A 143,960-nucleotide genomic window follows, 5' to 3' on the forward strand; every position below is an offset into this window, starting at 1 on the left:
GAAGAAGACAAATCAACTCAGTGGCTGCTCGACATCGACCAAAATAACTAGTCTGAATCACCACCACTTCTCAGGAGTGGCAAAAGGCAGAATCCTTTGACCCTCGGCGTGGCGAAGAAGAAAGTTTCAAACAAAAAAGAACAAGATTACTTAAGCCACTAGGTTGGAGCACAGAGCTTTTGAAACGTTACATGTCAGCCATTTAGCATGGGCATTGGGCAATGGAAACTTCTTGTTAGGTTATGTTCAGTGGCGTAGCCAGGAAAAAAAATTGGGGGGGGCCAAATATTTGATGAATTGAAGAGAACGACAAAGTGTTTGATTTAAGACATCGCCACCTGATGTGCAGTGGCGTATCCTGGTGGCTTGAGCAAGGGGAAACAATGAAACTGGTGGGGGTTAGAGCGTGCCGAAGGCACGCGTATTCTAGGGGGGTCCGGGGGCATGCTCCCCCGGAAAATTTTTGCAAAATTACACTTAAATAAATGGATTATAGCGCTTTCTGGAAACACTTTTAGGGTAATATTTGTATGAAATTTATTAGCAGATAAACAGCTATTAACTTATTAAAGGTAGCTCTTACACACGAACGGTTAAAATCTGCGGCTAAAACTAGAGAACACTAAAAACTCAGCTACAGAAAAACCCAACAGAGTAAGCCATTCTGAAGTTGCTTCCATAAATTAGTTAAAAAAAACTTAAATCCAGAAAATTTTGCGCGATTTACGATTTGCAAAGTTTATTGGTGTCTTTCTGTGTGTCTAAAACAAGTCCTTGGGGTGTTAATAGCCAGATGTCTTGGAAAACGTTATAAATTTCTGCAAATTTTATTATATTTTCAACAAAGGGCTCAACTTCGGAATCCAAACTTCGAAAATTTGGGGGGGGCCATGGCCCCTTTCGCCCCCCCTGGCTACGCCTATGGTTATGTTTCGAGTTAATTTCAACTTTAGGTTATGTTTTTTTATTAAACCTGGAGCATTGTCAATTTGTAACCAGCAGCATAAAACAATGAAAATCGTCTCGCTTGGAAACTTAATTATGAAACTGTCAAAACTTTCTGTGGCTTTTTGCGTTAAAGTCGGGAAACAAATAAAACTAATAAAAGCGCAGAAGTATCTTCATTAACAAGATAATTAATATCACCTGTTTTTTTCATAGCCAGTTGTTCTGACTGACAAACCGTCTGACATAAGTTCGGACATAACTAACAGCCGCGGACACCTGAAAAACATAAAACTTCATAGGCCTAAGTCTATTTGGGTTTGCTACTTAGGCTGCTAACCAATCCACTATGACGATAAAATGAAAATAGTAGCCGATATTTCTTTTTTTTAACATGTTTAGCTTTACAGTACAATGAGCCTAATTAAACGTTTGAAATGTCAAATTAACTTAAGAACGCTAGCGGAAAAAGGCCTAAAAAGGCAACTTCAAACGCAAGTAAGCTCGTTCATCTATGTGTGAGGTCAAACATTGCATTGCAAAGCTTGCACCGATCAGGGTTAAAGCCTTGAAGGCTTTTAGGAGTTTGTAATCCGACAGTCGGTATTTACAAAACAAAGGTTACTCTCGTCTCAGGTCACTTCGAAAACGCAGGTAAACATATTGTTATGAAATAATGAACTGCAGAAATTGGACACAATGAGAAAGCTCACTTGAAGCTTCTGTCACCAAACTGTCAGCTTCAAATCATTACCGATACAAACGTCAGAAACCGACCTACCTAACATTTCACGGATGTATCAGCCATTTAACTTTTTTAACTTAATCATCGTAACTTTATTATTAAAAAAACTTATTCATGTAGGTTATAGGCTAGGCTATAATTCATCTATCATATCACTTGTTTAGACTATATATTTGGTCCATATAGCCTACTGTGCGCTACTGCATTATAACATTTCAAACAAAGCGCAACTTAATGAACAACATCAACATCTATACGAATTTTAACTGCCAACTTGCGACTGTTACCGTTGTAAACTGCAATGACTGTTTCGCCTTCTTTGAATTGCAATCAATAGCTTGACTGTCAATAAATGCTTTTGATTTGTTTGTAGGCCTACATTTTTTCAGAACAACCATAATTTTCTTTTGATATTTAAAAAGTTTTTTTTATAATATAACGTAGGCTACAGTAAGACATCATTTGTTCCCAGTCGTCGTTTTCGAATCAGTCTTTCAATAGGAAATCAAGAAAAAAAAATTGGGAGCATCAGAGTTTCAACAAAGCAAAAGTTTTAAGACAAAACAAATATGTAAAAGTTGAGGAAAGCAGTTTGTAAGAGGGCATGGGGAAATTTTCTCGAAAAAAAGTTTGACAAGTTGTTTCTTGTTTTGGTCGCTTTTTGCATATCCCGTATCATTTTGGGGTTTCTTTGTGACGTCATAATGACGTATACTTTGTAATTGACCAAATTCATCGCATGAAAAACCTAATTTCACATTGCAAACTAGATTTCTGATTCTTCTCTTAGCGGCCCGAGGACTTGATGACGCCATCGTGTATTCTTTAGATATAGTGCATTTGCCTTAGGAAATGTCGGGGCCCGAGGTCCTGCATTGGTACCGAGCCCAAATCATCTTCTTACCGGCCCTGGTGGAGGTCTGATTACCAACTAAATATGCGCCACAAGAAAATAGTTCAAATAGATGATTTCATGAAAACTAAAGCATGCGTAAAAAACTTGTTTGCAGACTTCAAATTAAAATTCTAACATTGCCTAGAGTCAGTTAAAAGTTCTCATGCAACTACAAATGTAAACATTTTTGATCATTGAAATTGCTTAGTCGCGTAGACTAGACAAATTTATTGCTTGCATATTTCATTCAATTGCTTTTGTGAATTCAATACAATGAATAACATGGCCTATTGTTTGTGGTTTAGAAAAAATACATTGTCTTCAGAGTTTTGGTTAGGTGCTGAGACTAATATTTTATTTGTTCAAAAGCACGTAATGCTATGCATACCAAACCTGTGGGCGATCAGAGATCGAGAAAATGAATGACACTACACAAACCGAATTTGAACAGGTTTTCTCTTTAAGCGTGTCAGACCTAAACCGGTGTCGACTATTTTGTTTCAAGATAAACTTTACAAAAAGAAAGTCTTAACCATTTATATTGTTGTAAAAAGAAAATTAGCACTTGAGACTAATTTCCGGAAAGCAAAACATGGAATTAATTGTTTTATTGTTACAAACAACAACAGATTCTCGAGAACAATTACGCATTCCTCAGGTCCGCTCGTGCGCTCATTGTGACGTCACTTCTCTTCTCAGAGAGACGAGTTTTTCGTGAACACCAATTGATTGTCGGCTGGCTCGCATTCTTCGCTAGACCGCTTGATGTTTGTGTTGCCGCTGGGGCTCACGATCTGAGCGTAAAGAAGTCGAAAAGTATCACAGTCCAGAATAAGGTCTCAAGATAGCAGTTAAGGTAATGGTTTACCTGTACTTTACGTTGAAAACTTGTTAGAAAAATTTGACCAGGCCAGTCAGAACGGAATCAGATAAAAATCTATTTCAGTAAACATCATAAAATAACCTGTCGTTTTCAATTCAATGTTTGTATTTAATTCATGTGGAGTTGTTTGTTTACAGAACTCAGCAGTTCTTTCAGGGTTTAATTTTTGTTTTCAAAGAAATTCTGAACTCTTCAAGCTGATTTATTTTTTTGTTCTGTCAGTGTCAATTTGAGCATAGTGGAAATTTTGAGAAAGTAAACTTAACGTTGGCTGTAAATACCTACAGTATACTGTAATTTTGGTTGTTGCCATGTGGTTACCTTTGAAATAGGCTAGCTATTAGCCTACGGTTCATCATGGTGGTGAGCTTGATGTAGACAGGAATCAGAAAAGACAATTTAGGCTGGCTTTGTTGGTGCATGATTAGTGATATTTTGTGCTGTTTTTTGAAAGGTACAACGAAAGCGATTGTGGGTGGAGGTATGAGATTAAAACTGACCTAACAAACAAGTAGGTGTTTTAGGTAAACAATTAACATGAAACGAAATGAAGTTTTGTTCAAAGAAAACTGACGACGTGAAATGAAACAAAATTTTAAAAAAAAATCAGATAATTACTTCGCTACACAATCAAGGCCAAACTTGTTTGTGGTATGACGGAATTTTGCTTTGAAAATTTTTTTGTGTGAGCTTTGTGTACCTGTTAGTAATTCTTGTGCTAAGTCCAGTATTTAAATTTCGACGTGTTTTCCGCTTTCGAAAATTCTTGTACGTTAGCCTACGTTTTGTTTCGAGTTCCAAACGAGCCAAACTTTTAATCAAAATTCTTAACTGAGAAACCTGGTTCGAAACCAAACGAAATTGAGCTTAATTAGGCTGAGACAAAAATTTTTGCGTCGAAACAGAAAGCAATCTGTCGAAATATTGTTGTTTTGGTCAGCCTTAGTAGTGTACCACAGTCAGCCATTAAATGTAGGCTGAGGTGCAAGAAAGGACTCAGTTGAAGAAAAATAAGCAGCCTAATGACGAAAGATCTACTGCTCAAAGTTTTATTTAATGATAACTTTGAAATACTTTCAAGGGAGTTGTACCCACTAGAGTTTATTTTTACTTTTTCTGCGTCACGCTGAAATAGTACTTTCACGTAAGTGCATGATGAGCCGCTAATACCACAGGCATAACTTGTTGGTCAAATTGAAAAATGAACTTTGCATTAAACGTTGAATCTGTTTTGTCATGAGTTTTGAATCCTAAGCTTTTCGCGTTAGTAAGTTGACCGATACCTCTTCTGTCTTATGGTGAAAAAAATAACGATGAAATTACATTCCATCAAGCTTGTCCGGGAATGGCACATCTCTTATAACAAACGTAAAAAGTCGGCAGGCTAATAATTGTAATAAGCTGAAAATATTTACCACGTATGAATTCGTATTCTTAATAGTTGGTAGTTGATCTAAATTCTAGAATAAATACAAAAAAGATTGGGCCTTAACCTTGGCCGTCTGAGAGTTGAATAACATGATTCATAAATGGCATTATATGATTATTATAATAAAACTTACCAAAGCCCTGCTTCCACAAGCAATTCAAAGTTTGTTAGCAAGCAGCAGAATGCATTGCATTTTTGCCATTAATTGTGCCACTTGTAACCCACAAAACTTAAAGCTAAGTCGTCATGCTACCTTCCCCTTGACGTCATTTAAACAAAATTTGCAGCATTGCCTGTAATTTAAGTCCAATTAAATTACCACGTGGCTTACAACTAGATTATCAATATCATAGATGAAGATAATTCCGTAGAACCATATATTTTAATCAAGAAACTACGCTTTTAAGTGCTGGGCCGTACGTTTCGAATGGATGCTAAGACAGTGTTTGGAATTAGTAGGCTATGTTTAGAAGCTAATCAAACATGGTTGGTTGATCGAGGTATTCTCTTCATTAAACTGATTGCTGTGTCTTCCGTTGTAGTTGTTACAATGTTGTTCCCCGTGTTTTAAGTTATATTTTTGCAACCAGGGATCAGCATTTCTTTAGTTTCACTGCATCTTCAAAACGCTCACAACCCAGTCTGTTAATCAGTTTTTTTACATTAATTCAACGTCTACGTCTGTAGACGTTGAATCAAAGTTAAAAAGGTTCAATTTGCTGTATGGAGATTTAGAGTTAAATACAATCCGTTAATCTTTCGCATGAAAACTAGGCTTGCTACAGCGAGAGCAAAAGGGGAAAAGAAATGTTTCTACGCCGTCCAAAATTAAAAGAAAATGTGATCAAAGAAAAAAGTATTTAAAAAAAATATTTTGAAACAAACAGTTTCCCTTAAAACCGCCACTGGCCTTTCTTCAGCAAAGGAAGAAAAAAATTAAGCTGTTACATTTTTGTTTTAAGAAGAATTTGTTTTTCCTCTTGAAATTCATGTTGCTGTATATAATATGACAAGTGGGTTAGGTGTTCATCAGTTGTGTTGGTTTAGCTACAAGGACTTATTGCAGTTCCCCGATAATTTGCCAGTAACACCGGGTTGGTGGGCTAGTCAGCTTGCACTATGCTTAGTCTTGGAATTGCGCTCCGCCAAAGCACTGGAGGAGAAAATGTGCGCGGTACACGGACATTGGACAACATGACCTAGCTTCAGCAAATAGTCTTCTTAATGGAGTTGGTGACGAAGAAAAGTTTTGAAAGAACTTGTGTAAATGCCTACAATAGCTATACAACATGTTTGATTAATTATTATCAGTGAGATACCTTTGTTTGAAAACAAAGAAATATAAAGTCTTTTTTCAAGGTACTGCATCAGGAAAACCAAACTGTAGAGACGACGCACGCAGGAGCGCTATACTTTGATCCAAGGTCGAGGTTGAACTTCTGGTGGAACTTCGGTTTAAGTATGGAAACATTCCAGCCATTTCCGATTCACGTGCTACTGCTTCTCCGTTTACGTTTAGTTTCAGTTTGCTTACACGAGTGTAGGTGGCTTGTGCACATCCCAACATGCAAAATCCTTTTTTTCGTTTTGAGTCAACGTCTGCAGGCGAGAAAATCAGAGTAAGGTCATGGCCAAGTGAAGAACATACTTTACATGGAACGGCTACTGACCGCCGCACTCAACGAGAGTTAAGTTCAGCCGGAACAAGCCGCAACACACTAGAAAAAGCACAATGCCAGTCCGAATCTCTATGGTTTCTTTGAATAGGATCTCAACGTTTGAATTTTGTTGGCTCTAACAGAGGTCACTAGTGTAGCGATTATTTCGAAACATTTTAAGCTAGACAGATAGGAAACTTAAGTCTTTGTGAATGCGGCTACTAAAAACACCGTTAAAAATGCTCCTGATCGGAGGCTGACTAGAATTCCACAAGATAAACGTTTTAAAATTAAACGCTCCAAAGAAACTCTCCTTTCTCCAATCACGAAAGTGACAATCCAAAAATAGCCGAAGCAATATCACTTTCATTACAAACTGAAATTTTAACTTAACAAAAACAAATCACTTTGAAGCAAGACGTACAATTTGACAGGAGCAGCAAATCTACAGCACAAACTTCTTGCGTAATTTTTACACACCGTACATTCATGAACAAAAAATTGGCGTTTCAGTAGACAAGTTCCATGAGTGCAGATATGCCTAGATATAACGTCTGCAAACGTTGAAATCATATAGGTAGATACAAATTGGTCTACAATTTAGAAGACAAGCATGGTATTTAAAAAACAACGTAATCTTATTTCTTCAAATGTTCCTGAATTGACATAAGCAGAGTTGGAGTGGATGTACGCAGACACTGAAGTGTTCTTAAAATACGTCGCATTTGAGCTAATAAAGTACAGTAATATTAATTATAATGTTTGTGTTTGTGTAGCACTGTATCCATCGCCAATGTGCGTTGTTCTCAGCGGCTTACAAAGCAGGTTGTTTCAACGCGATTGTACAGAGTCACAGCAGAGGATATTATTACTCCAAGAGTCTTTCTTTTCTAAGCGCCAAGCAGGAATGAATGATATTTTATTTAGTTTTTGGTGTGATCACACCGAGTACCAAACCTATGTTTCCTGACGCAGAGCGGGTACGCTATTCATGTTCCCAGCCAGCAAACGAGTAATTTTTCTACATCGATTCAACGTCTGCACACGTTGAATCAGTGCAAAGGGCTGATTTACCGATCGGAGAGCGTTGAATTCAGTTATTGCAGATGCCGCAGTAACATGTGTGTGCCTTCAAATTGGTTGAATTGCTTTCTGGGATAGTAGTCTCCTTTCATGCGAGCAATGCATTTTGCGCTTTAGCATATTATTGTTTTTAAGTATTTTTACACCACCATCTTGTGTGTTTCAGATTTCTCTTAAATTGCCTGATTGAATACAATATTGATAAAGATTATTACTCAGAAATATATTGCGCAGTCCAGCTTCTGTAATTTTGAAATTTCTTCTTTGGAATGGAAATATTGCTCTGAGCAAATATGCTTAAGATATTGTTAAGTTGTCTTGTGGTTTTTGGAGTGCAAATATCAATTGTTTCAGGTAAGCGCAGCAATGGAGTAGCATTAATATCAATTAATATTTAAAGTCTATACTCGGCATTGTGAAATGAAGTAAAAATAGCTACAGTATTTGAAATTATTGCAACGCAAAGCGTTGAACAAGACCGAAACTCTGTTTTTGAACTGATTTTCTACTTAAGTTCACGTTAATTGCACAGATTAAGTAGCCCACATTTTCTTTTGCTTTATTTTGCAATAAGATAATTTCGATTTGTAACTTTGTCGTGTTGTCGTAATTATATATTTATGTGAAACAGCTCAGCGTTGCTGTAAAAGCTATCCATTCCTGCTGTCTTTTGAGCATTTTCATTTCTTAAACTTTACTAAATGTTTTAACTTTCCTTGAAAAAAAATCATATTTATTCAACTGAATATTTCGTAAGAAAATGAGCTTGAAACCGCCATTGTTTAGCAAATCTATCCACAGAGATAATTAGCCAGAGGCGTAATAAAACCACCTGGCTGTAACTAATCCTGGCTATGCTTTTGGCGAAGTTTATCCGATCAGCAAAGAAACCAAACAATTTCACCTTGATTGGGAGTTGATTTGCGTTTGCTTAAGTTACATGCAACAGATTTAAAATAATATAGCCACAAAACGAAATGTTAGCGCTTTCTGTTGTAACTACGTTGCTTTATCGCTGTCATGTTTTGTGACGAAATACACGATGATGATGATTCACATCAAAAGGTCGTTTATCAACAATTAGTCTGTCTTTCATCTTTCGTATGTGATAAGATAGTAGTGGTTGCTGTATATTTTAGATCAAATTTTGTAAATATCACGTTGTTACAATTCAGCATCATTCTACGTTGATTAAACGTAATTTGATATGGTAATTAGTCATTTGCTCCACATTGTGATAATTTAGCGTTTAACGAGGCTCTTCAGCTTAAAGGCACACTTAGAAACTTAATTAGAAACTCTATACAACACACTTCATATTTCTGTAGCTCTCTTCAGCAAACCGAGAAGTTATTTTATCTGCATTTGATGACGTCATTGTCACAGGCTGCATAAGGCTGCTTTTTGTCAACAGGCATGTCCAGTCACGCAACACGCAACAGGGCACAATCCAGTTTCATGTTGTTTCAGGATCGTTACACGTTTAATCAACGTAATAACGCCAAGTTTCGTCATTGCTAGCTACAACCGAAAGGTGTTCAACAAACGAACATATGAGCGTCTCATGGGGGTCTATCTTCAAACCGTCACTGTGTGTTTTACGTAGGACTGAGCAGTTAAACGAATAATAATTGAATAAAGCTAATCACAGCGACACACCACATTTGATCCGGTACTAATGTATTTATTGCTGGTGGTCCCTTTATAAACAGCTGATTCAGGCATAGTTATTATTAAATTAATATTTTCGCATATTTTGCATTCAGTTATATTGACACACCATCGGTAAAACGAAAGTTATGGCTGTAGTCTTCGGTTGCAGCTAAACTATCAATAATTAATTGTGTAAAAGTTGTGTGTTTCATCAAGACAAAACCCTTCTGCACCAATTACTTTCGTTGTTTTACTCTTTCTGAACTAATCTGTGATTAACTGTGAAAGTTTTCGGCCGCAACAGAAGAGATCCGAGTGAAGGTATTTATCTCGCCCTGCATCCGCGGTGCATCTAGGTTCCGTTAGTTACTGCTTATGTAAGGTGCCATTTTGCTTAACAATGAGAATGGAATTGCCTCACCAGCAAGAGAGTTCACCGATATATTCTTTTGGTTTGCTTAATGTGGTAGATTCTTGCTTTTTCCCCCACAAACAAGTGCGTTAATGTCAGTTTGGTTGCTGGCAACGTTGGTTCGATAAAAATGTTGAAAATCTTAGCTTTTTGACCATTTCTTGTGGTTATTTTTTTAATTGATGTAAATCTTGAGTTGGTCATTCCTTTTCCAATTCAACTATGGAGTAAAAAAGAACCATTATTTGCTGCTTACAATTCGACTTGCTTTATAACTTACTGTTACAACGTTCCAAATCAGAACTGGCAGTGCAAGGCCGTTTTTTAGGCTGCATCTATGCAGTGTTGGCCGTTACAACGAGCAAGTCATTAAATCAATAATTCTTTTGTTTGTTTACTGACACCAGGTATTTGCTTGAATGCGACAGCCTTGGTGATTCAGTTGTGGGCACTGTCTGGTTCATCAAGTAAAATGCTACAATCAGTTGTTCTTTTCGTTTAAAAAAAAATACCACACAAACTTTCTGTCACCTTAACATTGTCTAAACAAGACACACACCAACGAATAAACAATCAGCGTAAAAATACTGTATTAACATTCAATAGGTTAATTATGTTCTTCTCAAGGTAGTGCAGTTTTTGTGGCTGGAGTGGACCTACTGTATCAACATTAGAGCTGACCCTGTTTTACAACTTAATAAATTAGCTAGTTGCATCCCGGGTTAATTTTCCACATGTTTCACCATGAACTCCCCGATGATTGTAACATCGTCGCAAAAGCAGATAATTCTGAACTCACATTTGCTCGTATTTCCATCATAGTTCTAAAAAAATTCTGCTGCTTGTCATTGGATTTCGTTTTCGGTAATACGTATCTAAAGCACAAATTGTCGCCATTATGAAATAGCTTTTGATTTATTTTTGCTTTATCTTTTTATCGTAAGCTAGCCATTGTTGGTCTTCGGCATATAATTGTCTCCGCTTGTCTTTTGCCGTCCAGTTTCTCAAGATTATTGATTTTTTGTATCCTTAGCACGTTTCTCTTTACTGGGTGCTTCCTTTCTGGTTTCGAATATATTTTTTTCTATAAATTCCAGCGTTCAAGAAAATCTTTTTTTTCTGCTGCCGGAAAACAAAATAATTGGTTGTTTAGAATCCGTCTAAAATGTCACATTTACAAAAAATGTTCAAAAAAATACGTTTCTTTGCCATAATTTTTTTTAGATAAGCAGTGAGTACTAGTATTTCAATAATACGTGATGAAGGCTTCTGTGCAACTGCTACGAAAGCGAGTGCTTGAGAACGCTAACACGAGATCTTCCGATGGTTAACGATGGTGTCAATCTGGCTGTCGCAATGAGCTGTTTTTGTCCTGAAATGTATTTGACTGAAAATTGAGTGAATTATGCTCACATTTTACCGGTAGCCTATACATTACTTAGCAAGACTTTAAGCAGTGGTTGGACGCTACGGTTTCTATAAGCCTGCGTGTAGATGAAAATTCAATATTGTTTGAACTATCGTACTGCACTTCCTGCTGAAACTTGTTTTTATGTGCAATCCAAGTTTCGTATGCTTTAATCTTAAAGTAGCTCTGGGTTGTATGGTCTTTGTATTCGTCGTACTTACTTGTCGACAGAGGTTCTGGGTTTTTTCAAAGACGCAAAACCAAACAGTCACATACAAGAAAAAAAATGTCAACATGAAACAACAAAAACTATTGTTGGCATGGTGGTGACAAAGTTTCATTGCGTCATAATGGGTCGACGGCTCAAGGCTGGCAGTCCACAGCTTTAAACATCGACATAACAAATAGTTGCTGTTGTTGCCTTTGTTATAAGTATCCTGTTACATGGTCATGTTGCCTTGAAGTGAAACATTGCTCAAGTTGCTGGCTACAAAGCCTTACAGTACAGCGCGGTGTTGCTATGTTAGTACAAGAGCGATAAAAATAGGGAATGCCAAACACACTTAACAGACTTGTGTAAATGTCTTCTCGTCTACAAAGATACCTACTGCTTATACGTCGAGTTCTTCTCAATAAAAATTTAATAGCGATGATCTTTCCTTACGCTTTTACCTCTTCGAAAGCGCAACTAACGTACGGTGCAAACTGAACATTTCACAAGTTATTCTTCAGCCGCACCTTAGCTTAGTCCAAGTTTTGTAATGAAGCTTAGTCACATAAACTCTAAACATACACTTATTGAATCCGAAATCTAGCCCTACCTTGTTCAAAATGTCTAAATTATATCGTAATTAGTTATATTTTTAGTATGACATAACGCATTTAAACAAAACATAGTGCGACTCCAGTGAAGTCAAGTTGTAAATATATTTAGGTGCTACTTGATGCTTTGATAGCTTGAATTTAGTAAGACTTTTAGCCCCCAGACAGTGTAACCGCTGCAACGGTTTTTGACTACTCTACGAAATACCCACAGCCAACCGCATTTACGGTTGACTTTAAGTTTAAGTCATCTCCGTATAACAAACTTTTTATTGATTTCTTCTCGGGATTCTTCATAACGAACACTTCTCACAGTCTAACGTGCAAAAATTAGGTTTATTAAATTTGAAACGGAAGTCTATTGATTGCACCAATGGGATATGACCCTTGTAACTTGTAGAATCGAAATCATTTGGTATTTGTGGCGTCATTTCACTCTATAGCTACACTTTTATGTGTTTATGTAACAATTGAGGTCTAACAATCGATTTCTGAAATAGAATAGGCATCTATTACGGCACTGAAATATGTAAAATATGGTGTCCGACAAATTGTTCGTAAGCAATTGTTCGTAAAGCAATTGTTCGTAAGCAATTGTTCGTAAAACAATTGTTCGTAAAATTAATTCTTCGTAAAACAATTCTTCCTAAAGCATTTTTTCGTGCATGCAGTTAAAATTTGATGTATACGAAGAAATGCTTTACGAAGAATTGTTTTACGGATTTCATTTTACGAAAAACAGTTTACGAACAATTGTTTTACGAGCAATTGCTTACGAACAATTGCTTTACGAACAATTGCTTACGAACAATTTGCCTATAACCGTAAAATATGATGGCGATCTGTGTTACTTCTTATCTATGCTTTGCAAAAAAACATGTGTCTATTCCAAGTCAATAAAACTTGACTTTCCACAACTTTTTTAGATGTTAAAGCAATGTAAAAATGGAATTTTTTGCTGATCAAGGCGGCCTATAAAAAAAACTGTCCAAAAACAAAGAACATGTTTTTTCAATCGTGAGTTAAAATGCAGCAAGTCAGGTATAATGCCGTGGCATGCCTCGGCTACTTTAAGCTTATAATTGCATTCCTGACTGCCAAGGTCTTGTGCTGCTTTGGTTTGGTTTAATTAACAGGTTAAGCCGTTTTGATTTGACTTGTCAATGACAGAGATTTAGCCCTGGGCGTTTTACCACGAAAACATTTGATGGAATTGCTTGTTCACTGAGTCTTTTCATCCAAACAAAATAAACATTACATATCGCTTTGTTTTGCGATCTATGTGTCTGTTGTGGGCATCTGCTGCACGCAGCTTTCAATCCCTGAGGGTTAGCCTTGTTCTGTATTCGTGTATTTGTATCTTTTACTGTACCTTGTGTCTTTCATTGATTGTTTGTCTTTTTGTATGCCCCGTGTTTGGTCTTAGTGAGTAGTGGTTGATTTGCCATAATTTTATTATAGTTTTTAAAAATTTTAAGATATACAGTAGACTAGAGTTGAAGCATATTTTAGTATCTTTTCTATAAAGTTATTGCCAGGTAAGAGTTCAAGCTAAGTCAGTCACTTGTCTAGAAGATGACAGGCACTTAACTAGTTTTGGTTAAACTTGTTTTCCGGTTTAAAATGTCATTCTTTTTGTTTTAGCGTCTTCCTCTGACCCAGACGCCGGGACATGCTTCGGTACAACATCCGGAATGTCCGTTGGAGAAGACAGAGTCGACCATTACTCGAAGATGTGGTCGCGTTATCAAAACTGCACAATTGTGAAGGGAAACTTGGAGATTACGGGCCTTGAAAGTCCGGCTTTGGATATTTCGTTTCTGAAGGTATGCGACGCAGAAAAGCGAAAATCCAGGCAGCAAAACTTTTTTTTTAATGTGATGCAACGTTTGCAGACAAAATACAATTTGATAAGTGATTACTTTTCAGGATGGAAAACATCACTTTCTACGCTTTTTAGTATGAACATCGCGCATGAATCATTTGTAATGGCATTTCTTCCCTCTATTCGAAAACATCGAACGTAATGTGCATCGGATGTACTACTATGACAATGCGCCATCAGTGGCGCGGTAGCTGGACGCAGCTTGCAAACCCTGAAGCCTGTTTCTTTTTAATCGCGTATAATCCTGTTGATCACCTTCTTCCATCTGCCTAGGAAAATTCTTCACACAACCAAGCCTTTCATGTATTCCAACGAAACCATGCGTTCTCGCGCTCACCGAACCTGTATGCTGAGTCCATAATCTCCAACTTAGCTTTGGTAAATCATCCACAAGCGCGTTCAGCTTTAGCTCACTTTGTAAACTAATTCACATGAATTATTTTCCAAACAACAGACTCTAACGATACAAAGATACTTAGACATCGGATAGTTGTCCCAGATTTTCGCTTTGTTCTTGAGTGACCTTTGTTTGGGGTTAAGTGATAATAGTAGCTTTGCAGCCACCGATCGAACAATTCTTGTATATACCACATATACCTGTTAAGTGTTAAGCGCATAGTGGTGTATATACGTGAAAAACGTGAACAAAAATTTGACTGGAAAACTTTGAAAACTAGCGACACTGTTGCTGGTCTTGTCGGTGCTTTATGTTTTTTTTGCATTCATTGATTCATTTCTAACACAAGTTGCAACGTTCATCTGATGAAAGTGAAAGTAAAAGCAACAACAAACAGGTTGATTGATTAAATCAACCTGTTTTTTGATTTAATACCAGTATTAGAAACGATAATTGTCCTGTCCTGACTCCTGATGTCATATACTTACCATATACCCTTTACACAAGAATGCCTATATATTGGCATTACCTTCATTTATTGATAAACAGATTTAAAAGCATCTGTATTTTCCGAAACTTGTCTAACTTGTTATTGTTATAAGCTTTGTCTTTTTGCCTCACCATAGGCAGAATGTAGGCCGAGTGTAGAACACTATGAGTGTTGTAACCCAGACAGCAAAATCCATCATTTTGCTTTGATTCCACGTCTGCAGACGTGGAGTCAATGTGAAATGAAGGATTTTGCTGTCTGGAAAGCGGTTGTTTGGTAATCCAGCAACAAGGATATTTGTGTTACGAATCAATTACACAAACAAGCCTGAGCTGCTCGGCTTACAATTTCAAGCTCCGTGGCGCTTTTCTTTGCACCTCTATTGTCGTCGGCTTAAATCGGTTATGGGTCTTTATTTAACTTTGTCTTTTGTCACGTACGATAAAGAAAGTGAGAAGTCTTTCATTCCTTTGTCATTGCTCTGTACATCCATCAACTAATGTTGATACTGTTAATGTTACAGTTCAAAATAGCATTTTTAGCAATATTCAACACTTCCGTCTTTCGAAGAACCAAATGATGGACTAAGCTACTAAGCTAGCTGTTGCAACTTGACATTACTTATTTTTTAATCTTTTATGTTTGATTTGGAAGTTTTAGCTCAGGTTGCACAGTTTGTCTTCAAATGGTATAGAATATGACTTGAATGTAAATCCATGCATTCAGTGGCCCTGAGCCAAAAATGTGAAGCGATTTGCCCCGGGCTTGTTCTGTACTTCAAAATAATTCAGCTTAACTTATTATTCCAAGGCTAATATTGGAGAATTTTATTTTTGTTCTGAAAATCAAAATTCTTTAATTTTTCCGCATTGAATCGATGTGTCAGACTAGTCCTTTCTCCCTCCTGTCTGATCTAATCAACCTGATGTGTGCTGGTGATTCAAAATTAGCCGCTTCCCTTGCAATGTATCCTATTTTTGCAGAACATCGAGATGGTGACAGGATACGTCATAATCGCCCTCAACTACGTACCATACCTCCCTCTCGAAAAATTGAAGATCATCAGAGGAAGGGAGTTGTACAGAGGACAGTACTCACTCTACATCACTGTCAACTACAACAGTGAAGATCCAAAACAAGCGATGAAAGAGCTAAGGTAACCGTTACGTTGGCGCCATTCGTGTCAAATCAACATCTTAACATCACTAATTGTCTTCTGAATGTGTTTGAAATAGTTTTCTTCAATCCGGTTCAATCCAGTTATGGATAAAACTAACCCGCGGAAACTTGATCTTGTTTACTCGATGAGCTGTGGTGATCCCGCCATATGAGGGTTTGGCAGTTTGACATTGAGATTCTTGTGCACCTTTTCTCGTTTCATGTCGTGCAAGCTCCCTTGTCACTTCGTACTATGGTTCATGTGAAAGGTTGATGCGATAATTTCAAGACGTTTATTTTCCTTTTTTCGACTGTTCTGTCATTACTGTAAATATATTTAAGGTATTTTACCTCAATTGAAAGACGTCAGAAGTAACAAAAAGTCGAATCCTTTTTTTCTAGTTTTATTTTGAAACGCAGTAGCCAAAACCCACAACAAAACTTCGTGCGGGCTTTTTGATTTTTTGACATAATTGGCTTTCTAAGCCGGATTTTTCGCCGACAAAGTTGTTCGTTATTGCAACGCATCGTTTTACTATTATAGCTGCAACTTTTGCCCTAATCAAAAAGGATTGACACGTGGCGCCACAAAAGTTGGGTTTACTTCCCTTGTAGAGCAGAGACGACCCCACTACAAGTTCATACCAGTTCAAATGCCAACAAATTCACAACCATCTCGATCTGACTTAACTCCAAGCGAATATGAAAAGCTTTGCCTATTCAAACTGTAACCATTTGCTAAGAAATCAATGCAAACCGGAATAAAAGACGACGCAGTTAAACTGTATATTTCCGATAAATTTCCATTGTCTTTGACATTTCATTGCTGCCCAAAGCACAATTGAACCAGCATATGCACCGATTGAATTAAAATGGAGCCAATCGGTTACAATTAATAGCAACAAGGCAATAAATGTCCTCGCAATGGTAATATTGATTAATGAGTTTTTTTTTCTGTTCGTTCAATGGATCTTGATTAATTTTGATCTATTGAAAACGCTAAAATTTGTTGAAAGCAATTTTTACATACCTTTAACGTTTCAATAATTTAATTAAAACAAAAAGGAGTATTTTTATCCAAAAAATTAGATTTAATTTCTGCACGTCAACAGTTGTGATGTTGCAATGTCTCGAGCCGTCCTGATTCAATTGTTTACAGCATTCTGACGTTTCGTGTTTGTGAATTTTCATAAAAAATTCATGTGATTATTGCCATGTTACATGAAACATTCATGTGATTAGGAAAGCAAAGTTTCTTCAATCTTCCAAGTCCCAACACGCATTCTGTTTCAAGAAAAAACGGTCAAATTAGATTTTTTTCCGAAACAAACCATGACCGTCAGTGACTATAATTCTGTTGGAATTGTTTAGATGTTTGCATTGACTCAACGTCACTAGATGTTGGATCGAGGTCAGCTTGCAAAATTAATAAGAATAAAAATTGCTTGTGGCCTACGTGAAATGCTTGCTTCAATGCGTTTTACTCAGTCGGCAATTTTTCACACGCGAAGTTTACGCACAAGTGCTGCCTGATGGATAAAATTACAAGCACGATGGGACCTACTCGTCATCAGCAGATTTCATACATTGCTTTCATTTCTTTCAATTTTTTTAAAACAGTTGCGACCCATTGATTTTTTCAATCGATATCTCAAAACACGAACCTAAACACTGGCCAGTAGCCACATGACCCCATTACAATTGAACATACAAGCGGAAAATTGCGTGGCTACTGGGTGGTTTTGTTTTGTGTTATAACTCTAAATACGGGTTTTATTTCTAGTGACAAAGTATTTTCAACCTAACTGCTCCGGAATGTGGCGATTCCGCGTCTAAATTCCACAATGTTTTTCTTGCCTCTTACAGCTTTTTTGTTTACTCAAAACTGAACCAGAGTCAAAATATTTAAAACTGCGTCTTTCTGCCGTTGCCACAGTACGTGACAGTTGTTGTGCCCTAACCTAATAAATCTGACTATTTTAAATCCCACAATTCAACATGATTTAATCTTCTAATCTGTGAAACTTCTTGCTCCCTTCAGAGCGTGACGTTTAAACGAAGCTAAATTAAGACTTTATAAGTTCTGTTAAGATCCGTTACATTAAATAAAGCAAACTGACGACAACGTATTGTAGGAAAAAGCAAATCAAGGCTTGTGTGCGATATGATATCACACTAATTACTGGACTTTCAACATCATACACGCCTTCAGTGTCATCCAATAACACAATCGAGCAAATTTTCCAAGCTTTGTTTTTGAAATCTGTATGTATTGCGTATTCTTTTGTAAGCTTTGCGATGCTCCAACTAAATCTCACCGTGAGAGATTCCACTAGAAAGGGCGAGAATGGCCCACGTGAGCCCCAGCCATAAAATCTGTCCTTTGAAATAAGTGTCTTTTGCATTGATAGAACGTGTACAGACCTTGACTTATACAAGAGCTGATTTTCCGGCTCGGCGATTATGCATTTTAAGGAATTTGAACTAAATTACAACCTCAGACATGGCTACCTAGAGATGCCCCGGTAACCGTGGTTCTGATTATGATTTCTTGTTGTATTAACAATGATGGGCCGTGTAGTATTTTTGCTAACCGTAAAGCTGTATTTTATTTTCATAACTGAAAGCTATCACTGTATATATTTGGTTTCAGGCATTCACGTTTATTTGTCTAGCTCCAATCCGCTGTGTGCCGTAGTTTATTCACTATATTTCCAGATAGCAAAACCCGTCTATACAACGTTTGCAGACGTTGAATCAATGTAAAAATGATCGATTTTGCTGTATGGGTTCTCTATATGCACCTCGAACGCCAGCATCACCTTTTATTGACTCTTTGTTTAAAGCGATGGTGTTGACGTATTGATGACGTCACACGGTAATACGCCATAACAACAGGTGCTTGTGTTGTTCGCAGACCGCACTACACAAAGCGTCTATCTAATCTTCTTGATCGTATCCATTTGCTTATCTTGCTATCTCAAAGTAGTAAACAATCATAAAATTCCACTTTTTCATTTTTTTTATGCTGAACCAAAGTAGTTCACAACCTACAAATTTAAGTAATCTGAATTCTGAAGGCGTCTGTTCCGTGGTTTAAACGAGGAATTATGATCTTTTGTACGTTGAACAGAAACTGCCAAATGTAACTTTTTTTGCTGGAATTATCCTTGCTTGCCCTGATCAGGCGAAAGGGACTTTTAAAAGTTGAAGCTTACCACTTTGATATTTTCCATTCAGATTGAAATCGTTGACAGAGATTGTCCGGGGCAGTGTTTACATTCGCAGTAACAAACTCTGTTACGTTGATACAATCCATTGGAACGATATAATGAATCCAGTGTCTAAAATGTCAGGCCAGTGGTTTGCCGAGGTGGACGACAAGGTTCCAAAGTCTTGTAAGTATCAGTTTATTTAAAGTGCAAGTATCTGTTCAGCTATCCGCAAACTTTCCAGATACGTTCGGTGCGTGTCACATTTTCATTAAGCCGTGAGTTGTTTACCTGATTTCAAAGCAAAATTAGATTTATCTCTTTTTGAATTCCTTTAATAACGCCCACTATCCAACTGCTGTCTGCAACGTTTGCTATGTGATGCAAATGAAATGTTATTCGTGTTAATACATTAAACAAAAAGTGAAAGACAATCAAGTGAATCCTATTGTTTTCTTGTGCGTAATTAAATTGTTGTTAAATTTGACTTAAAACTCTCACGTGATTTAATTCACAAAATTCTTGCTCATTTGTGTTCACACAACTAGAGCTTACAAGACTTTGTAAGACATAAAAAGACGTTGCAATTTCGCAAAATTACATCGGTCACAGTCATGAAACAATATTGCAAAAAATGCATCCGGAAGCTCAGAAATAACTCGATTTTGAACGACTAACGTGTTGTTCCAATGCAATTACTTTCCACTACTTTGTTGGTAGAGGCTGTGATAAAAAGGAAACCCTGCTTTGTAATTATTGTCATTTTTTTGGCATTTTCAAACTCCAGATCATCCATTAGGCATTTAGGTCCATTAATTCTGATACAAACCTTTAAATATTGAATTTTAAAGTTGCATCTAGATTTGAAAGCTTTACACCATTGCCGTGATGTAATGAAATGTGGTTTCTCATTTTGTGGCAAATTTACGTCATAGTGTATCAACCAAGCAAAATTTCGTCAATGCTTTCCTTTTGTTTTACTTCTTATGGCTTTCTATGTGCTTTCAAATAGTCATCGAGATGAAAATGCAGATAGAGCTAAGTATCTAGACCTCGGCGTGCTCCATTGGGCACAGATTCCATCAGCTTATATTTTTGTTTATGTAATTGCGAGGGCCTTGGCTACAGGGTATCCACTTTAATCTATTGGGAGAAAATTAAAGACACGTAAGCTTTCTGTAGTTGCTTTCTTAGTTGAAGTGCTGTAGCCTTGTTATTCATGTGACGTCGAATTTTTATTGCTATGTCAGCGTACAGCTGTGTCGTCATTTGTTGATAGTAATAATTGCATATTCGATATTTTGGATTGAAATAGAAACTGGTTTTTATTGATGTGGCCACGTTATTGGGTTATCGAAGCTCTTGGATTTATTAAAGCTGCATATCTAGGCTTGCCTGGAAGATGTTGTGTTTGTAAAAAGCACCATTTCCTATTTGAATGGCGTTGCTGTTTATTGAATTAATAACAGAATGCTCATTGGAAATGTTGTTGATTTTTCGCAAAAATAACTTTGAAAAGAATGTTTACAGATCTGCCTTTTGTACTGAATTACCTTCACATGATTAAATAGCGAAGGATAAAATAAAATAAAATATAAGCTATTGGTGATATAACTATTCAAGTATTTCAACACAACAAAATGTTTATCTGTTTATTAGGTAAGCTATTTTCAAAATGTGTTTTAATGCAAAGTAAAAGCATTAAATTTTAAGCATGGTTTAATGTAGGAAACTTCAACGATATTTGAAGTTTTAACTTATTTTGTTTTGCGTGTGATAGATCAGTTAGCTGCTCAAGAATGTTGGAGAATCGTTACAGCCACACTTTGCACCTTTTATTTCATTAACTATGATGTGAAATTAACGTTGTAGCTCGGCTAGTTTTCATATCGAATTGTTCCGAATGATTAAATTTACGAAATAGGTTAGAGGTTTGCTCGACATTTCAACCAACGATATTTATCAATATCTTACGTTGAATCAATGATAATAGATTGCACAAAGATGACGAAAGCGAGCCGTCCAACCAAAAAGATTGACTTTGCAAACAATCAGTGTTCGCTTCATAACTTTGCACCTGGGCTTGAGAGCACAGGTTGACACTCATCAACATATTCGACTCATTGTTGATGCAATAAACTGTCAAGGTTAAGGTTTGTTTGCTGTCAGAGTCGCTCCCTTTAGAGCTGCAGGCATTCCGTGCTAACGCGAGCAACTACAATGAAAGGCTTTTTTATCATCGCTTCACTTCTATCATAAGTTTGTTGGAACACATCTAGAACTGTAGTTTGGCATAACAAGTCTGCTTTGCGGAGGTAAAAAGATTATTCCTCCGTCTAAGAGTAGTAAAATAATAAGTTGAGCTCCAGAAGAAGAAGATTCTACAACCATGGCCAAAAAGATGGGATAATAGCTCTCCTGAAATTCGAAATTCATTGGCAAAGGATTTAAAAACTTAATTGATGTTTTCCTTTTTAAAAACTTGGTTTCTTCCCCAGATGAAGATCTTCTCACAACGTAAACCACGTTTCAGTTTGTTTTACATTTACCGTGAAAATATTGGAAAGTTTGTATCTGACCAGTCTTCACATCCATTCGACCTTTACATTCCAATTGGTCGCTATAAACCGATATGTGAATTAAACTTGTTGTTGTGATGGGTTTGGAAAGAGACGTCTTCCCATCTTCTGCACAAACATACAGTGTGTGCTGCCAACACATATCATGGCCGCAGTCAATCTTTACCTTGGGCCATCGTCGCCATTTTGTCAATCCATGCCTGAGTTTGACACTTGGATTGCATCAATACTTTTGAGTCTATCCAAACTCAACCAACCAATCTTCTTTTTTAATCTCCCTACACGTTTGTAGACGTTACATCAATGCAAAAAGGGAACATTGGCTGATTGAGGTATTCAAAACGAATTACTCACTGCAGTTTCATATTTAGTCATCTGCAATATTTCCGACGTTTGCATGAAACATTGTTTAGCATTTTTGGTCTTTTTGGATCCAATTCAAACTTGAAAATTCAGGTTCTTTTTCCGTTGTCTGCGGTTGCATGAAAGAGGAAGGATGACTTACGTCTTTGATCTACTAATTTTTGAAAACATACATACCGAACCACTTCAGTCAGCAAGTCAATCCTATTTTACATCAATGTCAAAAGAACGGATTTTCTGGCGAGAAGAAGAGCAATCCATCATCATGTTATTTTAAGGTGCCTTCCCAGTAACCCAGAAACAGGACAGTTTTTTTTAGCTGGAAAATATCGCGATCCTGGCTCAAGATTGATCCTCATTGCCTTGCTTATGCTAATCGATGTCCATCAAGAAGTTATGTAATTTCGAATTTTCGTCTCATTCTAGAATATTTTGATACACAACAATGCGCAGACAATGACAAGCCATTTTCTTTCAGGCGGAAACTGTGATCCCTTGTGCAATGGAAAATGTTGGGGGTCAGGACCTAAAATGTGTCAAAACTGTAAGTTTCAGTTTCACGCCGCACTATGCTAACTTGATATTTCACCTCTGCTGTGGATTAAAATACAATGTAACATCAAATCATACTCAACTGGAAAAAAATCTCTGTTTTTAAATCGTTTTAACCTCTAAAATATGTCATTTTTTTGCTAGCTGGCTGCAATAGTTTCCATATTTGCCGACAATGATGAAACGTCACAACACCCAAATGCTTTTTTCCTTTGGTGATGCTATTTACCAACATACAATGATGTATTGTTACAAAAATATAACGTTGGTTTGCAGTGACTTTGGAAATTTGTGCGAGCGATTGCGGAAACGCTCGTTGCAGGGGGCCGTCCAGGGATGACTGCTGTGACAGCGAATGTGCTGCAGGGTGCAGTGGGCCCACAGACAGAGACTGCATGGTACGTATGGCTTTTGTTTCTTTGTTTTGGCTGCCAGTGATTTGTTTTTGATGCAATATCACTGGGCTGACCTTTCAATTTGAATAAATGACAAGCTAATGTTTAATCTGAATACATATTAGCTAAATGAAAACACTTCAGTTTTTTATAACAAAGTCATCAGTACCAGCTGGCCGGTGAAGCAAATCATCAGTACTGGTTGTCAGGTGAAACGAGTTCATATGTTTTCAGAATCGCTGTGGTTTTCAGTTACATAAAATACATCATGATATGTGATATTCTTTAATTAGATTTGTCTTCACGTCAATGACAGCGGATTATGCAAAAACTCGTGTCCTCCTGCTAGAATATATGATCCACAGACCCAGCGAAATATCCCCAACCCCCATTTCAAATATCACTATTCCGACAAATGCGTTGATGAGTGTCCCAGTGAGTATTAACCAGAAATGCGGCTTTTCTTGAAATGAACTTGCTTTGTAAAGTAGCCTATAGTTTCAACTATATGAGCTGGTGCATGTCAAAGAACGTAATCGTTCTTTGTGATCTTTGTGAAGTAACACATACAGTATTTACAACTAGTCGACAAACAGTGCAAATCCATAGCTTTATTATTACATAAGATATAATAGTTTGAATACTGAAAAGTTTGGGTGTTCATCAGGATTATTATTTATCAGATATTTAATCAGGATACTTTATTTAGACGACTATTACTTTCCGTTTTGCAATTATTTAAACATTTTTTTTATAAAACGTGGAGGTGATCATTGCTTTTGCGGATGAGTATTGTCATTTGAATTCCAGGCAATCTATTGGTGGAAGACAATGGCTGCGTGAAGTCATGCAGGGTTGGTTACCATAACGACGGCTTTGGCAAGTGCGTGCAGTGCAAGCAAGGCTCTTGCGACAGAGGTTTGTGTCAAACTTAACATTCTTTAACTCGTTGATTCTAAGTCATGAATGAACACGAAACCTTTGGATTTAATTCCTGAAAAATTTTGTCTTATAATCATTGCAAGAAACTAAATAAACGTGACGTAGCCTATGTTCAACTATGGCTCAACGTGAAATCAAATTGAGTAAACGTAAGGTCGAAGTGCACCATCTTGAAATGAAGATATGTTTTCTGTAAAGTTGTTTACCTGTATTACTGCTTCATCTCATCTCTCATGCAATGTGCAGGCCACCCAAGGTGTATGCAGAAAATTTGTTTAATATTTCTTTGCTGTCGCCTTTCGTTTATGTAACATAGCATAGCACTCGAGCGATAGCTATGTTCGCTTAAACTGTTTCGCATTTGCGTGAAACCGACCATACATTGCAACATAACCTACGCCATGTCTTTGTCCTTATGAGTATTTTTGCAACAGAAGTCGTCAAATATTTATAACGCCCACAACGCTTGCATTGAAATATGACACGTTTCTGTCAGCAACGTAAATCCATGAATCAAAGCGTCCCTCGCTCTGTCATTTGATTTTTGTTTACTATTTAGCAGATTTTTTTTCTAGAATCAGTTTTGGAAACATTTCTTTAATCATCTTATTATCAACAACAACTTTTTAAAACTCAAAAGCTTGTTTTGAAGAATGAAGTTTTAATCACGAAGAATTAAATTTACTTGTGCATGTGCCCATTCGTTCATGTACGTGTTCCCTAGCAAAAGTAACGACATGGTTGAAGTTGAGTTTCTAGACTTTTTATTTTTGAAAAAATTGTTTTGAAATTATTACTTTGGCAAACTTTTGCAGTGCTTCGCTGTGATTAAACGCAATTCATTAAAACTTCTATCATGACATGCTGACAAACTCACAAGTAAAAAAATAGCGTCAAACAATATTATCTAAACGTGACCTTTGCAGAGTGTTATGGTGTCGGTCATCAGGATGGGCCACTCAAAAAATTCAAAACCGTGGATTCCTCCAACATCCACTTCTTTGAAGGCTGCAGCATCATCAAAGGAAATTTAATCTTTCAGTCCTTTGCATTCGTGGGGTGAGAGACCTAATTCTTATAAACCTGTAGTGTGTTGGCGTCCATTGAGTCGATATAAGGTTTAATGCACTCTTTACAGCCAACTACTGTTCCAGTTAACAAATATCCATGGGTTCAGCCGTTCAGCATTTAGACTCGGTACCTCATAGCTGCAGTATTGTAGCTCTTCCGCTGTATTTATCTGGTTGTCATTTTCTACAACTTCAAACTACGCTGTAATTCAAGCCCAAAGACTATCATGACGTTGAAATTCAGTAGTTTGGTTGGAAAAATAAAATTAGCCACTTTGGTCACAACTTGATTCATAGTCATCTCTTTGCTCTTTAGTTGGTCTATTAAAACGTTAACCTAACTTGTTCATTTGTTGCAGCGACAATCACACGGGCCTAGCGTCAATGAACACTTCACAATTGCGAGCGTTCAGAAACGTAAAAGTAATAACAGGTAAAGGCTGTTTGATTGGTTGCGAATGATTGCTCAAGTAATGACACTGTTTTATGGAACTTGAATTCATATTCATTAGTTGTTTTTTTTCTGTGCGCTGACGCAATTGCTTCCTGGATTTGAAATGAAAATATATTGAATTTTCGAAGTAGTTTCTTTCAAATCACTTTTCTTGTAAAAAATTTCATTTTGAAATAAAAAAAATCTTTGAAGTCTAAAAACTTGAAGCCTGCATTCGAAATATTTCTGCACCAACCTAAATTGTTTGCATTGAACTTAAATTTACTAAACAGAAAATGAGTTACGTGCGCCAACCTGCTTTTGCCTGGTCACATTCTTGTTCCCACACAATCATATTTGATGAGGAATTAGTACAAAGTCATTTGTAATTATCACGTTGGCAGTCTATCCAAACTTTAAAGATCCGAGAATTTTAGAAGTAATATTTTACTGAAAGTGTTCCAGCTAGCAAGTTTCACGATCATGAACAACGCAAAAAATGCGAAGCAATAGTTTTCAAGCTTTTGTCAACTCTTGTACTTTGTCTCTCCTACAGGGTTCTTGCATATTGTCAGCTGGCCTAAGCAGCTCACGAACTTCTCCGTGTTCCAAAACTTACAACGAATCGATGGCGTTGATTTATATAAAGACCTCGTTGGACTTGTCATACAGGATAGCACTCACAACGGACCATTTTATCTTAACCAGGTAAAATCTGCTTGCATCAAAATCTTTTTAAAAATTTGCAGCTAAAAACTTTCTGAGAAAACAAAGTAAATTCTTCTTATTCTGTATTGAAGACTGGTATACGTGAAACTAGTGGTTTTTTTTCTATACGTATGCGATATGAATGACTTTGTTCACCATTTCGCGACTTTCCTGTTGTATTCAACTGAACGTAAAGAAAAAAGAACTCTGTGCTCGGTTATTTTTTATTGTGTTAAATCATTTACTTTTAAAAAGAGTTTTAAGTAATCTGAAAAATGGCGATTTTAACATGCAGGAAATTTGTCCATTTATTTAAATAGAAAGTTGGTATCAGTCAGCCAGCAAACCAGTTAATTTTTACATTAATTCACCGTCTGCAAACGTTGAATCAATATAAAAAAGATTGATTTGCTGGCCGAGGCAGCGTCTTTTTCGGATATTATTACCACCAGCTTTGTTGTTTACTTTACGCAAGTTGTTTGATATTTGTCAAAATTGGGCTGTCTTTCATGTTCAGCTTTTTTGTGCAATGCAACTGTCAGCCAAAGCTACCGATTTCAGCAAACACAAATTAATTTTTTCCATCGCTTCAACGTCGCTGGACGTTGAAAAGGACAACATGTGCTTTTGGGACGTGTGATTTTTTGCTAGGAATTTTGACCTAGGGGTGTGTTGCCAATGCTTGGTGCAGTGGAAAGATATAATTCTCAATCTTCAACTGAGTTTAACTCGTTGATTGATAGATTTCAGAAATATTTTCATGATTTTGTTTTAAAATCTTCGCTCTCTGTTTCATCCGTGGTTTGGCATTATTAGATCAATTCAAAACGATCAATTTTGCTGGATGCCACTTTCAGTTGCTTCTGGTGTTGATAGAACATGTAAAAATGCTGAGTAGAGCCAACAAATCGCCAGCTATGCTTATTGAGATGAAGCGCAAAACTGAAAATCGTGAAATATGGCTCCAAACTCAGGTCAATCTTGATAGTCAAGTAATTCATCGAACCATCGAACCGAGAAAGCAACCTGGCAGGTGCTAAAGACTGTCACAGGAACAAATTGTAATCTTTCACTTATTTTGAAGTCTCGTGATGTTGATTGCTTGCATTTTTTAAAACGTCATATATCATCTCCAATCAGAAAATTTGTCCTTTTTCACATTGATTCAACGTCTGCAAACCAAAAGGACTGAATTGGTGGCTGGGTTCAACCCCCAGGTTAATTGATTGTGAAATTCTGTTTTCAGATAACCTCGCTGGGATTTCGTTCATTGAAACAAATCTCGCACGGCAATGTCTACATCGGCTACCTGAAGAGCCTCTGCTATCATCGAATGGTGGATTGGACCAAAATTCTAAGCCACCCAGTTCTTCACAAAGGCTTTCGAAACGGATCCTTGTTTAGAAACAATAAACCAGAGGACGAATGTAAGTGTGAACGATTAAACTTGTTGCGTAGAAAAGTTCGCTGTTAATGAAGCAAGACATGCAGCAACGTCAGATGATGCCCGACCGAATAAGAACAAAGCAGATTCCCGACATTTTTTGGAACTTCAACTTAAAATATCTCATAAAATGGCACATTTTGAAAATGTGTCGTTGCTGTCCTGTTTTGAGACGTCAGATCAGCATAATCAGCACTGATGCGTTGAAAGCATCATCAAGTCTATTTTATTCAGCATATTCGCACATTCCATTTATTACTAATCTTTGCTGATTCTGTGCTCCGGGCTCCGAGGCTCTAAGCGGTTTTTAATAACCAAGTTTTTAAATCAACCCTTTTTTACATTGATTCAACATCTGCAGTTTGATTTAATTGCCTGAGAACATCTGTCCTCTCACTGCTTGCATTGTCTTGCTGCATTCTTCTCGATCGGTTTCGTCTTATCAACCAATAAAGATTGTCCCACTCCTAATTCAAATTTAAAAAAATGTCGTCTGCCCAGACAGCAAATCAATCGTTTTTTGCATTGATTTAACGTCTGCAGACGTTGTTGCATCATTGTAAAAAACGGTGGATTTTCTGTCCGAGGTGACGAGTTTTGCGACATACGCATTATGCCATGACCTATATTGTGGTATAGAACACCACATGCAACTAATGCGACGTAGTGTTGGCTAAATGTCCTCGTAATGTTAATTCGTCGTTGATCATGAATAGATAGATGTGTTTTATTGGTTCAGTTTAGAAAGACAGATCAAACGGTTTATCGCAGTCAGTTGTTGCAACACGCAAATTTTTTACCAGAACTCAACAGCGAAAAACATGCCGTTTGGACATTCTACAAAGCCGTAGCACACGCACCATTATTTTGGAATATCATAATCTGCTTTGAAACGAGAACAATTATTCTGATGACTTGTGATTTTCTAGGTAATGGCACTGTGTGTGACGTGGAGTGCACCTCTGGTGGCTGTTGGGGTCCGGGACCCGACCAGTGCCTTGAATGCATCCACGTATCCTACAATGGAGTCTGCTTACGAGATTGCACAGAGGAACTTGGAATTTATGCCGTGCCAGGAGGTACCTACGTTTACTTCAACAAGTGACTTAGGCTACGGTAGATTATTAGACTTTTAATAAAAATTTTACTCGTTTTGTGTCAACGAGAAAAAAAGAAAACAAAATTGTCGTCATGTTCATGCCAAACAAGGTTTTGACGTGGAAGTAACCGCTTGAAACGTTTTCGGCAACGACCTTTATTCGTAGAAGACTCATTTTCCGCTTTCTGTTCTTGAATCGGAAATCCCTTTTTTCTATTTTCAAACTGATAAGTTTTGTCTTTGTTGCAATGTTTATTGCGTAATTACCTGGCAATAGTTGATTGCATCACGACTTTGCACGAGATCTTCACATGTAACTACCATATCTCAAGACGACACTTTAACCATCAATTCCAATACTTTTAATGTATTAAAACGTTAAAGAAACAATACCTTAAGTTAAAATTTATGTTTTTAACTGAACCAGTCAACTCTCACCCGAGGTCAAGTAGACACAGCATTGTTTGCTGTTTGTTACCACCACTGGAATGCAGGAGATGCTCAAAATGATATCCTTGCTTTGAGCTCGTCAGAACTAATATCACGGCGTCGCCCACAAGATCTATAACATGACCTTGCCTTTCAAGCGATTTTGCTAGAACAAAAAGATTAAGTTTATTATTTTCGGAAGACTTTATCTCGTACAAACCTCATCTCTCAAGTCTGATCAAAGAACTAGGAATCTCTGTTGCTAATGGACTTGATAAGCTTCAGACATTATCTAGGGCCGGGCATTGGCACTCACGTATCTGGTTGTTGTTTTGTTTGTTTGTGCAAGTATTATCGTAATTGCGTGCACAAGATCGACTCTAGTCCATCATTTTTGTTTATTTTGAAGGAAGGCTTTCACAAGCACCCCTTAACCTTGTCAATGTCAAACTGTCGAAAGTGACACTGATATTGCTTCACTTGGACGTTGATTCAACTTCGCATGATGTTACTTTAATGTGATCCACACTCTGGGTGGCGGCGTTTAATTCCGCATGTCGAAGTGACACTTACGAGGATCAAATAGCAATAAAATGCCGCTTGGGTTGACAACAAAACGCGAGATCGGTTCCGAATTCGTAGCTTGCGGGCTTTTGTGCGGTCACAAGCCGTGACGTATTTGAAATTCTTTCGATGTCATCGCGGACGTTTTGAACTCATCTGGAAGAAAATGTGTCAATCAGTGTAGATTTCTATCTCGTTGTGAAGCTAAATGAAATGTTTTAACAAAGTATGTGTCTCCTGTTGTTATGCCTTTGGCACGTCACGTTATAGCGTAATATCGGTGACTTCATCAACAACAATGACCGATTTGTTGTCACCAGAAAAGCGTGAGATTTTTCCAAGAATTTTGAAAAAAAAACATCCCCGAAAGACAATCCACTGATTACCGGATTTAACAAGAAACTCTAATTGTTACAAAATGGCGTCATTGATTGCAAGACACCTTTCGAAATCTTTTGTTTTATACAAATATACTTTTTTATTATAATATCATCCGCTTTTAATCCTTCCACGAAAGAGCTCAATCTAACAAATTGTGAAAATATCATCAACGAACGTTGAATCAACGTAAAATATAAACGTTCTATGCGTCATCACCAGTAGATAGAATTGTTTGTCTTTGTATTTTTTTCACTGACACCTTAAAAGGTCCAATGTTACCGTAAAAAGCAAAAAGCTTCATCGCCATTAGTGTGAAAGTTATCATTCAACTCAGCGGAATGTAAAATCAAAACGCTCTGGCTTTAATTTGATTTGTCTTAGGTTTGGGTTGATAAACCTGAAAAAAAACTTCACAAGATTGAAATTTTTATACATATTCATGGCAACAATTTTAACAAAATAATTATGATGAAGTGGTAGGCCAGTAAAAGTTTTTACTCTAAAGAGCATCCTTTCTTAATCGCTTGTTCGTAAAGTAATTAATTATTTATGCTATGGAAAAATCTTGCTAATTTTTTCTCTTATATTTTGTATTGATTAAACTTCAACTGAGTTTTGAAAACTTCTTAAAGTTGTTAAAAAAATGAATCAATTAAGTTTGTTTTTAATAAGCTGGTTAATTGCCATTCACGTTACAAAAAGCTATTTCCCAACTTCACTGGTTTTTAGCCGCCACCAACTTTCAACACTGCTTAGGAAAGCTTCAAATTTTGCTGTTTACTAAAGATGACTGGTGGAATGACAGTGCTGTAGATAAATTAAACTTCGAAAAGAAAATATGAGGAAATACAATAAAGTCTGATGGTGTGATGGATCTGTGAAGTCTTCGCATTATCTCTATAAAACGTTTCAAAATATTACAAATCTGCATTGATTTATGCATATTACATACCTGTTTGTTTTACACACAGACTTGCCATTTTATTTCAAAGTTTATTCAAAACATGCCTCAACAGCATTGTTCAGTAGTATAAGTGAAGTGTTACCCAGTTTTTGTATGGCTTCAAAAACATTGTTTCTTTGTCTTGACACTAGACGTTGTTCTTCAGAAACCGAATGTCGTCGTTGTCACCCCGAATGCACGTTCTCTTGCGTTGGAGAAGGTCCAGGAAACTGCACAACCTGCCGGCACCTACGCGATGGCGAGGTCTGCGTGGAACAATGCCCCGTGGACAAGTACCCCGACAAGATATTGAAGGAGTGTCTTCCTTGTAACGCGACATGTCTGGTGCACGAAGATGAACCAATGTGAGTTGAACGTTTATCGTCTACGTTGCGTCTACGTGGCATGACATTTATTCAGCACAAAAGAGGTTTTTGCAAAAATATTCCTTGTACGTGCTTCAAAGCTTGAAAGTTTGCCACCAAATTAAGTGTTTTGATGCGCGAGCTGAGAAGCCGATTGTGCGTTTATTTAGTTTTATTGCAATTGTTTCAGAAGGTTCAAATTTTCCAGATGAGTTTCATTTTTCATACGAAGACTCGCTAAACCGCAGAACTGTTGTGACATGTACGGTACGCCATTTCGGCCATTTGTGTTTCCAGTCCCCCAGTGTAGCATGTTTTCCGTCATGTGTTCAGTGTTCAATTATTAAAGGAAACTCATCCGACGGTAAAAATTGTCAAAGTCTTCAATTGACGCTGCCACAATAAATTCTGAATCTGCTTTCCCGATTTTTATTTCGCCGCTTTACAAAAATTTAACCTGAAATTACATAGAATCTTGGTCAAACAAACACGCGAGATGATCCGACAGAACAAGGATGGAAGTGTCAGCGATGGTGCTATTTGCTGTCCGTTGTTAATCGAATAAAACTGTGGAAGGGAAAATAAAACCTTTCCTGTCCGTATTTTTCGTCCGTAACGTTTAATAGGCTATGACATCATTAAGTTTTGGCGTCCGGCGTATATTTTTCTCTATTGGGAGAAGCGGTGTCATTTTATCAGCAAACATCCCAGCCAGCAAACCAGTTCAAACGTCCGCAGACGTACCATCAATGAAAAAAAGACTGATTTTCTGCCTGGGATCCTTGCTACGGCTACTGCAAATAGGCAGTGCTACTGCAAATAGGCATCGGATTATTCTCGTTTAATGTCCGACGATGGCTTTCACACTAAGCTTATTGTAAGCGAACAAACGAACATTGATTCAAACACAACTAATGTAATTAATAGCGCTTTGAGGAGATTAAATTTTTTTACAGGTATTTTACGTTCATCAACCATGAAATGTCATCTCTCAGATTGTAATGATCAACAGGTTGCTATTTTCGGCTACTTTTGCAATCATTTAATTACCATTTTCATCCTTTTCGTGTTCAACATTATTTTTCATGAATCAATGGCACTTTTCCTAATGCTTTCGCTCATTATCATATAATCCAACCAAACAATGCTGCTTTGTTCAGGTGTACTGGCCCCAACGATACCCTTGGTGAGGGAGGTTGCAATTATTGTGACTACATTGTCACCACCAGAGAACTTGAAGTTATCAGATGCTTGCCTTTGGGGGAACAGTGTCCCTTTGCACATTTTACTCATGAAGGAAAAACTCTGAACTCCGCCCAACACGTAAGATCTTTGTTTAAAGTTGATCTTTTTTAAGTTTCCATTGATTTTTCCTACAATCCCAGCTGGCAAAATTGATTGTTTTTATGTTAATATAACATCGGCAGGCGTTATATCAATGTAAAATAGACGAGCTTTTGCAAGGTGGAGTTGGAGTATGACTTTAATTTGAGAAAAATATTATATTGGAAGTGTGTTGTTCATTTACTGTTTCATAAAGCAAGGTCACATTTTAGGCTATACCGTAAATTTAGTTGCATTTTTTTTTCTCTATTTTTTTTCAGTTTGGAATCGTAAAACGTTTTTATAATTACTTTTCCTTGAATATTGTATTGATTGCCGGTTCCATTAGAAATCTTTAATCTTATTATATGTCCCAACTCTATATTTTGTCGTTAAAAACTTGAATAATTTTTCGAAATGGAAACAAGCTATATGCACTGACGGTTAAAAAGTTAATGTTAAGCAACCCATTTTAGATACCGTTCAATATGATAAAATCCAAGCAAGTGCTTTGGCATGACATAACTATTAATGTTAACGACCACTAGGCTATCTAAATTATTGACAGTTAAACATTTTTTTCCAAAGTAGTACATGCAATATATAATATATATAAACCAAACCACGTTTTAATGTTGCCAAGTGACAATACATTGTTCCACATCAAACCCCATTGAAATTATTATTTTTAAGAGTTGTTTTTTTATTATTTTTATTTTTTTAAATTTTATTTTTTGCCAAAATGGTTCGTCACGGTTCATTAACCAAGAAAATGTAACATTTTTAAACGGAAGTTTGAAAAAACTGAATTCCATTAAAATCAAAAGTCTCTTCCACCAGACAAATATGAGCTGAATATTTTATTGAATGTTTGTTTTGACGCATCCATGCTCGAATGTTCGTCGTTCAAACATCGTGTGGAAACCATCTTTTGAGAACTTGTGACTAATCCCTACATAAAAGAAGCAGCGGTTTCCTTAAAGATTTATGATAATCTTTCTTGTCAATTTGTAGAACTGTATGCCGTGCTTCGAGGGGTGCAACAATTGCACTGGACTGGCTAGGGAGCATTGTGCACACCCCATCAGGTAAGTTATTGTGTCAATGTTGTTTCAGCCATTGAAAAATTATCTTTTGTCATTTTTTTTGTGTTGCTAGACGTTGAAACGATGTGAAAAGAATTTTTTGCTGTTTGAGTAACGTTGCAGTAACTAAATCAAAAAACTAGTCAACTATGTTTGATATGAAAAATACGTTGAAAGTCGAAGAAAACGGTTAAACGCCACAGTTACGGTTTATGGTGCGTCAATCGATTGTTTGGATTCAAAACGTCATTAGATGACGACGAATACTTAAATCCTTTGTATGAAACTTTATCATAAACTACGCATGTTTGGTTTCATCAACTTTCGTAGCTAGCGCACCAATTCCAAAAATTAAAGATCAAAATGTTCCTGAGAAAATGATTAGTTTTCTTTGATGGAGACAGAATTAAAAATTCGCTGTAGTCTGGCTTGCATTCGTGTGCGAAACTCAACCATGTCAGTGCCACGCATTTGAAGGATGGTTCCACAAACATAATGCAGTGGAACCAAAACACGATCTCGTTCGTTTGTCGCCTATTTGACCGTGGTCAGTTGTGCTCACTTTAATTATTGACGATGGCCCACACTCCTATACGCAAAAGCATCAGCACAATTTGTTTTTGTTGTGAGTGAAGAAAAGATCCACTTTTGGTTTAGTGGCAAAAGTTCATGGGCCAGAAAAAGCACCACATGTCAGATCACGACTTGTGTAGGTGTTACTTTGATTATGCAGGAAACCGCAGTGACCGCGTTTTTCTAGTGATATTAAACAAAAACAGTTTTTTTTTTAAATAAAATCATCATTTATTGCAATATTTCGTTTGCTTCGACCTGGAACATTGAAGTCTGTTTTTTTAAAGCGATTAACTTTAATTCTGTTGAAGACACGGACATGTTTTCTCCTAAAATGCTGTTTATTTTATTGCAAAATTCGGTTTTTAGATTTGACAATGTGGTGGGCCAAGCAATCGTGCTGTTCATTAAAACAACAGTAACGCGGTGTAGATGATGAGTTTTAATCTATGTTTGTTATTTTTGTTTAATCTGATTAATTTGAGGCCAAGTTTCAACCGTGGCTGCCTGCGGTATAATCGTATCCAGCCGCAATCCTTTACAAAGATTTGAAAACAACACAAGTTTGATATTCAGTCAAAAACAAAATGCTCCAGCTGTCTTGCACTACCTCGCTTGCAGAAGTCGCCATTTTTATATATTTTGCGCTGAAACAATGTAAAAGGACAACGTTTGCCAACTGGGAAAGCAAGCATGTTTCTATCACTAGTTGCAACGTTTTCAAAACATTGTACGAGACAAAGTAAATGTGTTCTTTTTCACATCCGCTGACATTGAATCAACACAGAAAGGACCAATCTTTCTTGGGTCGTCACTCTTCCAGTGAATACAGGCATTGTTTATATGTTTTTCAGCTCCGCAGACGACACTTTAGCCATTGTTGCTGTCGTCCCAGTAATATGTGGCGTCCTTTTTGTTGTGTTCGGCTTCATATTCGGCTACAGACATCGAAAGAAGCAAATCCTCAAGAAGCGACAGCACTCCATGCGAGCTCTTGGTATCGATCCTGTAAGTTGTTTCGCGTACACAATTAATCGTCAAGTTGTAGGTCAATTTAGATCTTCAGGATATTGTCAACTTTACTTCACTTCATGCCTTTAGGCATCGCTTTCCTTTGATACAGAAAACAGATTTTGTCTCGCTAAACGTCAGAGCGCCTTGATAAGAGTCTTGTGTGGAGTATTTCACTTAATCAAGTCGACATTTTACTGTATTAAGTAACTTTACTCGATCAAAATCGTCGTCATCTTATCCGAACAGAAAGGTGTCATTGCTGTCGGCAAATTTGTCCTTTTTATACTGGCTCAAACACACGTTGAATCAATATGAAAAGAACGAACTTGCTGGCTGGGTACCTACATTACTTGTTTCCCAATGTTTTTTTCATTGCTTGATGTATTTTGTGTTTATTGCGGAAACGGCGTTTGTTTGTAGGTAGTTAACCGGCCTTATAAGTATTTAGGATATTACTAACTCATTACACATTACTAATAACTTTTGTGGCTTTTCTGTGAAGCTGTAAAGATATTGATTTATGTAGCATGTGGATTTTAGAAGTAACCCTTATTGCCATCGCCTCGATCGACCAAGAAATGGCCGTTTAAGTTACGATAGTTGTTTTGACTGATAAACATAACCAGTTTGTGTGGCACAAAACTTGCAAATCGCAATTGTCGTTTGCAAGACATTCATTCACTTAACTCGCGGCGATAACGACATCTTGAATGCTCGCAAAACCTCTCTTCCGTTTTATGCGTGTGTCAAATGTTTTAATATTGATGCTTTTTATATTGCTTCTACGTCTGCAGACGTGGAATTAATGTAAAAAGCATCAATATTGAATTGTAATCTTTCCACAGCACTCGCCAGAGGAACAAAACATCGATCCTCGCGCACGTCTGATGGAACCGATGACACCTAGCGGCGTCGCTCCGAACCAAGCTCAGCTGAGGATAGTGAAGGTATTCTCGCCATTTTGTCTGATTGTATCTCTTCACGGTGTCCGGGTGGTATGGACAACATATCTATAGACGTCATATCCATTTAGTCATTGCAAATGCTCGTTAAATGTTAACTGTTTTATTTTTTATTATTTTTAAGCGAATCAACCGATTCATTTTTCTCCCTACCCCATGTAGAAGGTGACACGATTACATCTGTTTGTATACGAAGCGATTTATGGCGTGAAATCCCATTAATTTCCGTTTACTTTAACAGGACGCTGAGTTACATATCGGAAAGATACTGGGTTCTGGTGCGTTTGGGACTGTCCACAAAGGTACGAGAAATATCAAGATCTTTACACGGATTTCATTTTATTTTCATGTCATCCAGTTTAAGTTGAACAACGTAAATAAAATAGTTGGTTAATTGTTACAATTACGTCAATCAGTGCCTACAAAAACAAAGAGAACAAATAAAAATTGATTCTTAAGCCACCATGACGTAAAAACAAGAGATAGATCAAAATAACTATGTGAAAGATTGTACATGAACAACGATATAAAGTCACAATTGCCCATCTCGATTAACAGGTTACTGGATACCCGATCTTGCCCCAAGGGAGAAAGTTAAGGTCCCAGTCGCCATTAAAGTCTTACGCGACGAGTCGTCGCAAGTGGCGAGCAATGAAATCTTGGACGTGAGTACTCTTTTCCGAATACATCCTTTCCGAATACAAGAATTTCAAGAATCCTTTCCGAATACAACTTTGCCACGTCATGATTCCCTATGAAACTACTCTAATTACTCTTCACTTCAATATTCACTGCAACTTCCTGTGGTCATTTCAACAAGAGCCGGTTATGATCATTGATTATGTGTCATTTTATGGCTGTTTTAATCGTCTGCTTTTTGTAATGAAATAATTGGGTAAATATTGTAAAAAATTACTTCTACAGTATATTAAATGTTTGTTTGGGGATATAAACTGTTAAACACGCTTTAACAGATATAGAAAGTAGTGGAAGTTTGATTTGATGTAAAACTGTTTAATAGTTTCCGTGACTTACTTTCAGTTTTTTTTTTAATTTTGTTAGGTGTCCTCGTATAATTCGTCACTTTCCTGAAGTGAAATTGAACAATTATCAAGTCGGGTTAGGATTATAATCGGCATTCTTCCATCATGTTAGCTAGACAAGCTCTTCTTGCTCATGCGTTGCGTTTCACCAATTCTGTATTCATCAATCACGCCGGACAAAAAAATGCCACTAATTTGTCTTCCATCTGAACGCAGTTATTATATTTCGTCGTTCAACAGGAGGCGTTTGTGATGGCTTCATGTGAACATCCGAACCTGGTGCGTCTTCTGGGGATCAGTTTATCTCAAAGGATCATGCTTATCAGCCAACTGATGCCATTGGGTAACCTGCTCGAGTACGTCCGTGATAACAAGGAGAACATAGGATCCCAGCATCTTCTCAACTGGTGCCTGCAGATAACTAAGGTGCTCACTGATATGACACTGACACCATTCCCTGTTAGTTTGATTTTTCAAATTGATCTTAAATTGGATATTTAAACGTTTACAAAACATCGCATGATGTTATAATGCTTTTGCGAGCGATTGAAAGGCATGCAGCGTTTGTGAACAAAACTTTATTGTCAGGGCATGCGCTATTTGTCCGAAGAGAAACATCTTGTTCATCGGGACCTGGCTGCTAGGAACGTGCTGGTCAAATCGCCTAATCACGTGAGAATCACTGACTTCGGATTGGCTAAGCTGCTCGACGTCAACGAAGACGTATACAGGTGCTTATGAGATCATTACAGGAATATGCGTATGATTAAATAGTCCCTCAACTCTTTTTACGTGAACAAAACTTCCCTATTTGTTTTGATTTCGTCACAAGGCTTACTTTAATGTTTGTACGGACCATCACTTCCACAAGCTCGTGGTGTTGAATACCAAAGGCAGGTTTGCTGTCATCTAACAATGATAATGTCATTGCTGCAGAGCGGAGGGTGGAAAAATGCCAATCAAATGGCTGGCATTGGAATCGATCCAACATAGAATTTTCACCCAAAAGAGCGACGTGTGGAGCTTTGGTGAGATGATTGTCAGTTTAAAATGTTGATTTTGCTGCGTTCTTTTGACGTTATTGCTGTATTCTATAGACGTCTTTGTCAAAAGCCTCTTTATTCACCTGTGCCGAAACAAATTGTACAAATACATGAATTACGCCATATGAGATACTTCAAATTAAAGACTCGTCTTATCTTTTAACTTTTCAATACGAGATGGTTGTTGTTGTCGGTAATTCCTTATAAATTGTTGGAGTGTTCAACGTGCAGCGTCGCCATTCTTAGATTTAATCACTAGTGTTGTAAATTTTACTCTTAAATGTTAAACTTTTGGTAATCCTGCTTAATTGCAGTACAATCTTTTTATACGAGTATAATCTTCATTCTTAGAAATGTTTCTGCGATATTTCTTTGATGATAATCTCTCAGCTCTAAGTCAGTTGACTTTAGATGAAACTACATCGCTTGACGAATTCTGCTTTTCCAGGTAGGTCTAACAGTTAGCCTATCACATACTGACCCTGAATTATAACTTCATAGGTGTGACCATGTGGGAGTTGATGACCTTTGGAAAGAAACCTTATGAGAATGTTCCAGCCAGGGAGGTTCACACTCTGTTGGAAAGAGGTACGTTTGCAATAGACCAAAGTAGAGGGGTTTCACTGTTCCATGTCTGGGTGATGCTTCTTTTCGTCTTTGTACAAGACTTTCATCTGAAACACAGCTGGATGTACCACTTGGCTTTATTTTCTTGTGGTTCAATACAATAATATTTAACTACCTGATGTTTTAATTTTTAAATTGGGGACCCCCTGTGTGTTTGTTAAAATAAAATATATGTGTTTGAATCTTTGCAAGGAAACTATATTTACTTGAAACATTTTCAAATTATTGTCATCATAACGTTGCACTGATGTTAAAAACAAGCAATGTTTACGTGCAGGCGAACGTCTTCCTCAACCGTACATTTGCACGATTGACATCTACATGCTGCTCATCAAATGCTGGACTGTAGACGCAGAAGCGCGTCCTACCTTCCGTGAGCTATCTGAGGATTTATCCAAAATGGCAAGAGACCCACAACGATATATCGTCATTGATGTACGTGATGCTATATATATACGTCAATTTAAAAAAAATAAAATCAATATCATCAAAGTTGCCTTAACAGTCTCTTTTACTCTTGGTGAGGTCTTCAGAAAGTTCAACTTCCAATTTGGGAAATGTAGTCTACAATGTTCTGCAGCTTGGGAGTCTGAAGAATAACCCGGCGATAACTTTGCGGAATTGACCTCATGTTTGATCGTTCCTTGTTTGCTATTTAGAACGAAGGACTGCTGGATGAACTTCCCAATCCGACAACATCCGAATTTCTTCGATCGCTGATGAACGAAGACGGCGACGATTTTCCGATCACAGACGCGGAGGAATATCTTCATCCACAAACGATAGACAGCGCCAGTAAGTTGATAGGTCGGTCTGTAAGCTGCTTTCTCAGCGTTGGTGAAAGCTAGGAGAGTAAGAATGATGACGCTCTGAGTTGAATATGGAATACATATGGCTTTTGTGTGCGCTTTATAGACACACACTCACGTTGCATAGATATCAAAGATGGCTACTACTACTACTGCCAAAAAAGGTTGGCAGTAGTACCATTTTTGGTTACTGATTAGGTACCACAAATGGGAAAATGTCACATGGAGGTATATATATCTCCATGGCCATTATTCCAGTGTAACTACTGCACTGATGAGACCGGGAGGTCGAAACGGTGTGCACTGTCTGCAGACATCAAATAGATATTCGTAATCAATCATATGTTTGCTTTTGCAACTTTTTAGCTAATTTGATATAACCGGTTGACGGGGCACATCAAAGCGATTCGTCAAAGTTCCCATTTTTTGCTTGAGCGCCTGCATTGTAGTTTCGCTGAAAATAAAAAAAATTGAAAGCTGTCTCTAATTATACTGTAACTTGTGACATGTGGTTTGGTTTACGTTGATAACCTCACCATTAGGGTGGCTCATTTTCCTTGATGTTCTTTAAAATTTTTGTCAGTTTGGAATAATGTTCCATTTTGCTCACTGATATTTGTAAACCAAAAATTTTTGTTGGGTTTTGACCTTTGACCCTGGTTCACCCAAGGAGAAATTCTGAATTTTTCTGAAAAATTAGTAAATTTCGAAGTGGTTTAGCAGTATCTGAAGAGGGGATTTCTCAAAATTTGACCACGTGATTTTGACGTCACTTCCTCTGTTAACTTCCACATGGAACATCTTCACCCTACTCCAAGCCTGAGAGTCACTAATAGTGCATGCTTTTAGTGTCATTTTAGTTGATTTTACAGCATTTTCGCAGTCAGTGAATTTATAACATAGACCAACAAAAAAAGTTTGGCACAGAAGATGAGAGTCATTATGGAGTATTTCAGGGCCCCTGATTCCGAAAATGCACTTAGTTTTTTCGAATTGGCTCTAGTTTTCGAGATATTCGATAATGAAAATATTTTTGAAATCGTTTCTCAAATCTTCAATTAGCAAATCACTTATTTTCAGCCCTGTTTACCATTATGATGTCAAAATTGCACTTGTTTAGTTCAATTAGTTCATATTGCACAAAAGTTCAAAACGCAAGCAAAGGTTGAAATGAACTGTGTTTAAAATAAGGGAGACATAAACATTCAATGAAAACAGTTGTGAATCAGTACCTCACAAGAAAAATGTCCCGAAAGTCATGTGTTTATGAATGCAGCTTTATATTGAATAGATAGGCCTACTGAAATGGATACTGTACAAATGAAATTTTATTCTAAGGCCAAGTCTTTGCTGCAAGAAGTTTTTTTTTCTGGTCTATAGGCTAAATAAATGGCATAGGCTAATAAAATATGCCTTTGACAAGTAGGGGAACGTTCAAATATTACGTAACGCCTTTTTTCCGAATTTTTGACCCCCCCCTCCCCCATGTAACGCCAACGTAACGCTTTTTTCAATCCCCCCCTCCCCCATGTAACGCTTTTTCACTACAAATTCAGCACAAAAAACTACCATTCCGTACTCGAAAGCGTTACGTAACGTTTTGCTTGAACCCCCTCCCCCCCGATGTGACGCTAACGTAACGTTTTGCATAAAACCCCCCCTCCCCCTCGAAGGCGTTACGTAATATTTGAACGTTCCCTAGGATGCTGTACAAACAACCCAGATATATTTTGCTGCATGAGGCAACGCAGAGGAGCAACGCATTCTGCGATAGATACAGCGCTATATAAAAACAAGCATTATTATTATTATTACTTGGACATAAAGCTGGGTGATCAAGATAAGTCCTGGGTTCCTCCTATAAAATATGCAAACATTGCACACAAACCCGTTTCTGGGCTCAAGGCTAAGAAGTTCAGAGTGTCATGGCATAAAGAAAGCCGTGGCATCAACATGAAAATTGATACTTCTGCACGGTGAGGATGTTCGAAGGAAGTTGGAACATCATGTTTACATGGAGTGTGCAAGGCAGTCATTGCATGGACGTTGCTACTTCTGTTTTTTGTTTGCCCTCTCTAGTTTCAAGTGGTGATTTGCTTGAAACAATAGGAAAACGGGCATGACTGAGAGTAACCTCAATACCTTCAGTAGTGTTTTGGAGCAAGGTCAAGTTTTTTTTCTCAAAGCCAAATTTCTACCATCTACTGTAGTAGTTAAAGATTTAGCTATCAAAAGTGGTAGCTGGAATCTTGGCTCCTCATCTCGATCAACATGGCATTCCTGACTCCAAGGCCAAGATTACGTTCTTCCGCAGAAAGTATAAAATTCTAAGCAGCTACTTTACTGAATAACATAACTTTGCATTCTGTAATTATATAAATGGCCTTCGTACCTTGATGGGGTGTTGCTCAGTAGGCCAATCAATCAATCATAATAAAGAGCTGCGTTTGTTTATCGACAGCTTTGTTTTGCTTATTTGTCTAGTTTGTTAAGCAAAACAATGTATGCATTTTGTTTGTACTTAATAGCTTACTTAGTAAGTCTGATACTGTTGAAGTCAACAAATATATTAATGCAAAACGCAAGTTATATATTCTACATCTTGTATCCTCAGGCTTACTTCACATCATATTTTGATTGTTACTAGGCCAGTAAACGTTAAATAGCTGTTTGTTTGGGTTGTAATTAACGTGATTGGTTCCAAATAGCGTTTATACAACTCAGAAATGTGCCTGGGATTACTTCCAGTTTTGTCTATGTAGTAAACGACACGACGTTAAATCTATAGGGTCTCAAAAATTACGAAAAAAATATTTTTGCTGTAATTTAAAAACTAGAGCCAATTCGAGAAAACTTAGTGCATTTTCAGAATAAGGGGCCTCGAAATACCTTAAAATGACTGCCTTTATATAAAAAAAAGTTTTGTTGGCCTGTGGAAATCGATAAACATCGTCAAATGATTCAAGAAACTGAAAGCAGTAGATATTTACTACGGTGAAGGGTGCACAAAGAAAATCATGTCTGAAATGTGGTAGAATTCGACATTTTGAGAGTAATACACGTGTCAGTGTTCATGGAGTTGCTAATTAAACCACTTTGCTTGCTACAAGTTTGTGTTACTGCCTCTTATTGTGTCCATTAAGATGCTAGAGTGCATTAGAAGATAGCGTGTGAGCAGTTTCAGGAATAAGCGAAAATTCGATATTTTGAAAAAATTCAAACCAGGTGAACCAGGGTCAAACGTTAATATTTTTTTGTGAAATTTGGTGTAGGAGATACATTTACCAAAAGGAACAATATTCCAAACTGACAAAAAGTTAAAAAAAAAAAAAATTATTTCGAGATTTTGCGCCAGCCTACTCACCATTGCTGAAGAATGACGGTTTACTGATCCATGCTCTCTTCAATTATCTCCCTAAAGTCCTAAACCGATCACTTACTCATCAGATGAATCGCTATCCGACGCTCACTTCTCCCTGCAACCAGCTCCGGACACAGTGCCTTGGAAACGACAGCATAATCAACCTCTCTCCTCCACTTCATCCCAGCAGGGTCTTCTAGATGCGAGAGCAAGCGGCAAGTTTCAAGACAGAATGGAGAGACTGAGAGGGGTAAGATTTGTATTCTTCTTGTTGAAGCATGAAAAAGTGTTGTACTTTGATAATGCACGAAGTAGCTCTGTTTTTTTTTTTTTTTTTTTGACAGTAGCTCTGACAAAATTTACAGAACGCACCAAAATGGCGTCATTTATTGAAAGCCCTTTTCAAGTACTGTAAAACTTTCCTTATTGTGGTCCATTTAAAACGTAATCATGAACAAACTGCGGATCTATATCGCTAGGCCTACTGTTTAAAATGAACTTGCGAATATCAGATTAGATCCATTGCAACGTCTCAAGTGAACCATTATTCCATGTTGATGTTGTCATCGTTCTCATCCGTGATCCAAGATGATTAGTTTTTTACTTATTTGTTTTTTTCCTAGTTGCCACACAACGATAATAGATTGGACTCAGCAATGACAACTTTAACCAACCTCTCCAGCGTTAGTGGCTCCATCCCGAACGGATCCAGCACCCCGTTTGCATCTGTTACCATGCCTATGAGTGCTGATCTTTGTGAGGAAGAGTTTATGCTGGGAGCAGATGGTATCCCATCAGATCAACGGGTGAGAAAAGAAAAACTTTTTTTTGTTTATTGTTGTTGCTGCACGACGTTTAAATTAGACCATCGAGTTAAGTGTTTGTCGAAGGTGGGATATTTGTAGCTCTATCAGGGCATTGTTTTCTGATACCTTACTTTTGTTCAGTTTATACCCCACCACCTCAGAGCCGGTGTTGCCAACAACTGTAGAACCTTAAGTGAATCGTCGGATGTCTTTGGCCCAACACTTTCCAAGAGGGGTGCTGATACGGTGAGGAATCTCAGATAGCTCACCGCACTTTATTAACATTATGTCACAAGTCGCTTGTATTGCTTGGAATGTGCGTTATCTGATGCTTGAAGTGGTCCTTCCTTTACGTTATCTAAGTAGAAACCTTCCCACTTTGGATTATAACGTCAAACATCTGTTGGTAACCGACTTGTATTTCCAGCCCGGACAAGGATGTGACATTCTTGATCATCCCCAGGCCCGGTTAGTGCGTGCCAGAGAAGACAGTACGACGATGAGATATAGCGCTGAGCCTGTAGCTCGCAACAGGCAGCAGACTAAGCCGAACGGTGAGTTGTGTTCAACGTTATCCGACGGTGATTTTACAATAGCGATACGATCAGGTTTTTGGGAAAACATTGTTGCTGCATTTCTTCATTTATCACCAGCAGATAAAGTTGGCAAAGTAAAGCCAAGGAAATTGAAAGCCCCTGAAGATGAGGACGGTTATCTCTCACCGTTTGAAGCAGCCAATAAGAAACCAGGTTTGTGTCACGTGGTAGTTGTTGTCAAGAACGTGACTGACAGCCAATCAATCAAAAGAACAAAAATCAAATAATTGTAGATTTTACAATGTTAAAAAGTTGATGTTGTTTTGTTATGTGTTCATCATTTTAATTTGTCTAATAACCTTAATTTTTGCCGTTTGTCCTTTATTCAACATATCTTAACATTATATCAACGTGAATATAATGAAATTGTTTATTGACAATAGATTCTTCATTGTCTTTATGCATGTCGATTGTTGTGATACAACTTAACAAAAATATGTGATTTTTCTTAAAACCAGTCATATTTTAAACCTTTGAAAGTGAAGTGATTCCAGTTCATAGAATTGCTTGTTCTCTGTTTTCTGCTCTACCAGTCGCGTCAACTTCATGAAAGTAGATATTTTTGTCGGCAGGCAGTTGTTGTTGTTGTGAGGAAAAGCGCTAAATATTTTATAGAACATGAAAAACGTTATTTTTTTCCCAACTACTGATCGAGTTGGATTTATTTTTGAAACGGCTTCGAAGTAAATATCATCGACATCTTACCCAAAAGTGTGCGCTTTCTGAAAAACTAATCCATCTGGCCATGTGCAATCAACCTCTTTCATCACAACACAAAGTGGCATGCACTGAAGCGAGTCAGAACTGAACACTTTATTTGTGACCAACATGCTTCGATAAAAACTTACTGCTGTGGATGAAAAACTTAAGGGCATAATTGTGATGCGATACTGATGAGTCCATCTTGCACGTAGATACGGCGGTGTATGTCGCTGTCAGTTCTTACCTCAACCCACTGTCGAGCACAGTGACATTGGTGTAACCTTTAATTTTTTGAAACTTTTTTCACTCAGTTGCAAAAGTCTGTTAGCCTACTGTTCCTTTGAACAAGAAAAGATTTTTTTTCGATACTGCTCGTGAAGTGTTTCAATGATAAAATTTAAACTAAAATTTTGTTTTCGTAAATGACGCTTCAATGAATGGTATTGTTCTGAAATCCACTTTCTTCTTCGTGTTTCGATGTGTGCTGTGAACCTTTTTGTGCAACAAATATTTCCACATTCTCTTACGGCACCTAGTTTTAACCTCATGGCTGTAGAAAGTTTGGTTGCTGTGTAGTTGAACATGTGTTTCGGAATGCAATTTCTTGTGTGTCCTTATTTTGTTGTCTTTATTGCCACCTCTTTTTAATGTACCAACATCGAAATCTCATTTGTAGCATGTGTATATCAAGTGATGATGGCTTGCATATATTAACTTGTGGCAAACGTAAGATTATTTTTTCATGTACTGCATTTATCATGAAATAGGTTGTTGTCAGCAATTTTTTATGTTTTTACATTTACTTGAGGTGAATGCGAAAACTAATTTGTTGTCTTCGTTTTTGTATTTGTGGTTCTACAGTTGTCATAGTGTGTGTAAAAAAATGTTCGAAATGTTTATTACTGGTTCTGGTCGAACACGGCTAGACGTGCATGCTAAATCAACAGCAAGGCTTAATCGTGGAATTGTTTTCCAGAATACTTAGATCCTAGTGAGTTTCCACCGTCACCATTTGCCCTAAAGCCTCCAGTGGACATATTGGAGCTGCCAACTTCATCCATGACTAATCCAGAGTATGAGCCGACATTCGTTCCAACAGGTGATTGTCTTAATAAGTTTGGAGTGTATTTAAACCGACAGCCCTCTTAAAAAGCAAATCAGTCTTTGTTATATTGATTCAAACAAATTGACAAACAAAGCAAAAATGCTGCATTTTTTACTGCAAAAAGAGGAATTTTTTGATTTGTACAAAAAATAGATGGAAAACATTTCGGAAATTTGCAACGAATGATTTTTGTTTAACTGCTTGCTTTTCTAAAATGTAAGTTAAGTAAAGGCATATTTCTTTACGTCGCAGAGAATGGTGGCAAAAAAGATCCCGAAGGTTACGAGATACCCTTTTCACCAACAGAGTATGAAAACATTCTCCCCGAAGATGATTCCAAAACCGGCCCTGGCTACGATCTACGTCATCAGTCTCAGAGCGGGGAAAGCACCGTATCAGAAAAACGCGATTCCGGCATGCAGTCGGACGACGACAGCGAGAAGAAACAGACAGCCGTGAATAATCCCAACTACGAGTACTTGGGGGACGCTAACAGCGACGCGGTGATTCTGGGGGAGCACGGCAAAGTCGAATACGTTAACACTCCTTCCGATTCTACCAAGCTGAACTTTGCCGAAGATGACATTTTTTCTCTTGTCAATAATAAGAACCATAAGCAATTGCAGAACAAAGACACTATAGGAAGGACATACTCCGAACCCGATAGCGGAGTAGGTATCGAAGTTGCCGTCGATAACTTGCTCTATCATAAGTTGGCTAATGCATGGGGCAGCAACGAATAAGACACTATAGGAAGGACATACTCCGAACCCGATAGCGGAGTAGGTATCGAAGTTGCCGTCGATAACTTGCTCTATCATAAGTTGGCTAATGCATGGGGCAGCAACGAATAAGCAGCTGACATGGCCAGGCTCCATTGTTTTCAAATTCGTTGTGAATGCAGCAGCGGAAAGGGGTGCTTTATCTGCAGTGTTTAACAAACTCTTTTTTTGTCATCTTAAGACGCTGTTTTGGTGCGGAAAAACAGGTTTTTGATATTGGTGCAATGAAAGCGCAGTATTCAATCGTATTTCAGTATTCAATCTTCCCAGCAAGCAAACCTGTCTTTTTATGTTGATTTATTGCCTAACAGGTGACCATAATTGATTCAATGTCTGCTGACGTTGAATCAATGCAAAAAAGACGGAATTTGTTAACTTGGTGGTTTTGAATCACGATATCCTCTCGTGCGTGACGAGTCTTGTCAGAAGATTTACGTGATACTTTTTTTACTTTTTGTTTGCAGCGCTATCTTAATATTAACAAAATCGATTGTTTTAACTTGACAATAGTATGCCATTGTCAAACCCAACAATTTCAGTGGGTTAAAATCAGTTTATTACATGGTTTATTACCAAAGAGTTTTCATTCAACAGTTTTAAGCCAGTTTTTTGCTAACCCAGTAAACAACGTTATTTAAAAGTCTTTTATATCAACTATTAAAGCGTTTTATGACACGGCTTTGTCAAAAGATTTCAAAGCGTGAAAGTTGAAGACACGTTGGACCAACAATGCGGCCGTTCAACCCTTTAAGTTATTTTGTATTTTATTTTATCCGCCCATTCATCACCTGGCTTTGCATGCACAAACATATCGGCTGACAAATTGCTTTATGTTAGTTTTGTTGAAGAATCACAGGCCATATTACGAATGCTTTGCAACCCTAGTTCGATGCTGGCTGAATATCAAACCAAACATTAGAAGGTTTGAGGAAAACTGGAAGTTTTTTTTCATTTATTTAACATCGTTGCAACAACACATCTGCTTCCTTACTCTGTTAATCGCTAGTCTGTCAAAATATGAAGCTTCCGTTTTTACATCATTGTTGTCGGCGACCTCTCTTGACAGCCGAATGCGTTGGTTAAAGCATGAAGTTTGTGGATACAGTTCATGGCTTGTAAGCATTCAACCGCCTTCTGTTTACCGCTTTCAGCTGTTTTTTTTAATTTTATTTGTATATTTAATCTTGTTTTGTTTGATGAAACCATAGTTTTCCTCGATCACTATAAAGTTCTTGTTGCGTTTCCTATCAAGTGCTTTGCGCATGCACTCGATAGATTTTTTTTCTACTTATGTCTAACTTTTCAAACTACTGCCCTACTCTGTTGCAAAGTTTTTACTTTTTTGTTGCTTTAGCGTTATTGTTAACTGAAACGACGGAAATAAATGTTTAAGCAGTCTCGTAGACATTTTCGCTGATTTCTTACGCTTTTGCTTCTTTTGTGAGCCGTGGATGTGTTTGCCCCTGGAATCAACTCTTAGATTAAATGTCTGGCAACGTTGAATAACTGATGTTGTTTGCTGCCAACTTTACCAGACGCTCACTACCTTTTGTTTCTTTTCAAATACGGAAGAAGACTATGAATTAAATATTTTGTCATTGTGCTAAATCGTTACGTAACATTTACGTACTACACAGGGATTGATTTAACATCGCATGGACAACCCCGGCTTTTACGTCACAGTTTCACGCATGCAATTGTGTTCCATCTTTTGTGTTTGTATATAAACATATTGCAGCTGTATATATATGAATATGTTCGATGTGGTTTCTCATGCCTCATAATAAATCATCTAAGATCTACAGTCGCACGGCTGAGTTCAGACAATGGAAACTCTAACCGAGAGGTGGCGCTTCAGAGACATAAACAAATACAACTTTGAGTCTCAGATAAAGAATATTTTGTGAATCACTGCTGCACATCCCGTGCTGTAACATCGCTTTGAAAGCATGTGGGCTTCAGTCGCTTTGTGGCCTACCAGTAGGTTAAACCAATCGATTTCCAGAGAGAATACTAAGAAATCAATGTCATTCGCATTAATCCTCGTTTTCGAAACCCACACTTCTTCCATTACAGCTCATGTTTTTGTTTCTTTCTTGCTAATTAATTCTATGGTCATATATGTAATGGTTTACTCTGCTAACTGAATTAAGTGCAAGAAGGATCTCAATCGCTGCAATCAGATGAATTCATAAAAGAAATTGTCCTACCTTTCTTAACTGGTGTGCCGCAGCGCAATGGTGTCAGCTGATTTGCGCGAAAAACGGTCCTACGTTACACTGTCTATACTAGAGATGTTCGGATCTACCTTTTTCGAAATCCTGATCCGACGAGTGCAAGTCCTGATCCTGTCATGCTTATTGGGCCATGCCCACACCCTCTTCAAAATTTTTTGTTTTTTTCAGTGTTGTTGTGATTGTGTAGTGCAAACTTGTTACTATTTAAGAGTGGTCCAGAGTAGCAGGGCCGTATTAACTGCCTCCCGTACTTCCCGGCCGGTAGGCCAACGACTGTTAAGGGGCCCACTCATTTCAGTTTGTTTTAATGTTTTTTTGGCTATTTAGAATTTAAAAAAGTATGACAGTGCTGCTACAACAGCTCGACATTTCATAGCTTAAGCTGCATCCATCGGATTTTGTATTGTTGATCATCATTTGGAATGACTATTTTAAATCAACCAAACCAGTAAATTTATGCCAAGATATAGAGTTTATAGAAGAAATGATAGCCTACTACCCTCTCGCTTGTCTTTTCAAAATGTCTTTCAACGGTTGATGGCACAAGACTTATTGTAGCCTACAACATGAAATGCTCGTGAACCGGCGAAGATGTTCGACGTTGGCAGCCAAAAGCATTGACAAAGGATTATCCAAAGTACCGGTAATCTATACTTTTGAATCCGAGATAGTTTTATAAATTGAAAAACTTTTGAAGAGGAGGCTTGCATTTAGAACGAAATCCCACAACGTCACTTCTTTTGAGCTAGCTACCTTGTTATGTTGAAGTATTTTGCATTCCACCCAGCGTTTTATTTTTTCAAGACAACACTGCGTCAGTCTTTTTTTTCTTGTTTTTAGTTTTTGCATTTCAAGAGTGATGCAATTGCAAGATTTGGAGACGGTCTTTTTGTTGGTAACGCCTGGAACATCACACAACTAAGGCGAAAGAGCCATGTCCATTGAGTTCTGTCTTTGTTATGAGTTACCAAGGGGGGTGGGGGGACTTATATCAATACCTTGCTTATATACCAGTCCCAGGTATACAAGTTCTCTCATTTTCGCAAACCATCATTTTTTTCCCGATTAGTTTTCTTTTTTTTTTATTTCTCTTTCGCCTGAGTTGTGTGATGTTGTAGGTTTTTCCGTTTTTGTTGGCACCAAGCAGGGTTGCCATGTTAGCTTTATTTCAGCCAAATTCCTAAAATCTGGCTTATTTAAGGCAGTTGGCTGGAAGATTTTCTGTGTGGCTTTTTTAATTTTGCTTTTTAGTAATAGGCCTAAAAGTTATAGTGAAAATTTTGTAATGTACGTTCTCCCAAACTGCACCAATAACGTTTTCCAATTTTAGTGCAATGAACTAGTCTGAACGCAAAAGAAAACTTGGCATCACTTTGTGTTTGCCTTGTTGCTGGCATTGGGTTTCAATCAGTGGCTTTTGGCTCAGTCACAGTGCGTACTTTGAGCATGCATGCCCTTTTGAGTTTTGACGACATTCGCGCATGCGCGAATTCCTGTTATAAAGATAAAACTGGCATGGCACTTGTAGTTGTGTGTAGCCTATTGTGCTTAACAAACAATTGAAGAGTTGATTACAAATACCATTAAAGTCACATTTGAGTAAAATAAATTCAGAGCATAGTATCTGTGCCTAGAAATAGTAGGCTACATGTTCTTTCAGTACTTAACTTTTTAATTGCTTCTAAATTATTAAATTACTTTTTACTGCTGGTGATGTTTTCAACCAACTTTCGAACAGCATTGCAGTTTTTCTTATTTGGCCAGAAGTGTTTTTAGAGCTTCAAATTGACCTATCAAAATATTTATTCTTACTACGTCGTTGGGACATCATAATGTGAAAAGTGTTATTTATTTATTTCGATTGTAGGCTATTGATGCTTCATAAAATATTATTTCTTTTAATTTTTTTGGCTTTTTTTGCAATATGTTTTGCTCTTTTAATTTTATTTTGGCTGGATTTCCAGAAAGTTTGGCTTTTTTCGTAATTTTAATCAATCTGGCAAGCCTGGCATCAGGTGCACATTATCCTCTGGAAACGGCCCGGCAAGGTCTTCAAGTTTTTTTTTAATAAAACTCCTTAGCTCTTTGCATTGCTATGTGATCAAAGATATTAACAGATTGTGGGGTTAAAGTCTAATGTTTTTCACTAAAAAGTAGGTGCCCACTAGTAGATTTTTTTGGGAACAAAATGGTGCTGACATGGCCCTGTAGAGTGTGCCTTCTTTTTTGTTATATGTTCAGAGTGCAGTAATTTTTGTTTAAAGTACCCTGATAAATTGCGTTCGATATTTAAACTTTCACAGAGAAGTTCAATTTATGCTTCAAATGAGATGATATTGCCCGTCAATCGAACTATTATAGTTTTTCCTTTTCCATAGGCTATTGTCATGCTTTTCATGTAGGCCTATCCAAAATACAAATACTTTTCAATTACGGTACTTTTCAAATATAGTGACATACGCAAAGTGTATATTTCACCAACAGACTGACTACCATAACCGCTTGCCAGATGTCTCGCCCCTGGGCCCTGAGATCTTTCGTCCCTACAAGACATCGGCTACTGTCATGGAAAGCGCGAGATTACGAGTGGCAAAACACTGTGACCGATATTTTATTTGAAGTTGAGGAGGGCCGAAACATCTTGTGCAGTGATTGTCCATGGTTTTGTTTCTGCGGACTTGACTTAGACTATTGAGTGTTCTTTGCGCTTGCGTCATTTAAAACTCACTTATTTTAAACAACATCATCTTACAGTAGTTTCAAGCTGTTTTAGGCTATTTACGATAAAACTATGACCTACACAACACTAAAAAAACTGCGATAATCCGTTGTAGAAACCAGTAGAAACTTTGAATTACTGACGCAGGCCCGGTCTCCGAGATTGATAAACTGAAGTTACCATTTGCTCTTAATGTGCGGTTGTTTCTGAATTATTCCATCCAGTAGGTGCCGCTGAATGGAGAGCAGTCATAAAATTTAGTGGTGCCGAAGTAGGGGGGGACGGGGGGATATATCTCCCACAAAATTTTGACAGCATCCCCCCCAATAATTTAGAAAAAATTATTTGCTATGAAGTTGTAGGCTACTTCGATTTAGTTGTTTGCAAGCATCTCGAATTGCTGTTTTTCTTTTATTGATGTTTGATCACAGTTCTAAGTTGTCTTGGATTTGACGCTAGACAATGAAGGACCTTCATTGAAAGTAGCCTATTAAGGACGAGTTGGACCAGGCCACTGGCCACACATTGCAGTAATGCTTATGAAGGGACTCATTGTAGGCTATTAATCTGTGCAGGCCTTGTGTCTCTGGTTTTGAAGCCTTTGGCACTTATGGAGCAATTTAGTATCACGTTGCAAGGAGAAAAGCTTGACATTGACTTTTGTGAAAAGCTGTTTCAGACCATAAAGTAGAGAAATATCGTGATTTGGAGTTTGAAAACAATAAATTACAAAAATGCAGTTTCACTTCCGGAAAAATTGTCTGCTAATTTTATCACGCCTTTGCAAGCACCACGGCAAAGAAGAGTTTCTGAAAGATTGGGTGGAGGCTCGATGGCAGCTACTGCAGACACTCAACTGCATTCAGTGCCGGTTTTTGGGATGTGCAAACCGTGCGATCGCACAGGGCCCTCAAATTAGGGGGCCCGCAATTTACTCAGAAAATGCAGTAATTTTGTCATTTTTGAAGGAAAAATTCAACAAGTGAATTCAGCAAAGGAATTCGCAACAAGAAAGCATAGAGACTCAACGAATTCAACCTATTTCGTCGCCTGAATATTTCGTACCCTGAAAAGATCGAGAAAAAAAAACGACATAGCCGAAATCGCTGATCGGAGTTGCCGCAAACATTTCAAAATTTCTCGATCTTTTCAGGGACGAAATAAGTCGAAATTTAATTTTGTTACACGATTTCAGGGGATGAAATAGGTTGCATCCAGACTCAACATACTGTAGAGACATAGCTTTATTTCCGAAAAATGCCAAAGAAAGCATGATCTTATCCTTTTGCTATGCCACCGGACAGCACCATTTCACAGTAATATTCATACCTAAATTTTTGTTGAACATGCTCTCAGAATGTCCCAAATTCAAAGTAATTTTTCAAAATTTTCTGGGGGAGGCCCCCCAGACCCCCCGCCGCTGGTTGTCGTCTTTGGCAATCACGCCGCCACCGCCGCGCCTCCCCTTTCAAAGTACCTAGCTACGCCACTGAATTCTATTATTGTCATTGAGGCCCGCAAAAGCATATTCCGCACAGGGCCCGAAAAACCCTAAGACCGGCACTGACTGCATTATAAAATACTTTACAATCAATTCATCGACAGAACTAATCTCTGAACTGACCGAACGGTTTAAAAGTAGCCTGAATTCCGATTCGTCAAAGTATAAAGAACTTGCACGAATTTTCAAGACCGGCTTAGTTCCTGAAATGGTCAAAAATTATCCAGAGCTGAATAGACAATCGATGAGTTATCAAATTGATTCATTCAGACAGGCAACAGGAGAAAAAAATCTCTGCACGATGCTAAAAGAGCTTACCAGGCATTGTCTAACTTGGAAAAACCTCTCTATTCTCAAATACTCCAGCTGATAAAGATCCTTTTAGTTTGCCCGGTAAGCTCTGCTGCTTGTGAGAGGTCGTTTTCCGATCTTCGTAGATTGAAAACCTGGCTGAGAAATACTTTGGGACAGGAAATTGAATGCTAGCGTTGTTTGCAACATTCACCAAAATATTCTTAATGACATTATCATAAGTGACATTGCTAATGAGTTTTTAATGCGTACTACCGTAAAACTCAATATGTTCGGTTGTAACAAGTTCTTGTAATGTGTTTAAAAGTTATTATCTTTGTCATAAATTTGAAGATGTTCAGTTGTAACAAGTTCTTGTGATGTGTTTGAAAGTTGTTGTTTTTGTCATATATTTGCAGATGTTTTTACGTAGCTTCGATTGTTTTCAGTCTCCTGACTTGTGACTTTGTCCTAGAGTGCACTAAGTGTAGTGTTTTTACGTAGTAAAGGAGAGGACAAGAAGAAAAGTATAACTTCTGTTTTTTTTTGGAAAAACTAAGTATTCATTAGAGGGTCATAGGTTCGAATGCCGCTGGAGGTACGAATTTTTCTTTGCTTGTTTCTTAATGTTGCAGCAGTCATTCACAAGAGCACTGGTAGCACTTTTATCTCTATGATTTCTTATCTGTATATTATGCTGTTAGCAGCTAATTTACCGAGGTCCGGTGATGGTTTAATAAACTTAATACCGGTACCATTAAAATTGTGTATAAAAATATGCATCCCTCCCCCCAATGTTCAAAATCGTCTAAAATATGATAAAAGGTTGATTTATCCTTGTTCCAGACAATTGTTCACCTAATCAAACGTCATATAAAAACCGTTCAAGTCTACTGAATCTTAGCGAATTATGTCATGGAATTTTTCCTAAAAATGAGCCAAAATTGCACCATCGTTCGTAAGACTTGTGTCAAACCTGTTTAAACATGAAATATTGCATCATTACCTTTGAACACCTGTTTGAATTGCGTGACAATGTCTTTCACTATTACGTCACAGTACTGCGTACGTGAGTTTGAGATATTGATATCTATTCTGGTCATTCGTGAAATGGTTGCTTGAGAGTTAGTTGCACATTTAACTGTTTGCTTAGTGCTTGCTAGCTGGACAAAAATTCCGTCTTTATCTAATTGGTTTGTATCGTAGTGACAAGTTTTAGCGGTGTACGGTGTTACATTCCAATTTCGACAGCCAGGTGGCTAATGTTACAGAAATACAATTTTGAATAGACGTTTCAGAAGAGTGTTTCTCTTTCGGTCATTACATCCAGACGAACGGATTCGGGAATCTTATGTTACATTTTTCCCACGAAGAGATTATGGTTTACCGCTGTGACCATAAATAATAAAGACGATTCTCTGGCTAGTGTTTGTACAGAAGCACAGGCAAGACATAAATAATAAAGACGTTGTTGTCAGTTGGAACTTAGAAGCACATAAAGAATAAAAGACGATCTTGTTGGTTGGTAGGCTACAGAAGTATAATAAAGACGAAGTTGTTGGTTGGTAGTCTACAGAAGCAAAAGATTAAAGCCGTTTTCTTCTCAGTTGGTGCAGAAGAACTTCAAGTTAAAAATTAAAGGCGTTTCTTTGTTGGTTCTGAAAAAAAAACAACATTGACATTCATTGGCAAGAAAAAAGATTAAAGACAATCGATCTGTGCTTGAAGATTCAAGTGGAAGAATCCAAGCAAGTTTTGTGGAACTTTAAGACTTCATTTATATACCCCAACAACTACGGTATTGTGCATTTAAATTCTTTTTGTATTTTTTACGGTCATTGCAGTTAAGTTTTTTATAACTACTGTAATAATTTTGTGTGTTTGTGTAACTTAATTTTTTAATTGTTAAATTTAGCCTCAACATTTAATATGTCTACACTCGGTGGCGACAAGGACTCGACCGCCGTAGACTCGACTGAGTTTAAGCCTGATGATGTTCTTTGCGGTCGGGCAGGCCATTCTGGGGAGGGACCCGGTAACGATGAGGCTAAGTCAGTTTGAGAGGCCCGGCATCTTAGAAGGAATATTTTGACTCAAATTGGGGAACTTTCTGTAGCCCTAGGTTCTTTGAGTGATAAGCAGGAACTGTTAATTTTTCGATCTAAGTTATCTACTCTAGAAAAGGATTTACGGCATTTCCAAGCTCTTTTGAGTAAAATTTTTAACTCTGCAATCTTGGCAGAACTTCGTGAGAGGGTAGATCTCGAATTTAACTCGTTAAAAAATAACTTCGAACAAAAAGTAAGTGAGTTCTCAGATATGTTGGATGCTGACATACATCCTGAGGATAGCGCCTCAAATGTAAGCACTAGGATGTCTAGGACTTCGTCTCGGATAGTTGCACAAATTAACCTACAGCTAAGACGAGAGGAGCTCCAGATCCATGCTGAAGCCGAAGCGAGAGCTGCTGAGGCCGCCGCGAGAGCTGAGGCCATACGAGCTGAGGCAAAAGCTGCTGAGGCCGCCGCGAAAGTTGAAGCGAGAGCTGCTGAGTTCGCACTCAAAGACGCACAGTTGAGGGCTGAACAACGTAAAGAGGTAGCTTTGGCTGAATATCGATCAGAGTTGGGCTCCCGGCGTAGTTCTAAGAAAGGCTCTTCTAGGCATTCCAGAAGTGAACATCAATCTCGGTTAAATTTACATAACCTTTTCCAGACGCCTGTTCAATCTGTAAGTGGACCAGTACAATCCACATGTTTTCAAACTGTTTCAGGAGGTCTCGGGGCCGCAGCTAAGGATCTTCCGAAGGATCTAAAGCCAAAGCCTGCGAATTTTAGCCGAACTCTTCCCCCAGCGCGTACAGGTCACGGGGCCGCTGATAGCAGTAATGCTTTGCCCCCTTCACAGTTTTCTGCGCCGCTAGTTTTTGATCGCTCAGCTACACGTAATTTGGGTGGTTGTGAGAGGCGTGTCGCGTCTCCTGATTTTAACATGTGTGAGGATCGTGATCGGGCTGGGCATGTGACTGAGCCCCATCAGCCCCTTAAGGGATATAGCTTGTCTTCTCCCGCTAAATCGAGTTCTCAACAACAGGATTGCTTTTTTGAATACCAAAATAGTAGGACGTTTTTCGATAAGGCGGCCTTGATTGGTTACGATGGTAATAATATGCCATTTGTCTTCTTTAAAAATCGTATTACGGCCTTGATGGCAGCTTCGCCCTTTAAAGGAACTCGTTTGACTTTGTTACAAGCAGCTTGTGTTAGAACAGCTGCGCAAACGATTGCTAATTTGGTTTCCGACACTCCTGGCTTGTCAGAGGAAGACAGGATAGAAATGTCGTTAGATCGCTTGTCTCAACGTTTTGGAGTTCGTGGAGGTCTTTTCGCCGAACCGGAAATTAGAAAGTATCGCTATGGTAGCAAATTGAATTCAATCTCTTCCAGTGATTTGAAAGAGTTTAAAGATAAATTGTCGCAGTGTCTGCTTTACGCGCAAGCTTATGGTCAGCGTGACAAATTGGAAGGACGTTTTGTTTTGGATTTGGCTAAGCGACTCCCGTTTGACGCTAAGCAGCGTTATCTTGACTTTTTAGGTGATCAGTATGGTGGCACTAATGAGCTTACTTTTCAGAGTTTGTTTGATTTTGTTGTACAGGAGGAAACGCGCAAGTCAACTGATTTTAGCATTATGCTAATGGGCGATTCTGGTGAGTCGCAGCAATTTAAAAAGTTTGGCAAAGGAAAATTGCCTTCATGTCCGGTTAGGCAGACGTCGGTAAAACCCCATCATAATGTGATTTCAGGGAGTTCGCAGTACTCGACTGCTGTTGGCGCACCGCGCGGTGGTGTGGCCAGACGTAGTGACATACCGGCATGTTTTTATTGTTCGTCACGTGGTCAGGTTGAATATCATTTTTTGTCCAATTGTAAAGAATTTTTGCGCTTGACACCTAAAGATCGGAGAGATGTCATTGTGAAAGCTGGCAAATGCTTGAATTGTTTGCGCCAGCATATGGTTAGGGATTGCGTTCATGCAAATAACTGTCGTAAGTGTGGGCCTAACAACGATAGGAAACACTATTTTCTTCTGCATGATTTTTATGTGACGTCACGTGATTCTCTGGATTCGGTCAGCAAAGAGAATGCTTGTGCCAGAGTTCCTGTGCGTAATGTTAAGATTGGAAATGTTAAAGCAGCCTTTAACCGCGTTACTGCTGCTCGTGTTTTGAATCCAATGACTGGTAAATCGAAGTTGGTGTATTGTCAGCATGATCCTGGTTCGCAGTTGACGTTTGTTTCGAGTGATTTGGTGTGCGAACTTGGTCTTAAACCATACGATAAAGCGTCGTTTAAAATGGATACCCTGGCTGGTCAGAAAGCTACTTGTGCTGACCTTGTCAAACTCAACATCCAGTCGTTAGAGACAGATGAACTGTTTTGTGATATAACCTCGGTGGTTAACCCAGCTTGGGCTGACGATGTTAAAATTTTACCGCATAAACAAGATTTAAGTGGTTTCCGTCATTTTCATGACGTGAATATGTTTCATTTGAATGATTGTAGTACTGTAGATGTACTGATTGGCAACGACAACGCTTATTTGATGTGGGCAAAAGAAGAACGTGTTGGTGAAAATCGTAGTGAACCGCATGCTTTACTCACTCCTCTCAGTTGGTTGGCTTGTGGTGGTAAGTCACCCTTAGTTGAAAGCATTGCTAAAGTGTGCAGAGTGCAGACGTCTTCAGAGTCGGATGTCATCTCTGGCTTTCAGCGTAAAATTGAGTCTCGTGATATGGAAATAGCAGACCTGAATAAAGTCATTCAGGATTTGACTTGGCAAAATGAAACCTGTGAATTGTCTCGCAATGATATTTTGGCTAGAGAACTTGTCGAACCGAATATTGAGTTGAAAGATGGTCGATTTGAGATACCTGTAACGTTGAAGGAAGATATTGATTTACCTAACAATTTTGTGTTGGCGTCAGACAGAGCTGCTGCTTTAAGGAAGAAGGCTTTAAAACAACCTGAACTTCGTGATTTCCTTACTGACACCATGAAGGATCTTAAATCTAATGGCTATATTGAGCGTGCTGGTGAAGCAGGAAATGTAAAGGAATTTGAATGGTATTTACCTTACTTTGTTACGTCACAATTAAAAAAGCGCATTGTTTACGATGGAAAGTCTGAATTTCGAGGAACTTGTGTTAATGATGTAATGTTTTCTGGTCCTGACTTGTTAAACTCTCTGGCAGATCTCTTGGCTAGATTGCGGCTTGGTAGATTTGGTTTCGTGGCCGATATGACCAAGTACTTTTTTCACATTTTGGACTCTTCAATTCGTAAGCCCAATTTTATTGAACTGCTTACTTACACCAGCAGTGCCGTTCGGATCGTGAACGAACGCCCTTTGGTACCTTTGAGTGACGACCCTAGGGATTTTACTGTCATCACTCCTGCCTCACTTTTGACCCCATACTTAGACCCATACTGTGCTGTTAGGCAACCACATGATCGTGACCAACTAAGAAGGGATTATCGGTTCAATTTGCCACTTTCTCAGCAGTTTTGAAGTAAATGGATCGATTTTTACTTGCCAGGGCTTTCAGGGCCGGAAAAAATGGTTAAAAATGGCCGAGAATTCGGAGCCTGGTCAACTTGTAGTGGTGGGTTCTCTTCAAGACATTGGTAAACGTGGGAAGTATCAACTTGGGAGGGTGCATGAGGTAGTCCCACAAATTAGGAAAGGGAAGCCTGTGTTTCGTAGAGCTAAAGTTGCCGTCTGCAACTATGATTAGAGTACGGGGAAAGTGAAAGTAGACTACGTGTTGAGGGATATTTCGTGCCTCGGCCCCGTAAAGAACACCTAAGTGTTAAGGTTTGAGCCTGGTTTTTGTCTGCGGTGGCAGACACTTGTCTGAGCCCAGAACAGTCGGTTATTATCGCAACCATTGTATATAGCGTCATTTTAGCGTGTACCTATGGTACCAATTTCATGTATGTCGTGTATTATTCTTATTGTTGTTCATTCTTTGCATGCCCTTTGTATTTGCGTATTAACTTAAACGTGAGTGACTCAAACAATTTGTGTATCATGTGTTTTTATTCATTGGCTCACAATTGTCGTCAATTCTTTTTTAGTTATGCCATGTCAGACTGTCATAACTAGGGGCCGCAATGTTCCAGACAATTGTTCACTTAATCAAACGTCATATAAAAACCGTTCAAGTCTACTGAATCTTAGCGAATTATGTCATGGAATTTTTCCTAAAAATGAGCCAAAATTGCACCATCGTTCGTAAGACTTGTGTCAAACCTGTTTAAACATGAAATATTGCATCATCACCTTTGAACACCTGTTTGAATTGCGTGACAATGTCTTTCACTATTACGTCACAGTACTGCGTACGTGAGTTTGAGATATTGATATCTATTCTGGTCATTCGTGAAATGGTTGCTTGAGAGTTAGTCGCACATTTAACTGTTTGCTTAGTGCTTGCTAGCTGGACAAAAATTCCGTCTTTATCTAATTGGTTTGTATCGTAGTGACAAGTTTTAGCGGTGTACGGTGTTGCTTCCCAATTTCGACAGCCAGGTGGCTAATTTTACAGAAATACAATTTTGAATAGACGTTTCAGAAGAGTGTTTCTCTTTCGGTCATTACATACAGACGAACGGATTCGGAAATCTTATGTTACAATTTTTCCACGAAGAGATTATGGTTTACCGCTGTGACCAATCCTTCCCAATCCTAAACTAACTTTTGCACCACTGCTAAAATTGCCTCGCTCAAGCCAGGGATATCTGTAACTACGGGATTGGAAACTCTTTTCAGTGCTATCATCAGTAAGGTCATCACATTACTACAACAACAGAAAGATTAACAAAATAAAATACTGTTTGTATCAACTAAAGAATATTCGATTTCACAATAATAATATGAAATTTTTACTCACATCCAAATTTATTTGATGTATGAGAAAGTATTGTAGATCGGCGAGTTCAAAGTATTAAAAAATGAATAAATGCAAACAATCCAAAAATCGCCTGCTGTTGTTCTTAAACATTTTCTGTACTAGAGAGCTTCGGTAGAGAGTTTGTCTTGTTGAAATTTTTTGTACTGCAAACCAGATCAAAAGCAATTGAGGAGTGTTCAACAAGCAGTAAAATTATCTATCCTATCATGATAAGCTTGTTTACAAATCAACCCAGCACGAAATCAATGCGTTTACGTAGTCATAAGCAAAGCTTATATCGGATTCGGGGCAACAACTGATGAAGTTAGGCTATAGGCATGGCCCTGATTGAATGGCAGTCCAGCTTAATAAAACTACGGAAAATGCTTTCTCTACAGCTGTGATAGCCTACCTCAATTATAATTTTTAGCCATTATGCCTATCAGTATTGTTATTCCAAGTTTGTTTAATTTGGCCGTCTCTGTAGCGTACGCCCATAAAATGACTACAAACATTAATGACTGTTCATAAAAGACTACAAACATTAATGACTGTTCATAAAAGGTACGGTGTCAAACACATAATTTTTGCAAGTAAACGTTGACTTGTTGTCACCACTTTATGCAAGCTTCCGTGAAACATGACTGCAAACAGGGTCGTTAAGGAGATAATTTGGGCCCGGAACTTCGGGACCAAATTATCCTGGCCGGAACCAACAATACCCTTAGCCCCAAATCACGACACTTCTGAGAAAAAAATCACTATATCTAACGAATACGAGGTGGTTTCTACAAGTTCCAGAGTCCCTTGAAAACGTTACGGCCTTCTTAGTATTTTCGGGCCGGGTCCAAATGTATAGGCTACTTTCTAGACCCCCTTTCAACACTACTGACTACAAGTGTTTGATCGCAAAAGAAAACTTTCTTTTAAACCAAAGAAGTCTAAAAAGAAAGCAAACACTGACGCCGAACTTAGTCACTGTGAGAAGTAATGGCTGCGCGGAGGGTGCAACCTAATTCGTACCCTGAACAATTCGTACCCTCTTTTTCAGGGTACGAATTAGGTTGCATCCCCGCACGGAGCATAAAATGCGTCTTTTGCACACGTTGCTCTTCCACAACCACGCCTTTAAAAACCGTTTCAGTTACGTTTAACATACATTAGGATTACTACTAGGCCTATAGGTGTATTTGTAGGCATAAGAACAACTATAAAAGCCTATTACCTTGGTAGGCTACATTGCGCTATTTGTAAAACTATTGGAACATAGCTTACGGTATTTCGAATTACCGCTTGTTTTTGCTAGGATTGCACCGTGTAGGTTTTTTTGAAAGCATAGTTGATGTAGGTGTACTGTAAGTGTAGACTGTAAGCTGCAAGCGCCTATCCCTATCTGATGATGCGATGCGATAATAAGGAACAAAGTATAAACGCGGTAGCCTAAATGGCAAACAATGAACAGAAATCAAAAGGACCTGCTTCTAACATAATTAAGTAATCTCAGCAAGAAAAACATCAATGTAGCCTGATCAAAAACTGACAGGTCATCATAAAGCAAGACTTCCACAAAATTCCTGTTCTTGTTTTTTCAAATTTGTTTTTTCAAATTTTTTTCAAATTTATTTATTTTAACAATGGAATTCTTCATTAATTTCTTCACACGCAATGTAATGCCTAAACAGTCAAAATGGATTACCTTCTTTACTTTTTGTGCAAATATTACATACACATTACTGTGGCAGCTAAACTGAAAAAGTACACTTTCTAGTTTCTATAACTAAACACATTCATAAAATTCTACTGCTGCATAAGAAACAACAAAACAAACTCAGTCCAATAATGTTAAATTATTAATAACTAAACTATGAATAAGCACAATTAAAAAAGTTAGTTTTGCGTTACTAGTCTAATCATAAAGCAAATGAAGTCTATCAGTTAGCTATAACAATGAAAAAACATTGATTTTACAATCCTGTACAGTAAATGATTGAAAACAATCTGCCCAGATGGCTCAGTTGGTTAGCGCTTGACTTCTGGAACGAAGAAGCTTCAAGATCAAGCAGCGCTGGTTCGACTGTTAGGTGGTAGACGGCTAACCAACTGAGGTATCGGGGCGGACACTATGTTATGTAGTGTCAAAATCTCATCAACAAAGTGTATGCTTCAGATGATGTTAGAATGCAGTCAATGCAATTGACATTTGTACGATGTATACGAATCGCATCCGAGTCTTTCAAGCTTGTTTTAGCAAGTAGTCATCGAACAGTTCAAATCGAAGGTTGTCTCATTCCAATTGTAGTCGCAGCAATTGCATGTCGCGTTAAAATTTCCCTCTCTAAAAAACAAATAAAAATAAATCCTTAGAATCAGCTGAAATGCAAAGATTGCTTCTGGTGGCAGAATATTTCTGCAACGGGCCTTTCTTAAAAATTGTGTTTCAGAAAAAAAAAAACGTCTCTTTAATTCATGATAATAAGTTAGCAGTCCGCATAAGATTGGTAGCCTATGCTCAGCCTACAATCAAAAATACTGAATTTTGAATTTGCAGCAACTAGAGTTATTTTAGATCAGAGGTGACGAACCTGCGGCCCGCAAAACAATTTGACAATCGCTCATGCATTAAAGACAAAAACATCTCAAAACTGTTTTATGCCTTCACTGGTACACCTTTCCTTTGCTAAGTAATAAATGTCACTAAGTATTTAAACGACTTAAATGTCCAACTTCAAGGGCCAGATCAACTGTTGCACTCGATTGTTTTCCAAGGTCAAATCTTTCATGTCAATGCTGACCCTTTAGGGAAATCAGTTGAAAGATAACAATTGCGCGCATTTTCCTACATTGAAATAACCCAATCCAACTTCATGTACTCAATACGCGTTGGAATGTTCAAGTCTTTTGGAAAGTTTTAATGTTAGATTTCAGGATATTAAAAGCAAAGAACTGGAGCTTGATGTCTTTTCTATCCCCTTCGGCCTTCAGTGTTACACCTGCTTCTGCACCTTATGAGCTCCAACTTGAACTCATAAAACTACAAAGTGATGACACGCTAAAAGCGATGTATGTGAACAAGTCGTTGCTTGAATTTTATCGTGTATGTTTATCAAAGGAAGAGTTTCCAAACTTGAGAGCTCCCGCTCTCAAATGGTCATCTGTTTTTGGCAGCACGTAGCCTACCTATGCGAACAGTTCTTTTCTAAAATGCACTTTACAAAAAGTCGTTGCAGGTCGAGGCTGACAGATGAAAATCTTAGTATGCAGTTGAGAGTAACCACATCGTCTGTTCGACCTAATATTGAACGCTTAGTCAAGCAAAAAACTTTCCAAAAATTCCACTAAGCAAAAAAATTCAATGCTTCTATGCTATTTTTTAAATATTTTATGCTTCAATGCTGCATTAGATAGCTTCAGCTGTATGATTCGCATGGGCTTTTGTTTGTTGTTTGAAAAAGAAATTTCATTAACTGATTTGTTGTTTCGGAGCATGGTCGAAACAAGATATAGCCAAAAAAAGAAGATATAGCCCGAAAAAGGATAGAGCCAAAAAAAGAAGAAATTATACTCATATGAAAGCAAACGCTTCGAAAATTAAACTGTTTTCATTATCAGTGCAAGTAGGCCTACTGTTGCTCTATCCTTTTTGCTCAAGTTGATTTGTTTTTATTTTTTACTGTTGTATGTTTCGATTCTGCGCAAGATAATTTCAACTGTGTGAGTTTTATTACTTTCATCTACTGTTTGTTACTTTTCATGAATAATATCTTGAGTAGCTTCGAAAAGATTTCATAGTAGGTTACGATTAAAAAGTTGTGTGGCCCGATAAACTCATGTGTAATTAACAAAGTGGCCCGCGACCGCAAAAAGGTTCGTCACCCCTGTTTTAGATATAGACTGTGAATTCAAAGCAACAAATAGTATAGCAGGAAACGGGGTAGAAAAAGATGGCGATGTATCGGTCGAATAACTATTTCATTTTACAATGCACTACTGGTAAACCGTCGAAAGTACCAATTTAAATTTTTCGCATGGTGGAGTTGAAGCAACCATTCACTGGGAGCAATCAGCAATTGATTGGATTGAAAGCTCAGTTCTGAAAGGCGTAATATTTATGATGTAGACTTGGAACCGTAATTACCGCCGGTGCATTGCACCGGAGCCCCAAAACAAGAGCGTCCCGCATTGCTAAATTTTAATGTCCGTCACGCATTGCTAAAATTGAAGGATTAAAATCAGAGGTGACGCCAAATCAAGTTGAACCGGTAGCCACTATAACAAGTCGAAATTTTGCCACTGCGAATGACTACAATGCAACCGCCAACCAATCAGAACATGTTATAAGAGGCTACCGTCCAATTGTGACCCTTCTAGCGCTCATCCAGAGAGTTAATGCTTGTTTTGAACTTTATTTGGTAATTACAGAAGAAAAAGAGCAATAGCAGTGGTAGGAATCGAACCCGCGTCAATGAAATGACTACTTTCTAGCCCTAACCCCTAAGCCAACCAGCTGACAAAAAATCCATCACTTAATTTGCTTTGTATGATCTTCTTTTCGCCATTTTTTACGTCACTTAAACCGTAGCTTATGATTGGTTGGCGGTTTCATTCTAGTCAATTTCAGTGGCAGAATTTCGACTTGTTAAAGTGGCTACCTGATTGGTTGGCGGTTTCATTCTAGTCAAGTTTAGTGGCAGAATTTCGAATTATTAAAGTGGCTACCAGTTGAACCAAGTTTTCTATCAAGTTCTTCTCATTTGAATATTAAAGTTGAAACAAAGACATGTTTTGATAGATTTCATGATTACGTCTCTTTTTGATTCCAAGCCAAATGTTTTTCAATCAAAACGTAGTTTAAGAAAAGATTACTCATTTAAAATCTTCCAAAAAATGGGGTCGTTTTAAAATGTGGAACATGGTAGGCTATCGCTTGCAACGTCTTATCCTCGCGTTTGTACGGCACACATGATGTAGCTATTACAGCTGCCACGCAGAAAGATCTTTTTCATAGCTCAAACTGACTAAAAACTTTCCTCGAAGCATAACGTCTCAACAGAATAACTTGTCTCTACTGTTGGTAGAAAATGAACATTGCCAATAGTTTAAATTTTAGAAAAGACATTCAGCAGTTTGCTAGTCCAAAAGCAAGACAGAAGATTTTCAAATGTCAGGCAAGTCAATTACTGTACATAATTTGCATTAACGTGTTTTATTTTATTCTTTAACTTCTGTCGAAGTTAATAATTGTTATCAACGCTCTTTAATTCTTATTGGGCTAAACAATTATCTATGCACTTTGCTCAAGTATCGATAATCATATGTTCTCCTTTTGTTAGCAAGGCTTAGTTGCGAGGTCTCTTTGTCTTGATTTTGATAAAACAATGACAGAATTTTTAGTACAGCATGTTTCCGCTCCCACGACACCATCGTGCCATTATTTCGATTTGAATAATCACAACAATTTATGTTGATCCGTTCCTTCGAGTAATATTATTTCAAATGTCCTTCGTAAATCTTAGCTTTAGCTTTTTTCCGTTCCAATCAATAGGCCTACTTCCTTGCCTCATTATTCCAATAGAACATAAACAAAATGTTTGAAAATCTGACTGCTGTTTTGTAAACATAAACATTTAAAGTTATACGAATATACTTAAAGTTTCTCTATAATTAAAGCTCGATATAACTTTGTATTACAAGAAGGTTGTAAGTCTATTACATTCATTGCAAAAGATTTTACGTTTTAGTGTCATGAGTCGGATTTCCTTTTGATATTTTTTGCTTCCAGTGTATTCCGCGAACATCATGAATCTGGGGTGGTAAAAGGATAGACCCTCGGCCTCAGAGGCTCACACAACAAAGAAAAAGCAAATGACTAAATCAAAGAGTTTTTTAAAACGCAAAATCAAAAAAGTAGAAACAAACACAATGATTCCTGTACTGAGAACAGCAGTCCAATTAAATATTATATTGAGGCTACCTTTCGGTAAAACTTAATGTGGTTAACCACTAGTCTACTTCACAGTCTGTCAAGATTGGACGCAAGCATCCAATCATAATACGCAGTTGTTTTTGGGATGAGGGGATAAGAAAAAATAATTAATAGAAGATGTATTGTGTATCCTCGGTAACTGCAATCTAATTAACAGTGTCAAATCTGCTTCACTCACCCGTTCAAAACATTAGAGCAGCACTCATATAATCTGGATGGAACCGAATAACTCCAGTTTGTGGTGGCCAACATATTGTCGCAAACAATAGATCTTGGTTCGTATAAAAACCCTGAAGAGTAAATTGTTCATAGCATACGTTTAAAAGAATAAACTATAATGGAGGGGTATATGCTTCAACAAATGTTGTTTATAGTCGACTTTGACAATCAAGTGAAGTTACTCTGTTAGAAGAAAAAAGGAACAGTTGTTATCTTACTAGTGCACAGATAAGCAAATTGCATCAATGTAACTGTTAAACAAGAGTTGTATTATCATCACTTTCGGTTTCTCAGCAAAAGCGTGAGCTACTTTTAATCGTCATTTCAGGAGTTGTGACCCAAAGTTCATCTTTTTATTAAGTTATACCCATATTGCTGCAGACTATGCTGGGATGTTATTGGAAAGCAGGAACAGCCCATCCTTGTTCTCATGGTCTGTCGCCCTTGAGCTTTTACTACCCTATTGTTTAAGACACAAGCATAGACATTACCAGCGACACATGCGTTTAGGACATTCACAGCAGTTCCAACTAAAATCGCCTTAACAATAACGTCCGCCATTTCTCCTCTTCTGCTCGGAGCTAAACTTCCTACAAAACAATACAAATTCTCACAAAGTGTTCCCACTAAGAACAGGAGTGTAATATCTCAGGGGTGTAACTCCTTGTAAAACGAGACTGTAAAAGTGACGAGACTTAAAAGCAGGGCTCTTCCAATTTTTGAGGAGCGTGCCATTATGACTCTTATTTAACGTTATGGCATTTTTCCTGAGAAAATTGTAAGTTCGCCAGTTAAAACTTGGCTATGATCCCACGTCTGCAGACGTTGAATCAATGTAAAAAAAACGGCTAATTTGTTGTCTAGGATAAGATATATAGGTGACTGCTAAGAATTTTAAAGTATGTGGTCATGCTTCGAGACAGCAGGTAGCCTAGCTAGCCATACAGTATCGAAGTTAACTAATCTACTGCAAACCATAGGCACATACATCAGCAAAGTTGAGGGTCCAGTGTTTGAAAACCTTTAAATTATATTTAATTTGTTTGACAGTAGGCTACTGTAAGTTAACTCAATTTTTTTTTAAAAACTTAGTCGAGAAATAGTTTATAACTTCTTTTAAAGTGTTTCTACACTTACCTTAGCCACCAAGGAATAAAAGAATCTAATTTGTCTGTCGATAAATACAATTATTTAAAAAAAAAGGGCGATTACTTTAAACCCGTATCAACGTAAAGTCAATCGGGGATCCGCGTAAAGCAGATACAAAAGCATCAAAAATTTGAGAAAAATATGAACACTATAATATAAACGACGACCTATTTATATTATAGTGTTCATATTATATATATATATGTTCATATTATATACATATAATATGAATGTTAGCTACTTATTAATCTTTCGTCACAATCATGATTGCTGTTTTGTCATAATTGGGTGAGGGGATAATTGGTGACATAATTAGCGTCATAATTGGTGACAATAGGACAGAAAGATTAGAACTCCGCAGCTGCCCAAGACCTTACCTAATCCACCCAGCATGACTCCAATGGATCCAACACTTGCAAATCCACATAGGGCGTAGGTCATGATAGCTTCTGATCTCTCACTTATCCAATTGACTGATTGTGACATTGGATCAATTCTTGGGATGGTTCCTGTGTCTCTTACTTTAATCATCTCTGCCAGTGAGTTATAAGCTACAAATTCATTGAGAAATATCCCAACACCCAACAATTCAGCGGACTGCACAAGAAATTAAATAGTAATTGGTTAATTATAGCGACAATCATGTTTTCATTCATGAGTACATTTTTTTTAACGAACACATTTTTAAATCATTTTTGAGGAAGAGGAATTAAATGCCCTTCACTCCCTTTTTCCGAACTGGTCTATGCAACTTATGTATTTATGTGTTGCCTAGACTAGGCTACATATCAACATGATACTACCCATAGCAGCTATTAGGCAACTTTTACCTCTTACCTTAGAGCAGTCAGCCCATTCTATTCCCATCAAGTAGGTAACAGGTATGAATATGTAGGAACAAATTATCTGCAAAAAAATGCATAGTGCGAAAAATCGAAAGGTAAAGCTTGGTCGAAACCGAAATGATATAGCTTACCGTACCAACAACAAAGGATCTGGCACGGTTGTAAGTCATAAATTAATCGGTTAACCATAACCTACAGTAAAATAATAGCCTATATGAAACACAATAAATCAAAAAGAGTTTTTCTCTTCAGATGCAAGGCTATGCTCCTAAACCCACTGCCACAGTCATTGATGTTAATTGGTAATGTGTAATAGCAATTTTTGCCGCTTTAATTTTATTGTACATACGGAAAAGTAAAATGCAGTTAAATAATAATCTGAACTTATTCAAAGGGTGAAAGCCGAGGTGAAAGTAACAGCATACTTCGAAGCTAAGCTGCGGGAAATCAGCCATTCCTCCAAACCAACTCAGTATTGCATTTAACAAAGCCAGTAGCGAAAGAAAGACGATCAAATTGGCTCCAATGTTTAAAACTAAAAAGATAGCAACTGAAGCACCTTGCGCTGCAGCATCAATCACGTTTCTTTCAGCGCTGAAATAAAAAAATATGAAAAAATATTTTACGTAGGTAACATTGTGTTTCTCAGCAGTCGAGAGTAGCAAGAATTGACAGCGATAGACACGTATTTCGCTCATGAGGCTGGGCTCATCAGTATTGCACCACTAATTCATGTCAGGATCGCTCCTTCTCAATAGATAACGTTGCTCGGATTTTATTCACTCTCAGTTTAGATTACTTGCTTGTGCTTATTAATGGTGCCTGGTGGTTACTACCTAATTAATTTTACTTGAAAAATTGTTTTTTTTTTTGTCATTTGCAGTGGCGGCTCGTGCCATGGGACTGCAGGGCTGCAGCCCCACCTGAAAGAAAGAGAAGAGAGAAAATATGTTTTCCTCTGTGTTTGTCCGACCCGGTTACTTTTTTCACTTAAGAATTGCGAATCGAAAATTAAAATATTAAAAGTTTCTTTTGGCAACACCGATTTTGGGCAAACTTCTTTTCAGCCCGAGATTCTGGATTTCAAGCGCTCTGATTGGCTAAAAATTATCCTTCAAGCTCCACCTTTTTTGGTATTTTAGCCTACAGCAGTTTTTGAATCTGTTGGGGCTACATGGAAAACAGCCCTACCTAACCGAATAACTTTACAGATTATTTAAAGTTAGTGTTTATTTTGCAGAGTAGCGATGAGCCATGAATGTAGAAGTATTAGCTGTAGAGTTAGGGTATTCAACAGGTTAATATAGGAAGTGCTAGGGCATCTCAAAATCACTTCAACCTTGTATGCAACGGCTAGGCTAGTCAAGACTAAGCTCAATACTAGTAAGGTTTGTCTCAAAAACGATACTGTTAGTACTTTTTTAAATACAGCTTAGGAATACATCAACTTTTCAATAAAGTTTGAATGCATTTTTTCAAAATATGGAGTAAAACATGCTCAGAACGCACCAAATTGAATGCGATTTTTCATATTTTTGGGAGACCCCTCAGACCCCCCGCGAAATCGTTTGCGACCTCACTGCTCACAAACAGCACCACCCGTCACTGGTCATTTGAATCATTTAAATTATCTTAACACATAAGCTTCAACTTATTTAAATGTAAATTATATTTTTTCCTGGTAGGCTACTTACTTTCACACTTACTGCAGTTTAGAATTTAAAATGCGCCTAGAATATAGGCTACAAGCTCCCACTCTTTGTAGGGCAAGGGTCTCCAACACACTTTTTTGCGTTTGTACTATCGTACAACGTTTTTCCATTTCTTTGTTCTTGCTATATTTTCTTGCAATCTCACGTTTTTGTTGTGTTCTTGCTACCTTTTTTATTTCGTGTTAACTGCGTTATTTTATTTATTGACTACTTATTTTGTATTACGGCCCCGGGTTAACTTACAAGTGTTTATTTGTCCCTCAGAGCAATTTGAGTTTGAGACACTTGTTGCAGGGTATAAACCAGGGATGTCTAACCTTTTATTATAGTGGGCCGCATTGTCACTTGAAATAATTCAATGGGCCGCAGAACCTATTAAATTTCAAGAAAAATGGGTACATAAAGTAACAACTAAAAACCATTAACTTCATCTTTGAAAACGAGAACAAATAACACACACATAAAAAAAAAATCTTTATTTCTACAATATCTTTGACATTGTTTTCCAAATAAGATGTTATCAACATTTGCAATTTGCATTAAAGAGAATGACAGCCAACCTTCGGATCGGAGACGGCACGTGACGATGATGATATTAAAGGACGTTGTCTTGATTCTTAGGATGTTTGCTAAGAGTTAGTCGGTCAGTCTGTTTCTTTTTACATTTTTGTGTTTTTTATGGATGAAAATAACTGCTCGCAACAATATGTGCTGCCCTACATGCCCAATAATTTTCTGGACAAACTAACTAATTTATTAAGTACATTACATGAATGAAATTCTTTATAAAATAAAGGAAGAGGGTTATAGGTGAATTGTTCGTAAACAGTTGTTCGTAAAACAATTGTTCGTAAACAGTTGTTCGTAAAATTAATTCTTCGTAAAACAATTCTTCGTAAATCATTTTTTCGTATTCATCAATTGTTCGTAAACAGGTGATAGGTCAATTGTTTGTGAACATTTTTTCAGTTGTTACTCAGGGGCGCCGGAAGCGGGGGCAGGAGGGGGCATCATGGAGGGACAGGGAGGCAATAGTGCCCTTTTAAAGTCATGTAAGCTACTGCACATTTTGCAATATAACAATTTCTGCTATTCGCTTTTAGCCTAATTATAACACAGACCAACAAAAAAATTTTGGCACAAATAAAGGTGAGAGTCATTTTGAAGTATTTCAAGGCCCCTGATTCCAAAAATGAACTTAGTTTTTTCGAATTGGCTCTAGTTTTTGAGATATTCAACAATGAAAATATTTTTGAAATTGTTAATCAAAAGCTTTCAATCAAAAGCTTAAAATAATATTCACAACACAAATTCTGCAACACAGTGGGTTACATCATTATAACATTGCATGATGTCCTTCTTTGTATACCGGACACTTGTATCATTACTCGATAGTGAGCTGATAGATGAGCATTATCGCTATATCTTATCTTAAAAGTTTTAAAAAAATTGGCCTTTCAGCAACAAAAGTGTCTTTTTTCATAATCTTGCCCCCCCCCCCCAGTCAAAAACCGTTCCGGCGCTCCTGTTGTTACACGTGCAAGACATTTCCTTTGAAAATGCTCAAATTTCCAATAAGTAGATTCTTGCCCTTGTGCGTTAAGTGCACTATAATCGTTGTAATAAAGCTGGCCACCATACAAAAGTTTTGGCTTTCCTTTTTCGCTGCCATTTTGAATCAGGGACTCTACACTCTGTCTGCTCGTCTACAGCACGTCACATCTAGCACATCTCTAGCATATACGCTACCCTAATTAATTGTTCGTAAAGAATTGTAACTGTTTTACGAACAATTAGTATTACGGTCAATTGCATGCACGAAGAAATGCTTTACGAAGAATTGTGTTACAAAGAATTAATTTTACGAACAATTGTTTACGAACAATTGTTTACGAACAATTGTTTTACGAACAACTGTTTACGAAAAAAACGTCGGACACCTGCTAGCAGCTACAGGCAAGATCACGTTGCATGCCGTCCAATCACTTTAGCCTCTTTAGGTATACTACAAGTATATAAAAATTAATGAAAAAATTATAAAACTTACGTTGCGAATAAGTAAAGAAAGTTCAATGAGCAAAAGAAGAAGAAAACGTCTATATCATTACATTGGTAAGCAACTATTCATATTGCACAGTCTAGTAGAAATGAAATTTTCTGCCGTTATGTTTTAATACGTTACAAAATTCCTACTAGCCTTTATCAAGCAGAGGCGGAAACATGCTCTTCAAATTTGGGTATAGCCTTGTACAAGGTTACAAATTGATTATTTTAATTTTGCAGCAGTTTTTGTGCTTTTGCATTCAGTATATTACTAAATTATAATGGTACGTTCGTCTGACTTTACACCGCAAATTGAAAAAAGCACGTTGCGTATTGCAGTGCTGATAAAAAAATGCATTTCATTTTCATATGCTTTTTCTTGAAGGGGCGGCAAAATCTGAGTCCGCCCCAGGCGGCACACTCCCTAGCTGCGCCACTGCCTTTGTCCCGCAATAAAAACATTGAAACCGTACAAAAAGTATACTTACCTATTTTCTAGTGCAATTACACTAGAACTTGTAAATTTTGACTTTTGTGTTTCAGGTGAGACTAGTTTTGCCACAGCTAATGCACAAGGAGAGGACATAACACAAGCCGTAATGAGATATACAGGATCAATCTGAAAAACACACAAGCTAAGTCAGACATAGCACAAAAATGAAGGCAAGAATAAGCTTTGCTAGTCAAGCGCGACAAAATCAAACTTGTCACTGCTAAGTTGCCTACTCGGGGAAACTATATAGAATGTCAGAAATGCGTTGGTTTTTGAAGCAACTCTGCTGAATTATTGCAGTGCACATTCTGAATTGGCATGCAACAAGCAGTGATGGGCATTATCGGCGATAATTTATCGGCGATAATTATCGGCGATAAATTTTTATCGCTTATCGTTATCGCTCAATTATTTTTTCAGTTATCGTTTATCGTTATTGCCAAAGGCAATATTTGATTATCGCCGATAATTAATCGCCGATAAATTTTATTTCGGATCAACGCACAAGTGGAAAGACCATGAAAAGTAATATTTTTACTAGCCACCTAGTAATGAAACTAAAATTAAAACCAGTTCTTCTTCAGTGCCTGAAGTGTGTATGCACAGGTTGTTGTCAGGGGAGGGGGCACGCCCCCCTGCAGCAACGGCCCTGACAACACAATAATTTTTAGAGTTCCAATGCAATGAAATGCATGCAACAAGTCTCTTGTTGTTTTGCTGCAATCGGCAATCGCGAGTGAATTTTACAATTAAAATGTAAGCGCACAGGCGATTCCTTTGAAGTGAAGCGACAGAAATTGGCAAGTGGTTTGTGAAAGTGTCGCAATACGAGGCCGCTTTTACATCGGAAACATGGTCTTTCGCGCCACCTCACGATCAACTATTTTATTCTTGTGTTTTCTTTTTTCGTTGGAAGTATTAATTTTTAGTAATTGTCGTAAAAAAATAAAATCTCTCTCATCAAAACATGAATCTTACTGCTTTAAGTGCATTAAATCTTTAGATGAGTAGATTAACGAAAATTGCAAGAACTTGCCTTGAGACGTGCGGTTACGTCACAAACTCAGTTTAAAAGACAAAATTCACACACAATAACAACACAAGATCGGTTATAGACTGTAAGATCGATTTTTTTCTAGCTTGGCGATATAACTTTAATCTAAAAACAATAACCAAATGCGTAAGTGCCATATAACTTAAAAAGGTAACCCATTTGTACCGAAAGTGAAAGTAGGCTACTTAAAAAAAATTTCGGAAAATTTAAATATTGCATAATTATGACCTAAAAAACATATCACAATTATTTTTTTCCTAATTCTGTTTGTACTTTTTGAGAAAAAAGCCGTCCTATATATAAGACGCTAGGCAAATCCGTTATCAAATTTCACAAGCTTGATGGATTTCACAATGTATGCACATTTTTACTACCAATAACGCCTAAGATTACTGATAAATTTTCAAGCATTTGGCGTTTTTTGGAATTTTTTCAATAATTGCTGACTTTGCTGTAAACAGCCCTGCAGAAAGCAAAATACAAAGTTTGGAATTTTTTATGGTATTTTCATTTGATTTAAATATTTTGCCTACTGCACGTAAGCGGCAGTGTAACTCAATTGATAAAAGCATCCAACTGGTATCTGAAGGTATAATTATAAGCACTGCGGTTACCTCAGTGGTTTGATTCTGGATCAAGAGGTTGAAGATTCGATACCTACTGCCGCTGTTGCGATTCTATTCATGCATAACTTACAAAAAGTTTTGTCCCTTTACAGTATATATGTTCGATTTTTCGTCATGTTGATGAAAACAGTTCGTGCTGCATGGGATGGGGCAGCGCTAATCAAGAAAAAAAAAATTATCGTTATCGGACATTATCGGCGATAATTTATCGTTATCGCTTAACTTTTTTTTGATTTATCGTTATCGCTTTAGGCATTTTTCGTTTATCGATTATCGCTTAACTGAAAAATGAGTTATCGCGCCCAACACTGGCAATAAGTAACAATATTATCTACTACACATTTAAAACAAAGACCTATTCAGCCATTGCATAAAATAGACTTCTAACTTATGAAAAACAACGCCTTCTTATCTAAATATTCGATATTCTACTGGTTTGAGCTAAGCTAGGCTATTTCCAATGGAGTATGACTACCTAACGAAGAACCAAGAGGCAAACTAAATAACTGACAAGAATAAGAGGGGTACCAGTGTATTGTACAGTGGTTACCTTTGGTGAATAACATGTAGATATGGTGGCAACTTTTTTTAGATTGTGTTTTACACCAAAAATACAACATCTACAACAAAAATGTTACCAGTGAGCCTTTCAAATACGCTTCCCAGACAGCCACTTAATCTGGTAATGATCTTTACCAGATCTGGCATCGTCGGGCAAAATTAATCCGGCTCTAATCTGGCACAAAATTATGCCCGCTCTGGTTAATAGTGGTGTGCCCTATAAGGCGTGCTCATTTTTTCCCGATCGGGCATGAACATCGGGGCAAGATCTAGCCACGATCGGGCAAAATTGAACACGCCCTATCGGGCTCACCACTATTAACCAGAGCTGGCATAATTTTATTTCAGATCAGATGATCTGTCATCCGTTGACGCGACATTCAGACAGAAATTAAACATAACTGACAAATCAATCAAACAATGCCATCGAATTCAATGATTTGTTTATTACAAAAAATATAACAAATCACAATAGAAGTGAACATCCGATCATTTAGCAGTCACAACAACATGGTATAAACATAACATCAGGGGACATAAAGGAATACACACAGGAGAGTTGTGAAAAAGCAAATTCCTTTTTTCGAAATTGAGAAGATGGTCTGTAATGCACGACACTTTTTTTATTTCGAACCCATTGTGATTGGGAAGTAATTCACTTTTTCCTAAAAGTAGCCTACACAAACCAAACCTGAGCACGAGTTTGAAGGTCTATTGAACGTGTAACAAACAGATATTTCAGAAAGTCAACATTTTACGTTGTTTTCACTTTCTGTTTGACTTTAAGAAATAAACGCAAGTCATTTCAAATCGATGAAACGCAGATTACGATTTCTTAACAACTTTATTGAATTGTCAGCTTGTCGCATTTTCCGACCACCGTCCCTGTCTTTTGCTCCATCGAGCCAATGCACCACACTTGCACGAAAGTCCGTTTCTTTTGCCTCGGAATATATTTCTCTAATGGTAGCTGTAAAATGTAAACTTTTTACATTAGAAAAAGATTGATTTTTCCTTGTAAAGGAGGGTACGTTAAAAGCTGTGCTACTGCAGCAAACAAAACGTTTAAAAGCAATATTAAATAAATTAATAATAAATGTTAAATTGAAAAACTTGATTCTCAGCTTATGCAACAATATATACTACATATAGTAGATAATTTTAGTAATAACTACTCAGAAACGTGATGACAAATAAGCTACCATTTTCAACTCACCAAAAGTAACTTTATACAATCGAAGTTGCTTGAAACCTTTTTTTCCCTGATGCCCCTTGCCACTCAAGTAATAAAACTTCGCCAATTCATTGCCCATAGTTTCCTTGAGCATTCACCTTGTGGTTTCAGGCAAACTTCTACCGCTGAAGCCCAACAAATAAGTAACCTGCAAAAAATTAGTCTCTGCTGTTACTCAATTCTTATGCTATATCGTTAACCTGCATGCACTTTTACAACGACATGTGGAAATAGACAATGACGAAAAGCTGGCAGTTTAGCAATCACGTGAAAAAGTATCTTGTGTCAAACATCATAGATCAAAATAGCAACCTGTAAAATCCAACCAGGAGAAACAACTTTGTTGATGATGAAAACTTTTATTATTAATGTATGTGAATGATCAATGAATAAATTTGTGACTCTGCAAACAATAAACTTGTCAAGTGAGGGTAATCAACTACTCACCATAGATGTTTGGAACTTTCCATCCAGTAACTTTCTTTCTATATCACAAACTTGTTCTTGAGAATAAATTGGCAAATTTTGAAAGATTGGAAATTCTTCACTGCTCTTTTCCTTTGTTTTTTCAGAAATCAGTCTTTTTAAGCACCGTTGTTGTGCTTGAATTTGTTCAAGAACTTTGAATATCCGAGCTGAAAAAGATAACATTAACGTAAAGAACACATTGCCATAAATGGGATTCACCTAAAACAACAATGAGCTTCACACTTAACTAAAATTTGTACAAATAACCACACTCGTTTAACTGATTCACTATATATGTGCAATCATGACTAACACAAGGTAACAACAAAAAGTAAGAAGCATAGTCCAACATACGGGTCTGCTACTATTCGGTGAGTTCCTAACCTCTAACCCTAACCCCTAATCCTAAAACGGCAATGATAATTAGGTTACGGTACCAGACAATTAAAAAAAAAATTGAAAAAAATCCCCCGTTAAGAGATCGGACTCACCGAATCGGACTTACCGAAACGAGCCATTCCGCCAACATACATTGTATGCTCCACAAAAACTTCAAATCAATGAATCACTTTCATATACGTACTAAAAATAGGCTCAAGTTCTGAAAAGAAATCATCCTGTTGCTACTTAAAGTAGTTTGCATTGGAGCACAACTTGAACGTTTCTTCAGAGTATGCTCATATTCCAAGCTACAGTTCACTTCAGCATTATACTCTTGGAAAGAATTTGGAGCTAGTAATATACATAAATACCACAACATTAATAATCTACATGATACTTTGGTGTCGTGCAGTTCAGTATAAGAATATTGAAATTAAAATTGTCACCCAAAAGTGTATGTCAACAAGAAAGCTTTATGCAATGCGGTGTACAAATGTATAAAAGTTTGAATATTGGCAGTAAACCCACAATAAAAGCTAACAGGTCCAGTAAGACTGATAATTAAGATAATAATAATACACACTGGAATGTGTGCTTTGCACAGCAGGAGGAATCGGGAGTTGGTTTGCTTTATCAAAGCTTTCCAAAACTGATGTTTATTTGAAGCTTTTCTAGTTTTTTATGTTTCTTATGTTTTGAAAGACTTAGTTGTGAGTGCGGTGACAAACTTGATGATGAGCTTCTGTCATACCACTGTGACTTTGTTGAAGACCTTTAGTCCTTCAATACAATTTATCCACATTTTCGAAACAATATCATGGGCTATTCAGAGAAAAACAATTTACACACAAAACAATAATCAAAGATATCATTCTTTTATAATGCACCTTAAAGGTCATTAAGACATAAGAATAACTGCAAACAGCGACAATGTTTTGACCTCAAAGTCCTATCAGACCAGTCAAAGTGCACTGGATAAAACACTTGCTATAAAGAATATAGCAATGAAATCTGATAGAAAAGTTAAAACAACTTTTGATTTCTGGCCAAACCAATCATCGAGTGCACACTTATTCAAATAGATATATGCATACAATATACTATATACATATAGACAGTGATGGGCATTATCGGCGATAATTTATCGGCGATAATTATCGGCGATAAATTTTTATCGCTTATCGTTATCGCTCAATTATTTTTTCAGTTATCGTTTATCGTTATCGCCAAAGGCAATATTTGATTATCGCCGATAATTAATCGCCGATAAATTTTATTTCGGATCAACGCACAAGTGGAAAGACCATGAAAAGTAATATTTTTACTAGCCACCTAGTAATGAAACTAAAATTAAAACCAGTTCTTCTTCAGTGCCTGAAGTGTGTATGCACAGGTTGTTGTCAGGGGAGGGGGCACGCCCCCCTGCAGCAACGGCCCTGACAACACAATAATTTTTAGAGTTCCAATGCAATGAAATGCATGCAACAAGTCTCTTGTTGTTTTGCTGCAATCGGCAATCGCGAGTGAATTTTACAATTAAAATGTAAGCGCACAGGCGATTCCTTTGAAGTGAAGCGACAGAAATTGGCAAGTGGTTTGTGAAAGTGTCGCAATACGAGGCCGCTTTTACATCGGAAACATGGTCTTTCGCGCCACCTCACGATCAACTATTTTATTCTTGTGTTTTCTTTTTTTGTTGGAAGTATTAGTTTTTAGTAATTGTCGTAAAAAAATAAAATCTCTCTCATCAAAACATGAATCTTACTGCTTTAAGTGCATTAAATCTTTAGATGAGTAGATTAACTAAAATTGCAAGAACTTGCCTTGAGACGTGCGGTTACGTCACAAACTCAGTTTAAAAGACAAAATTCACACACAATAACAACACAAGATCGGTTATAGACTGTAAGATCGATTTTTTTCTAGCTTGGCGATATAACTTTAATCTAAAAACAATAACCAAATGCGTAAGTGCCATTTAACTTAAAAAGGTAACCCATTTGTGCCGAAAGTGAAAGTAGGCTACATAAAAAAAATTTCGGAAAATTTAAATATTGCATAATTATGACCTAAAAAACATATCACAATTATTTTTTTCCTAATTCTGTTTGTACTTTTTGAGAAAAAAGCCGTCCTATATATAAGACGCTAGGCAAATCCGTTATCAAATTTCACAAGCTTGATGGATTTCACAATGTATGCACATTTTTACTACCAATAACGCTTAAGATTACTGATAAATTTTCAAGCATTTGGCGTTTTTTGGAATTTTTTCAATAATTGCTGACTTTGCTGTAAACAGCCCTGCAGAAAGCAAAATACAAAGTTTGGAATTTTTTATGGTATTTTCATTTGATTTAAATATTTTGCCTACTGCACGTAAGCGGCAGTGTAACTCAATTGATAAAAGCATCCAACTGGTATCTGAAGGTATAATTATAAGCACTGCGGTTACCTCAGTGGTTTGATTCTGGATCAAGAGGTTGAAGATTCGATACCTACTGCCGCTGTTGCGATTCTATTCATGCATAACTTACAAAAAGTTTTGTCCCTTTACAGTATATATGTTCGATTTTTCGTCATGTTGATGAAAACAGTTCGTGCTGCATGGGATGGGGCAGCGCTAATCAAGAAAAAAAAAATTATCGTTATCGGACATTATCGGCGATAATTTATCGTTTATCGTTATCGCTTAACTTTTTTTTGATTTATTGTTTATCGTTATCGCTTTAGGCATTTTTCGTTTATCGATTATCGTTATCGCTTAACTGAAAAATGAGTTATCGCGCCCAACACTGCATATAGATAACACCAGTATGAAGTCATTTTACACACATGATCAAAATGGTTTCATAATAAACTGTATTTACCTTTAAGCCCGTTTAAAGCACCCTCTATTATCATCACCACTTGATTCAATATTTGAAGTAACCTCCAGATGGTGCATTTTTTGTTTGCAGCACTCCAATCACCTGTGATATGAAATCATTAAACATGTTGGTACAAAACGTGGTAAAACAACATAACATACCGTACTCAGCTTAATTGTACAAAGTAAAATAGCAGCCACTTGTGCCACCAGATTCTTTCCCTTTAGTATCGGCATTTTGTATAATATCTCAGCCTATTGATATAAATACTGCAACACAATAACTTACCGTACTTGTTCTAAACCATTCTTTTACTGCAAAAACCTTCCAAATCAGCAGGAGCTTCTTTTTTTTGGCAGCATTATGGCTATGTTTTGAATTGATGTATGGAGGCCAACAAGCTTCATATGGACTTTTCATCCACTGCGAAGGAATAACTGCCATACTTTGTTTGTCAGCGTACTCAACCACTACATATGTTTCAAGCTTCAGTGTATCCATACTTTGTAATTACAAACACACAGATTACTAACAATGTAAAATAATTTTTTACTAGGCTACCTGTTATAAAATAATTTGTCAAAAAATGGAGGTAAACATCCAAATGGAAAGCAACATCACGTCCCAAAAATAACAACAAAACGTGCAACGATGTCATTGCAAAACAATAAGAAACTGATGTAAAATTTAAAGTGAAAAAACATAAGAAACAAGATACGGTAATACCACAAAATATTTTACAATAATTGATGCACCTTAATAAATCAAGAAATCAGTAGGCTAAACACAGAAATCTTTGAAAGAAAAATCAACTGAGACAAAATCAACCAAGACTGGTGCAATACAGGAATAACAACAAAATAGCTTTTTACAGGTAATATCACAATACACTGTATGTCTGCGAACAAAGCAATACGTAGAGAACCAGACAATCTAGACACCTTACAGATACCTAAATCAGTAGAGTTTAAAGGAAAATTTCCTTTTAAAGAAAACATTTAATGTAAATAGCATGAAACACATATAATATAGTCTTACCAGCGCACTGACACCAATCTTTTCACCAATACCAATACAACTTCTACTTACTGGTAAATAAAATCAGTAGGCTACCTTTTTATATGTTAATAGGGAGCTGGTGTACAAGTTCCCCCCCCCCCACCTGGTAAATCATCAATACAGGAATTGACCAAAACATGTGGATTGAAGTGTGTGAACAGTAAAGCAAAGGTAAAGTAGTTTCACCCTATATGTTTGGTCGATTCCTGTCTTTGTCATGATTTACCAGGGGGGGACTTGTACACCAACTCTGCTAATAGTTGGCCTATATAAAAGCACGCACTCACCCTACCGTTCGAAAGTCAAATTAATGGAAGAGCCTATAGCCTACATAGTACAGAAAGTCGTTATGAAAAGTCCACATATAAGAGTTAAGACAATGTGTACACCTTGAGAAGATTGAACACCATCAATAATAGATTTAAGAGGCTTCACTATTTAAACATTCAGAAACTGCTTGAATGTGTGCATTTGTTTTATCTCACAAAATTCGGCGATTTGTCCAGTATGATTCACCTTTGTGTTCCATCTCTGGTGTTTTTACCAAACTTGCAGCGCACTTCCAGCAAGTATTAAAATAAACCTATCCTGTACTTTAAATTTGGCCTGGTGACAACAAGTTGCATTTTGTCAATAACGATGACACGGTGATGCTTGTAGCTAATATTTAATTTTTTCTTTTTCAACTAAGATTGTCTGAACGCTTGTTTCTGTAACTTCACGACCTACAGAAGAATTAGCCTAGTACATTCTGAATTGTAATATCCAATTTCACTTACTGTAGCGTAGTCTACAGATAGGCTTTTCATTCACTGATCACACACATAAAACCAGGCTTACCTTTTTGCAAAACAGAAACTTACTTAAAACTTCTACTTAAACTACGGAAATCGCTTTAAAACTGAAAAGTTTCTATGGAGTTTTCAACAAAATGGAAGTTTTCTAATGTGCTTTCTGATTTGTTGCGCAATACAAACGTCACAAACGTGTGCAATTTAACCGCGTGTATTTGGAGTATCACGTGATGAGCACGCGGCTGTGACTTTGTATCTTTGAAGATGGTCACGAAGATCGGCTTCTTTGCCTTGCTTTGCCTTCCCTGCTCATCACATTTTCATTTAAAAAACTAACTCAAAATCACACACCAATCAGACAGCGACAAAACCAACAATAGTGATTTTCCAAGTTTCAACCTGTCATCACAAATTTATATTTTACATTTTTATTTGTTGATATATCCATTAGTTTTGATTTTCTAACTTATTGACTTATCGATCTAAAACCATTAAACTGAAGTATTTCTGCTGTGTTATGATTTAAATTACCAGCGGTTCACCTGTTTCAAATACATTTTGCCATGTTTTGCTCATCAGTAGGCTAGGCTATTTCCAATCTGAAACAGATCATTGCCAGATCTGTTCAGACGTCCGCATCCGTTGTTCGTGCTACCATGTCCAGACCAGAGGCGGTTTTGATCTGGCATCAGCATTTTCTGTTCACGCCCGACCATGCCCGGTTAAAATACGATCAGCACCAGATTAAGTGGCTGTCTGGGTTACTATTTTGAAACAACCATGAAGTTACACATTAGCCACTTTGTCGAATCTCAGGCAGCACTGCACATCATAAATTATTGCCCAGTGTTCGACTTGCAGAGCATGTGGATCTCATAGACCCTGCTATGAAGACATTGCACTGGTTACAGCAATTGGCAGATCTTACCTGAATTGCTGCCTCATAAGCAAGAAGAAGAAGCTACTTTGTTGCTCGAAACTCAGCCTACGTTTCTGCCAATAATGTGACCGTAGGCTAGTAACCTAATGATCGTTGGCTATATCATGAACAGCTTATGAATTCTTAATATCGTTCATGAACTTTGTTTTAACTCTGAGTAGGCCTACAAGGTATTTTTCAGAACTGCAAACTTACACCAAAGCTTAGATAAGCTCCCAGTGTTGACCCAGCCACAGTTGCGAACCCACAAACCATGACTGCAAATAATTCCGATGTTGTGAGATCTTCCAGAAACGGTTTGATCAGAAGAGGAGCTTCTGTTTGACCGATGAATATGTTTCCTAAAATATACGGAGGCCTAGTTATCATCGAAACAGAGTAAGAGAAAATTTAAGCTAAGGTTGTAGGCTACAGAATGAAACTGTTCACCAGGTATTAAATTAGGCTATATTAAAACACCAAAACAAAGCTTCGTTCCTAAACTTTTCATCAAATTTTCCTATAATTCAACTGATGATCCACTGGGATGCACGGTGTGACAAAACATTTTAAATAAAGTAAACAATATCACACCAAATCAGAAGAATCGGTTTATTTAATTAAAATAAAACCGTTTATTTAATTAAAATATATTTATTTATTTAAATAAACCGATTCTTCTGATTTGGTGTGATATTGTTTACTTTATATTAAAACACTTTGTGTTTTTCGGCAGTCGAGTGTAGCAAGAATTCAGCGATAGATACGTGTTCCGCCAATGAGGCTGGGCTCATCAATATTGCACCCAGGGCAGGATTAAGGCGGGGGCTGATGGGGCTGCAGCCCCAGGCCCACCAAAAAAATAGGCCCACCGATAACAACTTACTAAGAGCAACTGACATGCTTATTATCAGGATCGAAAAAATAAAGGACGAATATCATAGAACGAATGCTAACTGTGTAAACCAATGGTTCTTAACTCATTTGCCAACAATTAAGCCTTCGTCTGATACACGTTGGAAGGCACACGATATGACGTTATACATGCGCTAAGAAAAAGTTATCAAGCAGTTCTTCAAGTCTTGAAAGCAATGTCTGACGACAATGACGAACAATCACAGACTAAAGAAACAGCCAAGGGGTTATCTTGTCAATGGAAAGGCTTGAAACCGTTATTTTAATTGAGTTATGGTCTTGCATAATGGAACGGTTTCATAAAACTAGTCGGCGCTACAGGATAGCAAAATTACTTTGAATAAGGCAACAAATCTGCTTCAGGGTCTACATAACTTTGTTCAAAAATTTAGATCCCAATTTCAAAAACTCAAAGAAAAGGGTAGAGCAGGGCTACTATCAACTGGCGGACCGCGGTCCGAATCCGGACCTTCTGGGGGTTGATGGTGGACCTTGAGCTTTTGGAAGAATACCCTCTTTGCCACGTTTCAGGGCTTTTTTAAACATATTTCTACTGGGAGGAAGCAATTTCTACTGTGATTATCCTAGTTGCTTGGGGTCTTCGACTCCCAAACTCTCCAATACTTTCTCAGAAATCTAATTCGAGTTACATTTTACCTAAGAAAGTGCTTTGATACAATAGTTTAGCTTTCGTGGTTGCCTGTGAAATAACTTGTTCACCGGAACGCTAAAAATATACAACTTGTCAAACTGGACCTTTGTTAAGATTAGTTGAGTAACCCTGGGGGAGAGTATCAAGTGGCTGTCATCATTATATTGAATGAAGAAATTTCAAGAAGAAAGAGAAGAAAAGTATGCTTGGATAGCGAAGGTGGATCTGAAGACACATCACTTGATCCATCGAGCAGATTCAAAGTAGACTCATATTTGCTAATCATTGACCAAATTATTTTGTGTATGAAATCCCGAATTGCAGCATACGATCGTCTTCAAATAAGATTTTCGTTTCTGGCAGAATTAAACGCCATGTCTAACTGTAAAATTGAAGATTGTGCTAAAACATTGCTTCACTATTATCCAGATGATCTAGATTCTGGAAGAATCACTGCCTGAAGAGATGATTCATTTTTTTGCACTGCTTAAACAACACTATTTTAACAGCGAATGCAGCAAAGAAACTCGAATGTTTAGATTCATCAATGAAAATGAGTTGATGCATGCATTTCCTAACGTATTTGTTGTAGGCTACGGTACCGTACTAAGAATGTATCTTTGTGTGATGATTTCTAATTGTTCAGGCGAGCCCTCATTTTCAGTGCTTAAAAGAGTAAAGAATCAACTGCGTTCATCCATGGGCCAGAAAAGATTGCATTCCTTAGCTCTACTCTGCATTGAAAACAAAATTTTGGAAAAAATAGTCTAAATCATGAAAACATGTCATTTGAATGAGTTTAATAATTAAATACTGTACTTCGGGTATATAATTTTTGTTATTTTATTTTAATTTTGATTGGTACAATGAGGGGAATGAAATATAGGCCTCAGATTATCAATAGCCCCAGGTCCATGAAAACCTTAATCCGGCCCTGATTGCACCACTGTCTTTTTCTAGTGACTTATTGTGGCTGTTACAAAATATTGAAAATGATAATTATTTTTTATCCAATGCTTTGTCAGTCAGAATGACTGACTTTACTATAAGAGATAGCTCAAGTGAACAGTGCATATTTAGCAGCTAAATGGCACTTTCATTTTTAATAAGTCCGTCCAAGCTGGACAGTCGGCTACTGTTTGATACGCATCAGCTGCATTGTCAATCAAATTGAACGTTAATTTTTACATTTTTAAACTTTTAGTTGTTGTGGGCAGTGGCGAATGAGCAAACTGAACCGGTCAGAAAATTCAGAAACAAAAGCCTGTTGCAATCTTTCCGGAACAACGTTTTTGTGATTGGGTAGGCTGAACCACTTTTGGAAAACCATTGCTTCGTTTTTTTGTATCGCCTACTATGAACATTTCAAGTTTACTTTGAATTGAGCAAGTCGTCACGAGCCAATTCTCGCAAAATAATTATACGTCGAATGTTGCAAAACTTACAATTGACAATCCGTTCAATACCTGCTGCCACCATTGTTTCAGTGGCTGATGTTCCAAGAGTAACTTGCATCAACCAAGAAATCTTGAGAAGTACCCATTGTACAACTCCAAGATAGTACATCACCGAAACAAAGGCACTGAAGTATATTACGATTGCGAGAACCTATAAGATCATATATAAATTATTAACAGCGTTATTATGCCCATTGATGATGATGGTACCAAAATTTGACTTTTCTCTGATAGCCTCTCAGCCTCATTTTGACAAACATCAACAAGCCTAGGCGGTTAATAGAGAAACCCCTACCCCTGAGACTCTATAATGTAGAAAAAAATGTAGGTTATAATGTGAACTCAAGTAGCTTGAATCACTATTTCAAAGTAAACTTTACAGCCTGTTTCACCAGGTTTCGTCAAAAGGTACTAAAAACATGCAAAAGAGAAACTTGTAATATTAAGAAAACGGAGGTAGAAATGAATTAGCATGGTTTATTGTGTTCAGGAAAACTCACAGAACACTTGAAAACTTTACTAACTTACAAATGGATTTCCATAAAGCTACCTTGAACGCAAAGAAATGCTCTGCATATCCAGCTCCATATAAAAATATCACACCAGCGTCGGTAAAGTTCAAGAAATTTTGAACTAATCTTCCAAGCCAATCAAAAGCTTCAAATCCACCTTTTGTTCGTAAAATGATAAAAGCGAGACATATTTGGATGACGAGTCCCCAAAAAACAGGTCTCCATTTCACCTGCATTGCAAAAATTTATAGCAATTCCAAATAAAAGAAAAAGTGCAAAATGATTTTATTACACGTAGCATAAAAGTTAAAAAATAATAAACTTTTCCATTTTTTAATATAGTTTTATAAATGTTTGCATTCCATATTTCTGAAAAAGGTGAATTGACTTCCAATCTGCCTAACAGCTCAACCTGTTTTATTTATCTGTTTTATTTAACGGCAAAAATATTGGATTTTAAAGTCAGTTTTTGGTATTAAAAAAGTAGCACAACTGACTAACTGTTGCTTAGTTAAAAATCTGTCGTTTATTTGTATCAGGACTGTTCGAAATGAATTTTGATCAAAGCAAAACTATTTTCGAAGTGATTTAATTCAAAACGAAACGGAATGAGAAAAAGGAAAAAGTCGTGACAACACAAAATATTTGAATATATGTTTGTTCAAAACAGTCCGACATTATCATACCTGGGAAGGGTGGGTGGAAATGAGGAAGAGACAGAACAAGAATATGAGATACCCTGCTCCAGAAATCAGTTGATTCGGTCGCTTTGAGGTATCTAGTGCAATCCAAACTGCCAACCCAATCACAAGAAGTGCAATAAAAGCCCTGTAAGAGAAACTATATTAGATAGTTTATATCGGGGGCGTAATTAGGTAGAAAAAGGGGCAATTTCCTCTCCAAAAAATGTAAAATAAACATTTCAACCTGTATTACAGCATCTTTTTACAAAGTAAAGTACTCTTAGAATGGGCAATTTTAGGGCATTATTTTCAAAATTTTCTAATGAAGACCACCGAGATCTCCCGGGTGTTTCGCCTTCGCCGATTCGTTGCAGCGCTCACTGACGTGTGCAGTAGTATTGATTTCCCCCCTCTCACGAAATTTTGTGCTGCCTACGCCCCTGGCATATATATTAATGCGTATTGTCTCAACTAGAGAAACAAGCTAAATAGCCTCTTTATTTAGCCCAGATCTGGTAAATATCTGGTCAGATCCGTACCCGATCTAGTAAAGATCTGATGCTGGACTAGATAAAGTGGCTGTCTGAGAACAGTTATTTTTTCAAAGAAAAGATAGCTATTATGGACTTGGCAAAGCGTAAAACATCTATTCATGGTTTTTATTGTTTTTCATTTGCGTTACTTATTTACAACATAAAGTAGCTTTAAAAAGCAGAACGGAATAAACCAAATATTTTTAGTAGCCTACCATTTCCACAAGCCAAAAGACCTATTGTTGTCAAACTCACACTACTAGGAAAAAAATCGAATTTCTAAAGTCTTTGAAAGAAACGTACCACTTCAACTGCATTGCGTTTTTCTGGATGACATCAAATACAGGTTTCATAAAGTCTAAAATCCTTTGGCCAAATTTATCACGAATGAATGCATAGCCTTTGTAACCCACAAACAAGCACCAAATGACAAGAAGCGATGTGGCTCTTTCAAAATTCCATATCAAAACAACCGTCATGTATGTTGTCAACCCTGAAATGAATCGTTACTACTAGATTAGCCTGCATTTCATCAGTGTTGTACTCGTCAATGAAATAAATTGACGGCGTCAGCGCGAATTGCCTAAAAACTTTACGGCGTAAAGTAGGCTACTGGTCAGCTCTTAAAGAAATTGACGGCGTCAGCGCTAATTTGTAGCGCTATTTTAGCCAGAGTCTCACAAAACGGAAGTATTTCAACCAAGTTTATAGGCTAACAATAGCTATAAATAAAAAGCAGGTTTTATGATTTGAGGATGTATTGTAATTAGCTGCTTTAGCTTATTAGTTACTTTTTTGTAGAAACACAAGCATTTCAAAACGTTTCTGACAATCTGCTGCGTTTGGGACGCATAATCTCCTTTCCAAGCGAAATGCGTTCCACAACAGCGTTGAATGGTATTGGTGTCTTATATTTCAAAAACAAGTCTTGAAATCGTTTACTCCAAAAGGTAGCCTATCGCTGTTCCAAGCGTGCTTTGATGGCTTAGCTGCTAAGATTGGTTCTTAACCGGGGGTTCTTAACCGGAGGTAAATTTACCCCCTGGGGGTAAATTTCACCTACCGAGGGGGTAAATTTACTGAATCATAAATTAAAGCAAACTTCATTTTTTCAGTTATAAAAAAACTAGTAGCCTAGTGTTGCACTCGATTTTGATTCAAATTGTTCTCCTTTATCACATTGAAGTTCGGTGGCTCTCTGAGGGTCTTGCGTTGTCTCGAGTTTTCGAACTACATGGTGAAATCGAGATTTTATCTTCGAGGGGAACGCAAATCCCGTTGAGTAAGCACTTTGGCAACAACAAATTTATTAGTGCATTGGCTTACTTGACAGACATTTTTTCAAGTTTGAACCAGCTCAATATGCAAATGCAAGGAAAAATTGTTAGTTACCATTATAGATGTCAGGGCTTTCAGACAAAATTAGATCTGCGGAGTAGAAGAGTTCAAAAAGGAATTTACGCAAATTTTCCAATATTTGATGATTGGAAAGTCAATAAAAGTCGCAACGAGATTTCTGACCTTGAAGTCGAAGTATGCCAGCACCTTGCCGCCTTAAAAAACAACTTTTGCGGTTAGGCTACTTCGAAGGTGAAAGTTTTCTTTGGATAACATCTCTTCGAAGCCAAGTTAGAAAGTATTGCTGACGATGATATTTGCAAAGATGATATGATTGATCTTCAATGTTCAACAACGCTTTGTTTCAAATTCCTATCATGATATGGTGACTTTTTCAAGTTTTGGTGTGGATTAGTCGAAGAGTATCCTTCGCTGACTAAGTGTGCATTTGAAGTTATTATACCTATTCCAACTACTTATCTGTGTGAAGTAAAGGTTCTCTTCATTGTTATTAAAACTATTATTAAAACATTGACTATTAAAACATTACATCGGTCTCGCTTAGGTTTCAAAGACGACATGCGAGTAGCTCTTTCAACGATTGTTCCAAGAATCTCCAAAATTGTTCGTGGAAAGCGGGGACATGGTGGAAAGCAAGCACAAAAGTCTCACTGATTGACTGTTGAAATTAGGTGTCAGTTATTGATAAAAGAAAAACACTTACATTCTTGTGTGCTTTTATCATAGTTATTTAGGACATTTGAGTAGACATTATTTTCACAGGACCCCGTCAAGAACAATCGTGTCTTCGGCAAATAAACAGTTTGTTTTTGATATTTGCCAAGATAAATCCAGAGAAAAAAGGATGTTTTGCATTTCTTTGCATGGTTGACTGGACACGATGACATCACAAGGAGCCACCAAAACGGTGGGGGTAAATTTTACTTTTTTTATTCGGAAAGTGGTAAACGAGACAAAAAAGGTTAAAAACCCTTGGCTTAGCATATATAGCTTACGGTAAATCTTATTTTAACGAGGTCCACTGCACCAACGTCGCTCTTTTCAGGGGCATAGAGCTCTTGAAATAAAGTTTCTTCAACCTTCGCCATGACATTCATTGATTTTTCGCTTTCTCTTTCTGATCTCTCGTTCTCGACACTGCTTACGATATGAGTGATCACCATTTGGCGAACTTTTTCCGTTTGTATTCCAGGGAGCCATTCCAACCAACGCGAAAGCGGGTAATTCGGATGAGTCGCGCTGGCCAGAATACATTGTGAAACTCTCATTGTGAAACGAGATTTTCCATGAAAACAAAAAAATGACGCATAGCGCTTGACGCTTAAAATCAGCAAAATAGTTGATGGCGCTATCACTTGCGTCAACTAAAAAATAAACTGACGGTGCTAGCCTCAGCGTCAACGTACAACACTGCATTTCATCATGAAAGAAGACATAATAATAGCATAAAAGCGTGGACTGATTGATTGAGGGAAATTTTATCCTTTGATTGAGAGCTTATTCAAGCGTTTTTAAGAGTTTATTCCCGACAGTTTCGCATACTTGCAGAAGCTTTGAACCACTGGCGCATGCTTGTCACTGAGTTTGACAAAGTAAAGTTTCCGATTATTGAATTGCCGTTTTCTGTGAATTATTTCATCCATCAGTAGCCGCTGAATAGAGAGCAGTCTTCAAAATGCGTTGTTCGTACACCCCAAGAGTCGAATCAGCGTGCTTGATCTTACAGCTTCCTAGTGAAGTCCGGCTCCTAACTAACTGAGCTAACTAACTGAGCCAATAGGATTCAATAACAATTTAAACTGAGACTTCAGTAATAACTGGATAGCAATAATTGTTAAATATTCATGTTGGTAGATTATTTGAAAATCTCCAGTCTAACTTCAATAAAAGACCAGACCAAAAGTAGCTTCATCTTTTCATTATAAAGATATAATCCAAAGACTCAATATTTGTAAATTTACATTAAAAAAAAACTAAAATGACAACCTATTTACTTATCAAACCAGTAACATTATTTAATCCATGCTACTTCAAACGCTACAGCCTGAAGAGAATTTGACAGTTTATCACGCTATAAGCATCAAACTTGCACCTTTGAACAAAACTACTTTTAATATCACAAATATTGATATCATATTACAATGAAATCATAGTCATGGTTCTTTCAGAATATCATTACAAAGATAGGCTATTCTTACTTCGTAATGAAGCAGCTACTCAAATCGCAAGCACTGAAGAAAAATGACTCCCAGGTAATAACTTCAAACTATGCTTTAGAGCCGATACAACACCTATCTCCTCCCTCCAGTTTACTTACACTAGGCCTATCACTTGTCTCAAAACAATCCTTTTTTTAAAACACAATTAAAAATTCATTAAAACAAAATGTCACATTTGCTTATCATAACTATGACTGTGAAAGCTTGCAAGATGTTCTGGAACCCAAACAAACATCCGCGTCTTCCCCGATAGCTCAGTTGGTTAGCGCGTGACTTCGTGAACAAAAAAGCTTCAAAATCAAGCGGCGCTGGTTCAATTCTCGGGGTGTGCGCTTGAGCAACGCATTCTCAGGACTGCTCTCCATTCAGCGGCACCTAATGGAAGGAATAATTCCCTGGCAACAACATTTCAACAATCGGACACTTCACTCTGTCAATCTCGGTAACCGGCCCAGCGTTAAAAACTTTTACAAGTATGCGAAAATACCAGGAATAACCTATCAAGGCTTTGTCAGTCAGAGGATAAAGATTTAAAATCAATCAACCAACATGTTTTCGATGCAAAAGTGGTTCAATGCTGATTGCATGCCGATCCTTCAAACTCAATCCTTGCCAAAAAATGCAGACCACATTTCCAACAGCACTGTCTACATTGCCTGATGCATATACTGCATGAATTGGATGACAAAACAACATAACACGTGTTGTTGCTCTAATACTGCGGCATAGATAGTAAATAGCTGAGCATATCGGCACTAGGAAAATTGCTCGTGGTCGTGGGGGAATATTGCCGTCGAGCAAATTGTCACCCGGAAAATTGCCCCCCGGAAAATTGCCCGTCTTTGAGTAAAAAATAGCTGCGAAAAAAGCCTAGCTGTGACTCTGTATTGAACTATTGTTCCTCTCACTGTGTCACAAAAAATGTGGCATGTCGGTAAGTGAGATACCAATATCCATTCCAGACGTAGTTTTTGGCGCTGATTCCGAATCTGAACTCGGTTTTGCTCTATCACGTCAGGTTTTTGAGTTATTCACAATTTATTATTTTTAAATTTTTAAAATTGGGTCAATTTGCCTCTAAATCTCTTTTTTGCCGCAGTCAAAAAAGTATTTTTAAAATTTATGAAAGAGTCTGGAAATTTCTTTTAATCACTGCCAATCAAAAATTCAATTCAACATGAAAAATAATATGCGTAATAAGGAGCCTAACTTTACGAAGATTTGCATCAATTGACAGCTATTTTTTAGATTGTTGTTAATTGACATGCAGCATATACGAAAAAATTAAATGCAATCGCAAACACTTAACAAATATCACAATTAACAAACTTTTGTTAGCTTAAAAAGTCGTCTTTTAGCATAAAGGCTACGTTATAAGACCAAGATATCAGTCATTTTTTGCAGAAAAAAAGTTCTCATTGAACATTTTAGAAATGCTGTGGGCATCTTCTCTTCCTGCGATGGTCTTCATTGATGTCTCTTTGAAGAGACCAACAAAAGTCAGCCATCATGGCAGGACTGACATTCTCCTGGTATCTTTCTTTTATGATTTTAATGTCTTGATGAAACTTCTCTTCATGTTCATCACTGACATCAGCATTGTTGGGTGGAAAAAAATCTAGGTGACTATGCAAAAAATGCATTTTCAGCGACATCCGAACCCCCCATGGCTTCGTATGACTTTAGCAGTTGGTTGACAATTTCTTTGTAATTGGTTGCCATGTGCTTACCAAGAACATTTTCAACAACCAAAAAGAAACCGTTCCAGGCCGCAAGTTCTTGTGGAGTTAATTTGCTTTTAAAAATTTCATCTTTCAACAATTTTCTTATTTCTGGTCCAACAAAGATTCCTTGCTTTAGCTTTGCGTCAGATTTGTAAGAAAATATCTCGCAAATATACTTAAATCCATCACTTTGCTTATCCATGGCTTTCACAAAATTGTTGAACAAACCAAGCTTTATGTGGAGTAGAGGAAGGAAAATTTTGTTCGCATCAACTAATGGCTGATGTTGCACATTGAAATTGCCTGGGTTGAAATTTGCATGGGTGGGCCATTTTTCTGTACTATCGTGCTGTTCATCTGCCTAGCTATTCCACAAACAAAGGAAACACATGTAGGCTACTTAGTGTAACCCAGCTGCAAACCAAGTAAGAGTCCAACAACTTTTAGGTCACCACATACAGTATATGCCATTTATGGTTTTCATAACTGATGCATGTTAGCAAATTCTTCATTGCTTCATATGTTTCTTTGGTCTTGGTGCTGTTGGCCACTGGAACTGACGGTTTTTCATTTCTATTGTGTAGTAGAACAGTCATGTTTTTTTAATCAATAAAAGCAACTTTGCAGGCAATAAAGCAATTTAGAGGCACATTAGCAATTGCCAATATAATCAACTATAAGCCACTTTGGAGAAAATAAAAATTGTGAATAACTCAAAAACCTGACGCGATAGAGCAAAACCGATTTCAGATTCGGCATCAGCGCCCAAAACTACGTCTAGAATGGATATTGTTATCTCAGTTACCGACATGCCATATTTTTTTGTGACGCAGTGAATAGATTAAACTTAGCACCCAACTGTGATAAAAGGCGTGATAAAATTTAATCTGCAAATGCCAAACTAAATGAAAAAATGCTTTTGGGGAATATAAATATCAACTCTCTATCTCAAACCGACAAAAGTATACAGCTTTACACTGAGTTCTGAGGACAGTCTTCTTTCAGATTCCGGTATTGTCTCAAATTTTGTCACCCCAAAATGGTGACCGTCATAAATAGTGAGCGCGAAAAAGACATTTTTGTAGATGAATTGCAACTTATGTATCATCGGAATAAGACGAATAAAAGTGGTACTACGATTTATTGAGAGTGCAGTGAAAGAAAATCTACAAGTTGCAAAGCAAGATTACACGCAAACTCGCATATTGACAATATTCAAATTTTAAAGAAAGTAAATGAACATACACATTCATCAGGTAAAGATATTGTAGAAGCAATTGGGATTAATGTAATTGATGTTGTTATTGTTAACTATGAAGTGAAAACTTGCTGATCTACCATGCACAACGCTCATGACACGACCTGTTATGTTGCCCCCCGTCTTAATTGTTTTACACTTTGTATATTATCATGGAATCGTCCGGGTGTTTTGATGGATGTATTCTCATTATTTGCCTTCTGTATGATCGCTTTGGTTAACACATAAGGCATGAGCAACAATAGTAAGCATGTAATTTCTGATATCAATTAAACCTTCCCCATACTTGTCATTCCCACATGAAAGTTGTTGCTACTTTCAATGTCTAAATGATAAATTTATGATGTGATGTGCCTCTATTACTGCAAATTACTTAATGCACATTTTCAAGTTTTTTACAGATTAAAGTAGGCTACTTCATGAATTCCTGTCACGAATGAACTAGATCAGGGGTGTTCAAATGACTTCTGCCATGACCCATGATCCACTACAGCCAAACCCGACAATATGATGATCCACTATAGTAAATACGAATAGTAAACATAGGCCTATTGGACATGCTTTTATTTTTATGGTGCTTTATTTATGTAAATATACCCTACAACATATGAATAACTTTGTAAAAGTCAAAAGTGAAATTTGCTACAGCTGCAAGATTGTTTCAGTGAGAAAAAATGATGAGTTTGTTTAGATCTCACAATAGCATCGATACGGGGCTTTCTGTCACTTACTGATATCCTCAAAAGCTCATGAAGATGTGCATTTGTGAGTCTCGTTCTATGCTTGCTTTTTACAAAATTCATTGATGAAAGCAACGACTCACAAAGATTCGTAGAAGCGAAGCAAGTAAGGACCCTTTCTAGCCAGCCTGGTTATAACTGGGTACAGGCGTGAATCTAGGATTTTTTTTGGGGAGGGGCCAGAAAATTTAAAAATAAATTAAAAAAAAGGAAAAGGATAAAACAAATATGAACAATCAGTGGCGTAGCCATGAATTTGGGGGGTTTTGACGGCGTGTTCTCCAAAGGCGACACCCAGCGGTGGGGGTCTGGGGGGCCCGCCCCAAAAATTTTTGAAAAATTACTTTGAATTTGGTGCATTCTGAGAGCATTTTCAACAAAAATATGGGTATAAATATTCCTGTAAAATGGTGCTGTCCGGTGGCATAGCAAAATGATAAGATCATGTTTTCTTTGGCATTTTTTCGGTAATAAAGCTAAGTCTCTATGTTTTCTTCTTGCTAATTCCTGGCTGAGATGGTTGAATGTTTGGTATTGGCAAAACTCGCTCTTTTAATGCAGTTTCGCTTAAAATTAGGCAAACTTTATTTTAGAGACATAGAGACTGAAAGCATCATTCTCAATATCGTGACGTCACACGCGTGCCAAAGGGGGGTTGTAACTTCCAACCCCTCCCCCCTTGGCTACGCCACTGTGAACAATGATACTACAACATATACGATATGCTATAAAATAGACATTAAAACAGCCTTGTTCATCAACAAATTTTGCTGAAATAAAAATTGCTAAGCATGCAAAGTAAACTTGAAATCTGGTTAAAACCTGTCCATGACCAATCAGGGTTGATCTCTAAAGTGGTCAAAACTGGTTTTGACCACTAAGCGGTTGTGAAAACTAGCTTTAAACCGGTCAAAACCCAGAAAAATATTTTTATGTAGTGAATGGTCGGCTACCTGGGGTATGGGCTATTTAGGAAATATAAAAGCGGTTGTGAGTTGTGAACATTTTGATATGCAGGCCTCGAAACAGCTGGCGGCCATGGTAGCCTGAACTTTCATTAATGGCCGCCAATACCGACCTGTCAGGCAGCCATCTGTAAAATTCGTATGAAAGATTATATTTATCTTGGATTTTTTTCTTGTTTCAGCGCCGCAAACAACAAGACATCAAATAGCGTTAACACTATACTATCTTACTTACGCGTCGCGCTACGTCTTATGTGCTACGCAACGGGAGGGCAAATGTTGCGCGAATTTTATGGCAAAATTGATGGCAAACGTTTTTCATAAAAAAATTTGTTGGAATAAATTCTTCTACTTCAGTTGGCTGTGCAAATGGTTCATAGTTCTACCAAGCGTTTTTTTGGTTCATCAGAAACTTATTTATTTTTTAGAATTTGAATTTTCTCTATATAAAATAACCAAGTGATTGAAATATAAACAGACATAACTCAGCAACAACACTACATTTAACATTATAAAAACAAAAAACAAAAAGCGAACGTTTTCGGCTAGTCATATAGCCCTTTTCAAGCCTATAAGAAAATACATTTTTAAAAGAAATGCTTAAGAACCATATTAATCATATCTTTTAAAAATGTATTTTCTTATAGGCTTGAAAAGGGCTATATGACTAGCCGAAAACGTTCGCTTTTTGTTTTTTGTTTTTATAATGTTAAATGTAGTGTTGTTGCTGAGTTATGTCTGTTTATGGTTTTAAAGAGTTACCTCTCTACCCAAATTGTATGATTGAAATATCAAGAATAAACAGAAAAATTGAATGTTTTTTGTTCCAAATCCAGCATTTAGGTTATTGTTGATCAAAACAAAATATAGTTGAACATCATTACTAAACATGACGGGTAATATTTTTAATTCAATTGAAAAGCAACTTGATTCATACACTAAAGGGGTTTTGACCAGTAATAGGTGGTCAAAATTGCCCCCGGCGGTTTAAACCGCTTGAAATTATGATGAAGACTAAAAACTATAAAACAATTCAGGTTTCAGATTGTTTCAACTGACGTCATTTGGCTCAGCGTTGGTTTCAGCTGAGCCAGCTCCAACAAATGTTGCTATTAAAATGTATAATCGATGGATAACTTCAACCTTAATAATAACAAAAAATAATCCCCCCGGGATAAGTTAAGTCCGCTGTGGGACTAATATCAGCTGTTTAGAAGCATATCAAACCATTCAAAAATTCCTCACAAAATTTCGGGGGGGAGGGGGGCGGGCCCTTGAGCCCCCTCATACATCCGCGCCTGACTGGGTACCTTTCCAAGGTTACAAGTGATAACCAAAACACATTTGGATCTGCGATACAAATCTCATCATCTTTAAAATTACAACTACGATCTGCGATACAAATCTCGTCTCCTTTAAGATTACACAGTTCAACCTGCATTTTAAACACCAGCAATGCATATTCAGTGGAAAGTTGGTTTTCCAAGTGCCATCAACGTCAGCAGACACTGGATGAAAGATTAGCTCTATAACTGGACTGATAGACATGGCGGTGTCCGGTCGTTTGGACGACAGACATTTGGTCGACAAACATTTGGTCGACAGACATTTGGTCGACAAGACATTTGGTCGACAGGACATTTGGTCGACAGACATTTGGTCGACAGGACGTTAGGTTGACAGAACGATTCATTTTAGGGTTAGGATTAGAGTTAGGGTAAGGGTTTGGGTTTGGTAGGGTTAGGGTTTGGGTTTGGGTTAAGGTTAGTTAACTAACCCTAACCTTAAAATGAATCGTTCTATCAACCTAACGTCCTGTCGACCAAATGTCCTGTCGACCAAATGTCTTGTCGAACAAACGTCTGTCGACCAAACGTCCTGTCGACCAAATGACTGTCCAGCCGACCAAATGTCTGTCGACCAAATGACCGGGTACCAGACATGGCAATAAACATGTGAGGGCATAAATCGACAAGTTTTTGGATGTAGGATGCTGAAGCACACCAAACCAAAATGCTTCACTGTCATCCAAATGTATCCCATCTTTTCAGTTGACATTGAAAGATCCACACAAAAAGTTGAAAAGATCCGGAACCGGATCGAGATCCGCCATTTGAACAACACTAAACTACGTAGATGCTCAGTACGTAAATCTTTCCTATGTTCCTTTTATCGCGCAGTGTCCCAAAGTGTTCTCGGTTGGCTGATTGATGTATTGAAATTAGATAGCCTACAACTGTTGTTCTCGTTGTCAGCCACGAGCACGTTTTCCGAGAGGGCAACCGTTTAGACTTTAGACAGAGATTTTCGAAATCTTCGTTTCTGATAATGTGACCAAGAAATTTGAGTTGCCTTTGAGTTATGTTGTTCAATAGTTCCTTATCTTGATGTACCTGGCTTAAAACTTTTGCATTTGTGCTGTGATCAGTATATAAAATTCGGAGCATTCTTCTGTAAAACCACATTTCAGCTGCTTCAATAACTGGATATTTTTGCCCCCCAAAAAGCAAAAATTCTTATAAGGTTACCAGAACCCTACATGATTTAAAAATGCTACCGATGAAGAAATCAGGGATATCTAAAAAAGGAGATACGAGGCTTTTAATACGTCTGACAGTAGAAAGGCTTCTGTTTATCCTAACCAATCTCTGTTTACCGTAAAATGACGATTGGCACCGGTAGTAGTTTAATAACTCTTGTTATGATAACCTGCATTGCGCTATTAGCATCAGGCCTGGATACTCACTGCATGGTCATGGTTACTTGTTCATTCAATTACCCGTATACTTGCTTTACATCTAGCCTACAAAAACGGCTTGTTAAGAAAAACGGGCTTACTGGTAACTTTTCAAACAAGTATTTTTTAAATATGCTCTATATGTAACATTTACTAACTGTTTTCTGTAGCTGACTGTACTAGCTGCACAACAAAACTTTCTGCAATTGTGAAAAGAACCGCATGTTTCACGCGCTACAAACTAGCGCCCTGGTAGTGTTATAAGAATAAGGAAATCAGTGTGAGCCTTCGCATCCCCTTTTTTAGATATCTCTGGAAAAAATGTAGGTTAGTGTGTATATCCTAATGAATATCTGAAATAAGCTTACCTCAGCTCGCCAAATGCATTATTTTACATTTACTTTCTGCAGATACTGAATCGAAACTTAACAGTTTGCCCAAATTTCAATACCAAATACAAAAGTTTCTAAAACTGTCGATGCTACGTTTTACATTCACTGAAAAACGTTAATGTATTTCATAGAAAATACAATACTGTAAAGTTAATAAACTGGTAGAATGTTAAAAACATGGTGAATTGATTTGTTCAAATAACTAGACATTGTTGCCCAAAAGATTTTTATAAACAACTAGGCCTACATTAGTAGAATATTGAAAAAAAGCAAAAAAAGCCTCATAAAGTTATCAGTAGCCTACCTATCAGCCTTTTAAATCTTGTCTTTAAAGAAATGCAGCCTCCATGTTAGTGAATATCAGTAATAAGCTCACCTCTGTTCGCCAATTGTGCTCTTTTACACTTACTTTTTGCAGTTGTGAAATCGAAACTTATCATTCTGCCCAGATTCCAATACCACATGCAATAGTTTCCAAAATTGATAATACATTTTACATTTATTGGAAAATATTAATGTATCTCATAAATTATTACAATTATGTAAAGTTTATAAACTGGTGAGACGTCGAAACATCATAGTAAAATTTATTTTCCCAAATAATTGGGCCTTTTTGTACAAATTTGTTTTTTTTAGAAGGGGACCGACAGCCTCCCTTGCCCCCATCTCCTACGGCTATGATTGCTTCACTGACAATTCACGCACCTTGGCATTGCCCAGCCTCAAACCAAGTAACACTTTAACATACAGTACACAAAATCATAAAATTAAAGTTTGAAAATGTATGCTGCCATAAGAAAAAAAAATAATTACTGAAAGTACTTTTGAATTGTGAACAAGTTAATTTGTGAAATACGTCAAGATGACTTGTTTTGCGTCGCATAACGTAAAGTTTTCATTAAAAATTCATTATGCCCAACAGTAACGATTGAAATCTGTGTCCAAACTCTAACAAGCCAAACAAATGATTGTTGTCTTGAAAAGCAGGCTTCATGCTTGATCTAGCACAGCAGCTTGAAACTTTTCTTTTGTTTATGCTCTGTTCGGTTCAAGTGTTTGTTTGCAAAGAATGTTTGTACTCTTTCTTAAATTTCAGCACTCCCAGACTATACAGTAGTCTTCCATCCTGCATTCCTGCTGTGGTACTTTGTCGTAGGGGAAGGTGGGGCAAGATAATCATCGTAAGGTTAAAATCTCCATAAAATTCAAAGTATAAAAGATATTTACAAATTCTTAGCATTACAAAAGTATGTGTTCATCAGCGCATCTAATGGTAAAATGCTTTACATTATAGCCCAACAGCATGAGAATCTATAGCCATTTGAACAAATGTGGACAAGATGATCAACTTGCCCCAGTACTGGAGCAAGATGATCATACAATTTATGCATTCTGTGAGGTGGGGTTTATTATCAAAAACAGAAACAACTTGGTGTAGCTTCAAATTGAAGAGGCAAGCGACTAATATTATGAAAAACAATGATTGGTATGCAATACGTGAACTGCAAAAGAATCTTCCAAACGAACAGCAAAAAAACATTCAAACACACGGCACATTGCTCAACAGCAGGGCCATAGGTAGGCTACTATAAAAGGGTTAATCATGGGGTACAATTGAAAAAAACCCAATTCTTTACTGTAGCATGCATAAATGTCAAAAAAAGACTAATTTAGGAATGTTAATCGTCTGATTTCATGATATTCCCTATAGGCTACAAAAACGTTGATTTTTATTCTGCACCCCAAACATAAATGTGCTTCCTTTATAGTTGGGCCATGCTTGGAGAATCTTAGACAAAGTTTTTACAAATTAAATGCATACAGGTTGGGATTAAAATATAGTTGGTGTGATTTTTCTCTCGCTTCCACTCCTGAACTGAGGTGACGGCAATTTGTGAACAATATCACTTTTCGTGAATGAAGCACTATCATTCTTCATCAATTACAAAGAGAAGCTTTTCAAAATTTCCTGGTAAGCACTGCATTTTCTTCAAAAATACTCCCTCGTATTCGCCATCTTCAAAAGAGTCGATTCTCGCGATATATGGAACTAACTCTCGATTTTTCGTTAATATTTAGCCCACTACAATTAAGCCTCCATCTACAATTTCTGTATCACTTAAATCGCAGTAACTGGAGCTATCGGCAAAAAGAATTGGCATTGTATTGAAGTTCCAAAGAAGCATTCCCATGATCAGTTTTTCGTTTATATAGTACCCATACCATAGCCTAATTCTTTCAGAAAAGTAAATATGTTATGAAGTATGGTAGGCCTAAATCTAAAGATCTGCAATAAAATTACAGTAGGCTAATTCATGAAGATGTCACTTTAATTTCACGAGGTTAACCAGGAACAGTGCAAGCAATTTGAACTATAAATCCACTCATTTAAATTAGTCTCAAACTAGCAGAATTATACTGCCAAAATTATTTCTAGTGAGGCAAGATGATCACCCTGATCAAGTTGCCCCACGTGCAAGTGATCATCTTTCCCCATGCCAAACATTTTATTTTCAACTGCACTCTGCTGAAACTTAAAAAAACTAACGAACTGTAAGAAGCAAGGCTAAATTATGAATTGACTCCCTATCTGATGTGCATACTTTCGCTTTTCTGACATTCTTCAAAAAGAACGTTATCACCTGCTTTTTATGATTTCGCAATTTTACTTTTAGCTACCAAAATCACGTTTTTCAGCACAAGTCCTAAACGGCTAGTTTAAAATGGCTGAAAGTTACATGTAAAATGGCGCTTTGGTCGAGCTGCCACTACTTGGCAGCATTGCGTTAAAGCTTCATTTTAAAAGAAAATAAATCGGGGTGATCATCTTGCTCCCGTGATCATCTTACCCCAGCTTGCCCTACTCAAACAAATTTTGACAGCTCATTGATTCAGCCATTCAAAAACCGCAAATTTGCATAAAAATAATTAAAATACATTGATTTTGTTAAACAGAAAAAGGTTTAGTTTACTTGCGTGCACTCACCACTAAACAAAAGAAGAGCAATCACTTGAGTGCAAAATTCTTTGTTTTGACTGTACCATCGCTCTACTTCATTCACCACTGTGTTGGGTATTCTAAAAATAGGCCAGTTTTGACGTTTATTTCGATTATTTTCTTGATTTTCTTCGATTTCCATCGGTTCAATTCCTGGTTTTGTTTTGATTTGCACAGGATCCACTGCTTTTTCGTCATCTTGCTACAAAAGTAAAACAGTGAAAATTTAATTTTACGATAGGCTACGTTCATTAGCTTAGTTATTGTATAGTGCATATGTGTATATGTGTTAGTACATTCACACCTCTTACTTTTGTATTACTTGAATTTTCTGCTTCACCGTTCTCATTTTTATGAGCAGTATTAGCGTTGCTATTTAAACCAGTATCCATGACCCTAACAACATTGGTTTCCTAAAAAGAATTCGTGCAGTAAATGTACTTATGATATGTTACAAAAAAGCATTTGTAATAACCAGCTTCGTGGCTCATTGTAAAGGTTTTTCGCTGCAAATTTGTCACACGTGCGTTGAAACAATGTCACAAAATCTTACTTCTGCTCAGCATAAAAGAAATGGATTCAAGATAATAATCTAGATAAAATTAGGCCTCAGAGTCATATCTACAAATATGTTTGGAGATTGGAGTAGGCCTATAAGTATAAGTTCCCTTTTTACTCTTATCACTCTTAGTTTTCTTTGAACCTAAAAACTGCATGAGTAAATTGTTCTAGCTTAATTAATTACGTTTTTCAGAGCCGAATCATCTTAGCATTTTGCTTAAACTTTCAAATACCTAAAGGAACATTGCTCAAAATGACAATGAACCCGATGATGAACAAAGTTGACTAGTAATCGACAAGCAAGAGAAGTGGAGCTTGCATCAGAAGGGTCATTTGAAGAGGGCCACCGATTTCAAATGAATAAATTTGAAGAATTTCAGTAGGGTTAATTTTTTAAAATTTTAACCGTGCACTACTTGTAAATTTTGCATCTAATAAAATAATCAGAGAATGTTTAGCAATATTTTACAAGTTTAACTTTTTTTATCGAAAAACTAACCTGCTTTGTTTTTTTCTGTTTGACAAACTAATTAATCTGCACTGAAACTGTAAATTTGATTGTTCGCTTCTGCATCGATTCGACGAAAGCTACTCTTTGACCCTGTATCTTAACATTAAGTGCCATTTTTAAAATTTGTCTGTATTTCCATTTAAAGATTAGTCAAAAAACCTTGCTAGACTATTGAATACTTTTTGTTTGCATTTTATATAGGTCTATAAAAGACAATGTTACGATGTAAAAATAGTTGTACGAAATGAAACAAAAAGTAAACCGACGAGTTTTAAATTTCAATCTAAACAGTAAATTTATTTAGTTGTCCTACTGTGCCACTGTTAATCGTACAAGCATATTTCAATAAATATTTTTGTTCATTAAAATTCAGTGTTTTAGACTGAAATGAACTTAAATTACTTAAGTATAATGTTACGACTTCACTTGGAACAAAATGCAACTACGTATTAAAAGTCTACTTAGCTGTTGTCAATATTAGGCCTACAGTATTTTTTTGAAGTCAAGCAATGCAACTGAGCGAATTGCTATGATGCGTGCAGAATCTTTGTGCGAATGTGTAGTAGACTGTATAGACTATAGACAACGTCACAATAATCAGCAAAACGTTTGCGCAGTCAACAAGCACAATCGACTTGTAAAAATCCGCAAATGACTTCAACGGGTTAGTAGGTTTTACCTTCTACTGTTGCTTTTTACTAAGTGTCACGATTCTTTCTATCTCGTACCAGGAAAGAACTTTGGGAAAGATGAAAGACGTAGTTTATTCGGATTCGGATATCAACGTAACAGAAAAATAAATGGTCGAATAGTTCTACTAAAGAGATGATGCACCCTTGCTACTTCAAACAACTTAACATTTTTTATGGTTGCACTGTTAATGCAAAAAATCACTCATGCAGAAAAGGACCTAGACAGGAAATCAGTCGCACAGCTAGGGGGTGAACAAAGCGTTCTCAAGGGGAAAGTTTCCGAGTTTTTATCGTGATTGATACATTACAAAATTTAAAAATTGGTTGTGCTTCATTTGTGTTTTATCTACAGTGATTGTGAAACTGTGCGTCACGACGCCCCTGGTGCGTCACTTGAAATTTCAAAGGGCGTCGCACAAAGGCTTTTGGTTTCCTAACTAAAAACTATAGTAAAAACATTTAATTTAAAAGAGTTAAACCGTTTTAAAAGTCTTATGTTCAACTTCATTCCTTTGAGGCAGCAAATTATACTGGTCAATGCTTAGTTTAAGAATCCAACATAATGTTAATCAGCAACTTATTAGATCTAGAATCACAGCTTTACCATAACTGTGATTACAACGAGATATTGATTACAAATGAAGAAAGGAGAAGTTTTTTGTAAAGGTCGTAAAAACTCTATTAATTTTCAATAGTTATAGAAAAAGTTATGAAAAAACATTAAATCAGTCGTCGTCGTTGTGTGAGCTTCTGGGGCCGAGGGTCTATTCTTTTACCACTCCAGATTCACAATGTTCCCGGACTACACTGGAAGGCTACTAGAGAGCAGCCAGCTTTTGGTTTCATCATCCATGACACGCAGACCTTCCACTTCGTTAGGTGGCTTGAAGATGGAACAGTCATTGATGATATGGTCTGCGGTCTGATCCTCGGCACCACATTCACAGGAGGAGGAAGAGGCCTTTCCCCATTGGTGCATGGTTGAGCGGAAAAGCCGACGCCCGTACGGAGACGGTTGAGGCGCACCCATTAAATCAGTAAGCCTATATATAGATTATACCGACTTTTGATTCTGTGTGCCAACAACATATGACTCTTGGGGTGTGCGCTTGAGCAACGCACGTTAAGAACTGCTCTCTATTCAGCGGCATGTAATGGATGAAATAACTCTCCGGCAACAACACCTCAGTCCTCAACAATCGGAAACTTCACTCTGTCAATCTCGGTGACCAGGCCTGCGTCAGTGGTTCAAAGCCTCTACCAGTATGCAAAACTGTCAGGATTAAGCTCTGCAAGAAGCTTTCACAGTACGAAGATAAAGATTCAATCAATCCATCAATCAACTCATAACATTTCGGCAATGTTATCAATCGTCACCTTCAAAGCTCATGTTATGAAACAATTGTTTTTGTTAGGAGACCCTATAGGCCTATAGGCTCTTCATATTTCAGATAATTTTTTGGGGGGTCGTGACCACTGCGCTATGAGGGCACCAAAAGGAGTCCGCCAAGACAAAAAGGTTGAGAACCATTGTTTTATAGTCACAAAATCTCAGTGTAGCACCTTTCTATTTGTTGTGGCTTTGTGATATCACAGTCGATGTCTACTAGTCTGATTGTGGACTGCAGTGAGTAGGTGAATGCAATAGCGGAACTGGAAAGAAGCTGAGGAAGAACCAGACTCTTAACAAAGCAAAATATATAAGATAAATGGACTAAATAATGAAAACTATTAATACTACAAAAAAGGGCTCAATGTCAAGCAAAAAGCAAAGCAGAACCATGGCCACCTGGAGATGTGGCCTGATTTGTCACATTTTGCAGATTTTGATTACAGCTACTGCTAGTGCTTGACTGACATCCTTTGAGATGTTTTTACTTTTTGCGGTTTCCTAATGACATAAAACTTTTTTGTTGCCTTGGGAAAGCACTAGCAAATGAGAAAAAGTAAGATGAAAAACGCAAAATCAGACTGTTATTGAAAAATTAACAGTCTGACTAAAATCTTCGAAATCAAATTTTCTTTGTTTTTCAACATGTGAGGATGTTAAAACCTATTGTGTCATCTGAGGAATAGAATAAAGGAAGCGTAAAAATCTAATTTTTAGAAAAATTCATTTAAACGTTCGACCAAAGTTAGAAAAACCTGGAAATTTCTGCAAAATGTGACAAATCAGGCCGTATCTTGAGGTGGCCATGGCAGAACTAATTAAATCAAATATACCGTAGTTATTACTATTTAAAGTTTCTAAACCCTTGACAGCCTGTTTCACCTAAAAGAAGAATCATCAGAAGGTGCTTATTCAAATAGAGTTGTATTATCAAGTATAGTTATTACTATCTAAACCAGAGATGTCCAACATGCGGCCCGCAGGCCGCACTGCGGCCCACCTGAGATTTTTGTGCGGCCGCTAGTCATTTTCACTCCAAGTAGTATTTTGAACTTCATCAAGAAAAAGAAACAAAATGTAAACTTTATAGAAAATGAAGAATGGTTGAATGCTTTTTCTTTCTTAGTTGACCTCACAGAGGTGCTAGCTGAGCTCAATTTGCATTTACAAGAGAAAGGTCAGTTGTGTATTTCAATGTTCGAGTGAATAAGTAGCTTTACCAGGAAATTAAAACTTTTCATAGCACAATTGAAAGCTGGCGTAATTGTACATTATCGTAGTCTATTTGAAAGAGCTCAAGACAGGTCTGTAAACTATGAAAAGTATGCTAAGTTATGTGAAGATTTGCTTGAAGAATTTACAGTCAGATTTTCTGGCTTCAAAAAGATTGAAATTGAATTAAAATTATTCAGTGACCCATTTTCATTTCAGTGTGATAAAGCATCACTCGAATTCCAACTTGAACTGATTGAACTGCGAAGTCGAGAAAGTTTGAAAACTTTCCACAGAGAACACACTCTTCCTTTATTTTATAAAGAATTACATTCATATAATGAATTTATTAAATTAGTTAATTTGTCCAGAAAAATATTGTTTATGTGGGGCAGGACCGGGGTTGCAAGTATCGGTTCTAAATCGCTATTCGATAGGGCTATTCTCTACTTTTTCAATATCGATTACGCTAAAGTCTTTTCTTTTTTCCGCCAATATCGTTTATGGTTTTCAATTGTTTCTTTATGTACCTATTTTTTGTGATATTTAATAGATCATGCGGCCCATTGATTTATTTCAAGTGACAATGCGGCCCACTATGATAAAAGGTTGGACATTCCTGCTTCAAACTTTCCTTCGGCAGTGACCGACTGGTAAAACAAACAATAGTCCGGACCTATAAGGAAACGCCACTGTAGCCTACCTAGTCATGGACCAAACCCTACACAATATTTTGCCACGCTGAGTTATAGGCTATATTAGACTACGCTGTTGAATGAGTGTCTTTGCACTGCTCTTGCTACTTCAAACAACTAACATTTTTTATGGTTGCCCTGTTAATGCAAAAAATCACTCATGCAGAAAAGGACCTAGACAGGAAATCAGTCGCACAGCTAGGGGGTGAACAAAGCGTTTTCATTGGTCCGTGAAAGTAGGGCTACCATATGTCCTTTTTTAAGAGGATTTTTCCTCTTTTTCATAAAAAATGAATTGTCCTCCGAGGACGCTTGAAAATGCTCAAATGTCCTTTTTTGCATTGCTATCATTTTCAACGAGGTTTTGTTTTTGTGTGACCTTGTGAAAGCTAAATAAGGCTAAGCAAGATACCAAAAACGAAATAGGGTTAATGGGTTAGGGTTAATTCTTAATCAATTCGAAAAACCTTACATTTAGACTAGTGACCACAATCAATTTCTTTTCTCAACTTTTTTAAACTTGACTAGACTATAGGTGTGTCTCCAGACTCCAGGCTACGTTTTTTTTTCAAGTTCAACGTTTAGATTTGGACCACGAGGGCAAAAACAGTTACGCGCGCCGCGCGGTAACCAGTAATGGCTACACTTACAGAAATATGCAAATAAGACAAAAAGTTCGTGGGAAAAAAATTCGCGGCCCGGTCACCGAGATTGACAGAGTGAAGTCTCCAATTGTTGAAGTCTTGTTGCCGGGGAACTATTCCATTCATTAGATGCCGTTGAATAAGAGGCAGTTCTGAATGGAGAGCACAGTCCTAAACGTGCGTTGCTCATGCGCACACCCCGAAAGTTTAAAAATCCAAAATAATGTTAATCAGCAACTTATTAGATGTAGAATCACAGCTTTACCATGACTGTGATTACAACAAAATATTGATTACTAATGAAGAAGGGAGAAGTTTTTTGTAAAGATTGTAAAAATTCTATTAATCTTCAATAGTTATAGAAAAAGTTATGAAAAAACATTAAATCAGTAGGCCTATATAGATTATACCGATTTTTGATTCTGTGTGCCAGCAACATATGACTCTTGGGATGTGCGCTTGAGCAACGCACGAACCCTTTGAGGACCATAAACTTTTGAGAAACTGAAGCTCAGCGAAACCAAAACAGTGACGACAGCCTTCCACTTAAACAACCGGGAAGCAAAGCGCGAGCTCAAGATCAGCACCAATGGAAAAACCCTGCCCTTCTGCCCAAACCCTAAATATCTAGGGGTAGTCCTGGACAGGTCGCTCACTTACCGTCAACATTTGGAGTCACTACGCAAAAAGATCTCAACACGCACAGCTTTGCTAAGGCGTCTGGCCGGCTCTGGCTGGGGAGCCGGAGTTGATACCCTGCGCATTGCCACCATCGCGCTAGTTCACGCTCCAGCAGAATACTGTGCACCTGTCTGGAGCCGCAGTGCCCACTGCCATCAAATCGACACTGCCATAAACAACGCCTTGCGTATCGTGACAGGATGCCTGCGACCTACACCATCGGAAAATCTCCCTGTCCTTGCAGGCATCCAACCAGCTGAGCTTCGTCGCGAAGAAGCCATCCTGTCTCTCTCTCGTCGCGCTACGAACCCCAACCACTTGCTCTACTCAAGTCTCTACGAGTCTGTGAACGAGAAACCTCTGCGACTGAAATCGAGACACCCATTTGTACGTGCCGCACAACTCCTGATGAAAAGTGCTGAAGACCAATCCATCAGTGCGGCTACGTGGGCGGACCACCAATGGAGCTCGGAGTGGAAGAAGAACTCCTCAAGACTCCAAAGTTTCATCTCCGATACCAGCCACCATCCAACCGGAATGCATTTGCCAAGGAAGGCCTGGGTGCGGCTCAACCGCCTGCGTACTGGCGTCGGACTATTTCGCTTCAACATGCACAAATGGGGGATGGCTCCATCCGCGATCTGTGAGTGTGGCATGGAGGAACAAACCGTAGACCACACCATCTGTAACTGCGCCATCTACCATGCGCCAAATGGTGTGCGTGGTCTGCGTGAATTGGATGACGAATCAATTCAATGGCTGCTCGACACCTGCCCAAACATCTAGACCGCGTCGCCACCACTGCCCAAGGGTGGTAAAAGGCAGAGCCCCTCGACCCTTGAAGTGGCGAAGAACAAGGTTCAAACGAAGAAGAAGAAGAAGAAGAAGAAGAAGAAGAAGAAGAAGAAGAAGAAGAAGAAGAAGAAGAAGAAGAAGAAGAACTTTTGAGACATGTTTTATTGAAATATTGATGATTTTTACTACAAGTTTATCACATTAAAGAGGTATTTGAAAAAAAATTAAGTTTTTTTTTATTTCAGATAGAAGTTACGCTGTGGTACATATGTGTACCATTGGTCCTTAAGGGTAATGAGTTTAGTATCATTGCTGGTATGGTTTTACACAGTGGCGGCTGGTGCTGTTTGTGAGCAGTGGGGCTGCAATGAATAGTGAGGGGGGGGGGGCGAAGCCTGCCGCTGAGTTCGCCGAAGGCGAACGACTTCGCGGAGGGTCTGGGGGATCTTCTCCCAAAAAAAATTTGAAAAATCACATTAAATTTAGTGCGTTCTGAGCATGTTTTTACTGCAAATTTTGAAAAAATGCATTCAAACTTTGTTGAAAAGTTGATATTCCTAAGCTGTATTTTAAAAAACCTAATAGTATTGCTTTGGAGACAAACTTTACTAGTATTGAGCTTAGTCTTGACCAGCCTAGCCGTTGCATGCAAGGTTCAAGTGATTTTGAGATGCCCTAGGCTGGACTAGTACTTCCTATAACCTGTTGAATACTCTACCTCTACAGCTAACACTTTTACATTCATGGCTCATCGCTACTCTGCGAAATAAAAACTAGCTTCAAAAAGTCTGTAAAGTTATTCGGTTAGGTGGGGCTGTTTTCAGAGGCTCACACGGCGACGACGACGCAAATCATAATTGCTTGTACAGTAGGCCTATTGACATAATTTGCGCCAAATTATAGAAATTTTTCAACCGGAAGTAATGCTATCAGTTAAATTTACCTTTGCATGTAGATCTAAAATGCATTCCTAAAATATTACGTGTCATTTATATTAAAATTTTACAAGAACATAAGTCTTAATTTTTAAGTTTTTCCCACATCACTAGGCTATATCCCTCCATTAGACTAATAGAATTTACCCTTCAGGACCTTTGGTACATATGTGTACCACAAAAGTTCAGTGTTGTCTAGCAACATGTCTTTTAATTTTTTTTATGGTTTTACTGATGGGATAGCCTAAGTCAGATTAATCACTAAACATTGATGTAGAATAAAAATTATATATATTTTCTTTTTTTTACTTGTCTTGTTGATCTTTCAAAGTTTACCGCTTCAAACCCTGACCAATTCACCAAACAAAACCAGTTAAAGCAAAGCTAAAACAAAATACAACTTCCAAATTTTTTTTATTTATAAATAGATTATCTATTTAAGAAACGTTTAGAGGCAAATACTTTTTGATAACTACAAGAAAATGATTAGAAATCGTGGAAAAAGTTCATGGTACACATATGTACCAACGGTCCTCAAAGGGTTAAGGACTGCTCTCTATTCAGCGGCATGCAATGGATGAAATAATTCCCCGGCAACAACACCTCAGTCCTCAACAATCGGAAACTTCACTCTGTCAATCTCGGTGACCAGGCCTGCGTCAGTGGTTCAAAGCCTCTACCAGTATGCAAAACTGTCAGGATTAAGCTCTGCAAGAAGCTTTCACAGTACGAAGATAAAGATTCAATCAATCCATCAATCAACTCATAACATTTCGGCAATGTTATCAATCGTCACCTTCAAAGCTCATGTTATGAAACAATTGTTTTTGTTAGGAGACCCTATAGGCCTATAGGCTCTTCATATTTCAGATAATTTTTTGGGGGGTCGTGACCACTGCGCTATGAGGGCACCAAAAGGAGTCCGCCAAGACAAAAAGGTTGAGAACCATTGTTTTATAGTCACAAAATCTCAGTGTAGCACCTTTCTATTTGTTGTGGCTTTGTGATATCACAGTCGATGTCTACTAGTCTGATTGTGGACTGCAGTGAGTAGGTGAATGCAATAGCGGAACTGGAAAGAAGCTGAGGAAGAACCAGACTCTTAACAAAGCAAAATATATAAGATAAATGGACTAAATAATGAAAACTATTAATACTACAAAAAAGGGCTCAATGTCAAGCAAAAAGCAAAGCAGAACTAATTAAATCAAATATACCGTAGTTATTACTATTTAAAGTTTCTAAACCCTTGACAGCCTGTTTCACCTAAAAGAAGAATCATCAGAAGGTGCTTATTCAAATAGAGTTGTATTATCAAGTATAGTTATTACTATCTAAACCAGAGATGTCCAACATGCGGCCCGCAGGCCGCACTGCGGCCCACCTGAGATTTTTGTGCGGCCGCTAGTCATTTTCACTCCAAGTAGTATTTTGAACTTCATCAAGAAAAAGAAACAAAATGTAAACTTTATAGAAAATGAAGAATGGTTGAATGCTTTTTCTTTCTTAGTTGACCTCACAGAGGTGCTAGCTGAGCTCAATTTGCATTTACAAGAGAAAGGTCAGTTGTGTATTTCAATGTTCGAGTGAATAAGTAGCTTTACCAGGAAATTAAAACTTTTCATAGCACAATTGAAAGCTGGCGTAATTGTACATTATCGTAGTCTATTTGAAAGAGCTCAAGACAGGTCTGTAAACTATGAAAAGTATGCTAAGTTATGTGAAGATTTGCTTGAAGAATTTACAGTCAGATTTTCTGGCTTCAAAAAGATTGAAATTGAATTAAAATTATTCAGTGACCCATTTTCATTTCAGTGTGATAAAGCATCACTCGAATTCCAACTTGAACTGATTGAACTGCGAAGTCGAGAAAGTTTGAAAACTTTCCACAGAGAACACACTCTTCCTTTATTTTATAAAGAATTACATTCATATAATGAATTTATTAAATTAGTTAATTTGTCCAGAAAAATATTGTTTATGTGGGGCAGGACCGGGGTTGCAAGTATCGGTTCTAAATCGCTATTCGATAGGGCTATTCTCTACTTTTTCAATATCGATTACGCTAAAGTCTTTTCTTTTTTCCGCCAATATCGTTTATGGTTTTCAATTGTTTCTTTATGTACCTATTTTTTGTGATATTTAATAGATCATGCGGCCCATTGATTTATTTCAAGTGACAATGCGGCCCACTATGATAAAAGGTTGGACATTCCTGCTTCAAACTTTCCTTCGGCAGTGACCGACTGGTAAAACAAACAATAGTCCGGACCTATAAGGAAACGCCACTGTAGCCTACCTAGTCATGGACCAAACCCTACACAATATTTTGCCACGCTGAGTTATAGGCTATATTAGACTACGCTGTTGAATGAGTGTCTTTGCACTGCTCTTGCTACTTCAAACAACTAACATTTTTTATGGTTGCCCTGTTAATGCAAAAAATCACTCATGCAGAAAAGGACCTAGACAGGAAATCAGTCGCACAGCTAGGGGGTGAACAAAGCGTTTTCATTGGTCCGTGAAAGTAGGGCTACCATATGTCCTTTTTTAAGAGGATTTTTCCTCTTTTTCATAAAAAATGAATTGTCCTCCGAGGACGCTTGAAAATGCTCAAATGTCCTTTTTTGCATTGCTATCATTTTCAACGAGGTTTTGTTTTTGTGTGACCTTGTGAAAGCTAAATAAGGCTAAGCAAGATACCAAAAACGAAATAGGGTTAATGGGTTAGGGTTAATTCTTAATCAATTCGAAAAACCTTACATTTAGACTAGTGACCACAATCAATTTCTTTTCTCAACTTTTTTAAACTTGACTAGACTATAGGTGTGTCTCCAGACTCCAGGCTACGTTTTTTTTTCAAGTTCAACGTTTAGATTTGGACCACGAGGGCAAAAACAGTTACGCGCGCCGCGCGGTAACCAGTAATGGCTACACTTACAGAAATATGCAAATAAGACAAAAAGTTCGTGGGAAAAAAATTCGCGGCCCGGTCACCGAGATTGACAGAGTGAAGTCTCCAATTGTTGAAGTCTTGTTGCCGGGGAACTATTCCATTCATTAGATGCCGTTGAATAAGAGGCAGTTCTGAATGGAGAGCACAGTCCTAAACGTGCGTTGCTCATGCGCACACCCCGAAAGTTTAAAAATCCAAAATAATGTTAATCAGCAACTTATTAGATGTAGAATCACAGCTTTACCATGACTGTGATTACAACAAAATATTGATTACTAATGAAGAAGGGAGAAGTTTTTTGTAAAGATTGTAAAAATTCTATTAATCTTCAATAGTTATAGAAAAAGTTATGAAAAAACATTAAATCAGTAGGCCTATATAGATTATACCGATTTTTGATTCTGTGTGCCAGCAACATATGACTCTTGGGATGTGCGCTTGAGCAACGCACGAACCCTTTGAGGACCATAAACTTTTGAGAAACTGAAGCTCAGCGAAACCAAAACAGTGACGACAGCCTTCCACTTAAACAACCGGGAAGCAAAGCGCGAGCTCAAGATCAGCACCAATGGAAAAACCCTGCCCTTCTGCCCAAACCCTAAATATCTAGGGGTAGTCCTGGACAGGTCGCTCACTTACCGTCAACATTTGGAGTCACTACGCAAAAAGATCTCAACACGCACAGCTTTGCTAAGGCGTCTGGCCGGCTCTGGCTGGGGAGCCGGAGTTGATACCCTGCGCATTGCCACCATCGCGCTAGTTCACGCTCCAGCAGAATACTGTGCACCTGTCTGGAGCCGCAGTGCCCACTGCCATCAAATCGACACTGCCATAAACAACGCCTTGCGTATCGTGACAGGATGCCTGCGACCTACACCATCGGAAAATCTCCCTGTCCTTGCAGGCATCCAACCAGCTGAGCTTCGTCGCGAAGAAGCCATCCTGTCTCTCTCTCGTCGCGCTACGAACCCCAACCACTTGCTCTACTCAAGTCTCTACGAGTCTGTGAACGAGAAACCTCTGCGACTGAAATCGAGACACCCATTTGTACGTGCCGCACAACTCCTGATGAAAAGTGCTGAAGACCAATCCATCAGTGCGGCTACGTGGGCGGACCACCAATGGAGCTCGGAGTGGAAGAAGAACTCCTCAAGACTCCAAAGTTTCATCTCCGATACCAGCCACCATCCAACCGGAATGCATTTGCCAAGGAAGGCCTGGGTGCGGCTCAACCGCCTGCGTACTGGCGTCGGACTATTTCGCTTCAACATGCACAAATGGGGGATGGCTCCATCCGCGATCTGTGAGTGTGGCATGGAGGAACAAACCGTAGACCACACCATCTGTAACTGCGCCATCTACCATGCGCCAAATGGTGTGCGTGGTCTGCGTGAATTGGATGACGAATCAATTCAATGGCTGCTCGACACCTGCCCAAACATCTAGACCGCGTCGCCACCACTGCCCAAGGGTGGTAAAAGGCAGAGCCCCTCGACCCTTGAAGTGGCGAAGAACAAGGTTCAAACGAAGAAGAAGAAGAAGAAGAAGAAGAAGAAGAAGAAGAAGAAGAAGAAGAAGAAGAAGAAGAAGAAGAAGAAGAACTTTTGAGACATGTTTTATTGAAATATTGATGATTTTTACTACAAGTTTATCACATTAAAGAGGTATTTGAAAAAAAATTAAGTTTTTTTTTATTTCAGATAGAAGTTACGCTGTGGTACATATGTGTACCATTGGTCCTTAAGGGTAATGAGTTTAGTATCATTGCTGGTATGGTTTTACACAGTGGCGGCTGGTGCTGTTTGTGAGCAGTGGGGCTGCAATGAATAGTGAGGGGGGGGGGGGGGCGAAGCCTGCCGCTGAGTTCGCCGAAGGCGAACGACTTCGCGGAGGGTCTGGGGGATCTTCTCCCAAAAAAAATTTGAAAAATCACATTAAATTTAGTGCGTTCTGAGCATGTTTTTACTGCAAATTTTGAAAAAATGCATTCAAACTTTGTTGAAAAGTTGATATTCCTAAGCTGTATTTTAAAAAACCTAATAGTATTGCTTTGGAGACAAACTTTACTAGTATTGAGCTTAGTCTTGACCAGCCTAGCCGTTGCATGCAAGGTTCAAGTGATTTTGAGATGCCCTAGGCTGGACTAGTACTTCCTATAACCTGTTGAATACTCTACCTCTACAGCTAACACTTTTACATTCATGGCTCATCGCTACTCTGCGAAATAAAAACTAGCTTCAAAAAGTCTGTAAAGTTATTCGGTTAGGTGGGGCTGTTTTCAGAGGCTCACACGGCGACGACGACGCAAATCATAATTGCTTGTACAGTAGGCCTATTGACATAATTTGCGCCAAATTATAGAAATTTTTCAACCGGAAGTAATGCTATCAGTTAAATTTACCTTTGCATGTAGATCTAAAATGCATTCCTAAAATATTACGTGTCATTTATATTAAAATTTTACAAGAACATAAGTCTTAATTTTTAAGTTTTTCCCACATCACTAGGCTATATCCCTCCATTAGACTAATAGAATTTACCCTTCAGGACCTTTGGTACATATGTGTACCACAAAAGTTCAGTGTTGTCTAGCAACATGTCTTTTAATTTTTTTTATGGTTTTACTGATGGGATAGCCTAAGTCAGATTAATCACTAAACATTGATGTAGAATAAAAATTATATATATTTTCTTTTTTTTACTTGTCTTGTTGATCTTTCAAAGTTTACCGCTTCAAACCCTGACCAATTCACCAAACAAAACCAGTTAAAGCAAAGCTAAAACAAAATACAACTTCCAAATTTTTTTTATTTATAAATAGATTATCTATTTAAGAAACGTTTAGAGGCAAATACTTTTTGATAACTACAAGAAAATGATTAGAAATCGTGGAAAAAGTTCATGGTACACATATGTACCAACGGTCCTCAAAGGGTTAAGGACTGCTCTCTATTCAGCGGCATGCAATGGATGAAATAATTCCCCGGCAACAACACCTCAGTCCTCAACAATCGGAAACTTCACTCTGTCAATCTCGGTGACCAGGCCTGCGTCAGTGGTTCAAAGCCTCTACCAGTATGCAAAACTGTCAGGATTAAGCTCTGCAAGAAGCTTTCACAGTACGAAGATAAAGATTCAATCAATCCATCAATCAACTCATAACATTTCGGCAATGTTATCAATCGTCACCTTCAAAGCTCATGTTATGAAACAATTGTTTTTGTTAGGAGACCCTATAGGCCTATAGGCTCTTCATATTTCAGATAATTTTTTGGGGGGTCGTGACCACTGCGCTATGAGGGCACCAAAAGGAGTCCGCCAAGACAAAAAGGTTGAGAACCATTGTTTTATAGTCACAAAATCTCAGTGTAGCACCTTTCTATTTGTTGTGGCTTTGTGATATCACAGTCGATGTCTACTAGTCTGATTGTGGACTGCAGTGAGTAGGTGAATGCAATAGCGGAACTGGAAAGAAGCTGAGGAAGAACCAGACTCTTAACAAAGCAAAATATATAAGATAAATGGACTAAATAATGAAAACTATTAATACTACAAAAAAGGGCTCAATGTCAAGCAAAAAGCAAAGCAGAACTAATTAAATCAAATATACCGTAGTTATTACTATTTAAAGTTTCTAAACCCTTGACAGCCTGTTTCACCTAAAAGAAGAATCATCAGAAGGTGCTTATTCAAATAGAGTTGTATTATCAAGTATAGTTATTACTATCTAAACCAGAGATGTCCAACATGCGGCCCGCAGGCCGCACTGCGGCCCACCTGAGATTTTTGTGCGGCCGCTAGTCATTTTCACTCCAAGTAGTATTTTGAACTTCATCAAGAAAAAGAAACAAAATGTAAACTTTATAGAAAATGAAGAATGGTTGAATGCTTTTTCTTTCTTAGTTGACCTCACAGAGGTGCTAGCTGAGCTCAATTTGCATTTACAAGAGAAAGGTCAGTTGTGTATTTCAATGTTCGAGTGAATAAGTAGCTTTACCAGGAAATTAAAACTTTTCATAGCACAATTGAAAGCTGGCGTAATTGTACATTATCGTAGTCTATTTGAAAGAGCTCAAGACAGGTCTGTAAACTATGAAAAGTATGCTAAGTTATGTGAAGATTTGCTTGAAGAATTTACAGTCAGATTTTCTGGCTTCAAAAAGATTGAAATTGAATTAAAATTATTCAGTGACCCATTTTCATTTCAGTGTGATAAAGCATCACTCGAATTCCAACTTGAACTGATTGAACTGCGAAGTCGAGAAAGTTTGAAAACTTTCCACAGAGAACACACTCTTCCTTTATTTTATAAAGAATTACATTCATATAATGAATTTATTAAATTAGTTAATTTGTCCAGAAAAATATTGTTTATGTGGGGCAGGACCGGGGTTGCAAGTATCGGTTCTAAATCGCTATTCGATAGGGCTATTCTCTACTTTTTCAATATCGATTACGCTAAAGTCTTTTCTTTTTTCCGCCAATATCGTTTATGGTTTTCAATTGTTTCTTTATGTACCTATTTTTTGTGATATTTAATAGATCATGCGGCCCATTGATTTATTTCAAGTGACAATGCGGCCCACTATGATAAAAGGTTGGACATTCCTGCTTCAAACTTTCCTTCGGCAGTGACCGACTGGTAAAACAAACAATAGTCCGGACCTATAAGGAAACGCCACTGTAGCCTACCTAGTCATGGACCAAACCCTACACAATATTTTGCCACGCTGAGTTATAGGCTATATTAGACTACGCTGTTGAATGAGTGTCTTTGCACTGCTCTTGCTACTTCAAACAACTAACATTTTTTATGGTTGCCCTGTTAATGCAAAAAATCACTCATGCAGAAAAGGACCTAGACAGGAAATCAGTCGCACAGCTAGGGGGTGAACAAAGCGTTTTCATTGGTCCGTGAAAGTAGGGCTACCATATGTCCTTTTTTAAGAGGATTTTTCCTCTTTTTCATAAAAAATGAATTGTCCTCCGAGGACGCTTGAAAATGCTCAAATGTCCTTTTTTGCATTGCTATCATTTTCAACGAGGTTTTGTTTTTGTGTGACCTTGTGAAAGCTAAATAAGGCTAAGCAAGATACCAAAAACGAAATAGGGTTAATGGGTTAGGGTTAATTCTTAATCAATTCGAAAAACCTTACATTTAGACTAGTGACCACAATCAATTTCTTTTCTCAACTTTTTTAAACTTGACTAGACTATAGGTGTGTCTCCAGACTCCAGGCTACGTTTTTTTTTCAAGTTCAACGTTTAGATTTGGACCACGAGGGCAAAAACAGTTACGCGCGCCGCGCGGTAACCAGTAATGGCTACACTTACAGAAATATGCAAATAAGACAAAAAGTTCGTGGGAAAAAAATTCGCGGCCCGGTCACCGAGATTGACAGAGTGAAGTCTCCAATTGTTGAAGTCTTGTTGCCGGGGAACTATTCCATTCATTAGATGCCGTTGAATAAGAGGCAGTTCTGAATGGAGAGCACAGTCCTAAACGTGCGTTGCTCATGCGCACACCCCGAAAGTTTAAAAATCCAAAATAATGTTAATCATCAACTTATTAGATGTAGAATCACAGCTTTACCATGACTGTGATTACAACAAAATATTGATTACTAATGAAGAAGGGAGAAGTTTTTTGTAAAGATTGTAAAAATTCTATTAATCTTCAATAGTTATAGAAAAAGTTATGAAAAAACATTAAATCAGTAGGCCTATATAGATTATACCGATTTTTGATTCTGTGTGCCAGCAACATATGACTCTTGGGATGTGCGCTTGAGCAACGCACGAACCCTTTGAGGACCATAAACTTTTGAGAAACTGAAGCTCAGCGAAACCAAAACAGTGACGACAGCCTTCCACTTAAAACAACCGGGAAGCAAAGCGCGAGCTCAAGATCAGCACCAATGGAAAAACCCTGCCCTTCTGCCCAAACCCTAAATATCTAGGGGTAGTCCTGGACAGGTCGCTCACTTACCGTCAACATTTGGAGTCACTACGCAAAAAGATCTCAACACGCACAGCTTTGCTAAGGCGTCTGGCCGGCTCTGGCTGGGGAGCCGGAGTTGATACCCTGCGCATTGCCACCATCGCGCTAGTTCACGCTCCAGCAGAATACTGTGCACCTGTCTGGAGCCGCAGTGCCCACTGCCATCAAATCGACACTGCCATAAACAACGCCTTGCGTATCGTGACAGGATGCCTGCGACCTACACCATCGGAAAATCTCCCTGTCCTTGCAGGCATCCAACCAGCTGAGCTTCGTCGCGAAGAAGCCATCCTGTCTCTCTCTCGTCGCGCTACGAACCCCAACCACTTGCTCTACTCAAGTCTCTACGAGTCTGTGAACGAGAAACCTCTGCGACTGAAATCGAGACACCCATTTGTACGTGCCGCACAACTCCTGATGAAAAGTGCTGAAGACCAATCCATCAGTGCGGCTACGTGGGCGGACCACCAATGGAGCTCGGAGTGGAAGAAGAACTCCTCAAGACTCCAAAGTTTCATCTCCGATACCAGCCACCATCCAACCGGAATGCATTTGCCAAGGAAGGCCTGGGTGCGGCTCAACCGCCTGCGTACTGGCGTCGGACTATTTCGCTTCAACATGCACAAATGGGGGATGGCTCCATCCGCGATCTGTGAGTGTGGCATGGAGGAACAAACCGTAGACCACACCATCTGTAACTGCGCCATCTACCATGCGCCAAATGGTGTGCGTGGTCTGCGTGAATTGGATGACGAATCAATTCAATGGCTGCTCGACACCTGCCCAAACATCTAGACCGCGTCGCCACCACTGCCCAAGGGTGGTAAAAGGCAGAGCCCCTCGACCCTTGAAGTGGCGAAGAACAAGGTTCAAACGAAGAAGAAGAAGAAGAAGAAGAAGAAGAAGAAGAAGAAGAAGAAGAAGAAGAAGAAGAAGAAGAAGAAGAAGAACTTTTGAGACATGTTTTATTGAAATATTGATGATTTTTACTACAAGTTTATCACATTAAAGAGGTATTTGAAAAAAAATTAAGTTTTTTTTTATTTCAGATAGAAGTTACGCTGTGGTACATATGTGTACCATTGGTCCTTAAGGGTAATGAGTTTAGTATCATTGCTGGTATGGTTTTACACAGTGGCGGCTGGTGCTGTTTGTGAGCAGTGGGGCTGCAATGAATAGTGAGGGGGGGGGGGCGAAGCCTGCCGCTGAGTTCGCCGAAGGCGAACGACTTCGCGGAGGGTCTGGGGGATCTTCTCCCAAAAAAAATTTGAAAAATCACATTAAATTTAGTGCGTTCTGAGCATGTTTTTACTGCAAATTTTGAAAAAATGCATTCAAACTTTGTTGAAAAGTTGATATTCCTAAGCTGTATTTTAAAAAACCTAATAGTATTGCTTTGGAGACAAACTTTACTAGTATTGAGCTTAGTCTTGACCAGCCTAGCCGTTGCATGCAAGGTTCAAGTGATTTTGAGATGCCCTAGGCTGGACTAGTACTTCCTATAACCTGTTGAATACTCTACCTCTACAGCTAACACTTTTACATTCATGGCTCATCGCTACTCTGCGAAATAAAAACTAGCTTCAAAAAGTCTGTAAAGTTATTCGGTTAGGTGGGGCTGTTTTCAGAGGCTCACACGGCGACGACGACGCAAATCATAATTGCTTGTACAGTAGGCCTATTGACATAATTTGCGCCAAATTATAGAAATTTTTCAACCGGAAGTAATGCTATCAGTTAAATTTACCTTTGCATGTAGATCTAAAATGCATTCCTAAAATATTACGTGTCATTTATATTAAAATTTTACAAGAACATAAGTCTTAATTTTTAAGTTTTTCCCACATCACTAGGCTATATCCCTCCATTAGACTAATAGAATTTACCCTTCAGGACCTTTGGTACATATGTGTACCACAAAAGTTCAGTGTTGTCTAGCAACATGTTTTTTAATTTTTTTTATGGTTTTACTGATGGGATAGCCTAAGTCAGATTAATCACTAAACATTGATGTAGAATAAAAATTATATATATTTTCTTTTTTTTACTTGTCTTGTTGATCTTTCAAAGTTTACCGCTTCAAACCCTGACCAATTCACCAAACAAAACCAGTTAAAGCAAAGCTAAAACAAAATACAACTTCCAAATTTTTTTTATTTATAAATAGATTATCTATTTAAGAAACGTTTAGAGGCAAATACTTTTTGATAACTACAAGAAAATGATTAGAAATCGTGGAAAAAGTTCATGGTACACATATGTACCAACGGTCCTCAAAGGGTTAAGGACTGCTCTCTATTCAGCGGCATGCAATGGATGAAATAATTCCCCGGCAACAACACCTCAGTCCTCAACAATCGGAAACTTCACTCTGTCAATCTCGGTGACCAGGCCTGCGTCAGTGGTTCAAAGCCTCTACCAGTATGCAAAACTGTCAGGATTAAGCTCTGCAAGAAGCTTTCACAGTACGAAGATAAAGATTCAATCAATCCATCAATCAACTCATAACATTTCGGCAATGTTATCAATCGTCACCTTCAAAGCTCATGTTATGAAACAATTGTTTTTGTTAGGAGACCCTATAGGCCTATAGGCTCTTCATATTTCAGATAATTTTTTGGGGGGTCGTGACCACTGCGCTATGAGGGCACCAAAAGGAGTCCGCCAAGACAAAAAGGTTGAGAACCATTGTTTTATAGTCACAAAATCTCAGTGTAGCACCTTTCTATTTGTTGTGGCTTTGTGATATCACAGTCGATGTCTACTAGTCTGATTGTGGACTGCAGTGAGTAGGTGAATGCAATAGCGGAACTGGAAAGAAGCTGAGGAAGAACCAGACTCTTAACAAAGCAAAATATATAAGATAAATGGACTAAATAATGAAAACTATTAATACTACAAAAAAGGGCTCAATGTCAAGCAAAAAGCAAAGCAGAACTAATTAAATCAAATATACCGTAGTTATTACTATTTAAAGTTTCTAAACCCTTGACAGCCTGTTTCACCTAAAAGAAGAATCATCAGAAGGTGCTTATTCAAATAGAGTTGTATTATCAAGTATAGTTATTACTATCTAAACCAGAGATGTCCAACATGCGGCCCGCAGGCCGCACTGCGGCCCACCTGAGATTTTTGTGCGGCCGCTAGTCATTTTCACTCCAAGTAGTATTTTGAACTTCATCAAGAAAAAGAAACAAAATGTAAACTTTATAGAAAATGAAGAATGGTTGAATGCTTTTTCTTTCTTAGTTGACCTCACAGAGGTGCTAGCTGAGCTCAATTTGCATTTACAAGAGAAAGGTCAGTTGTGTATTTCAATGTTCGAGTGAATAAGTAGCTTTACCAGGAAATTAAAACTTTTCATAGCACAATTGAAAGCTGGCGTAATTGTACATTATCGTAGTCTATTTGAAAGAGCTCAAGACAGGTCTGTAAACTATGAAAAGTATGCTAAGTTATGTGAAGATTTGCTTGAAGAATTTACAGTCAGATTTTCTGGCTTCAAAAAGATTGAAATTGAATTAAAATTATTCAGTGACCCATTTTCATTTCAGTGTGATAAAGCATCACTCGAATTCCAACTTGAACTGATTGAACTGCGAAGTCGAGAAAGTTTGAAAACTTTCCACAGAGAACACACTCTTCCTTTATTTTATAAAGAATTACATTCATATAATGAATTTATTAAATTAGTTAATTTGTCCAGAAAAATATTGTTTATGTGGGGCAGGACCGGGGTTGCAAGTATCGGTTCTAAATCGCTATTCGATAGGGCTATTCTCTACTTTTTCAATATCGATTACGCTAAAGTCTTTTCTTTTTTCCGCCAATATCGTTTATGGTTTTCAATTGTTTCTTTATGTACCTATTTTTTGTGATATTTAATAGATCATGCGGCCCATTGATTTATTTCAAGTGACAATGCGGCCCACTATGATAAAAGGTTGGACATTCCTGCTTCAAACTTTCCTTCGGCAGTGACCGACTGGTAAAACAAACAATAGTCCGGACCTATAAGGAAACGCCACTGTAGCCTACCTAGTCATGGACCAAACCCTACACAATATTTTGCCACGCTGAGTTATAGGCTATATTAGACTACGCTGTTGAATGAGTGTCTTTGCACTGCTCTTGCTACTTCAAACAACTAACATTTTTTATGGTTGCCCTGTTAATGCAAAAAATCACTCATGCAGAAAAGGACCTAGACAGGAAATCAGTCGCACAGCTAGGGGGTGAACAAAGCGTTTTCATTGGTCCGTGAAAGTAGGGCTACCATATGTCCTTTTTTAAGAGGATTTTTCCTCTTTTTCATAAAAAATGAATTGTCCTCCGAGGACGCTTGAAAATGCTCAAATGTCCTTTTTTGCATTGCTATCATTTTCAACGAGGTTTTGTTTTTGTGTGACCTTGTGAAAGCTAAATAAGGCTAAGCAAGATACCAAAAACGAAATAGGGTTAATGGGTTAGGGTTAATTCTTAATCAATTCGAAAAACCTTACATTTAGACTAGTGACCACAATCAATTTCTTTTCTCAACTTTTTTAAACTTGACTAGACTATAGGTGTGTCTCCAGACTCCAGGCTACGTTTTTTTTTCAAGTTCAACGTTTAGATTTGGACCACGAGGGCAAAAACAGTTACGCGCGCCGCGCGGTAACCAGTAATGGCTACACTTACAGAAATATGCAAATAAGACAAAAAGTTCGTGGGAAAAAAATTCGCGGCCCGGTCACCGAGATTGACAGAGTGAAGTCTCCGATTGTTGAAGTCTTGTTGCCGGGGAACTATTCCATTCATTAGATGCCGTTGAATAAGAGGCAGTTCTGAATGGAGAGCACAGTCCTAAACGTGCGTTGCTCATGCGCACACCCCGAAAGTTTAAAAATCCAAAATAATGTTAATCAGCAACTTATTAGATGTAGAATCACAGCTTTACCATGACTGTGATTACAACAAAATATTGATTACTAATGAAGAAGGGAGAAGTTTTTTGTAAAGATTGTAAAAATTCTATTAATCTTCAATAGTTATAGAAAAAGTTATGAAAAAACATTAAATCAGTAGGCCTATATAGATTATACCGATTTTTGATTCTGTGTGCCAGCAACATATGACTCTTGGGATGTGCGCTTGAGCAACGCACGAACCCTTTGAGGACCATAAACTTTTGAGAAACTGAAGCTCAGCGAAACCAAAACAGTGACGACAGCCTTCCACTTAAACAACCGGGAAGCAAAGCGCGAGCTCAAGATCAGCACCAATGGAAAAACCCTGCCCTTCTGCCCAAACCCTAAATATCTAGGGGTAGTCCTGGACAGGTCGCTCACTTACCGTCAACATTTGGAGTCACTACGCAAAAAGATCTCAACACGCACAGCTTTGCTAAGGCGTCTGGCCGGCTCTGGCTGGGGAGCCGGAGTTGATACCCTGCGCATTGCCACCATCGCGCTAGTTCACGCTCCAGCAGAATACTGTGCACCTGTCTGGAGCCGCAGTGCCCACTGCCATCAAATCGACACTGCCATAAACAACGCCTTGCGTATCGTGACAGGATGCCTGCGACCTACACCATCGGAAAATCTCCCTGTCCTTGCAGGCATCCAACCAGCTGAGCTTCGTCGCGAAGAAGCCATCCTGTCTCTCTCTCGTCGCGCTACGAACCCCAACCACTTGCTCTACTCAAGTCTCTACGAGTCTGTGAACGAGAAACCTCTGCGACTGAAATCGAGACACCCATTTGTACGTGCCGCACAACTCCTGATGAAAAGTGCTGAAGACCAATCCATCAGTGCGGCTACGTGGGCGGACCACCAATGGAGCTCGGAGTGGAAGAAGAACTCCTCAAGACTCCAAAGTTTCATCTCCGATACCAGCCACCATCCAACCGGAATGCATTTGCCAAGGAAGGCCTGGGTGCGGCTCAACCGCCTGCGTACTGGCGTCGGACTATTTCGCTTCAACATGCACAAATGGGGGATGGCTCCATCCGCGATCTGTGAGTGTGGCATGGAGGAACAAACCGTAGACCACACCATCTGTAACTGCGCCATCTACCATGCGCCAAATGGTGTGCGTGGTCTGCGTGAATTGGATGACGAATCAATTCAATGGCTGCTCGACACCTGCCCAAACATCTAGACCGCGTCGCCACCACTGCCCAAGGGTGGTAAAAGGCAGAGCCCCTCGACCCTTGAAGTGGCGAAGAACAAGGTTCAAACGAAGAAGAAGAAGAAGAAGAAGAAGAAGAAGAAGAAGAAGAAGAAGAAGAAGAAGAAGAAGAAGAAGAAGAACTTTTGAGACATGTTTTATTGAAATATTGATGATTTTTACTACAAGTTTATCACATTAAAGAGGTATTTGAAAAAAAATTAAGTTTTTTTTTATTTCAGATAGAAGTTACGCTGTGGTACATATGTGTACCATTGGTCCTTAAGGGTAATGAGTTTAGTATCATTGCTGGTATGGTTTTACACAGTGGCGGCTGGTGCTGTTTGTGAGCAGTGGGGCTGCAATGAATAGTGAGGGGGGGGGGGGCGAAGCCTGCCGCTGAGTTCGCCGAAGGCGAACGACTTCGCGGAGGGTCTGGGGGATCTTCTCCCAAAAAAAATTTGAAAAATCACATTAAATTTAGTGCGTTCTGAGCATGTTTTTACTGCAAATTTTGAAAAAATGCATTCAAACTTTGTTGAAAAGTTGATATTCCTAAGCTGTATTTTAAAAAACCTAATAGTATTGCTTTGGAGACAAACTTTACTAGTATTGAGCTTAGTCTTGACCAGCCTAGCCGTTGCATGCAAGGTTCAAGTGATTTTGAGATGCCCTAGGCTGGACTAGTACTTCCTATAACCTGTTGAATACTCTACCTCTACAGCTAACACTTTTACATTCATGGCTCATCGCTACTCTGCGAAATAAAAACTAGCTTCAAAAAGTCTGTAAAGTTATTCGGTTAGGTGGGGCTGTTTTCAGAGGCTCACACGGCGACGACGACGCAAATCATAATTGCTTGTACAGTAGGCCTATTGACATAATTTGCGCCAAATTATAGAAATTTTTCAACCGGAAGTAATGCTATCAGTTAAATTTACCTTTGCATGTAGATCTAAAATGCATTCCTAAAATATTACGTGTCATTTATATTAAAATTTTACAAGAACATAAGTCTTAATTTTTAAGTTTTTCCCACATCACTAGGCTATATCCCTCCATTAGACTAATAGAATTTACCCTTCAGGACCTTTGGTACATATGTGTACCACAAAAGTTCAGTGTTGTCTAGCAACATGTTTTTTAATTTTTTTTATGGTTTTACTGATGGGATAGCCTAAGTCAGATTAATCACTAAACATTGATGTAGAATAAAAATTATATATATTTTCTTTTTTTTACTTGTCTTGTTGATCTTTCAAAGTTTACCGCTTCAAACCCTGACCAATTCACCAAACAAAACCAGTTAAAGCAAAGCTAAAACAAAATACAACTTCCAAATTTTTTTTATTTATAAATAGATTATCTATTTAAGAAACGTTTAGAGGCAAATACTTTTTGATAACTACAAGAAAATGATTAGAAATCGTGGAAAAAGTTCATGGTACACATATGTACCAACGGTCCTCAAAGGGTTAAGGACTGCTCTCTATTCAGCGGCATGCAATGGATGAAATAATTCCCCGGCAACAACACCTCAGTCCTCAACAATCGGAAACTTCACTCTGTCAATCTCGGTGACCAGGCCTGCGTCAGTGGTTCAAAGCCTCTACCAGTATGCAAAACTGTCAGGATTAAGCTCTGCAAGAAGCTTTCACAGTACGAAGATAAAGATTCAATCAATCCATCAATCAACTCATAACATTTCGGCAATGTTATCAATCGTCACCTTCAAAGCTCATGTTATGAAACAATTGTTTTTGTTAGGAGACCCTATAGGCCTATAGGCTCTTCATATTTCAGATAATTTTTTGGGGGGTCGTGACCACTGCGCTATGAGGGCACCAAAAGGAGTCCGCCAAGACAAAAAGGTTGAGAACCATTGTTTTATAGTCACAAAATCTCAGTGTAGCACCTTTCTATTTGTTGTGGCTTTGTGATATCACAGTCGATGTCTACTAGTCTGATTGTGGACTGCAGTGAGTAGGTGAATGCAATAGCGGAACTGGAAAGAAGCTGAGGAAGAACCAGACTCTTAACAAAGCAAAATATATAAGATAAATGGACTAAATAATGAAAACTATTAATACTACAAAAAAGGGCTCAATGTCAAGCAAAAAGCAAAGCAGAACTAATTAAATCAAATATACCGTAGTTATTACTATTTAAAGTTTCTAAACCCTTGACAGCCTGTTTCACCTAAAAGAAGAATCATCAGAAGGTGCTTATTCAAATAGAGTTGTATTATCAAGTATAGTTATTACTATCTAAACCAGAGATGTCCAACATGCGGCCCGCAGGCCGCACTGCGGCCCACCTGAGATTTTTGTGCGGCCGCTAGTCATTTTCACTCCAAGTAGTATTTTGAACTTCATCAAGAAAAAGAAACAAAATGTAAACTTTATAGAAAATGAAGAATGGTTGAATGCTTTTTCTTTCTTAGTTGACCTTACAGAGGTGCTAGCTGAGCTCAATTTGCATTTACAAGAGAAAGGTCAGTTGTGTATTTCAATGTTCGAGTGAATAAGTAGCTTTACCAGGAAATTAAAACTTTTCATAGCACAATTGAAAGCTGGCGTAATTGTACATTATCGTAGTCTATTTGAAAGAGCTCAAGACAGGTCTGTAAACTATGAAAAGTATGCTAAGTTATGTGAAGATTTGCTTGAAGAATTTACAGTCAGATTTTCTGGCTTCAAAAAGATTGAAATTGAATTAAAATTATTCAGTGACCCATTTTCATTTCAGTGTGATAAAGCATCACTCGAATTCCAACTTGAACTGATTGAACTGCGAAGTCGAGAAAGTTTGAAAACTTTCCACAGAGAACACACTCTTCCTTTATTTTATAAAGAATTACATTCATATAATGAATTTATTAAATTAGTTAATTTGTCCAGAAAAATATTGTTTATGTGGGGCAGGACCGGGGTTGCAAGTATCGGTTCTAAATCGCTATTCGATAGGGCTATTCTCTACTTTTTCAATATCGATTACGCTAAAGTCTTTTCTTTTTTCCGCCAATATCGTTTATGGTTTTCAATTGTTTCTTTATGTACCTATTTTTTGTGATATTTAATAGATCATGCGGCCCATTGATTTATTTCAAGTGACAATGCGGCCCACTATGATAAAAGGTTGGACATTCCTGCTTCAAACTTTCCTTCGGCAGTGACCGACTGGTAAAACAAACAATAGTCCGGACCTATAAGGAAACGCCACTGTAGCCTACCTAGTCATGGACCAAACCCTACACAATATTTTGCCACGCTGAGTTATAGGCTATATTAGACTACGCTGTTGAATGAGTGTCTTTGCACTGCTCTTGCTACTTCAAACAACTAACATTTTTTATGGTTGCCCTGTTAATGCAAAAAATCACTCATGCAGAAAAGGACCTAGACAGGAAATCAGTCGCACAGCTAGGGGGTGAACAAAGCGTTTTCATTGGTCCGTGAAAGTAGGGCTACCATATGTCCTTTTTTAAGAGGATTTTTCCTCTTTTTCATAAAAAATGAATTGTCCTCCGAGGACGCTTGAAAATGCTCAAATGTCCTTTTTTGCATTGCTATCATTTTCAACGAGGTTTTGTTTTTGTGTGACCTTGTGAAAGCTAAATAAGGCTAAGCAAGATACCAAAAACGAAATAGGGTTAATGGGTTAGGGTTAATTCTTAATCAATTCGAAAAACCTTACATTTAGACTAGTGACCACAATCAATTTCTTTTCTCAACTTTTTTAAACTTGACTAGACTATAGGTGTGTCTCCAGACTCCAGGCTACGTTTTTTTTTCAAGTTCAACGTTTAGATTTGGACCACGAGGGCAAAAACAGTTACGCGCGCCGCGCGGTAACCAGTAATGGCTACACTTACAGAAATATGCAAATAAGACAAAAAGTTCGTGGGAAAAAAATTCGCGGCCCGGTCACCGAGATTGACAGAGTGAAGTCTCCGATTGTTGAAGTCTTGTTGCCGGGGAACTATTCCATTCATTAGATGCCGTTGAATAAGAGGCAGTTCTGAATGGAGAGCACAGTCCTAAACGTGCGTTGCTCATGCGCACACCCCGAAAGTTTAAAAATCCAAAATAATGTTAATCAGCAACTTATTAGATGTAGAATCACAGCTTTACCATGACTGTGATTACAACAAAATATTGATTACTAATGAAGAAGGGAGAAGTTTTTTGTAAAGATTGTAAAAATTCTATTAATCTTCAATAGTTATAGAAAAAGTTATGAAAAAACATTAAATCAGTAGGCCTATATAGATTATACCGATTTTTGATTCTGTGTGCCAGCAACATATGACTCTTGGGATGTGCGCTTGAGCAACGCACGAACCCTTTGAGGACCATAAACTTTTGAGAAACTGAAGCTCAGCGAAACCAAAACAGTGACGACAGCCTTCCACTTAAACAACCGGGAAGCAAAGCGCGAGCTCAAGATCAGCACCAATGGAAAAACCCTGCCCTTCTGCCCAAACCCTAAATATCTAGGGGTAGTCCTGGACAGGTCGCTCACTTACCGTCAACATTTGGAGTCACTACGCAAAAAGATCTCAACACGCACAGCTTTGCTAAGGCGTCTGGCCGGCTCTGGCTGGGGAGCCGGAGTTGATACCCTGCGCATTGCCACCATCGCGCTAGTTCACGCTCCAGCAGAATACTGTGCACCTGTCTGGAGCCGCAGTGCCCACTGCCATCAAATCGACACTGCCATAAACAACGCCTTGCGTATCGTGACAGGATGCCTGCGACCTACACCATCGGAAAATCTCCCTGTCCTTGCAGGCATCCAACCAGCTGAGCTTCGTCGCGAAGAAGCCATCCTGTCTCTCTCTCGTCGCGCTACGAACCCCAACCACTTGCTCTACTCAAGTCTCTACGAGTCTGTGAACGAGAAACCTCTGCGACTGAAATCGAGACACCCATTTGTACGTGCCGCACAACTCCTGATGAAAAGTGCTGAAGACCAATCCATCAGTGCGGCTACGTGGGCGGACCACCAATGGAGCTCGGAGTGGAAGAAGAACTCCTCAAGACTCCAAAGTTTCATCTCCGATACCAGCCACCATCCAACCGGAATGCATTTGCCAAGGAAGGCCTGGGTGCGGCTCAACCGCCTGCGTACTGGCGTCGGACTATTTCGCTTCAACATGCACAAATGGGGGATGGCTCCATCCGCGATCTGTGAGTGTGGCATGGAGGAACAAACCGTAGACCACACCATCTGTAACTGCGCCATCTACCATGCGCCAAATGGTGTGCGTGGTCTGCGTGAATTGGATGACGAATCAATTCAATGGCTGCTCGACACCTGCCCAAACATCTAGACCGCGTCGCCACCACTGCCCAAGGGTGGTAAAAGGCAGAGCCCCTCGACCCTTGAAGTGGCGAAGAACAAGGTTCAAACGAAGAAGAAGAAGAAGAAGAAGAAGAAGAAGAAGAAGAAGAAGAAGAAGAAGAAGAAGAAGAAGAAGAAGAACTTTTGAGACATGTTTTATTGAAATATTGATGATTTTTACTACAAGTTTATCACATTAAAGAGGTATTTGAAAAAAAATTAAGTTTTTTTTTATTTCAGATAGAAGTTACGCTGTGGTACATATGTGTACCATTGGTCCTTAAGGGTAATGAGTTTAGTATCATTGCTGGTATGGTTTTACACAGTGGCGGCTGGTGCTGTTTGTGAGCAGTGGGGCTGCAATGAATAGTGCGGGGGGGGGGGCGAAGCCTGCCGCTGAGTTCGCCGAAGGCGAACGACTTCGCGGAGGGTCTGGGGGATCTTCTCCCAAAAAAAATTTGAAAAATCACATTAAATTTAGTGCGTTCTGAGCATGTTTTTACTGCAAATTTTGAAAAAATGCATTCAAACTTTGTTGAAAAGTTGATATTCCTAAGCTGTATTTTAAAAAACCTAATAGTATTGCTTTGGAGACAAACTTTACTAGTATTGAGCTTAGTCTTGACCAGCCTAGCCGTTGCATGCAAGGTTCAAGTGATTTTGAGATGCCCTAGGCTGGACTAGTACTTCCTATAACCTGTTGAATACTCTACCTCTACAGCTAACACTTTTACATTCATGGCTCATCGCTACTCTGCGAAATAAAAACTAGCTTCAAAAAGTCTGTAAAGTTATTCGGTTAGGTGGGGCTGTTTTCAGAGGCTCACACGGCGACGACGACGCAAATCATAATTGCTTGTACAGTAGGCCTATTGACATAATTTGCGCCAAATTATAGAAATTTTTCAACCGGAAGTAATGCTATCAGTTAAATTTACCTTTGCATGTAGATCTAAAATGCATTCCTAAAATATTACGTGTCATTTATATTAAAATTTTACAAGAACATAAGTCTTAATTTTTAAGTTTTTCCCACATCACTAGGCTATATCCCTCCATTAGACTAATAGAATTTACCCTTCAGGACCTTTGGTACATATGTGTACCACAAAAGTTCAGTGTTGTCTAGCAACATGTTTTTTAATTTTTTTTATGGTTTTACTGATGGGATAGCCTAAGTCAGATTAATCACTAAACATTGATGTAGAATAAAAATTATATATATTTTCTTTTTTTTACTTGTCTTGTTGATCTTTCAAAGTTTACCGCTTCAAACCCTGACCAATTCACCAAACAAAACCAGTTAAAGCAAAGCTAAAACAAAATACAACTTCCAAATTTTTTTTATTTATAAATAGATTATCTATTTAAGAAACGTTTAGAGGCAAATACTTTTTGATAACTACAAGAAAATGATTAGAAATCGTGGAAAAAGTTCATGGTACACATATGTACCAACGGTCCTCAAAGGGTTAAGGACTGCTCTCTATTCAGCGGCATGCAATGGATGAAATAATTCCCCGGCAACAACACCTCAGTCCTCAACAATCGGAAACTTCACTCTGTCAATCTCGGTGACCAGGCCTGCGTCAGTGGTTCAAAGCCTCTACCAGTATGCAAAACTGTCAGGATTAAGCTCTGCAAGAAGCTTTCACAGTACGAAGATAAAGATTCAATCAATCCATCAATCAACTCATAACATTTCGGCAATGTTATCAATCGTCACCTTCAAAGCTCATGTTATGAAACAATTGTTTTTGTTAGGAGACCCTATAGGCCTATAGGCTCTTCATATTTCAGATAATTTTTTGGGGGGTCGTGACCACTGCGCTATGAGGGCACCAAAAGGAGTCCGCCAAGACAAAAAGGTTGAGAACCATTGTTTTATAGTCACAAAATCTCAGTGTAGCACCTTTCTATTTGTTGTGGCTTTGTGATATCACAGTCGATGTCTACTAGTCTGATTGTGGACTGCAGTGAGTAGGTGAATGCAATAGCGGAACTGGAAAGAAGCTGAGGAAGAACCAGACTCTTAACAAAGCAAAATATATAAGATAAATGGACTAAATAATGAAAACTATTAATACTACAAAAAAGGGCTCAATGTCAAGCAAAAAGCAAAGCAGAACTAATTAAATCAAATATACCGTAGTTATTACTATTTAAAGTTTCTAAACCCTTGACAGCCTGTTTCACCTAAAAGAAGAATCATCAGAAGGTGCTTATTCAAATAGAGTTGTATTATCAAGTATAGTTATTACTATCTAAACCAGAGATGTCCAACATGCGGCCCGCAGGCCGCACTGCGGCCCACCTGAGATTTTTGTGCGGCCGCTAGTCATTTTCACTCCAAGTAGTATTTTGAACTTCATCAAGAAAAAGAAACAAAATGTAAACTTTATAGAAAATGAAGAATGGTTGAATGCTTTTTCTTTCTTAGTTGACCTCACAGAGGTGCTAGCTGAGCTCAATTTGCATTTACAAGAGAAAGGTCAGTTGTGTATTTCAATGTTCGAGTGAATAAGTAGCTTTACCAGGAAATTAAAACTTTTCATAGCACAATTGAAAGCTGGCGTAATTGTACATTATCGTAGTCTATTTGAAAGAGCTCAAGACAGGTCTGTAAACTATGAAAAGTATGCTAAGTTATGTGAAGATTTGCTTGAAGAATTTACAGTCAGATTTTCTGGCTTCAAAAAGATTGAAATTGAATTAAAATTATTCAGTGACCCATTTTCATTTCAGTGTGATAAAGCATCACTCGAATTCCAACTTGAACTGATTGAACTGCGAAGTCGAGAAAGTTTGAAAACTTTCCACAGAGAACACACTCTTCCTTTATTTTATAAAGAATTACATTCATATAATGAATTTATTAAATTAGTTAATTTGTCCAGAAAAATATTGTTTATGTGGGGCAGGACCGGGGTTGCAAGTATCGGTTCTAAATCGCTATTCGATAGGGCTATTCTCTACTTTTTCAATATCGATTACGCTAAAGTCTTTTCTTTTTTCCGCCAATATCGTTTATGGTTTTCAATTGTTTCTTTATGTACCTATTTTTTGTGATATTTAATAGATCATGCGGCCCATTGATTTATTTCAAGTGACAATGCGGCCCACTATGATAAAAGGTTGGACATTCCTGCTTCAAACTTTCCTTCGGCAGTGACCGACTGGTAAAACAAACAATAGTCCGGACCTATAAGGAAACGCCACTGTAGCCTACCTAGTCATGGACCAAACCCTACACAATATTTTGCCACGCTGAGTTATAGGCTATATTAGACTACGCTGTTGAATGAGTGTCTTTGCACTGCTCTTGCTACTTCAAACAACTAACATTTTTTATGGTTGCCCTGTTAATGCAAAAAATCACTCATGCAGAAAAGGACCTAGACAGGAAATCAGTCGCACAGCTAGGGGGTGAACAAAGCGTTTTCATTGGTCCGTGAAAGTAGGGCTACCATATGTCCTTTTTTAAGAGGATTTTTCCTCTTTTTCATAAAAAATGAATTGTCCTCCGAGGACGCTTGAAAATGCTCAAATGTCCTTTTTTGCATTGCTATCATTTTCAACGAGGTTTTGTTTTTGTGTGACCTTGTGAAAGCTAAATAAGGCTAAGCAAGATACCAAAAACGAAATAGGGTTAATGGGTTAGGGTTAATTCTTAATCAATTCGAAAAACCTTACATTTAGACTAGTGACCACAATCAATTTCTTTTCTCAACTTTTTTAAACTTGACTAGACTATAGGTGTGTCTCCAGACTCCAGGCTACGTTTTTTTTTCAAGTTCAACGTTTAGATTTGGACCACGAGGGCAAAAACAGTTACGCGCGCCGCGCGGTAACCAGTAATGGCTACACTTACAGAAATATGCAAATAAGACAAAAAGTTCGTGGGAAAAAAATTCGCGGCCCGGTCACCGAGATTGACAGAGTGAAGTCTCCGATTGTTGAAGTCTTGTTGCCGGGGAACTATTCCATTCATTAGATGCCGTTGAATAAGAGGCAGTTCTGAATGGAGAGCACAGTCCTAAACGTGCGTTGCTCATGCGCACACCCCGAAAGTTTAAAAATCCAAAATAATGTTAATCAGCAACTTATTAGATGTAGAATCACAGCTTTACCATGACTGTGATTACAACAAAATATTGATTACTAATGAAGAAGGGAGAAGTTTTTTGTAAAGATTGTAAAAATTCTATTAATCTTCAATAGTTATAGAAAAAGTTATGAAAAAACATTAAATCAGTAGGCCTATATAGATTATACCGATTTTTGATTCTGTGTGCCAGCAACATATGACTCTTGGGATGTGCGCTTGAGCAACGCACGAACCCTTTGAGGACCATAAACTTTTGAGAAACTGAAGCTCAGCGAAACCAAAACAGTGACGACAGCCTTCCACTTAAACAACCGGGAAGCAAAGCGCGAGCTCAAGATCAGCACCAATGGAAAAACCCTGCCCTTCTGCCCAAACCCTAAATATCTAGGGGTAGTCCTGGACAGGTCGCTCACTTACCGTCAACATTTGGAGTCACTACGCAAAAAGATCTCAACACGCACAGCTTTGCTAAGGCGTCTGGCCGGCTCTGGCTGGGGAGCCGGAGTTGATACCCTGCGCATTGCCACCATCGCGCTAGTTCACGCTCCAGCAGAATACTGTGCACCTGTCTGGAGCCGCAGTGCCCACTGCCATCAAATCGACACTGCCATAAACAACGCCTTGCGTATCGTGACAGGATGCCTGCGACCTACACCATCGGAAAATCTCCCTGTCCTTGCAGGCATCCAACCAGCTGAGCTTCGTCGCGAAGAAGCCATCCTGTCTCTCTCTCGTCGCGCTACGAACCCCAACCACTTGCTCTACTCAAGTCTCTACGAGTCTGTGAACGAGAAACCTCTGCGACTGAAATCGAGACACCCATTTGTACGTGCCGCACAACTCCTGATGAAAAGTGCTGAAGACCAATCCATCAGTGCGGCTACGTGGGCGGACCACCAATGGAGCTCGGAGTGGAAGAAGAACTCCTCAAGACTCCAAAGTTTCATCTCCGATACCAGCCACCATCCAACCGGAATGCATTTGCCAAGGAAGGCCTGGGTGCGGCTCAACCGCCTGCGTACTGGCGTCGGACTATTTCGCTTCAACATGCACAAATGGGGGATGGCTCCATCCGCGATCTGTGAGTGTGGCATGGAGGAACAAACCGTAGACCACACCATCTGTAACTGCGCCATCTACCATGCGCCAAATGGTGTGCGTGGTCTGCGTGAATTGGATGACGAATCAATTCAATGGCTGCTCGACACCTGCCCAAACATCTAGACCGCGTCGCCACCACTGCCCAAGGGTGGTAAAAGGCAGAGCCCCTCGACCCTTGAAGTGGCGAAGAACAAGGTTCAAACGAAGAAGAAGAAGAAGAAGAAGAAGAAGAAGAAGAAGAAGAAGAAGAAGAAGAAGAAGAAGAAGAAGAAGAAGAAGAACTTTTGAGACATGTTTTATTGAAATATTGATGATTTTTACTACAAGTTTATCACATTAAAGAGGTATTTGAAAAAAAATTAAGTTTTTTTTTATTTCAGATAGAAGTTACGCTGTGGTACATATGTGTACCATTGGTCCTTAAGGGTAATGAGTTTAGTATCATTGCTGGTATGGTTTTACACAGTGGCGGCTGGTGCTGTTTGTGAGCAGTGGGGCTGCAATGAATAGTGAGGGGGGGGGGGGGCGAAGCCTGCCGCTGAGTTCGCCGAAGGCGAACGACTTCGCGGAGGGTCTGGGGGATCTTCTCCCAAAAAAAATTTGAAAAATCACATTAAATTTAGTGCGTTCTGAGCATGTTTTTACTGCAAATTTTGAAAAAATGCATTCAAACTTTGTTGAAAAGTTGATATTCCTAAGCTGTATTTTAAAAAACCTAATAGTATTGCTTTGGAGACAAACTTTACTAGTATTGAGCTTAGTCTTGACCAGCCTAGCCGTTGCATGCAAGGTTCAAGTGATTTTGAGATGCCCTAGGCTGGACTAGTACTTCCTATAACCTGTTGAATACTCTACCTCTACAGCTAACACTTTTACATTCATGGCTCATCGCTACTCTGCGAAATAAAAACTAGCTTCAAAAAGTCTGTAAAGTTATTCGGTTAGGTGGGGCTGTTTTCAGAGGCTCACACGGCGACGACGACGCAAATCATAATTGCTTGTACAGTAGGCCTATTGACATAATTTGCGCCAAATTATAGAAATTTTTCAACCGGAAGTAATGCTATCAGTTAAATTTACCTTTGCATGTAGATCTAAAATGCATTCCTAAAATATTACGTGTCATTTATATTAAAATTTTACAAGAACATAAGTCTTAATTTTTAAGTTTTTCCCACATCACTAGGCTATATCCCTCCATTAGACTAATAGAATTTACCCTTCAGGACCTTTGGTACATATGTGTACCACAAAAGTTCAGTGTTGTCTAGCAACATGTTTTTTAATTTTTTTTATGGTTTTACTGATGGGATAGCCTAAGTCAGATTAATCACTAAACATTGATGTAGAATAAAAATTATATATATTTTCTTTTTTTTACTTGTCTTGTTGATCTTTCAAAGTTTACCGCTTCAAACCCTGACCAATTCACCAAACAAAACCAGTTAAAGCAAAGCTAAAACAAAATACAACTTCCAAATTTTTTTTATTTATAAATAGATTATCTATTTAAGAAACGTTTAGAGGCAAATACTTTTTGATAACTACAAGAAAATGATTAGAAATCGTGGAAAAAGTTCATGGTACACATATGTACCAACGGTCCTCAAAGGGTTAAGGACTGCTCTCTATTCAGCGGCATGCAATGGATGAAATAATTCCCCGGCAACAACACCTCAGTCCTCAACAATCGGAAACTTCACTCTGTCAATCTCGGTGACCAGGCCTGCGTCAGTGGTTCAAAGCCTCTACCAGTATGCAAAACTGTCAGGATTAAGCTCTGCAAGAAGCTTTCACAGTACGAAGATAAAGATTCAATCAATCCATCAATCAACTCATAACATTTCGGCAATGTTATCAATTGTCACCTTCAAAACTTATGTTATGAAACAATTGTTTTTGTTAGGAGACCCGATAGGCCTATAGGCTCTTAAAATTTCAGATGATTTTTTGGGGGTTCGTGACCGCTGCGCTATGAGGGCACTAAAAGGAGTCGGCCAAGACAAAAAGGTTGAGAACCATTGTTTTATAGTCACAAAATCTCAGTGTAGCACCTTTCTATTTGTTGTGGCTTTGTGATATCACAGTCGATGTCTGTACTATAGTCTGATTGTGGACTGCAGTGCAGTGAGTAGATGAATGCAGTAGCGGAACTAGAAAGAAGCTGAGGAAGAACCAGACTCTTAACAAAGCAAAATATATAAGATAAATGGACTAAATAATGAAAACTATTAATACTACAAAAAAGGGCTCAATGTCAAGCAAAAAGCAAAGCAGAGCTAATTAAATCAAATATAGGCTAGTTATTACCATTTAAAGTCTCTAAACCCTTGACAGCCTGTTTCACCTAACAGGAGGATCATCAGAAGGTCCTTATCCAAATAGACTTCTATTATCAAATATAGTTATTACTATCTAAACCAGAGATGTCCAACATGCGGCCCGCAGGCCGCACTGCGCCCACTTGAGATTTTTGTGCGCCCGCTAGTCATTTTCACTCCAAGTAGTATTTTGAACTTCATCAACAAAAAGAAACAAAATGTGAACTTTATAGAAAATGAAGAATGGTTGAATGCTTTTTCTTTCTTAGTTGACCTCACAGACGTGCTAGCTGAGCTCAATTTGCATTTACAAGAGAAAGGTCAGTTGTGTAGTCCAATGTTCGAGTGAATAAGTAGCTTTACCAGGAAATTAAAACTTTTCATAGCACAATTGAAAGCTGGCGTAATTGTACATTTTCGTAGTCTATTTGAAAGAGCTCAAGACAGGTCTGTAAACTATGAAAAGTATGCTAAGTTATGTGAAGATTTGCTTGAAGAATTTACAGTCAGATTTTCTGGCTTCAAAAAGATTGAAATTGAATTAAAATTATCCAGTGACCCATTTTCATTTCAGTGTGATAAAGCACCACTCGAATTCCAACTTGAACTGATTGAACTGCGAAGTCGAGAAAGTTTGAAAACTTTCCACAGAGAACACACTCTTCCTTTATTTTATAAAGAATTACATTCATATAATGAATTTATTAAATTAGTTAATTTGTCCAGAAAAATATTGTTTATTTGGGCAGGACATATTGTTGCGAGCAGTTATTTTTATCCATGAAAAACATCAAAACTGCAGAAAGAAACAGACTGACCGACAAACACTTAGCAAACATCCTAAGAATCAAGACAACGTCCTTTAATGCAAATGTCGATAACCTCTCAGCTGGAAAACAATGTCAAGAATCTCATTAACTTTGTGTTGTAGAAATAAATTTTTGTTTCTTTCTATGTGTATGTTATTTATTCCTATTTTCAAAGATAAAATTAAGGGTTTTTAATTGTTTCTTGATGTACAGTATCTATTTTTCTTGAAATGTAATAGGTCCTACGGCCCATTGATTTATTTCAAGTGACAATGCGGCCAACTATAATAAAAGGTTGGACATCCCTGATCTAAACCCTTGACAGCCTGTTTCACCTAAAAGGAGGATCATCAGAAGGTCTTTATTCAAATAGAATTTTATTTGAAGAAGGACCTTCTGATGATCTTCCTTTTAGGTAAAACAGGCTGTCAAGGATTTAGATAGTATAATAACTATATTTGATTTAAGATAAATGGACAATGCAAATCTTAATAACCAAAAAAAGTAAAGGCAAGCTGATAGGAGATGTGGGGGCAGGGCCGTTGAGAAGATAATTTAGGCCCAGGCCCAGCACAAATGAGATCCTCACACTCCAAATCAGCTGAGGACACTTCAGAGCAAAGCGCATTATATTCAAGGAATACAAGGTGGTGCTTCAAGTTCCCTGCCCCTTGGAAATATTACAGGCCCTTAAAATCATCTCGGACCCGGTTCCAAAAATTCCCCTTGGATCCCCCTGTCAACGCTACTACTCTGCTAATACCTTTACTTCCCTTGCTACTTGAAACAGCTTAACAGTTTTTATGGCTGCCGTGTTAATGTAAAAAATCACTTATTCAAAAAAAGGACCCAGACAGGAAATCAGTCGCTTTGTACAATTGTAGATCTTTATCATCTACTAGACGTTGAATCACTGTAAAAAGCGGCGGGTTTTATGTCACGAGAGTGATCACAAAATGCAATTGGCATAAAGCATGTCAGCCTTCACGCAGAAAAGCGATCACTGAGCGGGCTTTAAATACCACTTTTTACAAAACGCTTATCCTTCTTTGACGCACAGCTGAAACTGCTGATGCTTCAACAACTTCGAAGTTTCAGTAAGGACTCTAAAAACTAGCCAGTCGTCAATTCGCTGTTTCACCAGAAAAAAAGGAAGTTGTTTGTTGAAATATCAGAAAAAACTATTTTTGAAAGGCGTGCACATTTTCATTGCAAGCCTGTTTAACACTTTCACTGCCACGCTTTTTTTGATGAAATTTTTAGGATTTAGCTTGAGCAAAGACTTGATTTTGAACTGCTGTATTTTGAGAACGGTAACTGTCAGAAAAAAATCAAAACATGAAAGTTGTTGCATTTTCAACAGTCTTTTACAGTATGTTTACAAATTTTGTGTATTTTCTTTTGAAAATGCCTTAAATAACTAAAATTTCTGACAAACTACAAAAATTCTGTGTCTTTTTGATTTTTTTTCGCTTCAGTTTAGATATCTGAAAAAAATCTTCAAACCGCGATAAACTTCACCGGTAGATGTCAGGCAAGTACTACGCTTGACGCACAAAGGTTGTCACGGAGATATTGACGGGTTTTGCGAAGAAAGAACTGGATATCAATCAATCAATGTTTTATTTGTCAGTAACAGGAACATAGGTACATGTTTGAAATATGCAAGCAATATACACAATGCAAAAGTTACACAAGTTCCCATACCGACAGGGAGACAACGAGACGACCATACGGTTTACTAGTCAATTGCCACTCTACGGAAATGATGATTTTGCCATTTAAAATAAGCTTACAGGAGAAAAATAAAATAAAACGTTAAAACGTTCCCGCGCTTCAACATGCACAGTAAAAAAAAACATATTTGAGATAACGTAGGCCTAAACACAAATTCCAAGAAGCAAGCAGAGATTAATTAAGTTTCCGACCGAACATGTTGCATTGCAATTGCATAATCATGAAACTGGCAAGTTGGTTTCCATAACATATCACCAGTGGCGTAGCCAAGGGGGGTTTGGGGGTTACAACCCCCCTTTGGCACGCGTGTGACGTCACGATATTGAGAATGATGCTTTCAGTCTAAAAAAAATTGCCTAATTTTAAACAAAATTGCATTAAAAGAGTGAGTTTTGCCAATACCAAACATCTCAGCCAGGAATTAGCAACAAGAAAACATAGAGACTTAATTAGCTTTATTTCCAAAAAAAGGCCGAAAAAAACATGATCTTTTCCTTTTGCTATGCCACCAGACACCACCATTTTACAGGAATATTTGTAACCACATTTTTGTTGAAAATGCTCTCAGAATGCACCAAATTCAAAGTAATTTTCCAAAATTTTCTGGGGGAGGCCCCCCAGACCCCTCCGTCGCTGGGTCATCAAAAACCCCTCTTTTCAAAATTTCTGGCTACGCTACTGCACATCACTTACGATGCACTGTAGCTTTGTAAAATTAACGTTTTGATCTCTTTTTTGAAACAATGAAATGATAAGTTTTTTAGCCTACTTGGAACCTCTGACCAGACCATTGGTCCCAATACCTGCACGGACTTTTTGCCAAATTTTGTGTTTGATTTATTTATAAAATAGTTGTTGCTTGTTTGATATCTTGTGTTATGCTTATGCTAATGAATGGATGAAGCATTTGTAAATAAATCATAGTACGTAGACGGATACTGATTCATATGAACTTTGTAGGCCTACATATGTTTTTTTTACTCAATGTTATGTATGTCTTTTAGTTTCAAGATGTTCATTTTGAAAAATAAAGAATTAGTGTGAGCATAGTAATTTTGTTTCGTAATTATTCTTATAACCTTTTTTGTAATTTTATTAATGGATCCAGTACACTGTCACAGGCCTTTCCCCAACTTATTGATATACAATATTGCAAATGACAGTAAATCAAAGCGTGATTCACATCTTTTAAAGTGTCTGTGTTGACATAATTTCTGAGTTTTAGCAACGCCCATGAACGTTTTGTTACTTTTCCGCAAATTTGTCTATGTTATATTTCCATGTGTAATTTGTTATCTATGTAAACGCCAAAGTATTTTATTTGATCTTTTTGTTGAATGCTTGTGTTACCAATGTTAATATCAAAATTTTTATTTGTTTTTTATTTGTTATTAGCATGTATTCAGTTTTTGAGAAATTTAACGATATAATCTATTAAGCTTCAACCTGTTGTAAACTTTTTGCGTTTCGGCATTCACATTGTTCTGCAAATTTATTTCACATTTATCGCTCATCGCAAGATTGGTGTCGTCTGCAAATAGTTTAACATTCATGTTTGTTGAATTTGGTAAGTCATTTATATAAAGTAAGAAAAGAAGGGGTCCCATACAGGGGCGCGGGAAGTAGGGGTGTTCAAGGGGGTGCACCCCCTTAGAGCAAATTCAGCCCCCCTGGAAGTTTCTATAATTGCTTCAGCCCCCCTACTAAATTCTGACAATATAAGGTAGACCTACATAACATATTTTCAGACATTTTTTTGAACACTAATTGCTACGATAAATCGAGTTCCTATTACAAGTGGTCGCGCTCATCATTAAAAAGTCGTCAATCTCAGGGAGCCAGGAAGCCTCGCAGTAGCGGTACTATAGCCACCCTCCCTACTAACACGGCGGTCCATCGTTCATTGGACATCATTCTGCAATATTTACATTTCATGCGTACTTTTAAACATTACAGTACAAAAATAGCCTACATGATATTGCTTTATTGTCATGTCTGACCGACATGACAGAAGATAGTGCAATGAAAGGAGACGCACGTGCAGACATAGGCCTATTCGGCTTGGTAAAACAAGCACGCACGATGCGGCTTTATTTTGCGACTACCTGCAGCGGTGAAGTTTTTCAGCCTGCAGAAGCCGTCGCTAGACAGCTCCAAAACAAGAAGATCTTTGCTTCTTCAGCTTTGGAATCAATTACCAAACGGATCAAAAATCTCAGGAAAGATGAATCCGTTTCCAAGCTTATGGAAGTAGCGGACGTCTTTGCGTCTGTCAATAACCTAAAGACGCCAAAGGATCCCCGAGTGAGCAAAACTCCAGCAAGATTTCGAAACACAGAGGAATCGGATTCTTTGTCGTCTGCTTTGTCGTCTGCGGGAGAAGGAGCGTGGTAACGGCGATATATCGAAGCCCTTGATTTGCTCAAGCTGAACTTGATCGAAGATTCGACCAGGCGGATCTGCTTACAAGAGCCAACAGAGAGAAGGTCCTTCTGAGCTGTGCAAACGGTGAGTAAAGATTGTCCCAAGTATGATCAATGAACGAATGATGACGATAAGAATTTCACTCACCAAGAAACGCTACCTCACCTTGATCTCAGTCTATGCTCCAACACTCACATCTGAAGGTGAAGACAAGATCTCCTTTTAAAACCAGCTCACACATACTATCCAAAAAGTTCGTTATCTAGACAAGCTCGCTGTGCTAGGTGACTTCAATGCCAGAGTTGGCAGGGACCATCACATGTGGAAGGGTGTCATAGGCCATCATAGTATTGAGAAATGCAATGCAAACGGCGAACTTCTGCTAGGTCTTTGTACTGAACAAAATCTAATCGTAACAAACACTCTTTTCCAATTACCTCACCGTCGTAAGACTACATGGA

General features: G+C 37.9%; 2 protein-coding genes and 1 long non-coding RNA gene across 5 annotated transcripts; 1 reads left to right on the top strand and 2 right to left on the bottom strand.

Annotated features, from left to right (window-relative positions):
• Positions 1-7,847: 7,847 nt before the first annotated feature.
• On the top strand, positions 7,848-48,977 carry LOC145768119 (epidermal growth factor receptor-like). Its single transcript, XM_082579590.1, has 32 exons — positions 7,848-7,992; positions 13,578-13,759; positions 15,689-15,861; positions 19,104-19,261; positions 22,496-22,561; positions 22,846-22,967; positions 23,258-23,399; positions 23,775-23,882; positions 24,833-24,965; positions 25,336-25,409; positions 25,966-26,117; positions 27,364-27,544; positions 28,491-28,640; positions 31,144-31,342; positions 32,503-32,665; positions 33,680-33,753; positions 35,178-35,331; positions 36,183-36,284; positions 36,541-36,601; positions 36,858-36,964; positions 37,583-37,768; positions 37,931-38,073; positions 38,279-38,370; positions 38,887-38,973; positions 39,290-39,447; positions 39,672-39,807; positions 43,269-43,432; positions 43,806-43,988; positions 44,130-44,234; positions 44,416-44,542; positions 46,263-46,385; positions 46,644-48,977. The coding sequence occupies exons 1-32, from the start codon at positions 7,932-7,934 to the stop codon at positions 47,132-47,134; spliced, it is 4,557 nt and encodes a 1,518-aa protein (XP_082435716.1). The 5' UTR covers positions 7,848-7,931; the 3' UTR covers positions 47,135-48,977.
• A 13,581-nt stretch (positions 48,978-62,558) lies between these two features.
• LOC145768507 (sodium/nucleoside cotransporter 1-like) lies at positions 62,559-102,839 on the bottom strand. The gene is made up of 14 exons (XM_082580015.1): positions 102,742-102,839; positions 102,419-102,632; positions 88,342-88,531; positions 87,509-87,650; positions 86,861-87,052; positions 86,320-86,461; positions 83,503-83,648; positions 73,316-73,446; positions 69,498-69,666; positions 69,065-69,133; positions 68,605-68,824; positions 67,570-67,668; positions 67,038-67,149; positions 62,559-63,211 (listed from the first exon to the last, which is right to left on the bottom strand). The coding sequence occupies exons 1-14, from the start codon at positions 102,820-102,822 to the stop codon at positions 63,121-63,123; spliced, it is 1,998 nt and encodes a 665-aa protein (XP_082436141.1). The 5' UTR covers positions 102,823-102,839; the 3' UTR covers positions 62,559-63,120.
• Positions 75,993-82,309, bottom strand: LOC145768508 (uncharacterized). Of its 3 annotated transcripts, none has more exons than XR_014288947.1 (6): positions 80,803-82,309; positions 80,515-80,616; positions 77,769-77,864; positions 77,243-77,430; positions 76,778-76,943; positions 75,993-76,531 (listed from the first exon to the last, which is right to left on the bottom strand). It is a non-coding gene; the product is annotated as an uncharacterized LOC145768508 (long non-coding RNA). The 3 variants fall into 2 exon arrangements; XR_014288948.1 differs by having other exon boundaries at positions 77,755-77,864.
• Positions 102,840-143,960: the final 41,121 nt, after the last annotated feature.

This window comes from Aplidium turbinatum, chromosome 4, assembly GCF_918807975.1.
Source record: "Aplidium turbinatum chromosome 4, kaAplTurb1.1, whole genome shotgun sequence".
Taxonomy (NCBI): domain Eukaryota; kingdom Metazoa; phylum Chordata; class Ascidiacea; order Aplousobranchia; family Polyclinidae; genus Aplidium; species Aplidium turbinatum.

Excerpts from the sequence above, each read along its gene's own strand:
- LOC145768119 (XM_082579590.1), top strand. The coding sequence starts at position 7,932 with ATGCTTAAGATATTGTTAAGTTGTCTTGTGGTTTTTGGAGTGCAAATA. Across the intron at positions 13,760-15,688 it reads TGGATATTTCGTTTCTGAAG|AACATCGAGATGGTGACAGG; the intron begins GTATGCGACGCA and ends CTATTTTTGCAG. Across the intron at positions 31,343-32,502 it reads GTGCACGAAGATGAACCAAT|GTGTACTGGCCCCAACGATA; the intron begins GTGAGTTGAACG and ends TGCTTTGTTCAG.
- LOC145768507 (XM_082580015.1), bottom strand. The coding sequence starts at position 102,822 with ATGGATACTGGTTTAAATAGCAACGCTAATACTGCTCATAAAAATGAG. Across the intron at positions 87,053-87,508 it reads TTTCCACCCACCCTTCCCAG|GTGAAATGGAGACCTGTTTT; the intron begins GTATGATAATGT and ends TTTGCAATGCAG. Across the intron at positions 69,667-73,315 it reads GTAATTGCACTAGAAAATAG|CGCTGAAAGAAACGTGATTG; the intron begins GTAAGTATACTT and ends TTTTTATTTCAG.